Below are 101,127 nucleotides of genomic sequence, written 5' to 3' on the forward strand. Positions count from 1 at the left end.
CTGAATCTGAGCAATTGTAATGGAGGAGTTTATGTTTTCACAGTTAACCTACATTGGCAAACACAATTTGTTACCAAGAGAAGGTGCGAGGGGCAAAACCTTTTTGACTACCCAAAACCTTACCAGCCATGTCAAATATACTAGTCAGGTAGCATGGTTATGCCCTGGTAACCACCAACCACAGCTCTCAGTGGCTTAAAACAACAGAGGGTTATCTCTTACTTGTGCAACCTGTTTATCCTGGGTTGTCTGGGAAGGACTTTGCCTTAATCTCATTCTCACTCAGGGACCCAGACTGAGAGAGGCTCCATCTTCAAGTTTCCATGATTACCAAGGCAAGATGAAGGTGGTGGTGATTCATTCCCTGTTTTTTAAAGCATCAGCTCCAAAGTGATGTTTAACTGGCCAGATCAAGTCACATAACCATTTCCAATGTCAAGAGGGTGGAGATGTGTGGTTTTACAATGTCCCCAGAAGGAGTATGTTTGGTAAAAGGAAAGACTGAGTATCGCTTGCCTTTGGGTAGAGGAAGTGGGAGAAAGGGAAAGAGGGGTCTCGATCTCCTGACCTCGTGATCCACCTGCCTCGGCCTCCCAAAGTGCTGGGATTACAGACGTGAGCCACCGTGCCCGGCCTGAAATGGATTTTTCTTTTTCTTCTGCATGGTTAGGCTGCAAATTTTCCAAACCGTTATGCTCTGCTTCCCTTTTAAATATAAATTGTAAGGAGATCGAGACCATCCTGGCTAACATGGTGAAACCCCATCTCTACAAAAAATTAGCCAGGCATGGTGATGGGAGCCTGTAGTCCCAGCTACTTGGGAGGCTGAGGCAGGAGAACGGCATGAACCCAGGAGGCGGAGCTTGCAGTGAGCCAAGATTGTGCCAGTGCACTCCAGCCTGGGTAACAGAGCGAGACTCCATCTCAAAAAAATAAAAATAAAAATAAAAAATATATATAGATAGATGGATGTAAATCTATATCTATATCTATATAAGTTCTAGTTTCAGGTCATTTCTTTGTTTATGCAAATAAGCACAGGCTTTTAGAAGCAGCCAGGCAACATCTTAAATACTTCGTTGCTTAGAAATTTCTTCTACCAGATACCCTAAATCATCTCTCTCAACTTCAAAGTTCCACAGATTTCTACAGCAGGAGCACAACGCCACCAGTCTCTTTGCTAAAGCATAGCAAGTGTGACCTTTATTCCAACTCACAATAAGTTCGTCAACTCCATCTGAGACCACCTCAGCCTGGACTTTACTGTCTATGTCACTATCAGCACGTTGGTCATAACCATTCAACAAAGTCTCTAGGAAGTTCCAAACTTTCGCTTATCTTCCTGTCTTCTTCTAATCCCTCCGAACTGTTCTAATGTCTGCCCATTTACCCAGTTCCAAAGTCACTTCCACATGTTCAGGTATCTTTATTGCAATGTCCTACTTCTCTGGTACCAATTTTCTGTATTACTCTGTTCTTACATTGCTATAAGGAACTGCCTGAGACTGGGTAATTTATAAAGAAAAGAGGTTTAATTGACTCACAGTTCTACAGACTGTACAGGAGGCATGACTGGGCAGGCCTCAGGAAGCTCACAATCATGTTGGAAAGGGGAAGGGGAAGCAAGCCCATCTTCACGTGGTGGCAGGAGAGAGAGAGAAAGAGAGTAGGGGAAGAAGTGCTGTGCACTTTTAAACAACCAGATCTCGTGAGAACTCACCAGACTGTCACAAGAACAGGAAGGAGGAAATCCACCTCCATGATCCAATCACCTCCCACCAGGCCCCTCCTCCAATATTGAAGATCATAACTCAACATGAGATTTTCCTGGGGACACAAAGCCAAACCATATCAAGTGGGATTACTTAAATCTGGAAATAAAGGCTGAATCTGGAAATAAAGGGTATGAGACCTGGAGCTATAGACATCCAGGCATTGACACCACGGAACTGTCGATGTTGGCTTCTTTGGTGTCTGTGATAGGGTTCAAAACTTAAAAAAAGAAATGTGATTTGGGTAGACAACTAGCTGGACTCCATTTATCCAAATACTTGAGTCACTGCTTACTCATGAAATCTACAAATCCCCACTCAAGAGATCACTTGATTGGTTTTGCACTTGTGTGGCTTTTTTTTTTTTTTTTCTTTTGAGACAGCCTGTTGCCCAGACTGGAGTGCAGTGGTGTGTTCATAGTTCACTGCAGCCTCAAACTCCTGGGCTTAATGGATCCTCCTGCCTCAGCCTCCTAAATAGCTAGTACTACTGGCACAAGCCACCATGCCCATCTAATTTAAGAATTTCTCTTTTGTAGAGATGAAGTCTCTCTGCGTTGCTCAGGCTAGTCTCAAAGTTATGGTCCCAAAGGATCCTCCTGCCTCTGTGGCTTTTATGTAAAATAAAAGTCACATACAACTTTGAAATTGTTAGAAACCTAAGATATTTAAACATGCTTTTTATTTAACTTTAAATATATTTGAATTTGATGGATTCTTCTATTCATTCACGTTTTGGATATTTGGTGTTATCCTACTTTTTTTCCCCAGGCATAAGTCATATATTTGAAGTCAAATATTTGTCATTGCTTAGCTAAAAAGCCTACAAAAATATTTAAAGTGGTGATTACAGACATTCTAAACTTCTAAATTTAATGAAAACTGTTTTATATGCTCTTGAAGATGTTGAGATCAATAATAACATTAAGAAATTATGTCATCTGTTTTTTCAAGATATTTTTTAAAAAATCAAGAATACATTTTGAACAGCTTTATTGAGATATAATTCACATACTATACAACTGACCCGTTTAAAGTCTACCAGTCAATGATTTTTGTATATTCACAGATACTCGCAACCATCACCAGAGTCAATTTTAGAACATTTTAATCACCTAAGAAACCCTATACCCTTTACCTATATCCTGTTCACCCCAGTCCTAAGTAACCAGTAGTATGCTTTCTGTCTCTATAAAATTCACTTTTTCTGGACGTTCCATATAAATGGAATCATATAATATGTGGTCTTTTCATGACTGGCTTTTTTCGTTTAGAGGAATGGATGTTAAATTCGATTTAAAAACCTTTCTAGAAAATATGAACAGAGATGTCCCACTTTTTGATTTGAACTTCTCTCACAGATTTGTCCAATTTGAGTTCACAATGATGAGGTCGTTGTGTTGGTACGAACCAACCTCTTATGGCCCACAAGGGAGATGCTAACAGGCCTTCTCAGGTCAGGTGCCTGCCTCAGATCCAATCTCTAGACAGAGAGGCAAAGGCAATCAGGAATATGGTAGCCCTGATCAGGGCATGGTTGGGGCACAGCAAAGAGTAATCCCTGGAAAGGGACAAACAGACAGAATTGAAGATGTCGTCTTTAATTAAGCCATCCAAGGGCCCTCTGCCATGCTTTCCTGAATCATGATGAAATTACAAGCAAGATATTGCTGTGATATATGGGGACAGGGACTGAATTAAAAGTCAGAAAGCCTAGGTTTTTACTCTGGTTTTGCAGTTTGACTTTAAGAAAGTCACTTTGTCACACCTTTAATCCCAGCAACTTGGGAGGCCGGGGTGGGTGGATCACTTGATCCCAGGAGTTGGGGACCAGCCTGGATGACATGGCAAAACCTCATCTCTACAAAAAAAAAGCAAAAATTAGCCTGGCCTGGTGGCATACACGTGCCTTTAGCCCCACCTACTTGGGAGGCTGAGGTGGGAGGATTGCTTGAGCCCTAGGAAGTCGAGGCTGCAGTGAGCCATGATCATGCCACTGCACTCCAGCCTGGATGACAGAGCGAGACCCTGTCTTAAAAAAGAAAAAAGTTGCTTTGTATCTCTGAGCCTCAAATTCTTCACCTTTACGTGGGTAAAAATTAGCTGCCTACCATGATTGTTGCTGGTGTTAGAAGAGATAATGTGCCTGAAGTCACATAAGACATTAACATTAGAAGACGTAAGTGTCCAGTAACTATCTTCTGTCTCCCTCTGATTCTTTAATGCCCTGCATGGTTTCTCCACAGGCCACTGCTTTCTGGAGCCGTTTCAGATTTAATTCTTGGTTACGTGCACTCAGCATTTCTACCTTCCACTTTGTGCTGCCATTGGGGTCTCTGTTTTCAAGGTCTGTGGTTAATGGCCTTATATTAAAATTCAATTCCTCAGGGTCTTCAGAGGTTTTCCCCAGACTGCATCCACCTGCCACTTCCAAGAAGCTGAAAACCATGCACCACTCCCCGCCCCGCCCCCACCCCTACCTTAAGCCTTCACTCACCCTCCCCAGCCCAGCAAACAAGGTTTCATCGGTAGTTACATTGGCCCCCTCAGAGGTCTTCCATGGTCAAGCTTATCCTTAGTCACATCCTAAGCTGCAAAGCCCTGAGTTGAGGAGGGGACATGGTCCCTGCTCTCTAGGGTTAGAGTTCCGAGGCGGGCAGGTAACACAGCCTCTGTGAATGGGACACCTGATATTCCAGTGGCAGGTAGCCTGACACCAGGGCTTTGGGGCCCTGAGTTCCCTTTCAGCTTCACTTACACACACGCACACAGACACACACACACACACATTAACATTTTTCTTTGTATTTATGGCGATGAGTCATAATCAGGATATTCCCATTCAAAGAAGACCAAGGAATCATTGAATGACGTCAAGAAGAGAGCAAAGATCTATGTATTCCTGGCATTTAGAAGTGTATGTTGGAGCTGGAGAGACCTTGGATATAATCCAGGATAAACCCCTCCTTACTCTACCCCCACCACACCTCCATTGATGGAAAAAACTGAAGTCTGAACAGGTGATGTGACTAGTCTAAGATCTCCAAATAAGAAAAAGGGCAAAGACTATCCATTCATTTATTCATTCAGTAAAAGTTTATTGATTCCTATTTATCAGGCACAACCCTTTAAGATGAGAATATCAGGTTATCAGCAGAAAGTCCCTGCCCTCATGGAGCTACATTTGTCATACTATCACGAGATGGGGATAAACAATGTAATGTCAGATAGTGATACATACTAGGAAGAAAGCCAGAATAAAGGGATAGGGAGGAAAGAAGGAGGAGAAGTGACAAATTTGACAAGGAGGTCAGAAAATGTTTCTCTATGAAGTAAATGGACCGAGGTGGTGAGACATATCTGGGGGAAGAGCACTCCAGATAGAGAAAACAGCCGATACAAAGGCCCTAGTGCAGCAACGGAACCAATCTGACCAAGAGGTCTCGATTCTTCGTGCAGAGCTCGTTCATCAAACCACATGCTCTCTAAGTCATCACTGTGGCCCGAAGGGCTTCATGCCACATGCAGTGTCTAGGTTTGACAGTGACCGTGAGAGCCCAGAAGGCACCATGCTGCCCAGATTGGAATAAAGCTGTGTCCCCTACATATATGACATTGACTCAGAACCTCAGCATAGTGAAATAGAAACAGCTCTGACTTGGAGATCCAGACACCTGAGGCCCTGGTCTCTGGGGTGCCTTGTGGGGATATCAAGGAAGACTTCTTGAGCAAAATGAGCTCAATCTGTAACCTAGGGATGAGTAGGAGTGCCCTGGGGAAATGTGTGTATAGGTATTGGGGACCGAGGGGTTAGGCACAGAGCTATGTTCTTAACAGATGGAACAGTAAGTTTAAATGCCCCAAAGAAAAAAAGCACCTGACACAAAAGACTGATCTATGTCAGGATGCCAATTTATTAAGTGAGAACAAGATGAAAGGCTTTCTAATGCACAGAACTCACATCTGCTATCAAGGGCAGCCCATTTCTTGGGTCAGAGTGGCTGGGAGGGTGATTTCGTATCAGAAAATCACTTGGAAAGTGTATTAGTCTATTCTTGCATTGCTATAAAGAACTACCTGAGACTGGGTAATTTATAAAGAAAAGAGGTTGAATTGGCCCGTGGTTCTGCAGACTCTACAGGAAGCATGGATGTGGAGGCATCAGGAAACTTTCAATCATGGCCCAAGGTGAAGGAGAAGCAGTTGGTCTTACACGGCTGGAGCAGGAGAAAGGGAAGGGGGAGGTGCTACATAATTGTAAACAACTAGATCTCATGAGAACACACTAATTACCATGAGAAGGGCAAGGGAGAAGACTGCCCTATGATCAAATCATCTCCCACCAGGTCCCTCCTCCGACATTGGGGATCACAATTTGCCATGAGATTTGGGTGAGGACACAAGTCCAAACCATACCAGAGAGAAATCTTGTTTTTCTGCTCTCCCAGGGACTGTTGAGAAAAGCAGATAGAAACTGTGGGTGCAAGAAACACAAAGGTGAATAAATTTCCCTCTGTTCCTTTCTCTTCTTTTCTGGCCTAATTAAAACAAAGCCCTATTTGATAGAGCTGTTGCATTAGAAATAATGTACACAAAGCCTGAATACAGTAGGCAATCAAAATCAGTAGCGAGGATTAGCAGGAGGCCCAGGCTGTTCCTACATCCTCAGCTTCACTTCCTTCAGTTCTCTTTTCCTTTCCTAGGAATAACCACTGCTGGGCCAGTTAACAGCAGTTATGCCCTTTCCTCTTAGGGGGCATCCCACCTCTCTCTCCCTGGGTGACTTTGTGACCTTCTGCAGGATAATGACCAAGATATTTTAAATTCAGCAAATTTGTACATTTCCCACAGTTAGAGTTTGTCAATCTTAAAAAAGCCTACTATATAGGGACATCCACAGCTCAGTCTACTTGTGCTGTGCAGAGCCCAAGCCAAGTCCCTCTTACTGTCTTTCCTCCAGCTTGACTGGCAGGATATCTTTGGGGGCCTGAGGTCTTCTCTTTCATGAGTAGTTGCCAGGAACAAGAACACACACAGACACACACACACACACACACACACACACACTGCACATATGGAGGTACTAGAAACCCCTATCTGGAAGAGGAGTATTGGTCTCTGAGACATGGCTTTAGAGGACTGTGCATCTCAAACCTTAGGGGAGATGTTACTAATATATCTGTATAGACCTCACCCCACTGCAGATCTTATACATCAGGGTATCTGCAACTGGAGGCTTAGACTTTGTATACAGTTTCTGAAGCTTCCCCGGTGAGTCTGACAAGCACCTTAGACAAAGAGCTCCTTCGTCGGGGAATGGGTGGCTCTGTTCACATTATTACAAGACAACTTCTGTCATTAACACACAGCTGTCTCCTAAACATCTGTTTCAGGGGTTCTGTGCTTCACATTGGATTAACTAAAAGGCCTGTTCAACAGATTTCTCCAGAACAAAGAAACAGCCTCCATTCGTGAATTACAGCTTTGACTTCTACAGAAACTTGAAACTGCAGGAAGCTCTGATATAAGGTTACCCATAGATACACACACACTCACATACTTGTAGGACACACTTTATTTTATATATATATGTATGTGTGTGTATATATACGTGTGTGTGTGTATATATATGTATAGCTTATCTATTCTAGAAATTGATCAGCCATGAATAATTTTTAAAGCAGCTGGCTTGAATTATCTTTTGTGGGATTTGCATGGTAAGAAGTTTTCAGTATTTAATTTGAACAATGAGAAAAATATGGCTACAGCTCGTCTATTTGACAAATAAGTCTGTCTTGGGGCCAGAGGCATTAGGAATTCTTAACAATCAGTCTGCAACATTATTTCAGAAAAATCTGGTGCCTGATTTGCCCAGCTCTGCTCGGGGTTTCTTTCTTTCTTTCTTTTATTCTTCCCGTCTCTCTTAATTAAAAAAAACCTCACACAGCCCTTTCCCTGCAAAGTGAAATGTTATAATTGCTCTTAACACTCATCGATTTCCTCAGGGAAAATCCTAGGACCATGGAACCTGAGGCCTTAAAGTTTAGAATAGTGAGCTTTGGGTTTTGTTTGGGAATTTTGAGTCTATAAATTTATTCCACCCCCAAATTTACCTGCTATTCTTAGTCCTTGTTCTCTTGCTGGCCATCTGAGAAATCATGGCGATGAGGATGACTGAATTTCAAAATCGCAGGCCTGGGGGTATCCAAATGATTGCACAGCCCAACCTCAGGCGGATGATACTCACAAACCCGTTTCTTAGAGATGAAGCTATTGAGGCCAAGAAGCTCCTGACTGGGTCAGAGGCACACACTGGAGGAGGGGCTAGAACCCAGCAGCTGGTTTCTCCTACGGTACCCTTCCCATTAGAATTCAGTAGTCTAACTCCTTCTGTGCATAAAGATCACCTGGGCAGTGGAGCTCTGCTGGGGGCCAGCAAAGCCCTTCCACCAACATATTTGCATGTATGTTTGCTTTCAAGTCAAATTCCCTACCTTCCTCTCCCATATAAGCATTCCCATATAAAAATTCTGGAGTCTAAATAGTACTATCTACTAAAGTTTCTTTGCATTTGTTAAAATGAAGGTTCCAGGCCTTCAGTCCACAGTATCTGATCCCACAGGTGTGGGGGGAAGTGAATGAACTTGACATTCCCCTTTCCCGCCCTGGCATGATCCTGTGGTCTTTGGAGTACACTTCAAGAAGCTGCTCCAGTCAGCGTATTAACTGAGACTTCTAGAGTCCACTATGCCTTAATTCAGAGAAGCATTTCCTTTTTCTGTAAAATATAAGACCTGGAGGATCTTGCCAGGGAATAGGTTTTGAGGAAAGAGTTTCTTCAACAGCTCTCACTCCAATGTGGAACAGCCTCCTTTAATTAACTGACAGATGGAGTCTTCTGAGAAGTGTGGAATGAACTGAGGAGTTTATTTAAAGGGTCCTTGGGAGACTGAGGTGGGCGGATCACGAGGTCAGGAGTTCGAGACCAGCATGACCAACATGGTGAAACCCTGTTGCTACTAAAAATACAGAAATTAACAGAGTGTGGTGGTGTGCACCTGTAATCCCAGCTATTCAGGAGGCTGAGGCAGGAGAATTGCTTGAGCCTGGGAGGCGGAGGTTGCAGCGAGCCGAGATCATGTCACTGCACTCCAGCCTGGGCAACAGAGCGAGACTGTCTCAAAAAAGAAAAAAAAAAAGATGTCCAAGAAACCTGGGCAAAGAAACTGAACTCCTCAGTGGAGGAGACTCCTAGTGCAAGGAGTGGAAAATGAGGGACAGGGAGGGGAAGCATTAGTGGAAGGTGTATGGAACCTGCTTGGAGTTCAGCTTTGATCTTGAGGAAAACTGGCATACGGGTTCCACCAAACAACACACTTCAGCGATTGTTTCCTTGAATTTTGGCCTACGTTAATGAAGAATCTGGGGCAAATTTTTCACAGGTTCTTCCTCACTTTATTCATTTTTAAATTTTTTGATAATAACTTTATTGAGATATCATTCACATACCCTACATACAATTCACCCATTAACGTGTACAATTCACTGGTTTTTAGTACATTCAGAGTTGTACAATCATCAGTACAATCAATTGTAGAACATTTTCTTTCTTTTTTTTTTTTTTTTTGAGACGGAGTCTCGCTCTGTCACCCAGGCTGGAGTGCAGTGGCCGGATCTCAGCTCACTGCAAGCTCCGCCTCCCGGGTTTATGCCATTCTCCTGCCTCAGCCTCCCGAGTAGCTGGGACTACAGGCGCCCGCCACCACGCCCGGCTAATTTTTTGTATTTTTTTAGTGGAGACGGGGTTTCACCATGTTAGCCCATGTTGGGATGGTCTGGATCTCCTGACCTCATGATCCGCCCGTCTCGGCCTCCCAAAGTGCTGGGATTACAGGCTTGAGCCACCACGCCCGGCCTAATTTTAGAACATTTTCACCACCTTAAAAAGAACCCACATATCCTTTAGCCATCATCCCCCCACAATCTCCCCATTTCCTCAGCCCTAAGCAGCCGGTAAGCTACTTTCTGTCTCTACAAATTTCTCTATTCTAGACAATTTAGATAAATGGAATCATATAATATGTGGTCATTTGTGACTGGCTTTTTTCACTTAGCATAATGTCTAAAAATTTTTTAATTATTGTGGATACATAATAATTATACATATTATGGGGTACATATGATATTTTGAAACTTAGTATAATGTTTTCAAGGTTTCTACATGTAGCATAGATGAACACCTCATTCCTTGTTTACTGACAAATATACTCCACTGGCTGCATATTCCATGTTTTGTTAATCCACTCGTCCAGTTGATTGACACTTGGGTTGCTTCCACTTTTTGGTTGTTGTGAATAATGCTGCTATTTGTGCACTGGTTTTTGTGTGAATATGTTCATTTCTTTTGGGTATATACCTAGGAGTGGAATTAGTGGGTCAAATAACAATAAACACTAGACTTGACTTCTTGAGAAATTGACAGACTGTTTTCAAAAGTCATCACTTTTAAAAAAAATTTATTAAGACAAATGGAAATCAATGGCTCTGAATTATCCTATAAGAGCTTAGTTACATACAGCTTGCTCAGATCTAACTAAAGACTTAATGTAAGCAGGGTTTGGGAGATGCAAAGAATCAAGCTTGGTTTACAAAAATACCAAGCCCAAATACTTGAGAATTTTTATTGGCATAATTTTAAAGGTTGGGGTAGTGTTATATGGATTTGCGTTTATAACCAGAAAAAGAAACTCAGTTATAAATGTGGCCAATAACAACAACAACAACAACAACAAATGACTGTATGACAACCCTTAATTAGTAGCTTTGGAAAAGTTTTAAGTCACCTTATAAGATGAGTAAAGCCTTTAAGACGATAAAATCATCTATGGATTTCAATTACTTCTGCTATCATCTGTTTCTGCATGGGGAAAAAGGCTTTAAAAATTTTAAGAATAAAGTATTTGGAAATACTTTACAGTATTTAAGTATAAAATATACACAGAGACGCACACAAATCATAACTGTAACTCCATGAATTTTCACAAAATGAACCTTACTCATGTAATTAGCACCCACATCAAGAAAGAAATAGTCACTAGCACCCCTTGAAACCCTCTTTCCAGTCATAATCATGTCCCTCCCCAAGGACCAGAGGATATCCTGACTTCTAACAGCAACATTCTTAGACACAAATAATACATTTTTAATTGTAAGTTTCAGATGTCAAGAACTGGCCAATGAAATAGATTTGTTTAGCGGAGAGAATTTCTTAAGACTCAGTCAGACTTACTATATTGCATGGTGTAATACATGGTTAAAAATTAAATACTGTTAAGCTTGTATATAAAATAGAGTATAACTTCGGCCCAAAGAAGCTTTTCATTTAACATCAGCAGCAATTTAAGAGCATATACTGTATGGCATTTTAAAAATGAATCAACAGACTTTAAACCCTTATTTTGAAAGACATCTCCCTTTTCCTCCAGAATTTGAATTTATTCATGGGAGCAGTCTGTAAAGGAAGTCCTAGGCACCATTAATGACATGTGCTTTAATAATTTAAGAAGTGTATATGTAAACTTGGGCACATTGACAGTATATCACATTGTGGATTAAAGTGTAACGACCAATATAAATACAGCTTCCACAAACAGAGTATAAAAACTGACACACACTTTTCTTGGTTTATTGGGTGGGAGGATGTTAAATACCTTAGGATAAGATAAGTTTTCTAATACTGGAACTGACTAACTGCCAAGAACACTGCTGTGGTTCTTATCAGGAAAAAAAGTCTATTATAATCATTTTAGGTACGAAACTTTCTACGCATTAGAATTCTTCCAAGGTGAAAAGATATTACTAAGGGAATTCATTTTGCAAAGAGGAATCATCTTTTTTTTTTTTCTCTAAAGATTTTTCATATATTACCAAAATAGTTTAGGATTTTATTAGGATATTTCCTCGGAAGTTTGGGGGTTCCGTGTTCTACCAGGTGATGCCTAATAGATGCCTGATACCGCTCATGAGTCAATAAGAGGAGGATAGAGCGTAATCCTTGCCATGCGCTCCGGGCTGCCCCGTGTATTTTCTTTACGGATGCTGGATGCTTCCAAGGTAACCCAGTCCTTTCATTCCCGCTCCTACCGAGATGCCGGGAAAGCATTCCCGGGCTGATGCGGGGTAGGCAGGTCCTGCGCCCTGCGAGCCGTAACTGCGCTCGGCGTCGTCCTTCCCGAAGTCCTTGGCTTACGCCTCTTCCCATCGAGTCGCCCCAAAGCCCCTCCTCCAACCATCCCCCTCCTTGTGGGGGCAAAAGTTTAAGGGCGGGCTCCCTTCTCATTAAAGCGCGCCGGGGCCTCTTTAGTGGCTGGACTGTAAACGGGTCCGAGGGTCCACGGCGCTTTCCTCGCTCTTCTCTAGCCCCAGCTCGGCAGGTGGGGACAGACGCTGAGACTGTCGGTGGCCGGCGCTGACGCGTCCTGGCCGTAGGGTGCCTCCCAGCTCGAGGGACTTATTTAAATATTTGGGGCAGGGCACCCTGCCAGGACCCCAGGAAGCCGGCGCAGATTTGGCGGGGACCCCGAGGCTGTGGCGCACTTGCCCCAGCGCAGCGCGAGCACTGGGTGCGCGTGGGTGAGAGTGAGGTTGCGCCCGGGGCCAGCGGGAGGCGGACCCGCCAGGCGGCAGGTGGGTGCGGCCGGCTGGAGCCAGGGCAGCGGCGGCGGCGGCAGCGGCGGCAGCAAGTGGTTGGGCCGTGCGCATTTCCTTCCCTCCCCCTCGGCCTCGGAGCCCGCCCGCGGTGCCCAGTGTGCGGCGCCTTCGGCTCCGCTCAGCGTCCCCTCCCCGCCACCGCCGGCCGCACCCTTCACGGTCCGTCCATGTCCCTGCCGGTGGTGCTCCCGGGCTCCTGCTGCCCCGTGGCTGGGCTTTCGGGTGGGCCGCAGACCGGGGGCCCGGGCGCCGCCGCCGCCGCCGCCCAGGAGCCGCCGCTGCCCCCGCTGCGGCCGCGCTGGCCCCGGGGCGCGCTGCAGCCCCCGTCGCGGCCTCGCTGCGCTGCCACCGCTGCCGCCGGGGTTCTGGCCGCGCCGCCGGCGCTCTCCTCCCGCCGGGCAGCCGCCGCCGCTGCCGCCGCGGCCCCGGGCTCTGCGCTGTTGCCCGCCCGCCCGCTGCTGTCACTCGGGCTGCTGCAGCTGATCCTGGGCTGCTGCATGGTGGCGCTCAGCTTCGGGGCGCTGTCGCTGAGCAGCTCTCCGCAGGTGAAGAACTCGTGCCCGTTCTGGGCCGGCTCCTCGGTGAGTACCGCGCGCGCGCCCCGCTAGCCCGGTCATCCGGTGGATAGGGGGCTCTGGTCGTACCCTTTCATTGTCCCTTAGTTGGCCTCCAGGGCTGCAGTTGGGGGAGCCTTAACGCCATCTGAAGTTTTTGGAGCCTGGAGAAAAATGTTCCGCGACGGTCGAGTTCAGGGGTGAATTGGGCTGCACCTGGGTAGTGTCTGTTGCGCGCAGGCTGAAGGATTTTATTGTCCCAGTTAAGCTAATAGAATTAAGCAAAGACACCCAGCTCTTTGGGAGATTGGAAGGACAGGGTGTGGGTGGCAGGAAAGTGGGAGGAAAGTGATTAAACTTCTTTTGGTCGTTGAATATTTGCTGCACTGACAACGTCTGTGCTGGGAGGGCAGGGATTTTGATCATTTTTGTTCACCGATGTATCAAGAATGCCTGGCACATAGTAGGAGTATTTGTGGGATGGGACAGTTTCGGACACATCGCTTGTTTTATTCTCCATTAAGACACACATAAATGTGAAATGTGTAGGGTGGCTCGACCCCCAGACGAGTTCAGGAGGTAATGAGAGGGTGTGTGTGAACTGGCGCTTGTACCTGGTCATTAAAGGAGGGCCTTAACCCCACTTGGTTCCTGGAGCCATGCAGGCTGCTGTGCAGAATTCAGTTTGTGAGAACCGGGACCTGTCATTAGGGACGAGCTGGCCAAAGGTCCTGGAGCACGCAGCAGCTAGCTAGAGATGTCTGCTCTCCAGGGCCCACTCCTCCAACCGGGAACGCTGAGCCTGGGGCCAAAGAGTGCCCAACTTCAGAGAAAAGCTGCTGCCAGCCAGTATCTACGGACACCGGGTGGTCACTCCCCTCTACCTCCTAACAATCGCACAATGTCCAAGGCATGTAACCCCCTGAAGTTCTCTGGGTGTTGAGAGACTTGGAAACACATCTTTGTGGGATGACTATGGAAGATGAGTAAAGTAAATAACCTTCCTTTATATCTTTTTTTTTTAATTTTTAATTTTTATTTTTTATTTTTAAGGGACGGAGTTTCCCCATGTTGCCCAGGCTGGCTTCCAACTCCTGAGCTCAAGTGATTCTCCTGCCTCGGCCTCCCAAAATGTGGGGATTAGAGGCATGAACCACCACAGCCGGCCGTAAATAACCTTTCTATGAACTCACTGTGTAAATCTGAAAGTCTAGCAATACTGCTAGTTTTTAGTAAGATCTGTAATCAGTGTATGTCCTGAATGGTAAGAACTGCTTTTGCAGTTTCACACATACGGCAATTCAAGACCAAACTGAAAAAAGGACTCGAAGAACTAGTTGAACCCAAAGTAATTGTTTAAATAAGAACATTAGGTTCCTTGAGACTCGCCTGAAATTGTATACTTCATCCAGTGCCAATTTGCTTTCCTTCTGAAATACTTTCATGTTGAATGATCTTATTGGGGTACATGCTGTGCTGTGGTGAGGGAAGACCACGATTTGTGCCTCATGTAGAAAAAAATGCCACCCTAGTGGCCCTGCCTGTGGGCTCTGCCGCTGGCCTCCATGAGTGTTCAGGAAAACTCCAGAAGGATGGATATTCCAGATGGGGTAGGAATTAGACCTGTTATGCTACCTATTCTACTTGTCTGACTAAATCCAGCCAAAGAGTGGGTGCATTTCGTTTCTCTAAATACTATGGGCCAGTAATAATCTTGCATATATTTTTAGGAATTTGCTCTTCATAAAATCGTGATCTATTGTCTTCTCAAACATAGCTAGTTTAGAATTATTAAAAAGCTATTTTTTGTCTTATAAAATTAAAAGCTGATATCATTTACTATTGTGAATCATTTCAGAGGTAAATGCACTTAGATATCAGTCAAGCCACAGTTGAATTTGATGAAGTACCAAAAAAAAAAAAAAAAAAAAAAAAAAAGAAGAAAAGAAAAGAAAAAAGGCCTTCAACCAGAAGGTGAAGGTTAATACTCCTGGTCTGGGCCGGGCGCGGTGGCTCATGCCTGGAATCCCAGCACTTTGGGGGGCTGAGGCGGGCGGATCACGAGGTCAGGATATCGAGACCATCCTGGCTAACACGGTGAAACCCCGTCTCTACTAAAAATACAAAAAATTAGCCGGGCGCGGTGGCGGGCGCCTGGAGTCCCAGCTACTCGGGAGGCTGAGGCAGGAGAAAGGCGTGAACCCGGGAGGCGGAGCTTGCAGTGAGCCGAGATCGTGCTGCTGCACTCCAGCCTGGGCGACAGAGCCAGACTCCGTCTCAAAAAAAAAAATAATAATAAATAAATAAATAAAATAAAATAAAATAAATAGATAAATACTCCTGGTCTGCTGGCTGGGTATGTCCTTGTCTCCAAGTCTGGGCATAGCAGAGCAGAGAAAGAAATCAGTGATTTGGAACTGACAAGTTCTCTGCTATGTCTTTCCCCATTCTTCCCCATACCCTCCAAACCCTGGTCTATATGCAACTCTATAACTGTTGGTTATTCCTGCTTTTTGTGACTTGATCCTGAGATTGATCTCAGAATTTGCAAAGTGACAACAGAAGCAATAGATACTGTATTTGTAGAACAATTAATTAAATACAGTTTTAAGAGGATGGCTTTAGGCACCATGACTCTCTTGGTGCTTTAGGGGAAAAAGAGCCTTGTATCACATGTTTTGAATTTATGCATGTGACAGAGGTTGTTTTTGAAAAACTTCGTGTTGTGGAAAAGTTTACATTTTATGCAGTATATGTTGAACCCACATATATCTTTCACCCAGCTTCAACAACGGTTTCGTTTGTACCCACTTCCCAGGCTCTGCTGCGGGCCTTGTGTCTTCTGATAAACTTCAGGAAGGATGAATATTCCAAGCAGGGTAGGAATTAGATCCTTCATGCTCCCTAGTCTATTTGTGAGATTAAGTTCTCTTATTATTTGGAAGCAAATCTCAGGTGTCACATTTCATCTATATATATTTCAATGTGTGTATTTTTATTACAAGAAAATAGAACCAGCGTAGGATTGAGTGGGCAGTTCGAAGAACTACTCCCTTTAACTTTAAATCTTTTATTATGAAAATTAAAAAAATCTCAACAAATGTAGAAAGAAGGGTGTAATGATCCCTCATTTTACCCTTCACCCAGTAGCTATCAACACATGACCACTTTATACCTAACACTGCTTCCCCTTCCTAACACCCTCAGATAATTTTTTTTTTTTTTTTGAGACGGAGTCTTGCTCTGTTGCCCAGGCTGCAGTGCAATGGTGCGATCTTGGCTCACTGCAAGCTCTGTCTCCCAGGTTCACACTATTCTCGGTCCCAAGTAGCTGGGACCACAGGTGCCCACCACCACGCCCAGCTAATTTTTTTTGTGTTTTTTTTAGTAGAGACAGGGTTTCACCGTGTTAGCCAGGATGGTCTCGATCTCCTGACCTCGTGATCTGCCCGCCTGGGCCTCCCAAAGTGCTGGGATTACAGGCGTGAGCCACCACATCCGGCCCCACCCTCGGATTATTTTAAGGCAAATTCCAGGTATCACAACTTCAGCCATTAGTATTTTAGTATGTATTTATAAAAGAAATGGGCTTGATAGCACATTGTAACTAATTCAAATATAGCTAAACTAAGGTTTCTATTAAAAAAAAATGCTGGAAGAGTATGAGTCGAGAACTGCAGAATTAAAAAAAAAGCTTTGACATGCCGTACAATTTACCCATTTAAAGTGTACTGGTCAATGGTTTTTAGTAAATTCACAGTTGTGCAACTATTACAGTTTTAGAAAATGTTTGTCACCCCCAAAGTTTTGAGTAGTTACTCCCCATTCTCCACCACCTCCACCTCTAGCCACCCACTGATTAACCCACTTTCAGTCTCTGTAGATATGTCTGTTCTGGACATTTCATATACATGGGATCATATAATGTGTGGTCTTTTATGATTTGTTTCTTTCACTTAGCATGTTTTCAAGCTTCATCCATGCTGTGGCAAGTCTCAGTATTTCATTCCTATTTTATTGTATGGATATGCCATGTTTATTTATTCATTCACAAGTTTTATTGGCATATGAAGCTAGGTAGTTGAATGGAAGTGCCAACTTATGTCTAAGGTTACTTTGAAACCACATAGGAACACAGTAGAAGAATATCCTCATATTTCAAGCTTTGACCATTAGGATCTTTAGCCTGCTATATCAACTGAACCCACACATCTTCTTTAGGCTTCACTGAAAAATTTTGCTTGTATATTTGATACAAAATTAGGTTCAAGAGACAAATATATTTATTTGAAATGACTATTTGTTGAACACCGTATAGTTCAAGGATATTTTTTCATACGTATTTCCTTAGGAGAGCCCTGAGCCTGAGATTTTGGAGGCTTCTTTCACTTGTTTGAACTTTGAAGGTATATTTTATCTATTTTTTAAAACACTTAAGAATTAACAAATTCTATAAAGCATCTTTTCTCATAGTTTTCATTCATACTTTCAGCAACTTGAAGGGAGAGTTTTTAACGTAGTTTGTGTTTTTGAGCACTCTGAGCATTCGATTTCTTCCTGGTATCACTGGTAAATCACTCAATATATTATTATTCCCAAAATTCATGAAGCTAAAAGATGAGCCATCTTGAAAAACAACCTGACGTTTGACTGGAGGTGAGTGGCTAAGGGAGTGTCTCAGTGTCCGTCTTCAGCTGTGCTGTGCTAGCTCTCGGTTTGGGGGGTGTGTTTAGTGTTAACTAGATTCCACTGGGGCATGGGAGTTAACTAGATTACACTGGGGTATGGGAGTTAATGTTAACTAGATTCCACTGGGGTATGGGAGTTAACCAGGTTCCACTGGAGTTAACTAGATTCCACTGGGGTATGGGAGTTAATGCTAACTAGATTCCACTGGGGTATGGGAGTTAACTGTTCCAATGGGGTTAACTAGATTCCACTGGGGTATGGGAGTTAACTGTTCCAATGGGATTAACTAGATTCCACTGGGGTATGGGAGTTAATGTTAACTAGATTCCACTGGTGTATGGGAGTTAACTCGGTTCCGCTGGGGTTAACTAGATTCCACTGGGGTATGGGAGTTAACTAGGTTCCACTGGGGTTAACTACATTCCACTGCGGTATGGGAGACTCAGTCTGCCACACTGCACTAGATTTAATGAAAGAGGAGAGAGAGTTGCATTGGGTTGTCTTTCCTCCTTCAGAAACAAAATTCCTAACTTCGATGACATGCATGATCCCTGGGAGATATTTCAGATGAGTGGTAGAGAATTGGTTGTTGTTTTTTGTTCCTCACTGAGTGCCGTGTTATTCTTTATCAGTTGTATACTGCTTTAAGTCACTGATCTGAATTCATGATCATCCTTCTTTGAGTCCATGATTCTTTGGCAAGGTTTCACTTTCATATAAAGAGACAGACATTGGTGAACTTTAGGGTGAACCTTTTTTAAAAAAATTGCAGTGAATAAACATAAAGAAAAATCAGTGGACCAAAGGAAAAACTAACATAAAGATTATGCTTACTACCAGTTAAATGATAGTAAATATTTTTTATCATACTAATCAAATACTACTTTAATATTTAAAGGATATTTAAAATATAATTTTGAGGATGAGTTTTGATTTCTTTGGTCCTTTATTTTGCATGTCAGCAGAGTCACATTTATAAGTTCTGTGCCTCTCGGCCTCAGTTACTCATCTGTAAAATGGGTGGGATGCTGCTTCTTCAGGACTAATTTTGTGAAGGTGTAGCTAGAGTATATATGGGAGAGTGCATCACTGCTGGACCCAAGCACCAGACCTGGAATACACAGGAACCTCTATCAATGGTTTTTAAACACCAAAGTCATAGTTAATCAAAGTAAAGTGAACAGGCCAGTATTTTTGTAGGACATTATAGTTACCATCATGTTTTCATTAGAAATATTCAGTTGCCCATTTTCTCAAAAATTTTTTTTTAAATGAGCTATGCTAGACAGATAGGGAAGAAAACCACACACACACACACACACACACACACACACACACACACACACACACACACATTTTTTAAAAAATTGCCATCATAAGAGCTATAGGGCAGGGTAGGTTGTTGAGAAGTTTGACATGATTTTCTGCTTATTTACAAGGTAACACAGGATATTTACAACAATGGCTTTTTAAAAATCTCTGTGTTTACACACAGCAGCTTTTGATAAATGATTCAGAACATTTTTGCTCTAACACATGTTAATGGATTAGCAAAGGGAAATAGGGCAGTAGAATTATAAGCTTCTGATCTTAACGATTTGATTTTTACTTTGGAAAATGAAAGCACATTAACCATTTATGGTGGGTAACAGTGACTCTCCCCTGGGGTATCTCAGAGCCCTTCTTTGTAGTATCAGGAAAAAGGAAAGGCCTCTGCTTTTTCCTATAAGCTACAAGAAATGGGTTATCAGTGAGTGAAACAAAACTTGTAATACCTCTCATTATAATACAGAGATTGTTTGGTGTTAGAAAATAGGTTCTTACCTGTTCATTCAGGGCTAGTTCCATCTTGCGCTGGATGGAAAGAATGCTGATGGAGTTGCTTTTTGTTGCTGCTGTACTCTTTCAGGAAGCACAGGGGATGAAAAATGTGTTTAGGCTTACATAGTCATCTTTGAGCACGGTCATCTCCTGTCTCTGGCCTCCATTCATTCATTCACTCATTGACTCTTGCCGTAACTAACTGAGTGCCTTCTGGGATCCTTTAGTGGTGTGCGAGTAAGTATGCACAGGTCCAAGCCCTCATCATGATACTGACGGTTAAACATGTAATAGCATTCCGGCATAGTGGGAGCGATGGAAGGACATTGTTAAGGGACCTTCTTGACTCATTTCTGATGGAGCTCCAGCTACTGCTGCCACCAAGGGAGTGGAGGCATTGAATACTCTGCCTCCTTCTCTTCTTTTCCCAACTCCTTTCCCCATCCGTGAATTCTGCCTCCCTTTCAGATGAAATGGAAGCATCATTCCTTAAGTCTTGAGCTCTTAAAAAATTTATCCCCAACTGTAGCACCTCTGTTCCCATTAACCATTCGAGAGGCTTCTAACCATCCAGGCCTGCTTCCTCTATTTGCTTTTCTCCCCATCAACACTCACAGGGTTCCCCAAGTGCCTCAGGGCTTCACCGGGCTTGAAGAGAGGGAGAAGTTGAATAAAAGTAGGTGTGTGCCTTTGTTGCTGGGTTCAGGAATGAAGAGCCACAACTATAGCTCCCGCCTGGAGCTGGAATATAGTTTCTAAAACATTGTAAAGAGCGGTGGCTTACAGGAATCCTGGTGGGATTTAACTTGAATATGTGCTGAGTCTATATAACAACTTAAATGGAAATGACATTCTTAGTTTGTCTTCAATCCACAGACTTGGTATATGCCTTGACTTACTTGGCTATTCGTTTAATATTGCATGATAAACTTTGTATTTCTCCCCACTGAGGCCTTAAAGATCTTTGTCATATATAGTTTGAGATTATTGATGTTTCTCATTTTGTACATATATACATTTTGTACATATTTTTTAACTTACATTTTCTATAGTTTGTTGCTACCATATGCAAACAAAATACCTCCCCTCCAAAGGAAGAAATACAGATAGCTTAGTTCTTTGGTTTCAGAGATACCTCATTTGAAATGACAGTTGAATCTATTAAAATAAAAAAATTAGAAATACCTTTCAACTTAGAAACTTCACTCCTGGGACTTTTTTCCGCTGAAATAAAAGCACTTGTTTTTAAAGATATGTGTTCATAGATGTTTACTGCAGCATTGTTTGTGAGAGCAAAAAACTAGACATAGAATGAATGCCCATTAATATGGAAATGATTGAATATGTTAAATACAGTCACACAATGGAATGTTATGTAGCCACTAAAGTGAAATGAATTAGAGCTGTTCCAATGCATATGAAGAGATTTCTATGAAGTATTTATTGAGAGAGTAAAGGAAGAGGCAGGGAAAGTATATCTTTTATGATTTTTTTCACAAAAATCACATCCCTGTGAGTGTGTATATATACACATAGACATATGTGTGTAGTACTAAGAATTTAGAGAAAAATACATGCATATATGTAAACATATAAACAAAAATGTAACATATGTTTATATGTAAACATATAAACAAACATGTAAACAAAAATACATGTAAAATATGTAAACATGCTAGATTGTTAACATGGAGGAGGGTGGGGTGCTGTGGCTGGGTAGGCAAGGTGAGAAGAATAGTTTAGGCATATGGCTATTTTATGGGTTTTTATGGCTGGAGCTGGACACTTCCTTTTAATAATACTTTTTTTTTTTTTGGAGACGAGTCGCGCTCTGTCACCTAGGCTGGAGTGCAGTGGTGCGATCTCGATTCACTGCACCCTCTACCTCCTGGGTTCAAGAGATTCTTGTGCCTCAGCCTCCCAAGTAGCGTCACCATGCCTGGCTAAGGTTTTGTATTTTAGTGGAGATGGGGTTTCACCATGTTGTTCAGGCTGGTCTCGAAGTCCTGAGCTCAGGCAATCCGCCTGCCTCGGCCTCCCAAAGTGCTGGGGGTAACAGGAGTGAGCCACCAGGCCCAGCCTGTTTTTTTCTTATTGAGATTTTTTAGCTCGTTTTTTATCGAAGTGTCATTTTGCAACATGGGCTCCTTCTCACAGTAGTTCCTCCCACTTTGTGAAATAAATGCTGTAGAACATATATTAATTGCCAACAATTGGGGCACAATACTGGGAAGTAGGACTTTAGAGAGACAAGACAGGAGTTCACAGTTAGTGGGTAATACAGAGACACATCCCTCAATTATTACAATAGAGTTTTTGGAAAAAAAGAAGTGTGTGCAGAGGGCTTCCATGAGTGTGGAGCAGTGGAATCAGTGAGGGCTTCTCAGGGCAGGTGACTGCTAAATGGGGCCTTGAAGGATGGGTAAAAGTTCTCAGGCAGCTAGGAGGGAAGCTGGGAGGACACAGCAGTTCAGCAAAGAGAAAGAAGCGCATAGCCCAGGAATGTCAGGAGCCTGGCTGGCCCGAGGGAGGGCAGGTACTTGGTAGGAAGGTGTGTGGTGGAGGGGCTGGGATATGTAAAAACCAAGCTTGAGAGTAGGTAAGAGAAAATCCTGAAGGGCGTTGTTTCCCATTTCGAAGACTTTACCTGTCCCATAGTGGATGGGTACCTGATGAATGGAAGGATACCGCCAGACATGCATCCGATGAGGCTGACCCTGGCAACAGATTGGGTGCTGCTAGGAACAGGGAGCTTGGCTGAGAAATAGTAATTCCTCACTCACCAGGAGAGGCTAATTTCTGATTGTGTGTTCTTAATTGACATTAAGATAAAACAGGCCAGGTGTGGTGACGTGCGCCTGTAGTCCTAGCTCCTGAAGAGGCAGAGGCGGGAGGATCACCAGAGCCCAGGAAGTCAAGGCTGCAGTGAGGCATGATCACGCTGTTGCACTCCAGCCTGGGTGGCAGAGCAAGACCCTGTCTTTAAAAACAAAACAAAATTAAAGTCAATAAAAAAGCTTTGAGGACTTGGAAGTAAAAGTCCAAAGTGGTCTACCAGGGTGAACCCTGTAATCCAGGAGGAATATTAATTGTTTGATTTAGAATGTTTTGAAATTTCAGTATCTTTAAAAATATGTACTTTTGTGACTGAGGATTTGTTTATTGGAATTGGTCCATTTTCTATATTTATGATAGTTTATTTTTACAGGTGATACTCTCTGGAATCATAGGATTAACAACTTGGAAAAGGCCTATGATACTCCTGGTATGTACTGATCTTATAAATTGCTACCCTTTATAAAATGTGCTATGTAGGAAGTCTGTTCATATAAACCACTGAAGAAATGCTTAAGCTTCCTTGTTCATTAAAAAAATAAGTTAACAGTAGATAATATTAGAAGTCAGATGATGATAACAAGTAAGTAAGATAATAATTTTGCTGGTTTTCTGATTCACTTTAAGCTCCTTAAGTACCCAGTGCTATACAAGTGTCTTTAGTTCCAGCATTAAACCCATCCTAAAGATAGAATTTTTAAAAAACTACTTACTATGGGCAGTTTTAAATATACACAGTAGTGGAGGGAATAATATAATAAACTCCCTGTACCCATTGCCCAGGTTCCATAATGCTTAACTTCTAGCCAATCTTTACAGCTATACTCCCACTCATTTTCTCTCATATTCCTTTTTCTCTATATTCTTTCTATTTATTATTATTATTATTATTATTATTTTTGAGACGGAGTCTCACACTGTTGCCCGGGCTGGAGTGCAGTGGCACAATCTCAGCTTGCTGTAACCTTTGCCTCCTGGGTTCAAGCAATCCTCCCAGGTAGCTGGGATTATAGGTGCCCGCCACTGCGCCCAGCTAATTTCTTGTATTTTTAGTAGAGATGGGGTTTCACTGTGTTGGTCAGGCTGGTCTCAAACTCCTGACCTCGTGATCCTCCCGCCTTGGCCTCCCAAAGTGCTGAGATTACAGGCGTGAGCCACTAAGCCTGGCTGTTATTCTTTTTTTTTTTTTTTTTGACACAGTCTCACCCTGTCGCCCAGGCTGGAGTGCAGTGGCACGTTCTTAGCTCATCGCAACCTCTGCCTCCCAGATTTAAGCAATTGTCATGCCTCAGCCTCCTGAGTGGCTGAGATTACAGGTGTGCACCAACATGCCTGGCTAATTTTTGTATTTTTAGTAGAGATGGGGTTTCACCATGTTGGCCAGGCTGGTCCCAAACTCCTGATCTCAAGTGATCCACCTGCCTTGGCCTTCCAGAGTGTTGAGATTACAGGCGTGAGCCACCACGCCTGGCCTCCTCTATATTCTTTTGAAGCAGATCTCATATATTAATCATGAATATATGACTTTTTATTGTTATAATGTTTGAGTTGAACAACCTTGGAATTTTGTTGCATAGATTTGCTATATTATCTCTTTATCGCATAAATATTATATTCTCTTGGAACTATAGACATATACTGGTGATTTTATCCTTTTTTTTGTTATTGAGGTAAAATTTATACAGCAAAATGAATCATTTTAAAGAATATGATTCAGTGGCATTTTTAGAACATTTCCAATGTTCATCCTTTGTTTTTATTTGCTATGTCATTTTGATTCAGGGACTATAAACTTATCATGTACAGTTTTAAATGGTAAGTTTAAACTTATCATTTAAAGTGAATCAAAATAGACAATGCTAATGGAGTTTCCAACTTTTAAAGATAAAATAGAGGGTCTAGGAAATTAGATTTGAATTGTGGTATACTTAAAATTTTTTTTCTTTATAGTATCTCTTATTTTTATTTGTCTCATCCATCTTGAAATGGAGTTAAATAATTTTCTAGAGTCATTTTGTATATATGCTTAATAGTTCATCTTAAACAGATTGTTGTTTGCTAGGCAACGGGCAATTAGTGCAAAACTCCTTAAATTTTTAAATACAAAGAGAAGAAGCACATTGCGGAATCTTTGTGTGTCAGAATAATTAATGGATCCCAATACTGTGATGGTCTTGAAAAACTAACCTGAAGTGGTTTTAGGCCCACAAGATGACATAGGCAACATTTTACATCTCCAACAATGATTGTATTTCATGAAATTCCTTTAATAATTTTGGAAATAATCAATTTTTAACATACTATTTTAATATATTAAACAGTAGGATGAGAGAAAATGAGACTTTGGATGAGTTGTATAGCCTGTGTTATAAGTGGCGAAAATTTGTTTCACAATAACTCTCTAGGTTTACAGTCTCTGTGAAAAATTTTGGTTAGTGTTTAGTGTTTATACGAATATTTGGTAACAGGAATCTCCTTTGCACTGTCTTTTTCCATTGAGTCAATATTAAATTGCTCAGTAATGCAAATCTCCAGTATCTAAATTGAATTAAAAGAAGGAAATCTTCAATGGTATTTGTACTTTGAAAATTCCAAATGATGAAGAGAGTATAAGTGTGTTCTGGATAGATTCAAGAAAGTATACTTATTAAGACATTTATTTGACCTTGTTGTCTTTTAAAAAGCTGCCTCACATATTTATTATGTAAGCTTAAGCAGCCTTAAATGAAAATGGCCCTGTCTTATTACATTCTTATCCATTTATTTCTCATCTTTGTTAAGTATATGCATTTTGTCACAAAGTTGTAACCAGTGTGTACATACTATGTCCTGCACTGCTTTTTCTGTTTAATGTAAAATTAAGTTACTATCAGGTTTCCATGTATGAGGAGTCTACATGCTTATCATTTAAAACTGTAAGCAGGCTTCTGCCTTATTTCTGTATCATCATCAGTTTTTACCCTATTGTTGGACATTTGAGCTTCTATATTTTGGCTGCTATGAGTTATGTACTTAGAAGTCATATAGAGATTGTCTTGAAATGTTAATTAGCATCAGTTTATAAAGAAGATAAATTAATTTGTAGGGATTCTACAAGGGAAAACTTTCTATCTCTTGATAATTGGAGACTTAGTCAATATCATAAATGAAAAATCCTCAGTTCATATGTATCTTTTATTTTTTTTTTGAGAGAGGGTCTTGTTCTATTGCCCAGGCTGGAGTGTGGTGGCGTGATCACTGCTCATTGCAGCCTCAAACTCCTAGGCTCAAGGGATCCCCCCGGCTTAGTCTCCTGAGTAGCTGGGACTACAGGTGTGTGCCACCACACCCAGCTAATGTTTAAATTTTTTTTGCAGAGATGGGAGTCTCACAACATTACCCAGGCTGGTCTCGAACTCCTGGGCTCAAGTGATCTTCCCACCTCAGCTTCCCAAAGTTCTGGGATTACAGGTGTGAGCCACTATGCCTGGCTCACATGAATCTTAATAGTATACCATTATAACTCATGCCAGATGCTTATGTTATGTTAAAAAATGGAAAAATGCCAGTCAGATATTCCTAGCCCATCCTTTTAAGAGTGGCATCACTGTGTGCAAGCCACTGAACTCTTCTGAGCCTAGTTTTCTTTTTGGCACAGAGGGGATAATTTAGTGATACCAAGGGAAGTTCTACCCTACTCCTCCCTTAATGGATATTTTTTCTCCATTCCGCCCCCTCCAAGCCCCTCTGCCTCAGTTTCCCAAGTTTAGGGACTGTGCCAGTGCATGCTTTTTGGCTCCATTAGGGGAGCCAGAGGACCCCATGGGCTTGGCTGATTAGAGTTCTGTCCCCTTCCCCTTCTCATCCATACTGTAGGCTCAGGGGCACCTTCTGACTTGGGACTTTCACCCCCTAGCTAGTTGCTTGGCTGGTGCCTTCTCTTCCGGCTCTCAGTTCAGCAGTCACTTCCTGCCAGAGGCCTTTCCTGACCACTCTGATTGCAGTGGCTCCTGCCTTGCCCCTAGCCATATCCCAGCACTGAATTACTGGCTTTGTGGTCTGTGATTAGCCTATGTACCTTACATTTGTTGCCCCTCTCCCCAGACTATAGTCAGTTCCATGAGGACAAGAGTCTTGTCTTTTTCACTCTCTTTCTCTAGGGCCAATGTGCTCAATACACATTTGTTGTTGACTGTGGAGTTAATTTGACAGCCAATAAGAAATTTAGGTCCTGGGTGAATTCTTACAGTTTCTTTTATTTTTGTCTTAAATTTCTCTCACTTGCATTTGTTCTCCAGAACCTTGTATTCATTGCTTTTGAGCTTCAAGGTTGTCAGGGAGTGTTTTGGTGGTGGAGGTTTGGAGGGGAAGGATACTCTTTTTCAGGGCCCTTGGAGAGGCAAGCTGTCCTTGTTTTTAGTTGTTCACATCAGTCTAGAACACATGAATATTCCCTTTTGAGAACCATTTGCATTTGGGCTTCCTCTTTTGTGGTTGTTACCTTGATAACATCAGGTTTTTTACTGGGTTGAACAAAGAAGGGTCGCTGTGACCTAGTTCCTTCAAACTCGAGTTTTCATGGAAATTCAGGGTTGGAAGCCTTCATTTACTGGGTCATGTTTCTTATACTAACATACTCGTGTGTTCAGAACAAAAATGATCATATTGGAAAATAGTTGCTAAATATTTGTAGCTATTTATGGCTATGACTAAGAATAAGCTAGGAAGTATGGGTGCGTGTGTGTGTGTGTGTGTGTAGTATTCTAGGTTGTGTGTTTTCCATGAAGAGCTAACATTTTCCATTTTTAAATAATATTTTATTTCTTCTAGACATCATTCCTCTTTCATTCTAAGAAAATGTTCTGTAAGTGTTTATAAATGACGGACAATGCTAGAAACAGCCTCAAAGATTGTCTAGTCTAGGCACCTCAGTTAGAAAACAGAACGGTCTTAATAAGATTTTTAAAAAAATTTTTCTTTTGTGGTACAGGCATTTTTAGTGGCAGGTATTTTTCCTTGGTGGTACATTTAGTAAGAATTGCTGCTGTGAATGTCCACCTAGCTCTTTGCCTATATTTTTGGTTCCTTATGAAGTGGTGATGTGAGCTTTGTTATCTGTTTTCTTGTCAATTAGATGGGATAAGTACGACCTAAAAATGATAAAGGGACAGCTCCATTCTTTAGCATCAACAACGAAGGTTCTTCCCCAGTGATGTTCTTGGGGCACACACGTGTGGCTTATTCCCAACTGTGGCTCCTGTTGATTTGTACCCCAGACCAAGAATAAATAGATGAGGGTAAATGTATTGGCTATTGGTCTTTCAGTTTATTTTCTAACTTCAAGATTATAGTATTTAGGATAAAACCTCATTACCTTAAGAGACTACAAAATGGCTTAAGGTATGCTTAATTTTTTTTTTTTTCATCTAAGAGTCCATATAGGCTAGGTTGGTAAGATAGTTCAGCTCACAAAGCCATTTGGGGAGCTAGGAATTTTTCCTCTTATTGTGTCTTGGATGGAGAGTCATAGAATACTTACTTTGTCAAAAGTCAGAAATAGTTTTAGGTGGATTATGCTGTGAGACAGATTGTGGTCTTTTCTTTCCTGAGGATATGGAGAGCTGGAGGGGTCAGAATACCTATGTGCAGTTTTTGAAGCTCTCTGACTTTGGCAGTTGAGTTCTTTGAAGTACATTTCAATAAATCGAAATGAACCCTTGTTTAATAGTTCACAAAACCTGGATTTTAATGCTGACACGTTACCACTGATTGTCAGGTGATCTTGGGGAAATCTCTTGACCCAAAAGTCAAGAGATTTTCCCAAGGTCTAAACCAATAAATGCTTAGATCAAAATAATATTTTAAGATTCCTTCCAACTCTCATATTATAGATTTCCAGAGTCCTCTTTAGTTACCTCGATGGTATTTTAATTTCAGATGGACATTTCAACTGGTCATTATAAGCTCCTTGTATATAAACTGAAATACTATGATTATTTCACTCTGTGTTTTTTAAGGCATAAAATGGAAGACTCTTCTTACTCTTCAGAATTATTAGTAATACATTCTTGCATGTATATAATGCTTAAGAATTTTCCAGGTTCTTTCATATAACTTTTCTCATGGCAGATATTATTCCTTTTATGTGGATAAGAGAATATGAGCTCAGGAGTTAATATTAGCTCAGGCTTGTCCAGTTCACAATGAGTGGAATGATTATTAGAAAGAACCCAGGGATTTGGGCTCCTAGTTCATTGCTTCTTGCATTGTAACATTTTACCACCTCCTCCATTAGCCAATCAGTAGCCATCTCACTGTGGTCAACAGTGGCTTTTTTATGGTGTAGAATATAAATTAAATAAGCTGTTGTCTTATTTGTGAATGTCCAATTCTTTTTCAAGATCTGAAGTGGCAAACGTTTTGGGAATTTTATCTTTCACTCAAAAGAGCCAGAGGCAGAAACGACCAAGGTAACACAAGGTGTAGTTTTGAGTCTCAGTCCTATCAATTTCAATCAATGAGTGGCCAAGGAAATGATCTAATTTGTACACTCATCTGTACAGTGGGAGTATACCCGTTCCTCAGGATCGTAATGCACATTGAAACTAAACTGTACAATGGGATTTAAGACTGTGTAAACACATTATGAATTATTTTTTAATCGTTCATTGAGAAAATCTCCAAGAGAATATCTGGCCCCTCAATTTGATGTGTCATTATGTAACAACCCATGGTAGAAAAATGTGCACTTAGGTATTGTGAAGGCATCTTAGGCTGGGTCCAGGCTTCTCTGTGATCACAGTGCATTTAGTCTGTTGGCAACAGATCTTTGGTTTCTCCCCCGATCACCTTCTCCCAGGAACTGTGCATTGGGTAAGAACTTGGGATCCTCAGAAATTGAAAGCAGTCTTGGGTAGTTCATCTACGGTTAGAATCAAGACCTGGGCAGTACCTTGTTTTGCAGACTGACCTAAGCCAATTTGGGTATGCTTTAATTAGTGGGTTTAATTTGGTAGCTACAGGTAATTGCCAAAGCTTAGAAGTAACCTTTCTGCCAAGTTAATTGTTCAAATGAAGTTGATTCTCAGATCAAATTCTGCTATCCATACACTTATTGCTATCCATCAGACAAAAAAATTGTTCATGCCCTTTGTTCTGAAGCTTAAAGTATAGAGAGTTGAGATTTGTATCATGCTTACAAAATAGGGTGTGTGAACAATGTTTTGTCTCTCATTTTCCTATTCACTTGTCTTGAATACCACTGTGGATTCCTTGAAAACCTGTTGACCAAGCAAAGCTAAGTTTATGAGACCCACTTCAGTAAGGGAGAGCAGCTCTTTGTCAGTTCTCAGAAGGGATGAGCCAAAGAGAGGATATTTACAGGGTTTTAGAGCCCCTGCTGGATGATTGGTTTTTTTGAGACAGGGTCTCACTCTGTCACCCAGGCTTCTAAGTGAAATGGCACCATCACAGCTCACTGCAGCCTCAACCTCCCTGGCTCAGGTGATCCTCCCACCTCAGCCTCAGCCTCCTGAGTAGCTGATGTTGAAAAGGTAATCATTAGCTTGGTCAACATCACTAGTCACTAGGGAAATGAAAATCAAAACCACAATATCAAAACATCATGTAATATACCTTTAATATAAACAATTAAACAGGAGAGCCCATTTTTAACATCCATTATGCTAATTAAACAAGCTAATAATTTCATCAATGGCATCTCATTTGCATATTCACTCTGCTCATTTAGCAAAATCAGTTGGGTGTTGTTGGGAGATCAAGATAAGGGAAGCAAGCTTTTGGAGTTTGGCCTTCCTCATAAATGCTAGCTGACCATCCTGGAATATGAATTCTTGACTATCCTTGGGTGTAGCTTGGACCAACCAATGTGTACATACATAATATCACACTGCCAGTGCTAAAATGCATTATAGACTATTTTGTGATTTAAAAGTAATGGCAAAAACCGCAATTACTTTTGCACCAAATCTAATAGTAGTACATATGTATTTGGGTTGCTTAAGGGAGCCCTCTGACCAGTCCTGAATCCAGGTTGTCTGAGCCCTACAGACTACAGTGATCAATTTCTGAATATGACTATGAGAAAATTCTCAAATTATGAATGATTCAGGCCAAGAGGGGAGACCACTTTGAGTTGGGGAACATCTTAAAATTCATGTGTTGTCAAGAAATGTTGCAGAATAATGTGTACGGTCCTATCTGTGTGTGTGTGTGTGTGTAGTGTATAAAAAACACCAAGTGATCATACATGTGTGTTTGTAGTTACAGGGAAAATTTCTGAAAAGATATACGAGAAATTGTTTACAGTGGGCCCCTCTGTGGAGTGAAATGAGAATGGGAAGGAGGAAGATTTTTCTTGCTCTCCAATTTGTATTTGGAGGAAATAGTGCCGTATTGTGTGAAGAGGAGACTTTTAGTTATCTTTTGTTTGATTTTTGCCACCCTGTACCTGCAATGTCTGAATTCCCTTTTTGGAGTTGGTGTCTCTGCCTTTGTGTGCGTCTTGGTGAGCCGCGGGGCCCTGCCTCCAGCGATGCAGCTTCTGAGGACACGTGCTTATGTTTCTGAATGCCAGCAGCCAGCCTGTGAGCCCATGACCTCTACCTACCAGAGCTCTAGCCCAGGACTCTGAATCTGGAGCCGTGGATGCGCTGTAGCCCTGGGGCCACTTGGAACTTACTGGGCAAAGGAGGCAGCTTGTGTCCAAGGCTGACAACAAGGGACCTGGTTTTCCTGTGGCATGACCTTCCTAGAAGTTCCGGCTCCCAGGTTCTTTGGCTCCTTCCTGGGTTCCTGGGCCTCGTTCTTGTGGATTCTGTGAGCTACCTGATAGTCTTGCAAGGAATTCCTTTTCTTCTTAAATAGCCTGAGTTGGTTTCTCTTGTTCCTAACATAATCAAGAACCCTGAATGCTTAAGACCATGATTTTTCTCCTATGAATATTACTTTTATAATAATTAAAAATACTTCAAACTAAATAGATTCATTTTTAAACATTTGGACACTTATGGTAACTCAGTTGAAAAACAAGAAATCCAGTGGGCATGCAAAGTAGATGGATTGGTGGTGAGCTCAGCATTGGTGGGAAGTGTCGGGTGAAGGAGGCTGGGTCAGGGTGTCAGGGCATGGGTGGTGGTAGAATTGGGTCTTATGAGCTGTAATCTCTCAATGATGATATCAAAGAGTTGCCTGGTAAAGCTCTTCTGTGAAGAGAAAGTAATGATCTCTAAATGGGCATTCTGTGTTAGCAGGCATTCTGCACATTGAAGGAGAGGAAAGAGTATAGATTTGGGTCAGACCCAGATCTGACCTGGGTCCTGTAGTTAGTCGTATCATTTGGCATAATACTTTACCCCTCGGAGACTGTTTCTCATTTATTTCATATTTATAGTTACATATCTAAATCTATTATCTCTCTATCCATCTACCTATATCTCAAATACACCACAGTGATATTTTATAATTTAGTAGGTGCCTTTTAAGAGGGAAAACATTTTTTATTAAAAAAATGGGAGCTCATTAGGTTTCTTACTCTTTTTTGAAAATTTTTATCTTTTGAGATGGAGTCTCACTCTGTCGCCCAGACTGGAGTACAGCGGCACAATCTTGGCTCACTGCAACCTCCGCCTCCCGGGTCCAAGGGATTCTCGTGCCTCAACCTCCTGAGTAGCTGGGATTACAGGCACGCACCACCATACCTGGCTTAATTTTTGTATTTTTGGTAGAAATGGGGTTTCACCATCTTGGCCGGGCTGGTCTTGAACTCCTGACCTCAAGTGACTTGCCCGTCTCAGTCTCCCAAAGTGCTGGGATTACAGGTGTAAGCCACTGTGCCTGGCCTACCTTCTTATTCTTATTAAAAATAATTAGACCTCTTCATTTATCCCACACCTAAACCTGACTTACACTCCACACAAATAACACTTTTTTTTTTTTTTTTGAGATGGAGTCTCACTCTGTTGCCCAGGCTGCAGTGCAGTGGTGGCGATCTTGGCTCACTGCAGTCTCTGCCTCCTGGGTTCAAGCGATTCTCCTGTCTCAGCCTCCTGAGTAGCTGGGATTACAGGTACGTGCCACCATGCCCGGCTAATTTATGTATTTTTAGTAGAGACGGGGTTTCACCACATTGGCCAGGCTGGTCTCGAACTCCTGACCTCAGTTGATTCACCTACCTAGGCCTCCCTGAGTGCTGGGATTACAGGCGTGAGCCTCTGCGTCTGGCCAGAAATAACATTTTAAACACTTTCTGGTTTTAGCATTCTTGGTGGTTGTCCCACCTTGTTAAAAATGAGGAATTTGCCATGGTTAATGTTAACCCACTTCCCTCCTTTCTTGTTTTTTAAAAAGTTATTTTTGTTACTCCTATTAATGACTATTGTTGTAGATAATATTATAAGCTTCTATTTCTTAATTTCTGAACTTTGGATAGTATCTTTTGACCCTCTCTTATATAAGATAAAGAAATTATGACTTTTCTTTACTTCTTACCCTGCTTTCCCAGTTTTTGATAGTGACATTATTATTTTATGTTGTCAGTGTCTTAACATTTACATTTTGCTCTTAAACTATATTATATAATTTGAACTTTGCCTATAAATTGTTTCTCAGATAATGAAAACTGCTAATGGCATTTATTAGATTCTTTATTTCCAGATTCACCTGAGGCCTTGGTATAAGGGATGCCAACATTCCAGTGTCTGTGTTAGACTATCTAAGCAGAGCTTGCAAAGCTGCTGGGTGAAAACCAGTTTTGCAACCCTTAGCTGATCTCCATCTCCCAGCCTAGAAAAAGATTAGGGATTAAAGAGACAAATGTTTTGGTGAAACTTACTGAATTGCTGTGGCATTTTGAGTTCCACCTTCTCATGGGGGAAAGGGGGAGTATTTAAAGATAAACAATTGGAGAATATGATAGGGATTCTTTGGTGTTTGACTGGACCTTTGTCGCTATGCCTGGGGATTCTAAAGGATGGATTGGAGCACCATGTGGCCTCAGAGTTAAAGCCTATAGTTGGAAAATAACTCTATGTTCATAGACTAAGCCCAACCAGATGGGCCTCCCAGGAAATAGCAGGCATGGAGTGAGCTCACATCCTGCCCAGAGAGGCCATAGAGAGTGAGTGGACCACAGCAGAAGGAGGCTCGGCCTGGATGCTCAGGTTAAGGGAGCTGGAAGCTCAGCAGTAGGTATCTCTGAGGAGCCAATGCAAGCTCCATTCCAGAGAGATTCCCCTGTAAACACTTGCCAAGTCCCAACATAACAGGCAGGTGAACTCTCCCTGCCCCTTACCTTGCTTACCAACATGGCTTTGGCCTTCCCCACACTCCCTTCTATCTAAAATGACCCAACTGTGTTGTAGGGGGAGCAGTAGACCCACACGGAAAAAGGGAAACAGAGCAGATTGAGGCCATTCCCTTGCCTTCCCACAGCAGGCTTGCTCCCTGCCTAGAGTAATAAGCCTGATGGCAGAGAGAGAAGCTTACATTCAAATGAAGTTCCAAGTTTTGACTGGGACACAGGCTTGGACATTGTGATTACTGAAATGAGTTGTTTTGTGACTTGAAGTGACTGGAGGACTTTTTGTACCTGATATTGATCAGAGAAGTCATGGTCCTGGACTCAAATTTCATCTTAAACAATCAGGAATAATGAGCCCTACAGAGTGGCCTTGAACAACATTGCAGCAAGGAAACAAAGTGGTTTTCTGTTGACCTCCATAAGCCCTGCTTGTTCAAGGGACCAGCTACATTATTTACTGCAACACCAGGAAGAATGATTGACACTAAAGAGAAGGAAATGTAATTCCATGTTATTCAAAGGAAGACTGTTTCCTTTGCCAAGTCAAATGCATTATTTTTTCTTATTCTCTAGTATGTTCTTGGTATCATGCCACATTCTAGGTTGCTTCATGTTTGGACCATGACTTTGATGTATATCTTTATATTTTTCTCATAGGTTCTAAATGATTCTTTTCTTTCTTTCTTTTTGTTGACAAAAAGACACCTAATCTTGGAGATCATCTACTTGCTGCTTCTGTCTTTTTTTTTTTTTTTTTAAGACAGGATCTCACTCTCACCCAGGCTGGATTGCAGTGGCGTGGACACGGCTCACTGCAGCCTCAACTTCCTGGGGTCAAGTGATCCTCCCACCTCAGGCCAAGTAGCTGGGACTACAGACATGTGCCACCATGCCCAGCTAATTTTTTTCATTTAATTTTTTGCAGAGTCAGGGTTTCACCATTTTGCCTAGGCTGGTCTTGAACTCCTGAGCTCAAGTGATCTGCCCACCTTGGCCTCCCAGAGTGCTGGGATTACGGGTGTGAGCCACCATGCCCATTCTGCTGCTTTTTTCTTTATTCAGATGTAGTTGACATACCAAAAAGTTCACACATTTAAAGCATACAATTCAATGGATTTTTCACATATTCCCAGATCTATGCAAACTTCACTACTATCAATTATGGAATATCTTCATCACCCTCCAAAAAAATCTGTCATTCCTGATTTCCTTTCAACACTTTCAGCCCCAGGAAACCACTAATGTACTTTTTGTCTTCATAGATTTGCCCATTCTGGATATTTCAAATAACTTGAATCATACAGTATGTGATCCTTTGTAACTGACTTCTTTCAGTTAGCATATTTTTTAGCTTAATATTTTTAAGGTTCATCCATGCTATAGTATCTGTCAGTACTTTTCCCTTTTTTATCACTGAATAATATTCCATTATGTGGATATGTCACATTTATTTATTTATTCATCAGTTGATGGACATTTCCACTTTGGCTATTAGGAATAATGCTGGGCCAGGCATGGTGGCTCATGCCTGTAATCTCAGCACTTTGGGAGGCTGAGGTGGGTGGATCACCTGAGGTCAAGAGTTTGAGACTAGCCTGGCCAACATGGTGAAACCCTGTCTTTACTAAAAATACAAAGATTAACAAGGCATGGGGCGGGCACCTGTAATCCCAGCCACTCAGAAGGCTGAGGCAGGGGAATTGCTTGAACCCAGGAGGTGGAGGTTGCAGTGAGCCAAGATTGCACCATGCTACTCCAGCCTGGGTGCCAAAAAAGTGAAACTCCATCTGAAAAAAAAAAAAAAAGAAAAGGAAAGAAAAAAAAAGGAATAATGCTGCTATGAACATTAATGTACATTTTTTTTTGTGGATATGTTTTCATTTCTCTTGGGTATATGTATAGGGGTGGAATTGCTGACTCATATGGTAACTACATGTTTAACATTTTGAGAAATTGCTAAACTGTTTTCAAAGTGGCTGTCATTTTATATTTCCACCAGCAGTGTTTGAAGGTTCTAGTTTCTCCACAATTTTGCCAACACTTATCGTCTGTTTTTTTTGATTGTGGCCATTTTTTGGAGTGTGACGTGGCATCTCATTGTGATTTTGATTTGATGTTCAGCATCTTTTTGTGTGTGTATTGGCCATTTGTACATCATGTTTGGAGAAATGTCTACTCAGAGCCATTGCCCATTTAAAAATTGGTTACTTGTCTTTTTATTATGAGTCCTTATCAGATACAGAGGCTCCCTACTTACAGTGGGGGTTATGTCCAGATAAACTCATCATAAATTGAAAATACTGTAAGTGAAAAATGTATTTAACACACCTAACTTACTGAGCATCATAGCTTAGCCTAGCTTACTTTAAACAAACTCAGAACATGTACATTAGCCAACAGATGGGCAAAGTCATCTAACACAAAGCCTATTTTATAATAAAGTATTACATATCTCATGTAATTTATTGAATACTGTACTGAATATGAAAAATGGAACAGTTGTATGGATATTTGAAGTACAGTTTCTACTGAATGGGTATGGCTTTCACACTATTTTAAAGGCAAAATATTATGGGGTGAACCATTGTCAAGTTGGGGACTGTCGGATATGATTTGCAAACATTTTCTTTGATTCTCTGGATTGTCTTTTTACTTTCTTGATGATGCCCTTTGAAGCACAAAAGTTTACAATTTTGAAGTTCAGTTCATCTATTTTTAATTTTGTAGCTTACACTGTTGTATTTAAGCAGGGCTTTGTCTAGCCCAAGGTCATGAACGCTTACTCCTATAAATTTTTTCTAAGATTTTTATTATTTAGCTGTTTTGCTTAGGTCTTTCATTTTTTTTGAGTTAATTTTTGCATATGGTGTGAGGCAGGGGTCCAAGTTTATTCTTTTGCATGTGGATATACAGTTGCCCCAGCACCATTTGTTACAAAGACTCTTCTTTCCCCATTGAATTATCTTGACACCTTTGTTGAAAATAAGTTAACCCTAAGTGTGAGGTTTATGTATCCGGCTTCTTGAACATGTTCTTTTTCCTAGTTGTTCCACTTTCCCTTTTGGATGTTTCTTGTTAAGACCATTCACTTCCTGTTCTAGTCTGGACTTAATTGTTTTCTGGCCTGCTGCACAGATGTCATCTGAATATTTCTTTTCATTGTATTCTTAAATTAGATCCATTGTTTCTTAGGTCTCATGCATTCTTTTTCTTTGGGTTCCTTTTTCATTTGCCAGAGAACATTCTCAAATAATAATTTTCAGAAAGAATTGAGAGAAGACAGCTCTCTCAGGGTTTGAACACCTTGATGTGTTTTTGTTTTCACCTCTCACCTGAATAATAGTTAGGCTGGATATAGAATCCTGGGTTCAAAATAATTTTTCTTCCAAAAAATGAAGTCATTGCTTGATGCTTTTGCCATAGATGAGAATCTTGATGCTGATCTGATTGTTGTTCCTTGGTAGAAAACCTTTTTCTTTTTCTATCCGGAAGCTTTTAAGATTTATTTTTTCCTTGAAAATCAATAAAATTTGATTTTCAAAAAGATAACATCATGAGTCTCAGGCAAATATAAAATGAACATGACTGATTAACGAGGGAGCACTGGTTCAAAGAGCATTTGAGAAACTAAGCATTTATTGGCAATGTTGGGAGAAGATTGCTGGGATAGACACAAAACTGGTTAATGTACTGCAAAGCCATAAACTGTAACTTCTGAAGTTCCAATTGAACAGAACCTTATTTTCATCTCTACTGAAATAACATCTACAACTTAAACTCTGTTCCTACAGTTGTTAAGTAGCCATTTCAATAAGTAGATTACCCAGTAATCTCTTCTACCTGTTTTCAAGTTTCAGATAATTTTTCGGAGTCTTCTGAAGTTACATGAAGTTATGTCTAGGTGGAGTCTTTTCTCCTTCATCCTTTTGAGTATTTGGTGAGCTTTTGTGATTTGAATATATGTGCCTTTCTTCAACACTGAGAATTTTTCTTGTTTCTCTGATGATGATGATGATGATGATGATGATGATGATGATATGATGATTGTGATTATTATCATTATTTTGAGACCGAGTTTCACTCTGGCCCCCAGGCTAGAGTGTAGTGGCATAATCTTGGCTCACTGCAGTCTCTGCCTCCCAGGTTCAAGCGATTCTCCTGCCTCAGCCTTTGGAGTTGCTGGGACTACAGGCATGCACCAACACACTCAGCTAATTTTTGTATTTTTAGTAGAGACGGCGTTTCGCCTTGTTGGCCAGGCTGGTCTCAAACTGCTGACCTCAAGTGATCCATCTGCCTCGGCTGCCCAAGTGCTGGGATTACAAACGCGAGCCACCGTACCCAGCCTCCTTGATTATTTTCTTCCCTCCATTTGCTCTGTTCTTTCCTTCTAGAACATCTAAAAATCAGATGTTGGACCTCTTGGATTGAACCTCTTTGTTTCTTAACTTTTCAGAGTTTCACATTTCTGTTTGTCTTTTAAATGTATTATCTTAATTTTTGCTCCTGCCATTCTATTGAAGTGTTTGACAATTATTTTTTTTAATGTTCAAGAACACTTTTTTGATCTGATTTATTCTTTTTCTTAGCAGCTGTTCTTGTGTTATTATGCTGTATTTTTTTTTCCTATTTGAAGATACATATTACATATATTTAACATTTTTCTATTCTCTGAGTAATCTGTTTTCTTTTTTGGGGTCAGTGATTCTGGTTGACATCTAGGTCCTTCTTTTTTGTATTGTTAGTTTTTTTTCTTTTTTTGAGACAGAGTCTCGCTCTGTTGCCCAGGCTGGAGTGCGGTGGCACCATCTCGGCTCACTGCAACCTCTCCACCTCCCAGGTTCAAGCAATTCTCCTGCCTCAGCCTCTCAAGTAGCTGGGATTATAGGCATGTGCCACCACACCTGGCTAATTTTTGTATTTTCAGCAGAGACTGAGTTTCTCCATGTTGGCCAGGCTGGTCTCGAACTCCTAACCTCAGGTGATCTACCCTCCCGGCCTCCCAAAGTGCTGGGATTATAAGCGTGAGCCACTGCGTCCAGCCATGTTGTTAGATTTTTGAATGTCTGTTGATCCTTGATCATTCATTCTAGTCATAACTAAAGAGCTAGATTGGTAATATTTACAATAATATTTGCAATCATAACAACAAGACATAACTGAGATGCACGTACTAAGCGACTAATCACATGAGGTGTTATTAGTATCCTCATTCTGAGGAAACCAAGACACAGAGAGGTTAAGTGATTTGCCTAGGTCATATAGCTAGAAGTGGCAGAGCTGGGCTGCGGTTCCAGCAGGTCTGTCTCTGGAGTCTTTCTTCTAATCACTACCTGGTTCCATAGCAGGCTTGTTTGGGAGGCCAGCTAGCTGTCTGAGAGCTCTGTGCAGCTTAATGGGCCATAGCGATTGATAGGCTTCATTTTAGTGTGTGCTTGAGAGAAGCAAGCCGATGACCCCCAGTATGCCAAAAAGAAGAAGACAAGGCTGGATGTGGTGGCTCATGCTTGTAATCCCAGTACTTTGGAAGGCCAAGGTGGGAGGATCATTTGGGGCCAGGACTTTGAAACCAGCCTGGGCAAAAGAACTAGACCCCCATCTCTACAAAAGCTTAAAAAATTAGCTGGACATAATGACACATGCCTGTAGTCCCAGCTGCTTAGGAGGCTGAGGCAGGAGGATCACTTGAGTCCAGGAAACTGAGGCTGCAGTGAGCTATGATTGCACCACTGCAGTCCAGGCTGGGTGACAGAGTGAGACCGTACCTCTAAGAAAAATAAAAGTAAAAGAAGATAACACCGCACCAGGACCCCTGTACCCCAAGGCAGATTATTTCACTCTCTCAGAGTGAAGTTCACTAGTACTTGCTGGTGGACAAATGCTTGTACTCTCTATTACTTTTGCATCTTTGAAAGTCTCTTCAATATTTTTTCAATGTTTTATTAGGAAAATTCTCAACAGAACAGTTGAGCAAATAGCACAATAAACTCTGATATGCCCTTCACTTGAATTCCAATGCCATTAACATTTTGCCACATTTGCTATGTCTCTATATAAATAGATATTCTATATTCAACTATTCAAAGTTGCAGATTTCGTGGTGATTCACCCCTATATGCTGTAGGAAGCACCTTCTAAAGATAAAACGTTCTCTGCATCACCATAATAACATGATCATGTTATTAAAATCTTTCTTATAATTTTCCTAATAAATTTCCTAATGTCATCTAATACTCAGCCTACGTTTAAATTTCCCCACTTGGTTCAAAATCTTTAAATAACTTTTCTTAATCAAAACCTTTGTAACTGAAGTATGATTTGTGCACATTTCTGTAGGTATAATGTGCAAAAAAGTCCACGATTCTATCAAGGTTTGCTTATGGCATTTTATTAGTCTGTCTCTTTAGTCTTTTGTGTTCTAGAATACTCTTCTTTTTCCTTTTTTTCTTTTTGTAGGAATTAGTGAAGAGTTACTCCAGTTGGCTTATATGTTATTGTTGTTCTTCTTTTTCTTCTTTGATATGAAAATTTCAAATATACTCCAAAGTTGAGAGAAATACAAAAATCCCCATGTACCCATTGCCCAGCTACAGCAATCAACACATGTCCAGGCTTGTCTCATCTGGACCCCTATTTTCCTTCTCTTTTGCCACTGGATTATTTTGAAATAAATTTCAGCCTTGATGACATTTAATCCTTAAATATTTTAGTATATATTTATAACAGATACATAATTTGTCAGACTCATCAAGTATCTAGGCATTGCCTTACATATTTTTTTAATAATTGGTTTGTTTTAATTTGACCCACATTGCACTTAGCTGATATGTCTCTTAAGTTTCTTTTAATCAGTAAGTCCCTCTCTCTCTTGTTTTCTCTGTTGCAACTTTTTTTTTTTTTTTTTTTTTGAGATGGAGTCTTGCTCTGTCGCTCAGGCTGGAGTGCAGTGGTGCCATCTTGGCTCACTGCAACCTCTGCTTCCTGGGTTCAAGTGATTCTCCTGCCTCAGTCTCCCTGAGTAGCTGGGATTACAGTCTTCCTGAGTAGCATGCCCACCACCATGCCCAGCTAATTTTTGTATTTTTAGTAGAGACGGGGTTTCACCATGTTGACCAGGCTGGTCTTGAACTCAGGTGATCCACCTGCCTTGGCTTCCCAAAGTGCTGGAATTACAGGCATGAGCCACTGCGCCTGGCTCATTGCAACTTATTTGTTAAAGAAACTGAGTCCTTTGTTCCATTGAGTTACATTGCATCCCCATGGTGCTGTTCAACATGTTTCTCTGTCCCCTTTATTTCCAGTAACTGGTAGTTAAATCTAGAGGCTTGGTCTGATTCAGGTTCGGTTCTGGGGTCAGAACACTTCACCAGTGGTGGTGTGTATTTCCAACAGGAAGCACCCATTGTTCAGTTGTCTCTCTTTTTGTGATATTGGCAGTCAGTGATGACACTTCCTTAGATCACTTGAGTAACTTGAATCTTTTATGTTAAAAAATGTCAATAAATAACAATTGCAAGCAGGAATCTTTAAACCATTGATCCCCACACCATATCCATTAAACCTTCTGTCCTTTGAGATATTAGATTGGTATCCTTGGAAAAGGGGGGCCTTATATAAATTCAAGGAGTGCCATATACTGTGATGAATTATTACAATGTAAATACTCCCATGTAGCCTTGCTTTAAAAAATAATCTGGGATGTTATCAAGGTTCACTTATGGCATTTAATTATGATAATTTAGTTTACTGTAAAATTATAATGGCTCTTGGAAGTGCTAATTGTTTAACTTTGTTTAACTTAAGGTTTCTCAGATTTATCTCACTTCATGCCTCTTTCTCCACAGACTACGTATTAAGCCCTCCCAGAAAAGTAATCAATGGAAAGTTATTTGGGAAACACCTTAAATCATTTGTTCAGTCACTCAGTAAGCATTTTTCGAGCACCTGCTTTATGTCAGGCATTGTATTAAACACATATATAGAAATGGACTCTCAAGCTTGATTGGTTCTTTACTTGTCTGGTGTTAGAATATTTCAAATGTCATGTGGAGAGAAATACCTGACTTAGCAGATTATAATGATCTGATCACTGGATCATACAGTATCTCAAAATAGGCAATATCCCTGTCTCCGAAGAGTCATATAATCTGGCTTTCATTCCACTGCTCAGTCAGGAGTTGAAGAGGGGAGAGACAGGGTGAGGCACTCCAATTATCCATGACTGACTGCATCACGAACCACCCGAAAACCTAATGGTTTCAAGCCACAGCTTATCATTGTCTCTTACGGTTTTGTGGATTGACAGGATTCCTGTTTGGCGTCTCTCATGTGATTGCAGTTAGATGGCAGCTGGGTTGGGAATCATCCGGAGGTTTGACTGCCCCGAACCTCCCTGATGGCTCTTTCACATGACTGGCAGGTGGTACTGGCTGTTGCCTGGGAGCTCAGCTAGGGCTGGTGACTAGAGTGTGACCCTGTGACCTCCTCATGGAACATGGTGGCTGGTTTCTGAGATGGAGTGTCTCAAGTGAGTAGTGTTCCAGGAGGCCTACTTTTGTGTGTGTGTGTGCATTTTTTATTGTGGTAAAACATACATAACCTCACATAAAACTTACCGTTTTAAACATTTTAAAGTGTACAATTCAGTGGCATTTTAAAGTGTACACTTAGTGGCATTAAGCACATTCACAGTGTTGTGCAATCATCACCACTGTCCATCTCCAGAACTTTTTCATCATCCCAAATAGAAACTACACCCATTAAACAACAATACCCCATTTCCTTCTCCCCCCAAGTCTGTGGCAATCACTATTCTACTTTCTGCCTCTATGACTTTGCCTGTTCTAGGTATTGCATATAAGCAAGTGGACTCATACAATATTTGTCCTTTTGTGTCTGGCTTATTTCACTTAGCAAAATGTTTTCAAGGTTTATCCATGCTGTCGGAGCATGTGTTAGAACTTTATTCCTTTTCATGGCTGAATGAGATTACATGGTAGGTATCGGACCTCACCTCTTGATGTGAGGAATGCCCTATGAGTACAGAGAGGGAAGGACTTGCTGTTGGCCATCTTCGGAGACTGCTGACCCTGGTTTGCAGATTCTTCTTAGGAGCTGTGATCTTTGTGGCTGGGGAGTCATATGACCTGACTCTTGAACCTGCTGAACCTTGAGAAGCTAAGAGCAGCAAAGAAGGGGCCAGAAGGAGGGAAAGAAAGAAAATTAGAGAGGCACAGAGGAAAGGATGAAAGAGGAATGAAGTCAGAGAAGTGGAGTCTCAGGAACCATGGATATGCAACTTTGTTTACAATGAGCTTTCTGCTGCCTTTCTAATCTTCACATCCAAATTGATTTTGGCCACCTTATTCCCAAGGGGCATAGCAGATCGCGTTCCTGACCAGTTCACCTTATTGGAACAATAAATCTCATGTGTCACATGATTTACTTACTGTTTCTCTTGTGACTCTTCCCTGGTCTTGGTCATATTCCTAATGAGAACATGTTAATGTAGGGGTGACAGTGATGCCCAACTTGAGTTGAGGAACTGTAGAGCTAGGTATGTGCTGAGGGTCCCCTCTTCTCTGCAGAGGCTGATTGCTTGGCTTATAAGAAGTCACTTTTGAGCTGGGTGTGGTGGCTCATGCCAGCAACCCCAGTGCTTTGGGAGGCTGTGGTGGAAGGGTCAGCTTGAGGCCTGGAGTGTGAGACCAGCCTGGGCAACAAAGTGAGACCCTGTCTCTACAAACAAACAAAAAAAATCACTTTCCTGAGAAATGAGAGACAATGTGCTAAAAGGAGGGACTGAAGGACCCGGGAGAGGGCAGAATTTGCTTTTCACAAGAGGCTTGAAAGTGCCCTTGAGACATGTGTGTTTTCACTAGGACTAGGCAACTCTGACTTATAAGAGCTTTTAGCTCTCCTGAAAGTTGTGTCCCCAAATGATAAATATTTGTGTCTGTCTCATTCTGGTAGGAGAAGCAAGAGGCCTTTCACCCCTGTTGAAAGAGGAATGAGAAAGCAATGGTTATTATTATATCTTAGACACTTTATAAAAAGAAAATCAGGGACTTCCATGATATGAGTAAACCTGGCACTTCAGCGTGCTGGAGAGGAGAGAGAGACAGTCGGTTCTGTTCACAGCAACGGGCCTGTGTTTGGCTTGTTGGCAAGGAGAGCTGGTCTGGGTGATGGTAATGTATCTGCCAAACTTCTGGCAGAAGTTTAAAGGGTGTCAAGGGACTGAAACTGGGAGTAGGTTCTGTGGGGGTCTAAGGATTAAAGGCACATAGGCAAACCAAGTCAGTGCATGTGGGAGCTCCTGAAATAGGTTGACAGTGGTGAGAATGTGGGCTTTGTGAGTGGTTGTGATTTATGATGTTTTGTTGGTTGCTGTGGTGCTGGGCTGTCAATCCAAGCATTCGTTTTGCTAGACCAGTTCAGAAAAATTTTAGTTTGGTGCCTTGTCTTTAATTACTTTTTTTCCAGTGCAATTGTGTTGTGTTCAGATGACTTGCTCATGATTCTAGATCTTTATATTGAAATGCTTCCCCAAATTAAATTGAAATGTAAAATGTTAAGAGTTAAATAAGTGGTTACATCAACTGTCATGGGTCCTGTGCCATTTGTCTTATTAACCAGTGACTAATCAGATTTTTTGGTGCTTGGACTCCATGGCACTGAGGACATACATGTTAAATGGCAGATTCACAGCAAGACCACACAATTGTTCTTGTTTTAGTGGGAAAATGGAACTTGAATTCTAAGGAACAGGTATTTTGTTCTCCCACCCACCCACCATTCTCACTTCTTCCTTCGACATAATGGAATTGAAGTCCCAACCCTTCCTATCTTCTTTCTTGGGGAAGTGATGAGTTCCCAGCAGAAGCAATGGTGGTAGCCATTTTCATGCTAGCAGTGATAGTCAATCAGGTGTTTGCCTTTCAGGCCTGTCTATATATGTCCTAGAATATTAGTAAGAATGTATGATACCTGTATATAGCACTTATCAGAAAGAATAGATTTTCTTTCATTTGTCCATTGATTGGTTGACTGATTCATTCAGTATTATTTACCACCACTTATGTTTTTGTGTTCTTGTTTCAGATTTTCTACCCCACTGGAGAAAAGCATTTTTTAAAAAATTTATTTTTGAGAGTATCAAAAGGCTGCATGTGAGGGGGATAAAAGGGCACAATGATGAAATGAGGACCAGTAATATTTTCTTGGGGAATTAAAAGACAAAACAGAGTGTGAAAGCGAAGAATTCTAGGGTGGGATTAGCACCTTTTGAAGTAAAAGTTCCTGCTTTCTTAGAAGTTTCTTCTCATGAGGAAATAATTTGGTGAACTGCTCATATTTAAATGAAAACAACACATATACCTGCACAAATTCATTGTTAACATTTAGGAAAAATATGTGTTATTTCTGATAATTTAAAAAGAAGCATCACATTTGATGAACATATTTAATTGTTAAGAAAAATTTTTTAAAAGCATTAATAAAGCCTTTTTTTTCTTTTTTCTTTTTTTTTTTTTTTCTTTTTTGAGACGGAGTCTCACTCTGTCACCCAGGTTGGAGTGTGGTGGCGCTATCTCGGCTTACTGTGCAACCTCTGCCTCCCGGATTCAAGCAATTCTCCTGCCTCAGCCTCCTGAGTAGCTGGGATTATAGGCGTGTACCACCATGCCTGGCTAATTTTTGCATTTTTAGTAGAGGCAGGGTTTCACCATGTTGGCCAGGCTGGTCTCGAACTCCTGACCTCAAGTGATCCGCCCGCCTCAGTCTCCCAAAGTGCTGGGATTACAGATGTGAGTCACTGCACCCAGCCAGAGCCTTTCTTGATTAGAATACTGCATGTGATGCCAGACAGATGTGATAGAGGCCAAACCCAGCTGGGAAGTTGCTTTATACCAACATCCACCTATGAGCATACTAAGAAGTGGAGGTGAGATGGTGATATGGGTTAGGCTTTTTGTCCCCACCCAAATTTCATCTTGAATTGTAATCCCCATAATCCCTACATGTCAAGGGAGCGACCAGGTGGAGGTAATTGAATCTTGGTGGCATTTTCCCTCATCCTGTTCTTATGAGATCTGATGGTTTTATAAGGAGCTGTTCCCCATTCACTTGGCACATCTCCTTCCTGCTACCTTGTGAAGAAGGTGCCTTGCTTCCCCTTCACCTTCTGCCGTGACTGTATGTCTCTCCAGCCACACTGAACTGTGAGTCAATTAAACCTCTTTCTTTTATAAATTACCTGGTCTTGGGCAGTTCTTTCTAGCAGCATGAAAATGGACTAACACAAATGGCAAAGGTCAGGGACAGGTGTGAGGACTGAGAGTGGGACAATGAGGACAGTTACAGGCTAGATGGGGAGGACAACTGCACGAAGGGAGAAGTGCTAAGCTGGAGTGATGGGCAGGAAGACAGAGAGATGACCATAGTTCCCGATCTATTAAAAGTTTGTGAATTGACAAGTGCATTTGTTGAGGAGAGATGTATTGAACGTATTATATGTGTTGGGCACTGCTGTGGGCAGCTTTATAGACATGTTCTTATTTTGCTTTTATTTTTTTTGGTTGTTCCTTTCAACAGCCATTTGAGGTATTACTCATTTTTTATAAGTAAATAAGTGAGACCCAGTGAGTTTCAGTAATTTGCTCAAGATTATTCATCCAGTAAGCCAATGGGCTGGAAATTAAACATACATTTATCTCACTCTGAGTTCATGTTTTTTGTTCCATTTTATGCTTTAAATTTAGTTTTTCCATTTATCAAGGTTATGTATGCACATAGTTTAAAGGGTCAAATAATGCTGTAAGTCTGAAGAAGAAATCCTCAGTTCTTTATCCCATTTTCCAAACACAATCACTTCAACCAATTTCCAAAGGCAATCAGTCACTGAGGCATTGTAGACAATTAGGAAATCTTTCTCTTTTACATTTCACCTCTCTGCCCCAATACATACTTTTATAGTCCTTTTCTCAATAAAGTTCTATCATGATTTTGGTCAGAGCTATTTTCAATGCTTATTTTATTTTGACTATCCCCTTTCCTCTCCAGTAAAATATTTTATTTTTCTTCAAGTTAACAAAGGTGCTCCTTCTTCATTTGCTTCATTTTTCTGTGTATTATTGATTCAAATGTCAACCATCCTCTTATTGTTTAAGTTGCTTTTCCGTATATTCAAGCACATCTGTTGGATATTCTATCACTTTCATCCTTCCTGGAGCCTTTTGACTTGCTCTATCTGGACTAGCCAGTCCAGTAGGCTCTGCATATGTTACTATCATCTTTGTCATCCTTCCACCATTATCCTGGGCGTTCCCTTAACCTCTCTTGAGTTGGATCCCTGTTTCCTAGATTCCATAGCTTCTTTTTTTTCCTAACTCCTCACAAATTTTGGTGGAGCATCCTGTAGTAAATTTCTGAGAAAAGGGTATGTTAAAAACACATTTTAAAAATCTTATATGTAAATTGCAAAAAAAAAAAGTGAAAATATTTTTATCCTATTCAAACTCGATCAACATTTTTAGCTAAGTATAGAATTCCAAAATTGGAGTTCTCTCTGAAAATTTTGAAGGCATGTCTCCATAGAATTTTGGCTCTCCAGTGGAAAAATCTTTCAACCTTAAACTGTGGTTGAGATTTTTCTTCTGGGTCCAAAGGTGTGGTCAGAAAAAGGAATCAGGAGTTCTAAGTGACTTTTTAAAAAAAGGGATAATTTATATATGGTACCAGACACAAATCTTAAATGTATAGATTGCTGAATTTTTATACATGTATACACCTGTGTAATCATTATCCAGATCAAGATACAGAACTTTTCCAGCAATCTATAAAGTTTCCTTATGCCTCTTCTCAGTCGATTCCTCTCTCTCCCTGCAGGAGTAACCACTGTTCTGATTTTTTTCTACCATAGGTTATTTTTATGTGTTCTAGAACTTTTTTTTATATGGTATCATACAGCACATGCCCTTTTGTGTCTGGCTTCTTTCAGTCAATATAAGGTTGCTGAGATTCATCCATATTTTATATGCATCAGTTGTCTGTTTCTTTTTATTGTTGAGCTTCATTCCACTTATGAATGTAGTATAATTTGTTCATCCATTCTTCTGTTATTGACATTTTGGTTCTTTCCAGTTTTGGGCCATTAGGAGCATGTGCTATGAACATTCTTGTCTATGTTTTTTTGTGAACATATGCAAAAGTCATAGAATGGTATAAATTTAACTTTGTTAGAAACTGCTGATCATTTTCCATTGTGGTTGTACCATTTTCTAATTGTTTTTTAAATAGACTCTTGTCAGTTCTATTTTGAGGCTCACTTTCATTCCAAAGAGTATCTGGTGCCACCATTTCTGAACATCTGGGGATTCTGAAGAGTAAATCCTGTTGAGTTTTGGCTTTCTACATTGCTTTTGTGGGATTCACTTTTCTCAGGACCACTGAGTCAATTCATTCTTGTCCACCAACTTTCTACCTTCTAAAATTTTGTTGCTGTTCTCATGTTCTCTCTGTCCTTAAGGATTTCTGCATTAAAAATATTTTCTTTTCCTGTCATTTTGGTGAGTTTTCAGGAACTAGTAGAGCTAAATCCTTACGCTCAATTCACCATTTAAAACCTATTGACTTTTAAACTATTCTGTCTTCCCACAGTTACTGGAACTATTTATTTAAACCTGCACAGTAAGTTTAAGTCGCATCTAGAGATTGGAGCAGTGGCGAAGCAAGGAGCAAAGTAAAAGTCCTTAGGCAGTAGGGAAAGGTCAGCCTATTTAAAGAATGAAATCTTGTATCAAACAATACCAAGCTGTGATAGGCATAATTATTTAATGGTACAGTGTGACAGGGATTATGAAGAAATCTTAGCAGGAAGGGATAGGCAAATTGAAGGTGATGTTGCTTCTTGATAGCCTCAGGTTCCTCAAACATTCTTTCATTGGGTCAGTTAATTGAGACCTGGAATGAACTGGGGGCACAATTACCAGAGATCAGAGCTGAGGTGAATTCAAAATACTGAACTGAAAAACATAATTTGTTTTGCATAAAGGCACCTGGTATAAGTATCATAAAATAGTCATGATTCAAATGAATAACAAAAAATAAGAAAAGCATAGAAGACTTAACTCATTGTGATGGTTAATACTGAGTGTCAACTTGATTGGATTGAAGGATGCAAAGTATTGATCCTGGGTGTGTCTGTGAGGGTGTTACCAAAGGAGATTAACATTTGAGTCGGTGGGCTGGGGAAGGCAGACCCACCTTTAATCTGGGTGGGCACCATCTAATCTCTGACAGTGAATAGAAAGGAGGCAGAAAAATGTGAAAAGGCTAGACTGGCCTAGCCTCCCAGCCCACATCTTTCTCCTGTGCTGGATGCTTCCTGCCCTTGAACATTGAACTCCAAGTTCTTCAGCTTTGGGGATCAGACTGGCTTCCTTGCTCTTAGCTTGTAGACAGCCTATTGTGGGACCTTGTGATTGTGTGATTTAATATTATTTAATAAACCCCCCTTTATATATTGATCTGTCCTATTAGTTCTGCACATCTAGAGAACCCTGACCGATACGCCCATGTCGCCAGTCCCTGTGAGAGCATTAGCTCTTTGGATCTTGGATTTTGCAATGTATCCTTAAATGGTTGGATTTTGCATCTTACTCTTAAAGACTACAGGGCAATGTGGGGCAAGCCCTCTAATTTTTGGCTCCCACCGTCTCTCACGGTCTAAAATACAAGTTCTAGAAAGACAGTTCTCTGTCAACTTTGTGTTTTTCTGTTTCTCGAGAGTAAACCTCAATGATGCATTGGCTTTGGTAGAATTCAGGAGCAGTAATCCATAGTGTTCACTTCACTGGGCAAGTGATGATTAATTTGAAATGATAACAATAGGAATGGGGCTTAATGAGCAGGAAGAACATTAGGTTAAATATTAATATAAGGAACAATTTTATAGAGAAGTTGGATCAGTCAAGCTCCCAGCAGGAAACAGATGGCACAATACAATTACAATTGACAAGTGGTTAATAAAGGGACGACTCACAGAGGTATGTGCAGGGTATGGGGAATGATGAAATTAGAAAAAGATGGACCTTTTCTAAGCCTGCAGGGAAGAGTGGGGGTGGTGGCAAGAACCTGGGAGTCAGAGTCATGTACAGAGGACCCCTGAGAGCCTGTGTGGCTTTCCTTTAAGGGACACAGCCAGCCTGAGGCTGCAGAGAAGGAACCAGGAGAATAACTTCCCCAGCCTCACTCTCTTCCCTCCCTGTGGTCTTCTTTCCATCAGGGGTCCCTGTTGGTTGAGCTTCACTGGAGACCAGAGGGCAGAGGAGCCCCACTGAGCCAGTCTGCATAGCTCAGCCTTCCCCATGGGTAGAGTAAAGGGAGGGTAAGTGTGGAGAGAGGCTGTGGCAGGGCAAACAGGGAGATGCCCCACTTGCAGATGTCAGTGGTCCAGTGTAGAGCAAGTTCCTAAAGGAGGCTGCAGACATCATTCTTTTTGGACAAGTTCTGGAAATAATATAACTGCAGATTTATCTTACAATTTGAATGTCCCTTCCAGCTTCCATAAATTCAGGTGTCACAAGCAAAAGAATGAAATTCTGGTACCAAACCTAATGAAATGTGTTTTGTGAAATTCACTTTGTAATAACAAGCTGCTCCTGCAAAGAGGAAATTCCCATTAATAATAAAGCTGTGTACATTGTATTTTGCAGTTTATAAAGGACTTCCATATAAATAAGCTAACATGACTCTCCTAATAATCTTGTGAGGTAGGTGGGAAGATAGACCCACTTAATGGATGAGAAAAATCTCACAAAATTGGCCTAAGATATCACAGCAAACAAGTGGGAAAGCCTGAGTTTGAGCCAGGTCTTCAGATGTCAAATTCACATTTTAACCAGGTTAAAGCTAGAGGGGTCCATTCTGAAGGTCCCTGTAAACCCTGAGTTCTTTAGGACTCCAATATTTTGTATCCTGGAAGATGATCCAACTTCTGAAAGAGCTATGTCTGATTTATGCCACAGTTGTCTGTGCTAGGGTAATTCAGGTGACCATTTGGCTAAGTTTGACCAGAGTTTTAATAACATAATAGTAAAGTCATATGCAGGAATAAAGTTGAACAACAGTGCATGGCGATTTTGTACAGAGTCTATGTGTACAAGTGAAACCCCAGGTCTTCCTTCTGGGCTTTGCAGGAGAGGCATTCTAACGATTTGACTTTGACTTGTACTTGGCAGCCCCTCCAGTATAGGAGGGAAATGAAGCCTACCAGGCAGTGACTCCCTGGAGCCTTCTCTCAGCTTGTTTGCCAATCAGACATTTTAGAAGTAGCCACATGCATTGTATGATCTCACAATCCTGCCTTGACTGCTGGATTTAGGATTTTCTTTTTTTTTTTTTTTTTTGAGACGGAGTCTCGCTCTGTCGCCCAGGCTGGAGTGCAGTGGCCGGATCTCAGCTCACTGCAAGCTCCGCCTCCCGGGTTCACGCCATTCTCCTGCCTCAGCCTCCCGAGTAGCTGGGACTACAGGCGCCCGCCACCTCGCCCGGCTAGTTTTTTTTGTATTTTGTAGTAGAGACGGGGTTTCACCGTGCTCGCCAGGATGGTCTTGATCTCCTGACCTCATGATCCGCCCGTCTCGGCCTCCCAAATTGCTGGGATTACAGGTTTGAGCCACCATGCCCGGCCAGGATTTTCTTTTAAAAAATAAGGTAAGTATGATTTATCTACAGTCCTATTCCAGATTGCAAGTGTTCAGTTAGCTAAATTTTGACAATTTGAATACTGCATGTAACTACCACCCAAAACAAGAGGTGGAACATTTTTATCACCCCAGAACATTCTTTCATGTGTTTCCAGTCAATCTTCTCCCTCCCTGCCCTCCTCCCAAGTAGGCAATTGCTCTTCTAATTTCTATCACTATAGGTTATTTTGTCTATTCCTTAACTTTAAGTAAGTGAAATCATACAGTATCTGGCTAATTTCACTCAATGCAGTTTTAAAACATTGATACATAATATATGGACATATGGGTTAAACGTGCTATTTTGTTACATGGATAGCAACAAAATAATGATCATATAATGATCAAATCAGGGTATTTAGGATATCCCTCACCTTGAGTGTTTATCATTTCTATGTATTGGGGGACATTTCAAGACTTCTAGCTATTTTGAAATATACAATATATTTTTGTTAACTATAGTCACCCTACTCTGCTTTCAAACATTAGAACGTATTCCTTCTATCTAATTGTATGTTTGTATCCATTAACCAACCTCTCTTCCTTGATCCTATCCCCCACACCCCACATGCACCCATCTCAGTCTCTGGTGACTATAATTCTACTCTCTATCTCCGTGAGATTAACTGTTTAAGCGCCCACATGTGAATGAGAACATGCAATATTTATCTTTCTGTGCCTGACTTATTTCCCTTAACATAAGGGCCTCCAGTTCCATTCAGGTTGCTGCGAATGACTGGATTTCATTCTTTTTTACGACCAGTTAAACTTTTCAATATGTATATATACCGTATATTACCATATATTCTTGATTCATTCATCTGCTGATGGGCACTTAGGTGGCTTCCATAGCTTAGCTATTGTGAATAGTACTGCAATAAACATACACACACACATATATATGTGTATATATATGTGTGTATATATATATTTGTAGCTATTGTAAATGGGATTGCCTTCTTTATTTCTTTCTCAGCTCATTTTTTATTGGTGTATATAAATGCTACTGATTTTCTAAATGTTGATTTTGTATCCTGAAACTTTACTGAATTTATTTATCAGATTTAAGAGTCTTTTGGGGGAGTCTTTAGATTTTTCTAGCTATAAGATTATGTCATCTGCAAAGAGGAACAATTTGACTTCCTCTGCACTAATTTGGATGCCTTTTATTTCTTTCTCTTTCTTGATTGCTCTGGGTAGGACTTCTAGTACTGTGTTGAATAGAAGTAGCAAAAGTGGGCATCCTTTTCTCGTTCCAGTTCTTAGAGGAAAGGCTTTCAGCTTTTCCTCATTCAATGTGGTGTTAGCTGTGGGTTTTTCATTTATGGTCTTTATTATGTTGAGGTATGTTTCTTCTATGCCTAGTCTGTTGAAGGGATGTTAAATTTGAGGATCATGTGCTTTCTGTCCTTCATTCTCATGATGTGATGTATCACATTTATTGTTTGGGTATGTTGAACTATCCTTGCATGAATGGGATAAATTCCATTTGATCATGATGTATATCTTTTTGATGTGCTGTTGGATTCAGTTTGCTAGCATTTTATTGAGGATTTTTGTGTCTATGTTCATCAGGGACATTGGATATTTTCTTTTTTTTGTTGTGTCCTTGTCTGGTGTTGGTATTAGGATAATGCTAGCTTTGTAAATGTGTTAGGGAGAATGCCCTCTCCTTCAATTTTTTGGAATAGCTTGAGGAGAATCGGTGTTAGTTCTTCTTTATAAGTTTGGTAGAATTTGGCAGTGGCTTCATAAATTATTTGCAATTCTTCTGCATGGGAGATTTATATTTAATTTTTAAGAAACTGACAAACAATTTTCTTTTTTTTTCTTTTATTATACTTTAAGTTCTGAGAGACATGTGCAGAACATGCAGGTTTGTTACATAGGTATACACGTGCCATGGTGGTTTACTGCACCCATCAACCCTCATCTATGTTAGGTATTTCTCCTAATGCTCTCCCTTTCCTAGCCTCCCCAGCCCTGGCAGGCCCTGGTGTGTGAAGTTGCCCTCCCTGTGTCCATGTGTTCTCATTGTTCAACTCCCACTTGTGAGTGAGAACATGAGGTGTTTGGTTTTCTATTCCTGTGTTAGTTTGCTGAGAATGATGGTTTCCAGCTTCGTCCATGTCCCTGCAAAGGACATGAACTCATCCTTTTTTATGGCTGCATAGTATTCCATGATGTGTATGTGCCAAATTTTCTTTATCCAGTCTGTCATTGATAGGCATTTGGGTTGGTTCCAAGTCTTTGGTATTGTGAATAGTGCTGCAATAAACATACGTGTGCGTGTGTCTTGATAGTAGAATGATTTATAATCCTTTGGGTATATACTCAGTAATGGGATTGCTGGGTCAAATGGAATTTCTGGTTCTAGATCCTTGAGGAATCACCACACTGTCTTCCACAATGGCTGAACTAATTTACACTTCCACCAACAGTGTAAAAGCGTTCCTATTTCTCCACATCCTCTCCAGCATTTATTGTTTCTTGACTTTTTAATGATCACCATTCTAACTGGCATGAGATGGTATCTCATTGTGGTTTTGATTTGCATTTCTCTAATGACCAGTGATGATGAGCTTTTTTTTCATATGACAAACAATTTTCTAAAGTGGTTGTGCCATCTTATACTTGCACAAGCAGTGTCTGAGAGTCCAAGTGTTCCTCATTCTCACCAGCACTTGGTTTTGTCAGTCTTTTACATTTTAACCATTCTAGTTGGTGTGAAATGGTATCTCATTTGGTTTTTACTTTGCACTTGTGACAACTAATTATGTTGAACACCTTTTCATGTGCTTTTTGGCTAGTCTTATATTTTTTGTGTGTCTGTATGAAATGTCTATTTAAGTCTTTTGCCCCAATTTTTAATTGGGTTGCTTGTCTCTTTATTATTGATTTGAGGAGTTACTTGTATATTCTGGACACAAGTTGTTGTTGAATGTATGCATGGAAATATTTTCTACCGGTCTGTAGCTTGCCTACTATTGATTTTCCTAACTGTGTCCTTCAGTGGGCTGGCTTTAAGATTTTAGTGAAGAGATTTTGGGTTTGGTGTTAGGAGTAATGGGCCCTCACCCGTTTTATAGCTGATGATGTTAATTTTTATTGGCGTGCTGATGGGCACTATAACCACACTTTCTTTTCAAGGCATTGTACATTGTCTTAAAAGAAAACTTCCAAAGGAAAACTCAAGACTTTTCCATAGGAACAGTGACTGTGTTATTGGGTATGAAGATTCTAGATATATTAGATCTCTTTGAGTAGCAACTGCTAGTGTGTAATAGAAGCCCATGTGGGAAGATCAAGCCCTGTCCTTTGCCAATTATGTATTCTCCTTTTCCAAGAAACTGTGGCATAATCATAAATGATACAGTGCAGGAGGGGACATATTCTATATGCTGCTCAAGTTAAGTCCAGTAGACACCGAGGAATCCAGCCTGGGAAACAGTAACAACAGCAGCTTCCATTAGTATTTTCCCCAAAATCTGATGGCAGGCTGTATCCCAATTAACAATAAAAGGAAAGAAGCCAAACTTCTCTTGGAGAGAAGAAGGAATTCCCCCTAGGTAAAGTAGCATCATGTGATATTAAACACTGACTCAAAATGGGTCTTGGGAAATGCTTTCAAGCTTGACTTGGAATAACAATAGTTAAAGAACAAGGTTTCTTGTTCATATGTGAACTCATTTACCAGCCAACTCTGACATATCAGCTACCTGAATTGACGCTTGGTTCTAACACTGATAATTATTTCCTCTAATCTTTTGTATTTGCAGTAAGATTTAATTTTCTTAATAATCATGGCTCTCAAGTTGAAAAGCCTGCATAATCTCTAACTTGTACTAAGTAAATACTGGCTTCTCAGTTGACTACTATCAATTTTTAAATTATTCGGAGTAATATTTGTAATAATTAACTTTAGAGAAAAGCACATGGAAAATCTTTGTGTACGTATTCTTTAGTACCTAAAGTGTTCAGAACTGAAAAAAGGACCCATCTTTATGTCCATTTGCATACTGTGATTTCTGGATAGTAAAGGCTCTGAGCTCCTTGATGTACCTGGGTTTCACTTATATTCCAGAGTTCTCCATTTGTTTATTTGCTGCTGATCCCACAAAACTAAAAGAAAAAAAATAAGAGTGGCTCAAGAAGGAAATAGCTAGGGCTTAATGTAATGTGTGGATGAAAGATAAGGGAGTAAGAATTATTTTCAAAGAGGAAAAAATAAGGACTTGAGGTTATTGAGAAGACTTAAGAGTCAATGGCATCCCTCAGCACAATTTTAACAACTCTAAAATGTGAAAAAAAGTTTGTCACATTAAAAACACGGTTCTGATCTTTTTAAAAAAAATTTCATCTTGGAAGAGAATATGAGGTTTTAAAATTAGATAAAACTTTGTCTGAATTTAGCTGTTATCTTTTACTAACTGTCCATTCTCTTGCCATTTCAGGTAAACCTCTTTGTGCTGCTGTCTGTGGTTTGCGTCCTCTTAAATCTAGCTGGATTTATCCTAGGCTGCCAAGGGGCCCAGTTTGTGTCCAGCGTCCCCAGGTGTGATCTGGTAAGCAGTCCTAAAACATCACCGGGCATCTAGGCAGACCCTGGCTTGTCAGGGGTTCCTGGCGAGACTTGCAACATTCAGCACCAGGCAACTGTCCTGAAGTGAAACCTGAAATGGGTAAAAGGAAGTGGGAAAACAAAACAAAGAGCTGCCTGCTGATTATTTCACCCAAGTTGTCGATTACTTTTTCCAAAGCAGGGACCAGCCAGCAAAACCCCGGAACCATAGTGATATAATGCATCATTAGATAGTGAATAGATGGATCAGGTGTCCACAAGCAATCAGTCTCTGACTGTCCTCATCTAAAGAGAAAAAAATGGATATTTGGATATTGCCAGAATACAGGTCAACAGTCTTTTATCTGAAACCTTTGGAGGCCAGGTGTGTGTCAGCATTTAGAGTTTTTCCAATTTTAGAAGATTAAATATTGTGCATATACTATTTATTATATAGCATGCCAGTGGAGTCTGGGACAGCAGGCTGTTATCATGATTTCTGGTTTTCAGAGCTTTTTGGATTTCAGCATTGTGAGTAAGAGGTTGTGGACTTGTACCATCTCTGAACTTAAAAGAAAAAAATTTTATTGTAAAATACACGTAGCATGAAATTTACCATCTTAACCATTTTTAAGTTTACAGTTCAGTAGAGGTAAGTATATTCACATTATTATACAACCAATCTCTAGAACTCTTTTCATTTTGCAAAACTGAAAGTCTATGCATATTAAACAACAACAGCTCCCCATCCTCCAGCCCCTGGTAACCACCACTTCACATTCCCTTTCTATGAATTTGAGTACCCTAGGTACCTCATACAAGTAGGATAATACGCTGTTTGTCTTTTTGTGACTGGATTATTTCACTTAGCATCATCTCCTCAAGGTTCATCATGTTGCAGCATGTGTTAGAATTCCCTTCCTTTTTAAGACTATGTAATATTCCATTGTATGTACATGATACCTTTTGTTTATCCATTAATCTGTGATGGATATTTAAGTTGGCCCCTACTCTTGGTTATTGTGAATAACATTGCAATAAACATGGGCATGCAAATATATCTCTGAGATCCTAGTTTTAATTCTTTGGGATATGTAACCAGAAGTGATCATTTGGTAATTCTATTTGAAATTTTTTGAGGAAGCTTTGTATCGGTTTTCATAGCAATGGCACCATTTAATATTTCCACCAACAGTGCACACAGGTTCCAATTTCCACACATCTTCAGTGACAGTTGTTATTTTCTGCTTTTTTTTTTTTTTTTTTTTTTTTAAGTGGCCATTCTAATGAGTATAAGGTGATACCTCATTTGGTTTCGATTTGCATTTTCCTTATTATTAGTGATGTTGATAGTCTCTTCATATGCCTGCTGGCTATTTGTATGTCTTCATTAAAGGAAGAACGTCTATACAAGTCTTTTGCCCATTTTAAAATTGAGTTATTTGTTTTTTTGTTATTGAGTTGTAGAAGTTCTTTATATATTCTGTATATCAGAATATGGTTTGCACTAAGTCTATTTTTAATAAATTTTTTTTCTACCACAAAACCAACTCTGTGATTATTTCTGATGATATAATTATAAAAGTTTGGGCAAGCCATGAAAGTATAAGGCAGAACTTAAATATCATTTGAATTCCCACTATCCCTGGATAACAGTTTGGCCATGTGTTAAGCATCTCTTTATGCACAAAAATGCACATAGTCAACAGGATCATGTTATAAGTGTTGTTTTCCTTTGGGGAAATTATTGACAAATGAAACCTTTTCGGGCAAGGGGTTGTTCTTTCCTCTTTCCCGCTCTGCCTGTATCTGTCGCCCCAAATCCTTAGTAACAGGCTGGGAAATTATATTTCTTAATGTTTTCATGGTCATGTAATATTACATAAGTATGTATGGGGTGGGGTTGTTCATGATTTTTTAAAAATGGGCATATTGTATGTACTTCCCTGCATCCTGTTTTTATTACTTAAAGATGTATCACTTAGAGAAGAGTAAATACAGACTAACACCCTTAATTTCTTCTACCAAGTTAGTTCCTTATTTTGTTATTGCCTGCTGTGGCTTGGGTTTTGACCAATAGACACAGTGTTGCCATTAATATCATTCTGTATATCCTTAGGGAGATTTTAGTTCTAAGCGGAGTAGGTTCCCAGGACAAGGAATTGTTCTCAGCAGTATCTTGTCTCCTGCCTGTCTCATTTATTATTACAAATTCAACCATTTTATTGTTCTATCCATTGTTTTTAAATTGGGGTAAAAGTTATAGTGAAAAACACAAATCTTAAGTGTGCAGTTCATTATAAGTTTTGACCAATGTATACATTTATTTTGACAAATGTATACACTCATGTTATACTCCAATCTCTATAGTGCAAACAAAATATTGTTTGTTATACTCCAAACAGTATTTCTATCACCTTAAAAAGTTCTTTAGTTTCTCTTTTCAGGCAGTCTCTACTCTCTCATAGGCAACCACTGTTCCTATTTCTTTCACCATAGGTTAGTTTTGCCTGTCCTTGAACTTCATATAGATGGAGTCACATGGTTTGAACATTTTTGTGTCTGACTTATTTTGCTCAGTAATGTTCTTGAACTTCATCCATATTTTTATATTGTATCTGTTGTTTGTTCCTTTTTTTCAGGACGCTATTTCATTTTATAAAAATACCAGAATTGTTTTTTTTTTTTTTTGTTCTCCTGTTGATGGACATTTAGATTGTTTCCAGTTTGGGGGTATTATGAACAAAGCTGCTGTGAGCATTGTTGTTTTGGGGAGGCACTTTTCATTTCTCTTGAGTGAATACCTAGGCATGGAGTTGCTGGATCATGTGGTGCTAAAGAATTTTCCAAAGTGGTTGGGGACGTAGTTTTAATTTAAAATGGATAGTCAGTTCCTTCATTAAAGGGCTTAAACTCCCCAGTGACTGGTGAGTTTCTACTAGTGGCTCTCCACATCTCCACCAGCAAAGAGAGTTTCTCTCTCTTTAAAGTTTTGCCAGTCTGATGAGGCCAAAGGGAGAGCTTGCTGTCACTTTAATTTGTAGTTCCCTGAGTGCTAAAGATGGCATCATCGGTTTTTAAAACGCTCTCCAGAAAATTCAAATGTGCTGGTAGGGTTAAGAATGCTACTGTTGAAAGGTGACGGGGGGAAGACAAGGATCTGACCTCTTCAGGCAATAGCATCAAGAATGCAGGGTGGATGTTCATTATTTAGGATCAGCGAGACTTCTACAGATTTGTTTGTGGATAGGCTAAAGTGACTGATGAGAAGCAAGAGTAAGTTTTTAGAAATATTTGGGCAGAGATGGGATTAAGAATGGAGGTGAAGGTATTAGATTCTGCAAGGATCAGGAATAGGGGAGCAGGAACGCACAATGCACAGTTGCCTGGAATCGTTTTGTACAGAGTCTGAGGGCTTCTTTGTATCCAGTGGGAAAATTAGTTGGTATTCATGATCATTTGTATAATGAGTAAACTTTCAAATAGGTTTGTTTAAAGGGATTAAATTTCACCCATCTGGAAAATTTTGCCATCCAGACTGGCTCACTGCAGAGGTTCTAGGTAGCTGAAGTTTCTGAAGAGCTGGACATCTATGTTATATGGATAAAGCACTCACATGGGTGCAGCCCACATAGGCCTGGTTTCCCACTTAACTAAACGCTTTGTATCAAGAATGGACTTGGTTGGGAAGGGAGTACTTTGTAAGATGATGCCTAGCATTGTCTGAGAGAGAGAGAGAGCTTTCAGGTTAAGATCTTGAGGCTTGCACCAAGTCCAAAAAATGAAAATCAGAGTGCATCGTGTTGGAAAAAGAAAGTGAGTTTGGTTCTTTTTGGGGAAGAGTGGGACTCGTGTACATGAGCAGAATGGAGGCTGATACTTCGTCTCATTTAGCTGCTTATTTGTTAGCACTAAACGGGATTAGTGTAAAAACAGGAAGTTCTCAGCTGGAGACTTTAAAGGAGAAAGGAGGAATATTAAAATTCCCTTTGTTTTGGGAAAGCCACTGAAGTGTAGGTTTTGGTTGTTACCATGCCATACCCTAGCCCATCCTGACCGAGAGAGGCATTGCCTGACACAGAACCCTGCCATAACCTCATTCTACAGGATTGGTGTTCCATGGTGGAGCCGGGGTGGTTTTCTTAATAATTAAAGTATTTTTCTACCTTTCCTCCATTAAGGTGGACTTAGGTGAAGGCAAGATTTGCTTCTGTTGTGAAGAATTTCAACCAGCCAAGTGCACAGACAAAGAAAACGCCTTGAAACTCTTTCCAGTTCAGCCCTGTAGTGCTGTTCACCTTCTACTTAAGGTACCTCGAACAGATTCCCACCCCCACAGTAAATACACCACGGAGCCCCCAAAGAAGGCAAAATTACTTGAAATATTCCTGTTCTGTTACCTGCTTCAAATAGTTAAGCTGCTGAAAGCACATGTGAGTGACCCCAGAGACAGAATTGAATGCAGAAGGAACCACAGATCATTGTGTGTGTTAAATTATGTATGGACAGCCTTCTTTGTGCTGAAGAACTGTAAGATAGTAAAAAATGGAAAGGAGCCTGACTATATATATGTATATGTATACACATACACACACACATATTTATACGTACATATGTATACATACACACATATATATGGTGTAGCTGTTAGCAAAACCTTTAAGTTGCACACTCATGTGTCATTGTTCTGATGCTCATTTGTTTGCTTATGTGGGTCATATGCACCACTGAGTACTACAAGTCTGCAACACATAGACTAAGGAGAGAGATTGGCCAGAAAATATGGAGGAATTGAAGCACCTTAGCTCTTGTTTCATAGGCAACAACTATAATAAGCAAAAGAGATTAAACAAACAGATGATCCCAGTTGAAGAGAAGTACAAAATTAGCCTTCATCAGGGAGTTGCATAAAATTTGTGCCCTGACTTAAGGAACATTAGCTCAGTGAGTGACAACATCGGCTGGTGAACCCTGAGGCATGGCTTTTAGAGAATCCACTTCCACCGGTTTTCTTTAGATATTTGTTTTGGGTTTCATTTTGGTGGGGAGGAAGAGTCTCCAAGCAAAGAGAGAACTGTTCCAAGCTACCAGCTCTGGGTTGTGTGGGATGTAGAAATGGCCTGCTTTCCATGGCTTCTGCATTTTTGGTAGCTGAGTCACCCCCAAACTTTCGGAGCCAGGACTTAGCTTGGGGAAAGCCCCACTAAAGGAGCCAGGACTGTACCAACAGAAGTGTTTGGAATGGCTTTTGCTATTTTGAGATGTGTGTTTAGTGGAGAGAAGTCCTATTTCCACTCTGGCTGGGCCGGCCCCTGCAGCGTCCTCGTCGTGTGCATGGGGCCGCACAGCCAATTGCTCTTGAAATAGAATCAGTGGCCACAAATGAAGCAGTGCGCTGTGTGGGTGGGAGGCTGTGGGAGGGAGGAGGCTGGGAATTGCTATCCCTGGGGAAATCAGCCTCAGAAGAGAAACTCACTGCTCTCCTGGAAGGAGTGTTTCCTGACAGTATTCTGATGCTTGCAAAAAGAAATACTGTCATACCAGGTCGTTCTGTGACAGGGAGCTTCTAAGAAAAGTTTTTGGAATTAAGAAGTGAGCATTATTGCATGAGGGTCATAATAATAGCCAGCATTTATGTGGGCGCTTTCCATGAGCCAGACACCACCTAAATCCTTTACATGCAGCCTCTCCTGAGAATTGTCTTATGGAGGCAGCGTTATTATTATTTTTAAGATTTTCTACATGATATTCTGGTGATGTATGTTGAAGGACTTAGTGGTGCCCTTGTTTCCTTGCCCCAGAAAGTCCTCTTTGCCCTGTGTGCCTTGAATGCCCTGACCACCACCGTCTGCTTGGTGGCCGCCGCCCTCCGCTACCTCCAGATATTCGCAACCAGGAGATCCTGCATCGTAAGTCATGGCTATGTTTCCCCTGAGCCAGCCCATGGACCCCTTCGTGTCCTCCACTGCCTCTCTCCCCGTGCCTTTGTAATGAAGACCGTTGACTAACCGAGCTGCTGTTTAATTAGGATGAATCCCAGATTTCTGCTGAAGAAGTGGAGGATCATGGACGCATCCCGGACCCTGATGATTTTGTGCCGCCTGTGCCTCCCCCTTCCTATTTTGCCACATTTTACTCATGCACACCCCGGATGAACCGCAGGTATCGTTCCTGAGTTCCCCTGCAGTCTCAGTGGGGTGCTGTAGGTTCTGAAGACTGAAGTGTCTCCGGAACTCACAGCATGAGATCTCACTTTGCTTTGAAAAAGAAAAAGAAAAATTGTTCCTGACTTAAGGAATATTATTAGCCCATTGAGTGACAAAATCAGCTAGTGAACCCTGAGGTATGGCTTTTAGAGAGTCCACTTCTGCCAGCCTTCTTTAGAAAACTGAAAAACAATTGTGCTGTTTTTCAGGGGTTTCTATTCTCTCTGTCACTCTCTGTTTTCTGTCTTACTTTGTCTGTCTCTTTTTGTCTGATAAAGCAGATGGATCCAAAGAAAAGTTAAACTTTGACCTAAAGGTAGACATTTTCAATTTGAATTAGCTTTCTAAGGGAAACTGACAGCCAGGGAGATAACAGCTGTAATTTGACATGATTTAGAGTCACTGTTGCCTTGGAAACACTCCCAGTTAGGCCAAATCGATGTTTCATTGTAATACCATCAGCAGGTCTCAACAATCATGAAATTCTTCCTAGCCATTAAAAAGAGATTAATTATTAATTGTCTCTCCCTGGTCTAGAAAAAATAGATACTGTACTTACTTTCCTTTTCAAATTTCAAACTCAAAATTTTGACCTTCTTAAATATCAAGGATTTTTATTGGTACATTGAAATGCCACATACATTTGTCTGATTGTTAGCAACTTCTAGAAACAAACCTTTTTTAAAAGAATGACTTCATTTATTCATTCAACAAACATAGAATCCTCGGTTACTGGAATTCAAAATGAGCTAGACCTGCTTCCTCCCCTACCATTAAGGAGCTCACAGTCTAGGTCATTAAAATGTGTTGGAAGGATCACAGTAGTATTCAAAAGAGGGACTTTGGGTGCACAGAGAAGGTCCAGCTCACCCAGAGTGGCGAGGCAGTCAGAGGTGGCGTCCTGGAAGAAGTGACGTTAAGCTGAGTTTAAAGGATAAGCAAACCTCTGTTGAACTTTCTGAAAGAGAATCTCTCAATTCCACAGAAATACTAGTGTCTTTGGCTTCATATTCAGAGGGCTAGAAATTTCTATTTTTTTAATCCCTGTAGTACATGTAGAGACTTATCAAACCAACTTGGTGCTGAGCTTGAGGTTTTTAGAGAAGTATTTTCTAATGTCCAGGGTGACTGTATGTGACTTTGAGATGGGTCACCAGTGGGGCTGCCACCCAGACACTGTTAGTGTTCTTTTCAGTGACTTAGCTGCTGACTCGTCCCTTAGAGTTATACCTGAACCCTACCTCTATACCCTCCCCAGCTCACTTGCCCAGGCAGCGGCAGAGATGACCGCAAAGCTGGAGGGGGTGTCAGCTGGGTGACAGGTGGCTTGGGCTAGGCCTGTGGGACAGCTTGGCCTCTGTGGTGTTCAGGGAGTGGCCTCTACTGGAATTTCACAGCCTCAGGGGCTGGGATGACTTCCCTAATCTTTCGGGAAATGAGCCAAGAATGACAGAGGATGAAGAGATACAGCAGCAAAACACATGTTCTTTCTGTACCTGAGGACACATTTGCGAAAATCTTAGCACCATCTCAGGCTGTCTGTAGAGGGTACATTGGAGGATAGTAAAAATGACTGATATTTCTTGGTGGGGATGAGAAATACCCTCTCCAATAAGAGGAATTCTTTGACGCTGAGGTTGCAGATGAGCACTCTGTTGACCTAGGAGGAGGCAACAGACAGATTTAGTTTCTGCAGTGGCAGAAGGGGAAAGTGACTCATGTGGGTTTAGGAGCTGAGCCATCCAGCAGTGTGCTCTGAGCACTCCCGACCTTCCTGTCTCCTCGCTTTCCTTTCTCTTCTCTGCTTCACTGTAATAGTGCTCATCACTGCAGATATTTCCATTCTTTAAGATCTAGGTACATCCTCGGATTTGTCTCTCTGAGTCTTGAGACTACCTCTGGCCACATCTAGGTTGGAAGACAACAGACAAGCTTCTCATCAAGGGCTTTATCATTCAGAACTTTCTAGAAAGAAGGCAGAAGGAGGGAGTTAAATCTAAACAGTCTTGTGAGAAAGAAGACATTGCCCAGTCTAAAACGTGCCCAGAGCCCTATAATCATATTGCCAGTGGGCAAACACCTTAATTTTTGGAAATTTTACCAATATCAGAGTGCAGTCCACGTTCCTTTTCAAAAGGGCTGAATTTATTCACATTTAAATACATGTCCTATCAAAAAATTTTAAAATGTGACCAACTTTGCTAGATTCACAGTATAAATCAACTTTATACACACTAATGGTTTAACCTCAGCTGGTAATTTTCTTTCTCATAAGCAGGCAGGCAAGAATATTCACGAATGTTTTTGTTACTATTTCTACGATCAGTTTTATCCAGAGTTTTCACATAACAGAGGCTCCCCATTTCCTGTAAGGTATTATGACCTCTCAGAAGAGGTTGATTTAACTTCTATAAATACAACCACTTCATGCGTTGGCATCTCCTTGAGAAAAGGCTTCTCGAGTTACTGTCATAAACGGAAGCCTGACTGCAGTTGAGGTTTCTGTCCAAAGATGGATTCACTACTTTGTGAATTGATTTGTGATACAGGAGGGGGCCGTGCACCCCACCTCCACTACTCCGGGGTGTCTTTCTTCTCAGAAGTTGGCTTGAGCCAGGAATCAAGGAGTCTCCAACCTATTTCTTGAACATGGACCTGGTTTTTACTCTAGGGATGTACCCTATTAAAGAAAACTGAAGACTGAGGGGGTCTTGGGCATTGACATGGTTGACATGGGCATTTCTTAAAGCAGAGCCCCCACAAAACCCCACTCATTTCCTTTCCTAAGAATTTCCAAATCCAAATTCAAGCGGAGTCTGGCAATGCTGGGGTTGAGTCTGTGCTCAGCTCTAGAGAGGGGGCGGGAGGGCCCTTCCCTGTCTCCCACTCCGCAAGCAGCAACCCTGTACCCAGTCACAGGGCACAGTTTTCCAGTACAGGAGGAGGAGGATTCTCTGGTCAACGGTGTATTCGCTGCTGCATTCCCCCTGAGTAAGTCTTCAGGGCCTATTTGTAGCCTGAAAGCAGAACATGCTTTGCATTTCCATCTTCAGTGCTCCTGAGCCTGCACCAGTGAAGGCTTCCTGGGGACTTGGTGATGAATTCGAAAGAGCCCAGGCTCTAGAGTCTCTGCAGAGGGTGACCCAGGATGAGTCTCTCACCATTTCTGAGCCTCAGTTTCCTCATTCACCTTCGTTGTCACGTGGCTGCGGGGAGTATTGTTATGAGAGAATGGACTTAAGAAGCTTTCTGAAAAGAGCATCTTAGACTGGGCTTTCCCAGTGTTAGTTCTGGGTTTTAAAATGCTCTCAGTATGTGTCCTGCTCTTAAGAAACACTTAGCTCTTAACCTTAGCCTGACCTTATTAGGCAACTGTCTTCTGAAGACCCTCATTCTTAATAAAAATTTGATCAACTTTCCCAGTAGAACAGGGCTTTAATTTCAATCACCGTTATCCATTTGCTTTTGCAATGGTGCTCCATCTTGGCGGTGTATTAGAATCCCCTAGGAGCGCTGACAACAGGCAGATTCCTGGGCCCCACCATAGGCGATGAGAGCAGAATTTCTAGAAGTGAGGCCTGGGCCATCCAGAGTTTTAGAACCTCCCAAGGTGATTCTACCCACCTTGCCAGGACTGAGAGCCATGGGGATCTGGGGAAAGAAACAGTAGTCAAAAAACACACAAAAAACAACCTGCCAGTATGAGCAGACCCATTTCCCTCCACAGACCCTCGTTAACACAAACGAGGTAAAACAAGAAATTGCTTAATTGGAAAGGAACTTTTCTTCTATGTCAACTCTAGCAGCATCTTCCTTCAAAGTGAGGCTTTTATGGGCATTATCAAAACTACCAAAGAAGCTGTTTATTTTGTGGTCAACTTGGATAAAGTATGCCCCCTCTTTCTCAAGCTATTCTTCTGGAAGAAATTCTACAATAGTTTAGGATCTAAAACAGGGCCTGTTCCTCTGACCTCTTGGCCCTCAGCAAGCCCTCCTCTCTCTCTGGACACATAGGTACCCATTGTGTTGGGACTGCCAAACAGGGACCATCAGAGCTAAGAAACAGGTAACAAAGCTGGGGATAGAAACTTTCCAGGCAGGGGACACAGCAGCAAAGAAATACAGGTGTCATTTGTTGGAGAGAAAAAGTCAAGTGTTTGTAAGTGCTAGGAAGATGGCTTATGGGGGCTATGCTCATTAAAGATGGAAGGCTGGCCCTCTAGAGAGGATAGAAGTCCATAGGTCTCATTGATGAAAACAAATTGCACTGTTCATTTGCCAGGAAAGAATCTTCACTCTTAGATCCAAGAAGGGTCTGGCTTCTCAGAGTCACTTAGCACATATAGTTCTTAAACAGTTTCGGTGGAGTATGGGAGTTGGAATGAAGCCTGTTGGCAAGTCCTGCTCTAAGGGGAGAATCTCTCTTTCTTGATAACTTTGCTAGGACCCCTCCCCCACGAAGGGACCCTTTGTGCTAGTGCCTCGCATTCAACTGGAGGCTTGACATGTTGCGTGCTGAACCTGCAAACATCTCCACGTCAGGCGTTAGCACATCACCTTCTGCCTTCCCTTTCAGGTCAAGCAAGGGATGAGAGCCTTGCTTATGAACAGACAAATATAGGTGAAAATGAGGGAGTGCATTCTCATCTTTTCACTCAGGTTGCAGAGTCTCGTTCTTCTCAGTCCCAGATTTATTGTTAGGAAGAAAGAAGATGACATCCTTTTCAAATGTTTTCTTCCACCAATCACATTTTGTACATGGCCACAAAGAATAAAATGAAACAACTATAAATTCAGAGAACACCGCTCCCCAAAAGGCAGTGCCTGCAAGCAACTAGCCCCAGAATCTGTTTACTCATCCATTTCTTTTAGCTTTTTAAAATCCTGTTTTTGTATTTCAAGAACAAACTTTTGCTGGTTTTTGTTTTTTTTTTTTCATTCTTTGATACTCCATAGCGGAATACAGGTTTTCGGGCTTTTATATGTATTTTATAAATTATTTTAAAACTTAGGTTCATCATTATCTAGATCATCTAGCACCTTGGGCAGAGATTTGTGGAATTTTCTGTCAACACTAGTGAGAAATCTTGTGGAGGATTTTGCTATTATTTTGAATTTTGCTGTTGATGGTTCTTTACCCACAGGACAAAAACAAGAGCCATGTAGAATGTAAGAAATAATTGAATTTTCCTGAATCCTTACTTGTTTTTTAAATTGAGGTGAAACTCATATAAAATGAAATTAACCAAAGTATATGATTCAGTAGCATTTAGTACATTCAAATTATTTTGTAACCATCTTTATCTAGTTCCAAAGCATTTTCAATACTTCAAGGAGGCCCCATACCCCTCAAACAGTCACTCCCCATTCCCTTCTCCCCCATCCCCTGGCAACCACTCATCTGCTCTGTGTCTCTATGGATTATTTGCTTTTGACTGATGGGTTTAAAAGGAATGATGGGGTTGCATTTTATACACTGTCATTTGCTTAAGGAACTCTGGCCACTTCGTCAGAGAGCAGCTTCTGTTATTCTCCCTCTCCTGGCCAAGCAGACCATGGTACGGAGAGGTGAGTGGTTTTGCCCCTGGTTTAGAGTGAAGCCAGTATCCAGGCATCACTGCAGTCACGTGGCCAGTCTGTAGAATGTGCTTTCTGACGCCGAGTTCCTTTTCCTAGGATGGTTGGTCCTGATGTTATTCCCCTGCCACACATCTACGGAGCTCGAATCAAAGGTGTGGAAGTGTTCTGTCCTCTGGATCCCCCGCCGCCGTATGAAGCTGTGGTGAGCCAGATGGACCAGGAGCAGGTACTGTCTGTCCCACATCTCTCTAAGTACATTGACTGCAAGTGGGAAACACAGCATCTCCCCAACCCCTGCCCCCAGAGAAGAGCAGGGAGACCGGGCCCCACACATCTTTTTAAGGAGTTAACTGGGTCTAATGAGCAGTGAGTTAAACATCAACAAAATAACCCTCTTTTTCCTGTGATGCAGGGATCTTCATTCCAAATGGCAGAAGGATCAGAAGCTGCTATGATCCCACTGGATCCGGGCTGCACACAAGTGACTCAAGGTAATAGATATATTGTGACATGATTCAGTAGATTAAAACATGATAAAATAGGCTGTGCAAGGTGGCTAATCTCTGTAATCTCAGCACTTTGGGAGGCCGAGGTGGGAGAATCACATGAGGCCAGGAGTTTGAGGCTAGCCTGGACAACATGGAGAGACCCTGTTTCTACAAATGAATAATAATAATAATAATGATCTTGTCTGGTATTGTGCTGGAGGGCAGATATTCTCGGAGCAAATAGTTCAAGCTCTACCTTTTTCTCCAGGTGCAAAAATGCCATCAACTATTAGGGCTTATAAATGGGAGAAAATACGTGAACTGAAAAAAGATATCCTTAGACATTTTTATGAACCAGACTATTCTCAGGAACCATGAAATAGGTTACAGCGTTTGATTTGGTATTCCTGTGTTTTCTGATCTATAATTTTCTTCCTCCTATTAAAATTAGCTAGACTTTTGGCAGGGGGAATTTGCAGTGAGATTGTGCTGTGTCATTTATAACCTAGGGCCCATGTCATGCTGCCTGAGCAGTTAGTGAATTCTGGTTTTCAGTACTATAGTAAGTACTAGAGTCAGTTTACATTTATCCTTGTAATTTAAGGGAACATTGTTATGGCCTTCTCTCTTTGGGGAGGTTTTAAGTGGCCCAGAAAATTGTTCAGCAGGACAAAATCGCAAATGGCAATAAATAATGGATCAACTCTTAGCAATTTTAGATGAAGGTAATTTTTCAGCAGTACTATGTGTAATGTAATACTTTGTGTTCTGTTCACCTTCCATCCCAAGTAGAATTATGAAGCAGTGTCCTGTCTCCTAAGTATGTTCATAATTTTTCCATTTTTTATTTTTTAACTTTATTTTTATTTATTTTTTCTGAGACAGAGTTTTGTTCCTTTTGCCCAGGGTGGAGTGAAATGGCACAGTCTCAGCTCACTGCAACCTCCACCTCCTGGGTTCAAGTGATTCTCCTGCCTCGGCCTCCTGAGTAGCTGGAACTACAGGCGCCTGCCACCATGCCCAGCTAATTTTTGTATTTTTAGTAGAGACGGGATTTTGCCATGTTGGTCAGGCTGGTCTCGAACTCCTGCCTCAGGTGATCTGCCCGCCTCGGCCTCCCAAAGTGCTGGGATTCCAGGCATGAGACACTGTGCCCAGCAAATTTTTCCATTTTGAAAAGTTTCCCGAATTGCAACTCAGGCTCACGAATGCAAAAAATGCAATTTTTTTTTATGAGCATAAATTATCCAGTTCCCGCGGGGTTTTACGGATTTGTTTAGTGGATACTTGACTCTCTAACTCAGCCTTCTGGGAGTTCTGCAGCCCACAGAGCAGCCACCTCACCTGTGCAGGTATTACTTTCCCAGAACCAGGCTCATCCTGATAGGTCAGGGTGCTTCTCCGTACTGCCCCAGGATGCTTCCCTGGAGACGAGTCTAAGCACCTTTGGGAAAAACAGCCTGACATTTTGGCATGGCTCCTTTATTTTGCTGTTGGATGTAAATTTTTCTGTTTGTTTGTTTTAGGTGTGGAGGGGTGGTTTGGAAAGGCAACTTTTCCCATAGCGCAGTGATATAAAAACCTACTGGGCCAGCAGCCTGAGTAAATGTTATTAACTGCGTTACCCTTGCCCGGGCAGGTTCAGGCTCACAGGTGTTTCCTGCGCATTTTGAGGACTACAGCTGGTGAAATAATTTATGTTTCGCCTCTTTTTTTTTCTTTTTTTTAATCAGGTGGGGCCATTCCTAACATACCTGCAGAAGAAAACGCATCCATGTCAAGTCCCAGTTCAACCCTGGTGCGTCCTGTGAGAAGCCGGAGAGCCCTCCCACCCCTGAGGACGAGGTCAAAGAGTGACCCTGTGCTCCATCATTCCGAGGACAGAGGTGACGTCATTCCCAAGCTCTGCGCGGGGCTCTGTGCTTATTTGCTTAAAGGAGCTAGGTGAAGGCGGGTGGCTCTGGCCAGCTCAAGACCCTGCAGTTTAAGTGGTCATTTGAAGGCGTTTATGAGGTCTTGGGAAAGTAAAATATTCTACGTCCATGTTAGGATTATACATCTACCATGTCTTTTAAGGAAGGTAGGGGCTGGGCGCAGTGGCTCACACCTGTAATCCCAGCACTTTGAGAGGCCGAGGCGGGCAGATCACGAGGTCAGGAGATCGAGACCATCCTAGCTAACACAGTGAAACCCTGTCTCTACCAAAAATACAAAAAATTAGCCGGGCACAGTGGCAGGCGCCTGTAGTCCCAGCTGCTCGGGAGGCTGAGGCAGGAGAATGGCGTGAACCCGGGAGGCGGAGCTTGCAGTGAGCCGAGATTGCGCCATTGCCCTCTGGCCTGGGCAACAGAGTGAGACTCCCATATCAAAAAAAAAAAAAAAAAAAAAGATGGTAGGGTTTTTTTTTTGTTTTTTGTTTTTTAAGTCATTGTCATCAAAAGAATTTGGTTGTACATGATACTATGCTAGGTACTACATGAAGACAGTTATGCACACCTAGTTCTGACTTCTAGATGCTGCAATCCTATGGGAATATGCATTGTCTTAAAAAAAGTCAAAAAGATTTTTGTATACTCCCTCTTTTATAATTTGTTATATATTTAATATGTATGAGTAGATGATTAAATTATTGAAATCTGACCTTGTTTTTAGAACTTTGGATAGAATGAAATACACACACCCACACACTTCACCTCTCTCTCTGTGTTGTTTGTTTGTGTATAGCTGTTACCTGAATAATTAAAAATTAAAATGACAACACTGAGTTTTTCCTGAATATATGAATACCTGAACATCTCCAAATATCTCTTCATTGTAGAAAATTATAAAAAATAAAGAAACTAAAGGGAGAAAATTAAAACCTCCTGTAACTCCACCAGCACCAGCTTCTTCCTGTGAAGTAGTCTAGCAGAGTTGACCTCTGCTCCTCTAAAACACCTATGCAAATAAAACTTTGATAATCCTCCACCCTGCTCTCTCCAGGGTCCTGTCTTGAGCCCTTGCAGTCTCGGTTCTGCCTGTCTGACAGTGTGTGTTATTTGCCACAGCTCTGGACTGACCATGTTCGAGCCAGAGAGAACATTCCTCTTGTCTCTACAGCAGCTTCTGAGTGGAGAGGAAATCCTGCCGCCTGGTACTGAGCGTGTCTCTGAAGCACAGTGGCCGGGCAGCCTGGCTTCTGATTCCCAAGACCTGCCTTCACTGTGGGTCTCCTACACCCTACCTGGCAAGTTGAGGACTCCAGCCTCAACGGGAACTTAGCTGTTTTGCACAGCTTAGGGAAATCTTTCTGGAACCCCTTCTCATTCTGCAGACCTGCAGGGGTGAAGACAGCAGCTGCTGGAGCCCTCCATTGTGGAAGGTGCCAGGTTGCCTTCAAGTGGAAGAGTGGAGACACTGACTCTGTCCTCACACATGAGTGTCTTTGGCGAGTGCTTCTGGAAGACTCTTGCTCTCTGTGACATGCATATGGCTGCCTGAGAGGACAGTCTTGAATCCTGGTTTAGAGCTCCCCGTGCCTGCCTTTCTCCAGAGGAAAAGGAGTGCTCCGCTTCTTCCACCTGCTCTCTCGCCCCCTGCTTCTTGTCTTCTTTGAATTTCTAAATTTCTGCTTATCAGGCCTTCATAGACTGATGCCAGTGTTGTGTATGCTGAAGGCTGCTGGCTGGCTTCTGGACACATAATGACCAGATCTGAGTTTTGCTTCACCCACTTCAAAGTGCAGAAGCATTCTGCTGGTCTTTACACCCTTGCTGATGTAGGTAGCCATGGAAATTAGAGCCTGCGATGGATTTCCCAGGCCCTGTGTTGACTTCCAGCATGATGTGTACTTTTTCTGCATCTAAATTTCTCTTTCTGTAATAGCTATAGATCTACCTCATATCCATGGTGTGAGCATCGATAGCACAAGTCAGTACAATGTCCTTGAGGACGTTTGGGACAAAGGTATAGTCAAAGTGATCAGAGCATTACATTCATCTGACAAGTCTTGTCTCTTCAGCCCTTTCCTCTCTTAATTGACTACTTCATCCTTGCTCCTTGGAACATCCTTTCATGGGTCAGCCACATTTTTCCTGCTTGGCCCATCCATGCCCATCTGTTTGTCATACCCCATGAAACTTAACTTCATTATGGCTTGCATTCTGGATTCTCCTCTCCACCATCTGGCTTTACCTTGCAGGTGATGTCACATGGCACGATGACATGTTTTGGGCCATATCCTATTGGAACTGGACATCAGGGAATAACCTTGTGTCAAAATTGTTTTCCCCCCTTCTGCAAGATGAAAAGCAGGATGTGCATGGCTATCAGCATTTGTCAGATGCTTTCCATGTTGAGTTTTGTGGTCTGTGCTTTCAGGTACGGGCATGTGTTCAAAAGGGGTTGGCCAATGGGTTCGCGTTGTTTGTTTCTGCCCACAGCTGCCCCGGTGCTCAGCTGTGAAGCTGCGACACAGACTGAAAGGAGACTGGATCTGGCTGCGGTGACTCTGAGGAGAGGCTTGAGATCGAGAACTTCGCGATGCAGACCGCGGTCTTTGATAGATTACAAATCCTACCTGGACACCAAGCTGCTGGTGGCAAGGTTCCTGGAGCAGTCCTCCTGTACCATGACCCCAGACATCCATGAACTTGTAGAAAACATTAAATCTGTTTTGAAGTCTGATGAGGAGCACATGGAGGAAGCCATCACAAGTGCCAGTTTCCTAGAACAGGTAGTTCTATTATTAATCTCAGATGTGAATCAGATAACTCATTTTTATAGCAGCTAAAGTGGCTTCTCTGCTTTCCTGCCCAAGGCAGAGTAAATTCATGGTCACAGTCTTCAGGGAAATGGGGTTGGGAGGTCAGGGGAGGGAGAGAGAGAGAGGAAGCCATGGAGCTTTCAAGTGTGGTAACTTTCCCACGTCATTCTTGGCTCAAGGGAAGAGAACCCAGTTTTCCTGGGATGTGGAAGCATGTCTGCAAAAAGAAAAGAGTGCATGCCAGGAATAGAAGCGGAGGATATGGACAATGGGGAGTGCATTCAACATTTGATTTCCTGAATTGAAGGTTTCCTTTGATAAGGCATGTTTTCTCAGCCCTTTGAAAATGATGACATAGGTGAATTTTAATATTGACAAGATTCTAAGAGGCTGTTCACATTCCCATGAAATGTTTGGCAAGATAAGCCAACAGGTCCTGAGGGAATAAACACCTTTCTTCTTATAGATTAAAAAATACAAGGCAATCCCCGAAACTGAAGCCACTTGGAGAAAAGATAGAATTGGGCACGAACATAATCCAGTTGGGTCTCAGGTTTCTCCTCTTTAAAGTAAAGGGTTGGACTAGGTAGTCTCTATATCTCTATTTCTGAATGAATGGTGTTTCCTTCTGGAAGGAGCCTTCTCTCCACCTTTTTAAAAAGCCATTCCCTTTTAGGTGTTGGCTTCATTGCTGCAGGTAGTGGGGTAGATGTCGTAGACAGCACCCCACAATGACGTATGGATGTTATGTGACTCTGTGTCTTTGTGCATTAAATGTCCAACAAATACTTCTTCAATTGAAGTGGGCTAATTTCTCAGGGTAATTACCAACTTCAGGATGTAGGTAAATTTTTAATTCAGATTGAGTAAATACCCTTCTCACTTTCCCTTCTGTTCCCCCTTTCTACCTGCTGGCCTCTTCTTACAGAAGCCAGAAGCCAAACTCTCTCCCAGTCCCTCAGGGGATTCAGGGAGAGGAATGATCTGATTCCTTGCATGAAGAGATACACGAACCACAGACCGTCTTGCGTTTGCACTCTAAAAGAGTGATCAGTTACGATTCCGGGTCAGGCTCTAGTTACTAACCTGTGTGGGGGAAACATTTTACATCCTCGTGTCCCTTAGCTACTCCAGATGTCATTCTCTGTCACCTTCCCTCTCTGTGGCCCCAAGAGCCCAATAAACAGGAGCTGCTTCTGGAAGGCTGCCAAGCTCTGTCGAGCTAAGAGCTGGAGCATTCACCAGGCAGTGGGCCTGGACCTTCTGCAAAGTCTTGCTCCCTGGGAAATAACTCTGGGGAAAAAGAACAAGCACTTATACAGTTCACTAGATGCTATCATCACGAATGGTTGCTAGATCTTTGTGCCCCAGGCAGTTTAAAAGTTCAGGTGCTGAGATTGTTGTGATAGATTTTGGGTCATCTGCAGGGCCTTCCAGGACTGGACCCTAGAGGTGAGGTTTCACAATTCCATACGTTTTCCCAGGCAGAAGGAGGTAAGGACAGCAGAAGGAGACCGGTTATTTCTGACTCTAGCTGGCTTCGCATATTGGAGCTTTTAGATCCATTTTAATTTTCACTGATATCAAAACCACTTGTCCTAACTTACTGTGTAGAACAGTCAACTTCTATGAATGTTGAACTTTTCTTAATCGGGAGACAAGGACAGACCTCAAAGACAGATGTAATTAAGTAGATTGTTAATAAAATTTAATTTCCCATCTTTGGGGGAATAATCTTTTAATGACCTTAAAAGCTCAGAATGGTACAAATGAAACAAAAAGTCATCCAAATGATTGTGCTGTGATGTTGGGTAACAGTAAAGCCCCGAGTTTTCCCCGAGCTGCTGACACTATTACAGGTCAAACAGACATGGCTGTGCAATTTACAAAAAATTGACGGGACAGTTTTCTCCTCTTCAATCCCAGTTGGATGAGGAATTTTTCATATTTTTGCCATTTTTACAGAGTAAGTGATATTATTATATATTCAAAATTATGTTTGTGACACATTGCAAAATAGATTTAGCGAAAAGAATCATTCTTAAAGACTTTTTACAAATAAATTGGCCTAGTTTTTATATTGTTTATTAAAGGATTATCAGATCCATTTGAAGCATCATTGGATGGTTTGGGTTGACTTTTTCTCTTTTGAAACAGGGTCTCCCTCTGTCACCCAGGCTAAAGTGCAGTGGTGTAGTCATAGCTCCCTGCAACCTTGAAATCCTGGGCTCAGGTGATCTTCCTGCCTCACCCTCTCAGGTAGCTGGGACTACAGGCACACACCACCACGCCCAGCTAAGTTTTCTTATTTTTAGTAGAGACGAGGTCTTGCGATGTTGTCTAGGCTGGTCTAGAATTCCTGGGCTCAAGTGATCCTCCTGCCTCAACCTCCCAGTAGCTGGGACTACAGGCATGAACCACCATGCCCAGCTAATTAAAAAAAAATTTTTTTTTTTTTTTTTCTGTAGAGATGGAGTCACACTATGTTACTCAGGGTGGTCTCAAACTGCTGGGTTGAAGTAATCCACCTGCTTCAGCCTCCCAAAGTGCTGGGATTACAAGTGTGAGCCACTGTGCCTATACTTGGTTGACTTGGTTGACATTTTATAAACCCATCACCTGGTCCCAATCCCATACCAGTGGTTTTTACTTGGATTCTTGTTAAAAATGCAGGTTCTTGAGTCCAGGCTAACTGTTCCCATTGCTATGGGAATTCTGTGGCAATTCAGCAGGGAATTCATGTTTCTGACAATACCCGTCCCTCCCTGACCCAGTAATAATGTTCAGATGCCAGTGAGGATCACTGACTTAGGCTTCAGAGAAATTAGAGAAAAGCTATGAGAAGAATGTTAAAGCAAGAAATTGCAGCGGACAAATCAGTTAAGTGTGGTTTATGGGTCTACAGCGGAAGTGGTAGAACATTTGGAGGATTTACAAAGAACCCCTGGAATTCCAGGTGAGTTCCACATTGGGAAAATGCGTTTTTTTCTTTCTTTTTCAAAGCAATTACACATTAAGATAGGTGGATGGACTTAGGAGGTAGGTCAAAGGGCCACATCTGGTAAAGCTTACTTAACTTCTCCCCACCCTCTCTTTTCCCAAAGATAATGGCCCCATTGCAACCCAGCACATCCAGGGCCCGCACGCTGCCCTCGCGGAGACAGCCTGGCCTGCTGCACCTCCAGAGCTGCGGCGACCTGAGCACCTTCGCACCGGCGGGGAGGCCCCGAGCCGAGAGGAGGTCCCGGCGAATGGAGGCTGAGCGGCCACACAGCCTCATTGGGGTCATCCGAGAGACTGTCCTGTGAACCCTGGAAGACAGAAGGCCACTCCAAGGGAAAGGATCCACGTCCTCTCTGCCATTTCCTGCCTGGGAGCTGGGTCCCCCTCAAAAAAAGGAGCACTCTGGAGGACACGTTTTCCCACCTGTTGGCTCCCGTGTCTGCTGACCGAGGACATTCAGGGGTAAATGCACAGGTCGGTCCAGGCCCGTCTGGGTTTGGGATGCACCGCGTTGGAGGTTACGAAAGCGTTGATCCTCTCCTTCCCCTGCTGGGCCTCGCGGCATTCCCAAGGGTCACATGCCCTGGCACGGGCAGAAACTGGGCTAATGATTCTTTGCCCGCCTCACCCCTCGCGTCTCTCTTTGTTGCTAAGTTCTTTCCCTCTTGGAAGGACAGATCTGCCTGACCGCTATTTATAGCTGCCTGTGGCCTTTCACTGCTCTGTGAATTGGCAGGAAATAAGGCGATTAACCCTATGTGTCCACAAGCCTCAAGCCTTGTTTCAGGTCACCCTCAAATCACACTTTCTTTAGGCAAAACCAGAAACTTTTTAAGTAACAAATTTTAATGCCAGACATTTAAGGAGAGGATTATTGTTGATTCCATTTACTCATGCTTGCAAAACTAGACACCCCTAAGGCAGAACTGAGAATAAAAATGTTTACTTTGGGCCACTGGGCTTGATGTGTAATATTTGTTTACACTTAGGTAGCCAGGCCTTACCGTACTTGGAACTGTGGTGGTCAGGCTCACTGGGCAGGCCACTGAACCGGTTTAATTTATAAAGCACCTAAAACCCGTGGATAACGTGTCCTTCATTCCTTCAGCAAGCGCTTGGCTGGATGGCTTCATGGAGCTGCCTTCTCATGGGATCATGAACAATAAATCAATGAAGTAATTACAGATTGAGGATTATTGCTGAAAAAGAGCAGTAGGTGGTTAGAGGGGCTTCTTTGAGAAAATGACACTTGAGCTGAGTCATGACTTAGCGGGTCAGGGAATAATGTTCCAGGTAGAGAGAGGTGAAAAACAGCAGAGGCTACTGTGACCACAGCCCCGAGTCAGGGCGGCGGTGGGCAGTCGCTGCGCAGGCTGCCTGCTGTGCTAGCAATGAGATCTGTTAAGGAGTTTTCATCAGGAGAGTGATGGATGTCAGCATATTTTCAAAAGATCACCATGCTGCATGGAGAATAGTTTGGGCCAGACACGAGTGGAGGTGAGGAGCTGAGTAAAGAGGTTACATAGGAAATGGAGTACTGCTTCTTGCTGGGCACTGCCTGTGCACCAGCTACTATGCTAAGAGCTTTGCACACACTCCTATTTTGTGTTTATGACAGTGTAGGTGGTGGAAGCTGTTATTGTCTGTATTTTACAGGTGTGGAAAATGAGGTTCAGTAATGTGCCCATGGTCTCCCCGCAGCTAAGGGGTGGAGCTGCATTCACACCCAGGCAGTCCAGCTCCAGAAACTGCTCTGTTCCTCGACCTCCCGAACATGAAATGGATTTGCCATTTCATGTTCCTGTGAGAAAGGGCTGTTAAGACTTCTAGCTTGCCTCCCCAGACCACAGATTCCCTGGCTCCAAGCCAACAAACAATGCCAGAGTGGGAACTGTGGTGGGGACAAGGGATGGAGGAAAGGAGGGGAAAGACACTTATGTGGAGGTGCTGAGCTGGGGTGAAGGGGGCTGTGGAAACAGCCCTGGAAACAGGGGAGAGATGGAGGGCTGTGAACAGGCTGGGGTCTGGCCTCTTGCCTGGGGTCAGCTGTGTTTGGGGAAGAACTACAGTGACATCTCAGAATGACATTTTCTCCATTCTTATCTGCCCATTCCCAGAAACTGAATTCCCCTTCAGGCTCATGATCTTTCCATTTCTCCAGGAGTCCTCCTGTCGGCACCATAGCTGTCCACTAGGGGCTGGCCCACTGCCCCGGGTAAGCCCCTCCCTTGTTTGAGGGCCTCACCGTAGCTCTCCAACGTTCCGTGGACTGCCTACGTGGCCCGGTCTGGTTTCTTCTCTCCCTCACAGCTGCTTGTGTACCCTCAAACTGCTTTCTCCAAGTGAAGCCCTACAGCTCTTAGCCAACCACTTTGTCCCAGTCCCATAGCCAGGCAAGAGAAGGGACTGGCCTTCCCTTCCCTCACTCAGGCCTGGCTGCACCTTTCTTACAGCTCTGGAATCAGTTTTGTTTTGTTTTGTTTTTTTCCTAGCTGCATCCCTCTCCACCTTCCCTTCTGAACCCTATTGCTCACCTCCACCCGCCACCACAGGCCTCCCTATGTACCTGAAAGGCTCAAGGAAGACAGGTCTGCACCACAAGTGTGGACAGTGTCTGGCTTCTAGTCTTGAGGGGACAGTCACAGAGATGGCCTCAGCCATCTCGAGGAATAAGAAATTGCCAGCAGCAACTGGAAGAGGAAAGGAGGCATAAAACCTGACAGCATCAGTTAGATGGACACCAGGAGCAAGTAGGGGCCTGGCTTAGCTTCACAGAATTGTCCCTGCAACTTGAGAGATGGCGAAATCTGAAAACCTACTTCTGCCTTCCTTCCCTGACTTTAAGGAGTATTAAAGGGGAAAAAACACACACACACACACACACACGGACACACTCACTGCAAGCACACATTCAGCCTCCCGAGTAGCTGGGACTACATCGCCCGGCTAGTTTTTTTGTATTTTTAGTAGATACGGGGTTATATATGGTCTTGATCTCCTGACCTCGTGATCTGCCCATCTCGGCCTCCCAAAGTGCTGGGATTACAGGCTTGAGCCACCGCGCCCGGCCTATATATGTTTTTATATATATATAAAATACAATAGTTTACATATATTTAGCATGGGAGGGAACTCAGAAGTCATGTGATTTATCTCCTTGCTGGTTCATCTGGGTAGTAATATACTTTTAAATACTTAGGCATTAATAATACACATGCTCATAGGTTAACTGAATATACATAGGGAGGGCTGTTTTGCCTTTGGAGTTCTTTAGGAATCCATAGTCCAGAGGTGTTGACAAAGCATTTCAAATGTGGTCATCAACATTACACCCGAGGGTTGATTAATTAGCATAAGGGATGTTTGAAATAAGTTTTCACTGGCGAAGTAAATAATGTTTATGAATGTGGACAGCTAGGAGCCCTGCACAGTCATCGTTGCCTCTGTATGAATGAGGCATCAGAATCTGGTCCCCACTTTGTGAGACTGTCACAGGATGGACCGAGATGCAGGCTGCTCCTTCAGAACCCCAACCTTTCAAGCAAGCTACATGTCTGAGAGTCTGAGGACAGCTAAGACTTCCCCAAGCGTACACCCTATTTTGTGCAGCCTTGCCAATGAGCGTGGCTGGCTGGCAGAATTCCCCAAGACCTGCTTTTATTGGAGCATCTTGATGGTGAGGTTTGGAGGGGGAGTCTATGGCCCCTCATTGCCAGAGGCTGCCTGTACTTGTCAAAAGAACCAGACATTAGCTGAACTGTCAAATTGGGTAGGTCAGATCATGCTACCCCCTCAATTTGCAGAAAAGGAAACTGAGGCCCAATGCTAAGAATGCGGCAGGGGTAAGAGACCAGCACTTCCAGCTGGAGTTAACCTTTGGTGTCGTCCATTCCGTGAATTTGAACAGTGCGTAATGACGTGTATCCACCACTGTAGTAGTATACAGGGTAGTTCCACTGCCCTGAAATCCTCTGTGCTCCACCCAGCCATGCCTCTCTCCCCTAACTCCTGGCAACCGCTGGTCCTTTTACTGTCTCCAGAGTTTTGCTTTCCCCGGAATGTCATACACTTGGAATCAGGTACTATACAGCCTTTTCAGACGGACTTCTTTCACTTCTTAGTAACATGCATTCAAGTTTCCTGTATCTTTCCATGGTCTGATAATCCATTCAAACCCTTGAAAAATTATTTGATTCAATAGTCATAAAAGTACTCTATCATGTTAACATCACCAAACACTGACCCTCCTTTTCTGAATTTACTCATGTCAGGGACCAGGGAAAAGCAGGTCTGCAGGCCACACTGGATTAGTGCTCACCTGGGTTCCACTCTAGATGGAGCCTCCCAGTTTCGTTTCTCTTGTGTGACAGGCCCTGGGGACACTGAAGAAGAGGACTGGGAGGGAACAGGTGGGGACCCCCTCTTCTCTCTGCACCCATGTCCATCTCTGAGGCTACCTGTGAGGTGAGGCCCGTCCTCACAGTGAGACCCACGGTGTGGGTCTCCAAGGCTTTGGCGAATCCCTCAGGATTAGGAAGAACTGGCAGAGGAAGGGGGGGCTGCAGCCAGGCCTCCACCCCGCCGGAGCGGAATTCTGGAAGTAGAACAAAGGGGTCCATTTCCACCTCCCCCCAGGCCACTGTGGGATGCAGAGGAGGACGGTGGGGCGGGGAGGAAAGGGCCCAGGACAAGGCCATCTTTGTTTCCGTGTTGTTCCTCCCTGAGGCCTCTGCCAGGAAAGCCAAGTGTGAAGTCCAAAGACGCCTTCCACTCCTCTCTCTCTGCAGGAGCCTCCATCCTCTCATTCACTCAACAGGTATTTATGGAGCTCCAGGGAACCAGGCTGTGAACAAGGAGCTGAGGGTAGAATGCTGAGCAAGGAGCGGGGACACACAAATCACAAATTACAAACGCAAAGCCATCTTCCTCCTGGCTGCTGAACTGTGCCCAGGCCCCAGCAAGGAGGAGGAGCCAAGAGAAGGTGACTTTGAGACCAACAGGCACACGCCTGGTTTCTTAGAGGCTGCTATGAAGGATCCCTCATCCCTGATTATCGAACAGGCTCACGTGGCAGGTGGTTCACCATCCTGGGAATTCTTCATGAAAAGTTATTCATGACCATTGTTAAAGATGGTAATGGGCTGGGCACCATGGCTCACACCTGTAATTCCAGCACTTTGGGAGGCCGGGGCAGACAAATCACCTGAGGTCAGGAGTTCGAGATGAGCCTGGTCCACATGGTGAAACCCCATCTCTACTAAAGATACAAAAATTAGCCAGGTGTGATGATGGGCACCTGTAATCCCAGCTACTCAGGAGCCTGAGGCAGGAGAACTGCTTGAACCTAGGAGGTGGAGGTTGCAGTGAGCCGAGATTGTGCCATTGCACTCCAGCCTGGGCAACAGAGCGAGACTCCATCTCAAAAAAAAAAAAAAGATGGTAAGGAAGACTTATTCAAGCAGGAGCCACCACAGTGGGGTTCTGCAATAGGGGAGAAGGGTCAAACTCAACCCCAAACGTAGCAGGATAAGTGGAGATTTATATAGCCAAGGAGCAATGTTGGGGTCAGTGGATAGAAAAGTACTAAGAGGAAACATGAGGGCTGGGGCAATTCTTGATAGACCAACTCACTAGGATTCTTGTTGAAGGCAGGCCAGGGTGATAAGCTATCAGGGTAGGGAATGAGGAATGTGATCAGATATCAAGGATAGGAGATTTTTGCTAAACTGACTCAGCAGAATTCTTGCTAAAACTGAACTAAGAGTCCAAGAGTCAGAAAGAGGACTCAGGTAGGGTGCAATAGCTCATGCCCATAATTCCAACACTTTGAAAGCTAAGGTGGGGGGATCACTCGAGTCCAGAAGTTCAAAACCAGACTGGGTAACATGGTGAAACCCTATCTCGACAAAACAGTGTAAAAATTAGCCAGGCATGTTTGTAGTCCCAGCTACTCGGGAGGCTGAGGTTGGAGGATCACTTGAACCCAAGAGGTTGAGGCTGCAGTGAGCCATGATTGTACCACTGCACTCCCACCTGGGAGACAGAGTGAGACACTTTCTCAAAAATACAAAACAACAACAACAACAACAAACATCAAAAAAGAAAAAGAAAGATGACTCGGAGGAGCCCTACTCAAGTTTGGTCAAGGGGCAAGTTGGTCAGACTCCAAGGAGCACCTCTGTTTCTCAGTGGGAACTCTCATCACACTGTGTCCCTTGCCTCAGGCTTGTCACTGTCTAAAGAAAAATGCTGCTTTCATTCCAAGAGCTGGCAGGATCTCTGTGTTTTGCCCAAACAAAGAAGCTAGAGCCAAAATTCAGGATGATTCATCGTTCTTCTCTGGCAAAGTGGCTGTAGGTCCCAGGTCTATGGAGGCTTTCCCAGAATCTTTCAGACACTGTTCACGAATTCTGATCCAAAAGGAACATTTCATAGTGGGGGCAGGGCCACATATTAGGCAGAAAAGAATTCCAAGCAAGGAGAGTTGCTGGGATTATTCTGCTCTGGTCATGAGCTGTTTCTCCCGCCGCCCTGTATCTGCTTGGTGGAGGCAAGCAGGTGTTCAACAGTAATCATACACCAAAATATGAGAGATGTCAGGCACAGAGGCCTCTCGTCTCAGACGAGGAGACCAGCATCCAGAGTGGTAAACAGATTTGCTTGGTCTCATACGAGCTGCAAGTGTCAGCATGCCACAACTTTAGCCTGTGTCTTCTGCCTTCCATTACAGCCGACTGCTTGCTCTTCTCTAGACTGCCGAGGCAGGGAACTCTGGGGAGGCGAAAGAAACACACCACTGGAACTCACAGGGAGCTGAAATGGCAACACCAGTGTGTCACTTACAAACAGTGACAATGAGGCCAGGCACAGTGGCTTGCACCTGTAATCCCAGCACTTTGGGAGGCCAAGGTGAGAGGACTGCTTGAGCCCAAGAGCTTGAGACCAGCCTGAGCAATATAGTGAGACACTGTCTCCACAAAAAATAAAAAAGCCAGGCATGGTGGTGTATACCTGTGGTCTCAGCTACTTGGGAGGCTGAGGTGGGGGGGTCGCTTGAGCCCAGGAGGTTGAGATTGCAGTCATCTGTGATAGTGCCACTGCACCCCAGCCTGGGTGACAGAGCGAGACCCTGTCTCAAAAAAAAAAAAAAAAAAAAAAAAAATAATGACTAGCATTTATTGTGAGCCCTTCCAGAGCTGTCTTATTAACTTAAGATTAAGTTCAAGTAATCTTCGTAATAGTCTTCACAATTCTTTACCGATCTCTTATGACTCTACTTGATTTCTCTTGTTTAATTACATTTGGCGGACATCTCTAGTACAATGTTGAAGAGTAGTGGAAATAGAACATCCTTGTCATGTTCCTGATCTTAGAGGAAATGCCTCTGATGTTTCTCCATTAAATAAGATATTAGCTTTAGGACATAAATAAATACATAAGTAAATAAAATATAAAGATAGCATACCTCAGTTCCTGTGTTCTTGAGGGTTTTTGTTTTGTCCTAGTTGACTTTTCTTTGTTTCATGAAGGGGTATTGGATTTTGTCAAAGGCTCACTCAGTATCTCTGGAAATAATCAGATTATTTTTCCCCCTTAGGTTTATTAATGTGGACTATGGTATTAATGGATTTTGAATAGTGAACCAACCTTGAATTATTGAATAAATCCCATTAATTCATGGTGTATTATTTTCTTAATGTGATATTGGATTCTGTTTGCTAATATTTTATTTCAGAAAATTTCAATGCTATTTATTAATGATGCTGGTCTGTATATTTCTGTATACTCTTTATCTGGTTTGGGTATCAGTGTTTTATTAGATTCATAAAATGAATTGGGAACTTTTCCTTCTTTTTCAGTGCTCTGAAATATTTTAGAGAACACTGGTCTTTGGAGGCATGGTAGAATTTCCTGTCAAAGCCCTTGGTGCTTTTGGGTAGAATAGTTCCTTAATAAATTTCTCTATTTCTTCTATTAAAATTGGTCCATTTAAACTTTCCAACTCTAGTGAGGGTCAATTTTGGTAATTTTTATCTCCCCAGGAAATCCTCTATCTACTTCACCCAGTTTTTCAAATTCATTTGCATAGAAATTTGTCATCTCTTATAATTAAAAAAAATTATTTTGTTCCAATGGTTATCCCCCTTGCCATTTTAAATTTTATATATTTATGGTTTCCCCTCTTTTTTCTTGTTAGCTATTTTTTTTAAAAAAACTATTTTTATTTATTAATTATATCCACTGTTTATTCGCTTTCTCATTAATTTTTGCTTTTAGTTTTTTTTTTCTTTTTTGAGACAGGGTCTCACTTTGTCACCCACGCTGGAGTGCGGTCATGAGACCATGGCTCACTGCAGCCCTGACCTCCCCAGGCCCAGTGATCCTTCTACTTCAGCCTCCTGAGTAGCTGGGACTACAGGCACATGCCACCACGGCCAGCTAATATTTGTGTTTTTTGTAGAGATGGGGTTTCACTGTGTCGCCCAGGCTGGTCTGGAACTCATGGGCTCAAATAATCCTCCTACCTCAGCCTCCCAAAATGCTAGGATTGCAGATGTGAGCCACAGCGCCTGGCTGCCTTTAACTTTATTATTTTCTTTTTTGTGCTTTCTTTTGCTTTACTTTGTTGTTCTTTTTTTGGTGCTTTGAGCTGGAAATTGAATTCGTTTCATGTTAGTTTCTTACTTTGATAAAGTGTTTAGCGCAATGGATTTTCTTATCACTGCTTGAATTGAGTCCCATAGAATCAGATACATTTTCATTGTGATTAGGGACCCCCTTGGGAAAAAAAAAGAACACAAAATTAGGTACAGGGCATTGAAAGGGGCTAATTATGGGACAATCTATGATACTTGAATTTCAGTGGCTTCACAATAAATCCACCGTTGTTCAAGAATAAGGCTTTGGAGTTTACACCTGAGTTTTGGGTAAGTGGTTGGCATTTTTGAGATCGGCAGCAGTAAGAAAAGACTCTGAGACCATGAGTAACAGGAAAAAGGAACTGGAAAGAGAATGAACTATAATGTGTATCTTGTACCAGGCACTTGGCAGAATTAATCTCAATATAATCTTACCATATTGATAGTTTTACTATCACCAGTTGCAAATGATTAAAAGGAGTTTCTGGGTGTTAAGAAATGTGTTTCAGATCACACATGTGGTTAAGTGCGGCTACATCCAGCCCAGTCCAACCCTGAAGCCTATGTTTTCTTCACTACATGCACCATATTGCTGGTGCCAGAAAGGACTGGCTACAGTGCTCCTCCCATCTTCTTCCACAAGCCGTGAGCTGAGGAACTTCTTGTAGAAAGTCACCTGGAAAGACAAGTACCGGCAGTGTGGGATTACTTATTGCAGGGAATTTGACAAACCATGGTGACCAAATTATTAGTCATCTATTGCTGCGTAATGAATTATCCCCAAGTGACAAACATTTATTATGTCACAGGCTCTGAGAGTCAGAAATTCAGGAGCAGCTTACCTGGGTGCTTCTGGCTTAGGTTTTCTCATGAGGTTGACATCAAATGTTTGGCTAGAGCTACACTCATCTCAAGACTCAAGTGGGGCTGGAGGATCTGCTTCCAGGCTCGCTGATGCAGTTATGGATGGGCCTCAGTTTCTCACTGGTTACCAAGACTTCACCATGCAGAAATTCTCACCATGTAGACCTCACTATGTAGGCTTCTCCACAGGGCTGCTCATAACATGGCAGCTTGCTTCCCAGAGTGAGATGAGAGAGAGAGAGAGAGAGAGAGAGAGAGAGAGAGAGAGAGAGAGAGAGATAAACCAGAAAGCCCACCCAAGATGGAAGCCACAGTCCTTTTATAACATATCTTAGAAGTGATATAGCATCATTTATGTTTATTAGAAGCAAATCACTAGGTCCTACCCACACTCAAGGGGAGGGAAATTGAGCTGTACCTTTTGAAGGAAGGGGTATTTAAAATATGTATGGATGTTGATGAGGTTCAGGACACATATCTCAGTCTGTTTTGTGTTGCTATAACCGAATACCTGAGACTGGGTGATTCTTTTTTGGATAGAGTTTTGCTGTGTCACCTAGGTTGGAGTACAGTGGTGCATCTTGGCTCACTGCAGCCTCCACCACCTGGGTTCAGGTGATTCTCCTGCCTCAGCCTCCTGAGTAGTTAGGATTACAGGCACATTCCACCATGTCTGGCTAATTTTTGTATTTTTAGTAGAGACAGGGTTTCACCATGTTGGCCAGGCTGGTCTCGAACTCCTGACCTCAGGTGATCTGCCTGCCAAAGTGCTGGGATTACAGGAGTGAGCCACCATGCCCAGCCTGAGATTGGGTAATTTACATAGGAAAAAAGTTTATTTGGCTCACAGTTTTGGAGACTGAAGTCCAAGAGCATGGTGACAGCTTCTGGCAAAGACTTGTACTGTGTTGTTACATACAGAGAAGTGAACAGGGAAGTGGGCATGAGCAAAAAGAGGGCAAAACACGAGGGGTGGCCTTGCTTTATAACACCCTGCTCTCACAGGAACTAATCCAGTCCCTTGAGAGCAAGAACTCACCTCCATGAGCATTAACTCAGTCCTGAGAGAGCAGTGTTAATCCCTCCTAAAGACCTCATCACCTCTTAAAGACCCCACCTCCCAATACCATCACACTGGGACCAAGTTTCCAACACATGAATTCTGGGGAACACACTCAAACCACAAACCACAGCAACACACTACCCCAAAATATGCCACCTTGGCATTTGAGAAAACAGCAGAAGCAGGAAACTCACTTTCACCTTCTCCTCACTCTTCTCTCCTAAAGCAGGTCACAAAACCTTCATTCTAGAGGTTCCCTTCCTATACCCGAGGAAAGGAATGTCTTTATCTCCGAAGATGCCAGGACACAGAGAGCAACATGAACAACCAGGCCTTGCTTAAGTTTTCCTCAGTTTATTACCATTAGACCATAACTTCTTTGTCCAAACATACTTGTCAACACCTATCCACTACTTCATCATACTTAGCATAAAAATACATAATTTCTCTGTTCCTTTGGGTCTTCAGTTTTGAAGGCTTTCATGTCACATGAACTTTATATGTTAAATAAATTTGTACGCTTTTTCTCTTGTTAATCTATCTTTTGTTACAGGGTCCTCAACCATGAAGCTAGCCATGGGTGAAAAGAGGAATTTTTTCTCTCTCACAATGTGTTTTTAAACCCATCACAGTGATACTGGCTGCGTATGCAGACCTTTCAGAATTTATTCCTGCCATGAGATTTGTAATAAGGGGATTTTGCCTAGGCTAAAGCCATCCTCCAAATCCCATTCCTTGCTCTCCCTGTAAATCTAAGCCCCATCATGCCCTGTGGCATATAGAGAAGAGATCACCTTCATTCATGCCTGCATTCATTCACTCACTCAGCAAATATTCATCAAGTGACAATGAAATGTTGGGCATAGCCCCAGGTACTGGGGGTAAAGAAGTGGAAAAAGCACATGAAGTCTCTGCCCTCATAGAGCTGATATTTGAATGGGAGGAGTCAGACAATGAATAAAAAGATAATTGAAGTAACAGCAATGGTAATAAGGGCTATGAAGAAAAATAATGGATAGGAGGTGATGGGCACTGCTACCTTAGAGTGATCATGGTAGGTCCTCTGCACTGTGTTGGAGGAGGTGCTCAGAGAAATCCCCTTTGATGAGGTGACATTTTAGCAGAAATTTGAATGAAATGAGAGTCAGCCACAGGGATATTGGGAGAAAGTACAGCAGGGACAAAGGTCCTGAGGCAGGAGTGTTCTTGGTGTGTGTTCAGGGAGTAGCGTGGTTGGAATGAAGTGAGCAAAGGAATGATGAATAGGAAATGAGATCAGAGAGGTAGCCAGGCATCAGATCAGGGCTTTGCAAGGTCCTAGGTTTAGTCCAGTGTGATGGAACTCACTTGGAGGGTTTTGAGCAGAGGAAAGATGCAATCTGACTTCATCGTGTTATTGGGGTCACTCTGATTGCTAAATGAGGGATGGGATGGGGGAGAAGAGAGGAAACGGGGCCAGTTAGGGGACTGCTACAGTCATTCAGGTAAAGAAGGTAGTGGCTTGTTCTGAGGAGAACACAGTGGAGGTCATGAGACATGGTCAGATTTGGATGTGATACCTCCCACATTGCTGTTTCCGGGAAGTAGTGCTGATGACTTAAAACAAGGATGTTTCTGCTACTTTTGTATGTTTCTAGCTAACTGGTGGTCATTCTTTTAACAAAATCCCATGTTATGTACTATGTTCCAGGTGCTATCCTGGCGTAATGGGTAAAGAAGCGAACCAGACACCGTCCTACTCTCATGACAATCACAGAACAGCAGAGAAGAGAGGCAGAGCAGATACATCACATTCCAATGTGCTAAATACTGGAAAAAATACTAGAGGCATCACAAAGCAGCAAGTCATTCACCCCATGAGCAGGCAGGAAGACTGAATAGGATTTGCATGGGCAGGAATGGGGTGGCAGGTGTTACAGGTGCAGGATAAAGCTATCCGTGTCCGGGAGCAGTGAGGGGCCACAGATGAGGCAAGACAAAAGTTAGAACCAGGCTTGCAAAGACCCTGGAATGCCAAGCTAAATCCATTAGACTTTACTCTTGGAGGCACATGAAGAGGCACTGAGTAAGCCCAGTGACAGCAGAGAGTATGAGCTGGAGTGGAAAAAACTGGAAATATGAACTCCTTTTGTGATGCTATTGTTAATACCATTAGGAAAGATTTAGGAGGGGTGGAGCAAGATGGCTGAATAGGAACAGCTCCAGTCTCCAACTCCCAGCGCGAGCGACACAGAAGACAGGTGATTTCTGCATTTTCAACTGAGGTACTGGGTTCATCTCACTAGGGAGCGCAGGATAATCGGTGCTGGTCAGCTGCTGCAGCCCATCCAGCGAGAGCTGAAGCAGGGCGAGGCATCGCCTCACCTGGGAAACACAAGTGGGAAGGGAATCCCTTTTCCTAGCTAGGGGAACTGAGACATACAACACCTGGAAAATCGGGTAACTCCCACCCCAATACTGTGCTTTACCAAGGATCTTAGCAAACGGGCACACCAGGAGATTATATCCCACACCTGGCCGGGAGGGTCCCATGCCCACGGAGCCGCCCTCATTGCTAGCACAGCAGTCTGCGATCTACCGGCAAGGCAGCAGTGAGGCTGGGGGAGGGGCGCCTGCCATTGCTGAGGCTTAAGTAGGTAAACAAAGCCACTGGGAAGCTCGAACTGGGTGGAGCTCACAACAGCTCAAGGAGTCCTGCCTGTCTCTGTAGACTCCACCTCTGGGGACAGGGCACAGCTAAACAACAACAACAAAACAAAAAAGCAGCTGAAACCTCTGCAGGCATAAACGACTCTGTCTGACAGCTTTGAAGAGAGCAGTGGATCTCCCAACACAGAGGTTGAGATCTGAGAACGGACAGACTGCCTGCTCAAGTGGGTCCCTGACCCCTGAGTAGCCTAACTGGGAGACATCCCCCACTAGGGGCAGACCGACACCCCACACCTCACACGGTGGAGTACACCCCTGAGCTTCCAAAGCAAGAATCAGACAGGTAAACTCGCTGTTCAGCAATATTCTATCTTCTGCAGCCTCTGCTGCTGATACCCAGGCAAACAGGGTCTGGAGTGGACCTCAAGCAATCTCCAACAGACCTACAGCTGAGGGTCCTGACTGTTAGAAGGAAAACTAACAAACAGGAAGGACACCCACACTAAAACCCCATCAGTACATCACCATTATCAAAGACCAGAGGCAGATAAAACCACATAGATGGGGAAAAAGCAGGGCAGAAAAGCTGGAAATTCAAAAAATAAGAGCGCATCTCCCCCTGCAAAGGAACGCAGCTCATCGCCAGCAACGGATCAAAGCTGGACGGAGAATGACTTTGATGAGATGAGAGAAGAAGCCTCCAGTCCATCAAACTTCTCAGAGCTAAAGGAGGAATTACGTACCCAGCACAAAGAAACTAAAAATCTTGAAAAAAGAGTGGAAGAATTGATAACTAGAATAATTAATGCAGAGAAGGCCATAAACGAACTGACAGAGATGAAAACCATGACATGAGAAATACGTGACAAATGCACAAGCTTCAGTAACCGACTCAATCAACTGGAAGAAAGAGTATCAGCGATTGAGGATCAAATGAATGAAATGAAGCGAGAAGAGAAATCTAAAGAAAAAAGAAGAAAAAGAAATGAACAAAGCCTGCAAGAAGTATGGGATTATGTAAAAAGACCAAATCTACGTCTGATTGGGGTGCCTGAAAGTGAGGGGGAAAATGGAACCAAGTTGGAAAACACTCTTCAGGATATCATCCAGGAGAACTTCCCCAACCTAGTAGGGCAGGCCAACATTCAAATCCAGGAAATACAGAGAACACCACAAAGATACTCCTCGAGAAGAGCAACTCCAAGACACATAATTGCCGGATTCACCAAAGTTGAAATGAAGGAAAAAATCTTAAGGGCAGCCAGAGAGAAAGGTCGGGTTACCCACAAAGGGAAGCCCATCAGACTAACAGCAGATCTCTCGGCAGAAACTCTACAAGCCAGAAGAGAGTGGGGGCCAATATTCAACATTCTTAAAGAAAAGAATTTTAAACCCAGAATTTCATATCCAGCCAAACTAAGTTTCATAAGTGAAGGAGAAATAAAATCCTTTACAGAGAAGCAAATGCTTAGAGATTTTGTCACCACCAGGCCTGCCTTATAAGAGACCCTGAAGGAAGCACTAAACATGGAAAGGAACAACCGGTACCAGCCATTGCAAAAACATGCCAAAATGTAAAGACCATCGAGGCTAGGAAGAAACTGCATCAACTAACAAGCAAAATAACCAGTTAATATCATAATGGCAGGATCAAGTTCACACATAACAATATTAACCTTAAATGTAAATGGACTAAATGCTCCAATTAAAAGACACAGACTGGCAAATTGGATAAAGAGTCAAGACCCATCAGTTTGCTGTATTCAGGAGACCCATCTCACATGCAGAGACATACATAGGCTCAAAATAAAGGGATGGAAGAAGATCCACCAAGCAAATGGAGAACAAAAGAAAGCAGGGGTTGCAATACTAGTCTCTGATAAAACAGACTTTAAACCATCAAAGATCAAAAGAGACAAAGAAGGCCATTACATAATGGTAAAGGGATCAATTCAACAGGAAGAGCTAACTATCCTAAATATATATGCACCCAATACAGGAGCACCCAGATTCATAAAGCAAGTCCTTAGAGACTTACAAAGAGACTTAGACTCCCATACAATAATAATGGGAGATTTCAACACTCCACTGTCAACATTAGACAGATCAACGAGACAGAAAGTTAACAAGGATATCCAGGAATTGAACTCATCTCTGCAGCAAGCAGACCTAATAGACATCTACAGAACTCTCCACCCCAAATCAACAGAATATACATTCTACTCAGCACCACATCACACTTATTCCAAAATTGACCACATAATTGGAAGTAAAGCACTCCTCAGCAAATGTACAAGAACAGAAATTATAACAAACTGTCTCTCAGACCACAGTGCAATCAAACTAGAACTCAGAACTAAGAAACTCAATCAAAACCGCTCAACTACATGGAAACTGAATAACCTGCTCCTGGATGACTACTGGGTACATAATGAAATGAAGGCAGAAATAAAGATGTTCTTTGAAACCAATGAGAACAAAGATACAACATACCAGAATCTCTGGGACACATTTAAAGCAGTGTGTAGAGGGAAATTTATAGCACTAAATGCCCACAAGAGAAAGCTGGAAAGATCTAAAATTGACACTCTAACATCATAAAAGAACTAGAGAAGCAAGAGCAAACAAATTCAGAAGCTAGCAGAAGGCAAGAAATAACTAAGATCAGAGCAGAACTGAAGGAGATAGAGACACAAAAAACCCTCCAAAAAAATCAATGAATCCAGGAGTTGGTTTTTTTGAAAAGATCAACAAAATTGATAGACCGCTAGCAAGACTAATAAAGAAGAAAAGAGAGAAGAATCAAATAGATGCAATAAAAAATGATAAAGGGGATAACACCACTGACCCCACAGAAATACAAACTACCATCAGAGAATACTATAAACACCTCTACGCAAATAAACTAGAAAATCTAGAAGAAATGGATAATTTCCTGGACACTTACACTCTCCCAAGACTAAACCAGGAAGAAGCTGAATTCCTGAATAGACCAATAGCAGGCTCTGAAATTGAGGCAATAATTAATAGCCTACCAACCAAAAAAAGTCCAGGACCAGATGGATTCACAGCTGAATTCTACTAGAGGTACAAGGAGGAGCTGGTACCATTCCTTCTGAAACTATTCCAATCAATAGAAAAAGAGGGAATCCTCCCTAACTCATTTTATGAGGCCAACATCATCCTGATACCAAAGCCTGGCAGAGACACAACAGAAAAAGAGAATTTTAGACCAATATCCCTGATGAACATCGATGCAAAAATCCTCAATAAAATACTGGCAAACCAGATCCAGCAGCACATCAAAAAGCTTATCCACCATGATCAAGTGGGCTTCATCCCTGGGATGCAAGGCTGGTTCAACATATGCAAATCAATAAACGTAATCCAGCATATAAACAGAACCAAAGACAAAAACCACATGATTATCTCAATTGATGCAGAAAAGGCCTTTGACAAAATTCAACAGCCCTTCATGCTAAAAACGCTCAATAAATTTGGTATTGATGGAACGTATCTCAAAATAATAAGAGCTATTTATGACAAACCCACAGCCAATATCATACTGAATGGGCAAAAACTGGAAAAATTCCCTTTGAAAACTGGCACAAGACAGGGATGCCCTCTCTCACCACTCTTATTCAACATAGTGTTGTAAGTTCTGGCTAGGGCAATCAGGCAAGAGAAAGAAATAAAGGGTATTCAGTTAGGAAAAGAAGAAGTCAAATTGTCCCTGTTTGCAGATGACATGATTGTATATTTAGAAAACCCCATTGTCTCAGTCAAAATCTCCTTAAGCTGATAAGCAACTTCAGCAAAGTCTCAGAATACAAAATAAATGTGCAAAAATCACAAGCATTCTTATACACCAGTAACAGACAAACAGAGAGCCAAATCATGAATGAACTTCCATTCACAATTGCTTCAAAGAGAATAAAATACCTAGGAATCCAACTTATAAGGGATGTAAAGGACCTCTTCAAGGAGAACTACAAACCACTGCTCAGTGAAATAAAAGAGGACACAAACAAATGGAAGAACATACCATGCTCATGAATAGGAAGAATCAATATCGTGAAAATGGCCATACTGCCCAAGGTAATTTATAGATTCAATGCCATCCCCATCAAGCTACCAATGAGTTTCTTCACAGAATTGGAAAAAAACTGCTTTAAAGTTCATATGGAACCAAAAAAGAGCCCGCATTGCCAAGACAATCCTAAGTCAAAAGAACAAAGCTGGAGGCATCACGCTACCTGACTTCAAACTATACTACAAGGCTACAGTAACCAAAACAGCATGGTACTGGTACCAAAACAGAGATATAGACCAATGGAACACAACAGAGTCCTCAGAAATAATACCACACATCTACAGCCATCTGATCTTTGACAAACCTGACAAAAACAAGAAATGGGGAAAGGATTCCCTATTTAATAAATGATGCTGGGAAAATTGGCTAGCCATAAGTAGAAAGCTGAAACTGGATCCTTTCCTTACTCCTTATACAAAAATTAATTCAAGATGGATTAGAGACTTAAATGTAAGACCTAATACCATAAAAACCCTAGAAGAAAACCTAGGTAATACCATTCAGGACATAGGCATGGGCAAGGACTTCATGTCTAAAACACCAAAAGCAATGGCAACAAAAGCCAAAATTGACAAATGGGATCTAATTAAACTAAAGAGCTTCTGCACAGCAAAAGAAACTACCATCAGAGTGAACAGGCAACCTACAGAATGGGAGAAAATGTTTGCAATCTACTCATCTGACAAAGGGCTAATATCCAGAGCCTACAAAGAATTCAAACAAATTTACAAGAAAAAAACAAACAACCCCATTGAAAAGTGGGCAAAGGATATGAACAGACAGTTCTCAAAAGAAGACATTCATACAGCCAACAGACACATGAAAAAATGCTCATCATCACTGGCCATCAGAGAAATGCAAATCAAAACCACAATGAGATACCATCACACCAGTTAGAATGGCAATCATTAAAAAGTCAGGAAACAACAGGTGCTGGAGAGGATGTGGAGAAACAGGAACACTTTTACACTGTTGGTGGGACCGTAATCTAGTTCAACCATTATGGAAAACAGTATGGCGATTCCTCAAGGATCTAGAACTAGAAGTACCATATGACCCAGCCATCCCATTACTGGGTATATACCCAAAGGATTATAAATCATGCTGCTGTAAAGACACATGCACACGTATGTTTATTGCGGCACTATTCACAATAGCAAAGACTTGGAATCAACCCAAATGTCCATCAGTGACGGGCTGGATTAAGAAAATGTGGCACATGTACACCATGGAATACTATGCAGCCATAAAAAAGGATGAGTTTGTGCCCTTTGTAGGGACATGGATGCAGCTGGAAACCATCATTCTCAGCAAACTATCGCAAGAACAGAAAACCAAACACCGCATGTTCTCACTCATAGGTGGGAACTGAACAATGAGATCACTTGGACTCAGGAAGGGGAACATCACACACTAGGGCCTATCATGGGGAGGGGGGAGGGGGGAGGGATTGCACTGGGAGTTATACCTGATATAAATGACGAGTTGATGGGTGCTGGCGAGTTGATGGGTGCAGCACACCAACATGGCACAAGTATACATATGTAACAAACCTGCACGTTATGCACATGTACCCTAGAACTTAAAGTATAATAATAATAATAATGATAGGAAAAAAAAGGAAAGATTTAGGATTTAAAATAGCAAGAAAAAAATGGAAGTAGGCCTAATACCCAGTAAGAAGAATAAATTATTTTGCATTAACATTTTAAATCGTTGTATATAAGCAAAAATTAGCTGGGAGTGGTGGCACAAGCCTGTAATCCCAGCTACTCGAGAGGCTGAGGCACGAGAATCGCTTGAACCCAGGAGGTGGAGGTTGCAGTGAGCCAAGATTGTGCCACTGCACTCCAGCCTGGACCACAGAGTGAGACTTGGTCTCAAAAAAACAAACAAACAAACAAAAAACTGTATATAAGATAGCATAATATATTGCTATTAAAAATGTTTTTAGGCCAGGTGTGGTGGCTCATGCCTGTAATCCCAGCACTTTGGGAGGCCAAGGTGGGTGGATCACTTGAGGTCAGGAGTTTGAGACCAGCCTGGCCAACATGATGAAACCCCGTCTCTACTAAAAATACAAAAATTAGTCAGGCATAGTGGCAGATGCCTGGGAAATACACATGATCCACACAGTTTAAATGGAAATATATTGAAAGACCACAGTGATTCTCTCCGGATATTGAAATTATATGTAAAGATTGACGTTTGGTTCTGACTATGTCTCATGATCTCCACTGTGTCCTCCTCAGAACAAGCCACCACCTTCTTTACTCAAAGATTGCTTTTTCCCTTTTTACCACGTTTCTAAATTTTTGTCAATTTTCATGTGAATATGCGTTTGTTTTACAGTCAGAAAAATTGTTTCTAAATCAAGATAGAAAATTGATTTAAAATAAGGATCTGCCCAATATGATGGAGAACGGTGGCCTGAAGAAGCCGATTTCGAGCAGAGGACTAACTACTTTGGAAGCAGGGGGCAGAACTTGCTCTCTGATTGGGTGTGAGAGAGACGCAAGAGTCAAAGTTCAATTTAGCCTCACCTCTTCAGCCCTCCTCACCCCTTAACAGCCCAAGCGGTCCTGTTAAAACAAGTCAGATCACATCCTCCTCTGCTCACTGCCCCCCAGTGGCTCCCATCTTGCTTAGCATAAACACCAGTATCCTTAGAGTCACTTCATAGCATCAACTTTCCCACCCTTCCTAGGGTTCTCTCTCAGTTCAGGGCCTCTTCCCCTCTCCCTCTCAACCTCCCTCCCTCTGCTCTCACTTCCTGGACCAGGCCTAGGAGTTCTTGCCTCGGGACCTTTGTACCTGCCAGCTGCCTGCCTGTATTGCCCTCTCAACTCCTTCAAGTCTTGACTCCAATATACCCTTTTCAGTGAGGCCTTTTCTGGCCACCCTCTCCAAATAATCCCTCCAGAACTCTTTCTTTTCCCTGCTTATTTTTTTTCTCTTTGCACACTCCACAACTTAATACAACGATCTCTTTTACTTATTTAACTTGATTTTTTGTCTCCCTCGCTGGAATATAAGTAGCAGGAAAGCAGAGATTTTGTTCAGTGAGGTCTTCTCAGCTCCCGGCACAGAATTAACCTCAGTCAGATGTTTGCTGACTGACTGAATGACCATAATCTAAGAACCCAAACATTCTATTTACCACAAAAAGACCATCAGATTTACTCATCGCTTAGTGAAAGGCATGTATTTGATGGCTAGACTTCTTTGAATAGTAAACTCTCTTGGTACATTTTCACATTATTTTTTGGTTACTTTGTTTTCGGGGACAGCATAATTTAGAGACTAGAAATTGCGGGGAGGTGGTGGTAACCGGGTTCCGGTCTCCGGCCGACAGGAGGATGGGGGCCACTAGGGCCGTCAGATCTCGCCGTGAAGGTGCCGCGCTTGGCTAGATGGTTCCAGCGCGGTTCCCACCTCCTGGGGCGCTGGGGGGCGGCGCTACTCACCGGGCGCTGGCTGCTCCCGTGGTGGTTTATGGCCTGTGTGGCCTGGACGTTGTCCATGACGTTATCATTGTCCAAGACATTCTCCTAGCCGCCGTGGCAGTTCCGGTTCTGTTGGCAAAGGCGCGGGTCCAAGGGGCGCAGACCGTTTTCCCCTGGGGGCTTCTGGGGATCCAGCGCCCACCGGAGAGGCGGCTGCAGGCTGACTCCACGCGCCACTCGGGCGAGCTGTGCTCGTGTCTCCCTGGGCCCTCCCTGCTTCTGGTGCCGGCCGCGAAAAACGCGTCCCAGGCCGGGAAAAACGCGACCCCCATCGGATTGGTTGGGACCTCCAGGATCCCAGCTAGTGGGAGCCGCTGTGCTGGAGGGAACGTTCTGGAACGCAGGGTGGGGTCGGTGGACGCTTCCCTCTCTGCCTCTGGGCTCTAGCCTCATGTCTCCTCCCTGCCTAATTAATTTTCGAATGGAAATAACCTGAGGAGTAAAGCAGCAGAAGCAGGCGTCTTATTCCACGCCCACCCTCGCCTACTGTAGATCAGCCGAGAGACCACAGCTTTCTCTATTACTAAAGGGAACTGAGGATGGAGGGGGAAGGGGACTGGGAAGTCCCGGGGGAGGGAATCTAGACCATTCCAGGCCCCAGACTCCTTTCCCGGCAGGGCCGACGTCCTGGCCGATGTTCAATAAGGGGCTTATTGAAATCGTTGCTGTATTCCCCCGCGGCCCACCAGGTGGCTGTAGCGGGTCACACATTGGGCTGGAGAAGGCAAGGAGAGCCAAGGCCAGAGAAACTCCTCGTCCACCTCCAAGCAGGGCGAGTCCCAGTAGCCTGTGGGGACGCCAGACTAGGACGTGGGCCACCGAGACTTCTAGAATCATCGTGGCTAACAGCCATGGAACGATCGACACGCGCCTTGCATCCGCAGCTCCCAGCACCGTGGCTGGCACCAAGCAGTGCTCCGAAGCTCCTTTCTTGGAAGGAAGGCTGAAGGGTGAGAATGCAAGCGAGCAATGAACAGCAGTTTCCAGCTGCCATCACCCAGAGCTCTTCTTTAGTCAAGAGTGAAATAAAATAGAATAAAATGAAACTGAAAATGGACTTGCTCCCTTGGGCCCCACGTCTAACTCTAGCCTACCTTTCCTGTCAAACTGTGGGTTGGCTGTGCTCCCCACGGCCAAATCATCCCTCTCCCTGCCCCCTGCTCCCAGGTGCAAGCCAGCAGACCAGCAACAACGTGTGTGAGCTGCGCCTGCCCCTGGCTCTGCGGGGACCCACAGTGCATTTTGGCTGATGCTTCCTATCTGCCCTCCAAATCTCACCTAAACCTCTCCTACAGCCCTCATTTGGAATCATACAGGGAGGGAAGTCTGGAAAACAAAGTTCTAGCCTAGTTAAGTTGACTTGATGGAATGCCACCATGCTTGCTTGATGCTTCTGTGCTAGGCGGGGATCTCCTCGCCCTGTTGTTCCAGGTTTCATTGCCTCTGCATGGAAAGCTGTTTTTCAACCTTGGGACCTGGAAAGCTCCTGTAGCATATTCAAAACCCTGCACGGATCTCACTTGCTCTGAGAAGAACTCCCGGACCCTTCCCCTCCAGGACTAGTTCTGTACCTTGTACGCAATGACTGTGTCTACTGCACATGCTAAATGCTCAAGGACAGAGTCACTAATGGTTAGAACAACTGAGCCAAGCTGTGCCCATTGCATAGGTGAAGAACTGGAGGCACAGAGTGGTTGAGTAGCTTGCCAAGATCACACAGTGACAATCGGTAGGAAAGCTATAATTTGAACCCCGGTCTGTGACTCCTCTTCTAATTATAACCCACAGTGACTAGAAAGTCAAGGAAGATTTGGCTCCTGCCCATAAGAAACTGCAATTAGCGGAGGGGAAAGAGGTGGTTAAGGTAGTAAGCAGCTGGTCAGTTGTGCTATGTCTGAGATTGACAATAGGAGCAGAATGTGGCGTGGGCCCTGGAGAAGGGCGTCCAGGGTAGGAATGAGGTTGTTTCCTGATTCCCACCTCCCACTTCCTGCAGTGGTAGCCTCAGCCTTCTAGGAATGGTTTCTACCCAGCTGGAGGAAGGGACTAGGAGGCAGCAGTTATCTATGCTGCTTGCCGCGCCACTGTCACAAAGACTCTGGAGCTGGCCTGAGAACTGGGGTCACAGCAGTGCGCTCAGCCTGTCTCCAGGGCCTCTTGCGTCTGGCGGGTAGGAAGATGAGGTCTGCGCTGTTGTCTGTCAGCAGCTGGGATCATACAAAGGAGCATTCGCCTGGGAGCCAGGGAGTGAGGTTCTAGCTGTCCGCTCATTGTGTAGTCTCCAGCAAGTCCTACCCCTGTTGGGGTCTTTAGTTTCCTTATCTGGAAAACAAGGGGCCTGGGATGGGTGGCCAAGGCTCCTCCTTCACTCAATCGCCTGGGAATCTTGGCAGTTATCTGGATTTGGCACTTCTCATGTAATTCCACCAGAGGGCGCTAAATCATAGCTCTTACCAACTTGGTTCCTGAAGCGGGTGTCTAGTGGGGAGGGCTCAGAGGAGTTGGAGTGTGAGTTGACTGTGATAAAGTTGTGTGGAAGCAATTAGCAATTAAGTGTACGTGTGTGTGTGTGAGAGAGAGAGAGAGAGAGAGAGTGTGTGTGTGTGTGTGTGTGTGTGTGTGTGTGTGTGTGTGTGTGTGTGTGTTTAGAGCACCAAAGCTCCTATAACCACCTATATCTCCCACCACCACCCTCTGCCTTCTGGCGGCATCTTCAGCCACTTGAATTCTCCTTTCTTAGCTCCTAGGGCCACCTCCATGCCCTGCCCGAAAGGCCTGGCCTCAGGGCCTTTGTCCTTGCTGTCCCTTTAGCTTGGAACACGCATCCCTAAGGCATCCACAGGGCCCTCCCTCACTTCTTCTTCTTGAGGCCTTCCTAACCAACCTACATAAAATAGCCACCCCCAAACTCATTCTATGCTTTAGTTAAAAACGTCTTTAAAAAACTGTGGTAAAATATACCACAACATAAAAAGTACTATTTTAACCATTAATTTTAAAAATAAAAATATAGTTGAATGCATATAACAAATTTTCCCATCTTAGCTATTTTTAAGTGCATAATACAGTAGTGTAAAGGACATCCACATTGCTGTGTAATCAGTCTGCAGGGCTCTTTTTTTTCTGGCAAAACTGGAGTTCTGTACCTACTTAACAATAACTCCTCATTTCCTCCTCCCCTTGGCCCCTGGCAACCACTCCTCTACTTTCTGTCTGTAAGAATTTGACTACATTAGGTATCTCATGTAAGTGGAATCATACAATATTTATCTTCTTGTGACTGGCTTTTTTCACTTAACATAGTGTCCTTCCAGTAGCGATAAACCCTTATGCTAGCATGTGCCCGAATTTCCTTCCTTTTTAAGGCTGAATGAATAATACCCCACCGTGTGCCTGTACTATGTTGTGCTGGCCACTCATCGAGGGACACTTGGGCTACTTCTGTCTTTGGCTGTTGTGAATAATGCTACCATAAATAGGGGTGTACAGATACCTGTTGGAGCTCCTGATTTCAATTATTGTTATTATTATTATTATTATTTCTTTTTGAGACAAGGTCTCAGTCTGTTGCCCAGCCTGGATTGCAGTGACAATCTTGACTCACTGTAGCCTCAACCTCCCAAGGCCTAAGCAATCCTCCCAATTCAGCTTCCTAAGTAGCTGGGACTCCAGACTTGCACCACCACGTCCAGCTAGTTTTATTTTATTTTTTTGTAGAGACAGCGTTTCGCTATGTTGCCTAGACTGGTCTGGAACTCCTGAGCTCAAATGATCCTCTTGTCTTGGCCTCCCAAAGTGCTGAGATCACAGGCATGAGCCATCACACCTGGCCCCTGCTTTCAATTCTTTTTCCATTTTATTTTATTTTATTTTATTTTAGATAGGGTCTCGCTCTGTTGCCCAGGCTGGAGTGCAGTGTCCATGCTTTATTTTGTCTGCAGAGCACTGATTACCATCCAACTGCCCTCCTCCTGCCCTCAACTAGAGATGCAAATGATTTCTATTTGGTAGAAAGATAACCCTAAAGGTTATAATTGTATTGCCTTAAGGACATTAGCCAGTTTTATTTTATTTTTATTTTATTTTTGAGATAGAGTCTCGCTCTGTCACCCAGGCTGTAGTGCAGTGGTGCAATCTCGGCTCACTGCAACCTCTGCCTCCCTGGTTCAAGCGATTCTCATGACTCAGCCTCCCAAGTAGCTGGGATTACAGATGCCCACCACTATGCCTGACTAATTTTTGTGTTTTTAGTAGAGGTGGGGTTTCACCACGTTGGCCAGGCTGGTTTCAATCTCCTGACCTCA

At 42.5% G+C, this 101,127-nt stretch overlaps 1 protein-coding gene across 1 annotated transcript; it reads left to right on the plus strand.

Moving 5' to 3' along the window:
- The first annotated feature begins 12,540 nt into the window (after nt 1-12,540).
- Nucleotides 12,541-76,964, plus strand: ENTREP1 (endosomal transmembrane epsin interactor 1). Its single transcript, XM_050761233.1, has 11 exons — nt 12,541-13,063; nt 22,755-22,811; nt 55,882-55,992; nt 60,170-60,298; nt 61,790-61,897; nt 62,017-62,150; nt 67,871-68,000; nt 68,187-68,265; nt 69,996-70,148; nt 72,684-72,976; nt 76,111-76,964. The coding sequence occupies exons 1-11, from the start codon at nt 12,650-12,652 to the stop codon at nt 76,312-76,314; spliced, it is 1,812 nt and encodes a 603-aa protein (XP_050617190.1). The 5' UTR covers nt 12,541-12,649; the 3' UTR covers nt 76,315-76,964.
- Nucleotides 76,965-101,127: the final 24,163 nt, after the last annotated feature.

Source organism: Macaca thibetana, chromosome 15 (assembly GCF_024542745.1).
Source record: "Macaca thibetana thibetana isolate TM-01 chromosome 15, ASM2454274v1, whole genome shotgun sequence".
NCBI classification, from domain to species: Eukaryota; Metazoa; Chordata; class Mammalia; order Primates; family Cercopithecidae; genus Macaca; species Macaca thibetana.

Coding starts and splice junctions, on each gene's coding strand:
- ENTREP1 (XM_050761233.1), top strand. CDS start 12,650: ATGTCCCTGCCGGTGGTGCTCCCGGGCTCCTGCTGCCCCGTGGCTGGG. Junction 62,151..67,870: donor ACACCCCGGATGAACCGCAG/GTATCGTTCCTG, acceptor TCCTTTTCCTAG/GATGGTTGGTCCTGATGTTA. Junction 70,149..72,683: donor CCATCATTCCGAGGACAGAG/GTGACGTCATTC, acceptor TTCTGCCCACAG/CTGCCCCGGTGCTCAGCTGT.